Source organism: Aphis gossypii, chromosome 1 (genome assembly GCF_020184175.1).
Source record: "Aphis gossypii isolate Hap1 chromosome 1, ASM2018417v2, whole genome shotgun sequence".
NCBI classification, from domain to species: Eukaryota; Metazoa; Arthropoda; class Insecta; order Hemiptera; family Aphididae; genus Aphis; species Aphis gossypii.
Genome location: NC_065530.1, coordinates 30,743,368 through 30,847,408, shown reverse-complemented (window position 1 = coordinate 30,847,408; position 104,041 = coordinate 30,743,368). Strand labels below are relative to the sequence as shown.

The 104,041-nt window shown below is 26.8% G+C and overlaps 6 protein-coding genes and 1 long non-coding RNA gene across 16 annotated transcripts in view; 6 read left to right on the top strand and 1 right to left on the bottom strand.

The window, feature by feature from the left end:
• Positions 1 to 1,218: 1,218 nt before the first annotated feature.
• On the top strand, positions 1,219 to 40,369 carry LOC114131530 (uncharacterized). 2 transcript variants are annotated; one of them, XM_050197580.1, is made up of 15 exons: positions 9,455 to 9,649; positions 11,458 to 11,525; positions 12,715 to 12,745; positions 13,176 to 13,217; positions 13,346 to 13,381; positions 14,717 to 14,764; positions 24,081 to 24,131; positions 25,202 to 25,219; positions 26,584 to 26,637; positions 29,067 to 29,123; positions 31,547 to 31,555; positions 32,368 to 32,433; positions 36,050 to 36,097; positions 39,292 to 39,345; positions 40,278 to 40,369. In XM_050197580.1, exons 3-15 carry the CDS (start codon positions 12,730 to 12,732, stop codon positions 40,295 to 40,297), a joined length of 519 nt encoding a protein of 172 aa, XP_050053537.1. In that variant the 5' UTR covers positions 9,455 to 9,649; positions 11,458 to 11,525; positions 12,715 to 12,729; the 3' UTR covers positions 40,298 to 40,369. The 2 variants fall into 2 exon arrangements, with proteins under 2 accessions (XP_050053538.1, XP_050053537.1); XM_050197581.1 differs by lacking the exons at positions 11,458 to 11,525; positions 12,715 to 12,745; positions 13,176 to 13,217; ... (9 more) ...; positions 39,292 to 39,345; positions 40,278 to 40,369 and adding exons at positions 1,219 to 1,525; positions 2,003 to 2,092; positions 3,356 to 3,400; ... (1 more) ...; positions 8,142 to 8,198; positions 9,001 to 9,036 and having other exon boundaries at positions 9,389 to 9,649.
• Positions 21,226 to 22,075, bottom strand: LOC114131525 (uncharacterized). The gene is made up of 3 exons (XR_007603273.1): positions 21,786 to 22,075; positions 21,465 to 21,698; positions 21,226 to 21,350 (listed from the first exon to the last, which is right to left on the bottom strand). It is a non-coding gene; the product is annotated as an uncharacterized LOC114131525 (long non-coding RNA).
• Positions 40,370 to 41,018: 649 nt separating the features above from the next.
• On the top strand, positions 41,019 to 47,061 carry LOC126549116 (uncharacterized). Of its 3 annotated transcripts, none has more exons than XR_007603272.1 (7): positions 41,019 to 41,186; positions 41,907 to 41,945; positions 42,622 to 42,660; positions 43,056 to 43,115; positions 43,834 to 43,902; positions 44,404 to 44,645; positions 44,726 to 46,164. XR_007603272.1 is itself a non-coding variant. In XM_050197582.1 (7 exons), the coding sequence occupies exons 1-7, from the start codon at positions 41,078 to 41,080 to the stop codon at positions 46,787 to 46,789; spliced, it is 414 nt and encodes a 137-aa protein (XP_050053539.1). In that variant the 5' UTR covers positions 41,076 to 41,077; the 3' UTR covers positions 46,790 to 47,061. The 3 variants fall into 3 exon arrangements, 2 of the variants coding, with proteins under 2 accessions (XP_050053540.1, XP_050053539.1); XM_050197582.1 differs by lacking the exons at positions 44,404 to 44,645; positions 44,726 to 46,164 and adding exons at positions 46,172 to 46,212; positions 46,733 to 47,061 and having other exon boundaries at positions 41,076 to 41,186; XM_050197583.1 differs by having other exon boundaries at positions 44,404 to 46,164.
• Positions 47,062 to 53,379: 6,318 nt separating this feature from the next.
• Positions 53,380 to 60,950, top strand: LOC114131518 (UNC93-like protein MFSD11). The gene is made up of 10 exons (XM_027996756.2): positions 53,380 to 53,694; positions 56,638 to 56,770; positions 58,848 to 59,017; positions 59,091 to 59,267; positions 59,334 to 59,602; positions 59,684 to 59,809; positions 59,866 to 60,055; positions 60,130 to 60,265; positions 60,365 to 60,495; positions 60,844 to 60,950. Exons 2-10 carry the CDS (start codon positions 56,684 to 56,686, stop codon positions 60,857 to 60,859), a joined length of 1,302 nt encoding a protein of 433 aa, XP_027852557.1. The 5' UTR covers positions 53,380 to 53,694; positions 56,638 to 56,683; the 3' UTR covers positions 60,860 to 60,950.
• A 4,815-nt stretch (positions 60,951 to 65,765) lies between these two features.
• Positions 65,766 to 77,349, top strand: LOC114131517 (UNC93-like protein MFSD11). Of its 7 annotated transcripts, none has more exons than XM_027996753.2 (10): positions 65,766 to 65,953; positions 71,567 to 71,701; positions 71,975 to 72,144; positions 72,236 to 72,412; positions 72,536 to 72,804; positions 72,873 to 72,998; positions 73,054 to 73,243; positions 73,346 to 73,481; positions 73,556 to 73,686; positions 74,740 to 77,349. In XM_027996753.2, exons 2-10 carry the CDS (start codon positions 71,615 to 71,617, stop codon positions 74,756 to 74,758), a joined length of 1,305 nt encoding a protein of 434 aa, XP_027852554.1. In that variant the 5' UTR covers positions 65,766 to 65,953; positions 71,567 to 71,614; the 3' UTR covers positions 74,759 to 77,349. The 7 variants fall into 7 exon arrangements, with proteins under 7 accessions (XP_027852554.1, XP_050053532.1, XP_050053533.1 ...); XM_050197575.1 differs by having other exon boundaries at positions 65,766 to 65,957; XM_027996754.2 differs by lacking the exon at positions 65,766 to 65,953 and adding an exon at positions 66,222 to 67,869.
• A 12,323-nt stretch (positions 77,350 to 89,672) lies between these two features.
• LOC114131529 (uncharacterized) lies at positions 89,673 to 93,940 on the top strand. The gene is made up of 4 exons (XM_027996774.2): positions 89,673 to 89,981; positions 91,650 to 91,932; positions 92,692 to 92,788; positions 93,781 to 93,940. Exons 1-4 carry the CDS (start codon positions 89,964 to 89,966, stop codon positions 93,821 to 93,823), a joined length of 441 nt encoding a protein of 146 aa, XP_027852575.2. The 5' UTR covers positions 89,673 to 89,963; the 3' UTR covers positions 93,824 to 93,940.
• Positions 93,941 to 99,046: 5,106 nt separating this feature from the next.
• Positions 99,047 to 104,041, top strand: part of LOC114131519 (meteorin-like protein) — an 18,950-nt gene continuing 13,955 nt past the window's right edge. Inside the window, exon 1 of the mRNA XM_027996757.2 lies at positions 99,047 to 99,587. Within this exon, the coding sequence (XP_027852558.1) occupies positions 99,388 to 99,587 (200 nt within the window). The 5' untranslated portion in view covers positions 99,047 to 99,387. The remainder of the gene's footprint in view (positions 99,588 to 104,041) is intronic.

The following is a 104,041-nucleotide window of genomic DNA, read 5'->3' as shown; positions in this document are numbered from 1 at the left end:
CTTGTAATTGTAATAATAATAATTAGTATTTTAATGAATTATTTTTATTATACGACAATTCTCAAGGTCAAATTTATATTTATTAGCAAAGTAGCGAATATCTCTAATGGTATATTATTATGTAAAATGACTATCTTCAAATTTTATAAAATCAAATAAATAATATTTATTTATACTCTTCACTTATAACGTTTTCATTTTATTTTAAAAAAATTATTATTTATTATAAAAAATAAAAAATAAATGAAAGCAAAATGTTTTTTGAAGGACTGTGCTGTTTTATCGGTTTTTTTTACCACGTATAATAGATAAATAAAAGATAATTGTAAATGAAAAAGGCACATGCGCACATATTTTCAATTGTTAGGAAATACTATTACGATTTTTACAATGGAATCTTTGAACAAATGTTAAAAACCATGTGTTTATAACAAAGTGAAACATTAGTTCTTATATACAATAAACATATTATGTTGAAAATCTAAAAATTAATAGGTGCCTACGACAAAAAACTCCCATCGTTACTCAAATTCAATGTTGAAAAGAAGATTTTTTATTTTAAATTATATTTTAAAATTACCTTAAAAGAATTAAAATATTTTAAAAATTATGCCATGCACAGAAAATGCTTACATAAACATTTAATGACAATTTCAAATTTCTAAGGTTATTTGTTTTTATGTTACACCAAAAAATAATAGTTTTATTTGTCAAAAGTACCAACTAGATAAAGTTTATTATTTGAAACAACCCTTAAATATTTTAAGATTGAAAGAGATACTTAAACTAAAAGAAAACAAATGGATCTGATTTGAATCGTTTTTAGAAGGATAATTTAAATTAATAATAGTTTTGTAAGAATGTGCAGAGATGCAATTATAGGATTTATTTTTGTGTTAGTGCACTGTCCCAATTAAATTTACTGTAAAAAATGGTGTCGTTCATTAGTGACTATAAATTATTCATGCTATTCTTCAAAATATATGTACCATAACAATATATTCTCGAGTCGAGAATCTCGACATCATAATTTTTCATAAACTGTCATACGTTATTTAGTGAACCCAACATAGTGGGCATACTCATTAGTCAGAGGATAAGTTTGGTAGGACACGTTTGGAGAGCAGAAAGCAAAACTCCCCAGTTATGAGTATACGCCCCACGGGGAGGGTGTACCTTAAAGATTAGGAAACATTGGTTCAAAATAATCGATAATAATTTATTCTACACTGTTTTCGTATTGTATTGTTTGTACTCGAATCCTATGAAATATTAATAAGTCAATAACATTTCATATGTTTTAGTGTACTCAGTTGGTTAAAAACAAAGGCAATAAGAAACAATAATTTATACATGTACTTAAATAAAGCGATCAGTATAATATAATTTTCATTTGAACATTTACAGACTATTGTTGCAAAGTGATTTTTTTCATAAAAAATGGCTCCAAATATTTTTAACAAAAGTGTATACATTATTTTTATAATAAGTATTAATATTGTATCCATGGTGTGTATTAATTACGGTGAGGAAAATTATTTATTCTAAAGCAATACTTATACATAGGTGATAATATTATTTTATTGTATGTATAATGTATTTTTGTTTTATTTAGAAGTGATAAATATTTTAAATTTTAGTTGATAATTAAATTACAGAATTATATTATAATATAACCACATCACTATTTTTAAAATATAGCGCAAAAATCTCAAGTATTCGAAAATATTGCTTCTTCGTGTATTTAAAAATGTCAGTAATCAGATTTTGAATAACTCCATTGTTACAGAAAAAAAGGGGTGAAATGTAAAATGTCGATAAAAACCTAAAATTATTGTTAATTAATAACAATTTACAATATAATCTTGTATGGAACAATGATTATAAGTTATATTAAATCTAATAAAATTAATAAAATCCAATTCTAAATGACATTTTAATATATTAGTTGTTAGTTGAATTATATAAACACTATGTTATATTATTCTAACACATTTTTTAGATCCAATTGAGATTAGTTATTCTGGTAGCAGAAGTGGCAGAGAAAAATATTACCTATACATAAACTATTTGGACAATACTAAAACAGAAGGTAAGATTTTTATAATATTTTGTAATTTAATTCTTTGTACGAAGACACGAAGTATTTCGTACAACTAGGAATAAAATAAAAGGTGGCTTATAAACAAAAAATGCTTACACATAAGTTGTCTAGACAAGAACCATATTATGGAAGATATTAAAAGAGTAAAGGGATATGAGGCAAAGAACCTTCACATAAAAATTAAAATACATGAGAAACCGTGAAAGTATTTTTTTCTATTACTTTGAATACAATAACAGAATATTAAATTAAATTTTTTATTATTTGTTAATTTGTATATGTGTCTACTTTTTAGTATAAGCACTTACTTAAACATTTAATTGAATATGAATATAAAATATGTTTAAGTAAAAACTGAACTGTCAACAATCATTTATACATATTGATAAACAATCGGTTAATTTTTTTCTTTACTAATGATTGATATATAGTAATTTTTGTCACCACCACTCAAAAGTTTCTATAGGTATTTATTTCAATATTTATTTCAATGGTACCTACCAATGATTAAAACTTTTTGTTATTTAAATATATGAACACAGCACATTATTATACACATTAGATTAGTGTTCAATAAATTTATAATTATTTTTATAAATGAAAAAATAAAATGATTGTATTAATTGTATTGTTAAATTGTATGACTAAAATGAAATGATACCTTTTGTTTATGACAAAATCATTGTAAATTCTAATAATCATAATAATAGGTATGTACAAACTAAATAGATATTTACAACACGGCACAAGAACAATAACAATTATATTATTAGATATATTTAAATAATATTTTAAATGAAACTATAATGACACAATATTTCCCTGTGCAATCATTTTCTCCGTAAAAAAATTTATAAGAAAACCAATTTTATACAATTATAAAGTTCATATCATAAGATTTTCTCAAAGGAAAAAACATATGAAAGCAGTTACATGCATTAAAAAACGACTGTAAGTTCTTACCAAGAAAGCTAGGTTATTGTTTTATTTTAATATCAATTTTTTAACGGAAAAATATAATACAGTGAATAATTTGAAGGGAAATATCTGATGAGGAAGTGACCTGTTCCCAAATTATACGGGTCTAATGGGGATGCACATAGCTAAATTTGGCTATAAATAATGCACTACTCTTAGGTATCTTTAAAAAATCGTAATTCATAAAATATAATATTTTAAGTATTTTTAGTATTTGATTTAATACTTATAATTATCTTTTTTTTTTTTAATGAATATCTTATTTTCTTATAGATACTAAAAAATTAAATTTTGAACAATTCTATATTTCCGTTTTTAGTAAGTAATAAGGATAAATTTATATTTTAACATGATTACATGTTCCTATAGATCTCGAGTTGATATAAATTACATTACACATACACACATACAAAAGCAGGGTGATTCTGTTATTAAGAAACTCGTTATTTAAAAAATCTATTATGTTTTTGAAAAAAAATTAATATAATCTCTAATAAAAACAAAACAATATTTTATATCATTATATTTATTAAGTTTCTTACTTTTTTCACGGGACAACATGCATCTATGACTTAATATTATATAAAAATCAAAATTTATGGAGGCCCATACCTCTCCACGTACCCTGAAAAATGTTAGATTAAATCTCCATTTACCAAACCTTAAACTATTTATAATTCATGAGCTACTCTTCCAAATTTTGATTTTTTATATGTTGAAACATACTATGAAAAATATTCTGCTTCACTATTAAAATCGAAATTAAAAATGTAATATGTCATTTAAAAAAGAAAAAAAGTATAAAATTATAAAGATAAAAAGTTGTTTTATTCGAATTAGAAAATATGTAATTTTTTTTTTTAATTACTTAATTTTTTTAAGGACAAGTGTTCGATAAAAGAACCACCCAGTATATACACCTAATTCCATTGATATAATAATTATTGTCTAAGTGTTTTATAACTGTACTTCATCGTGAATAACCTCTTTCTCAAAATATCAAATCCCAGACTTTTAAAATTTTCTTTCACCACATTTTTAATATATTTTTCTCATTTACTCTTTATCAATTAAAAAGAGTAGTTAATATCTTATGACAGCTTCATACAATCTTTTATTTTTTTTAAATATTATTTTGGATTTCAATTATTTTTTCGATGTGTAAAATACTTTTTAGCGTTATTTAACTAAATACTAATTTACTTTAAACAATGATTTTTAATGCTAAATGCTGCTCTTTAGGATTTAAATTTGTAATATATTGAACTTACAACTCGTTGTGTCCTTTTCACTCTCTGTGCGTAACATTATCTTCTTTTGTTTATTATTATTATACCTATTTTCTATGCTGCTTCTCCAACACTTTGACCTTATAAATTGATCAATCCAAACATTTTTCTTAATAAAGGACAATGCAATTTATTATTATTCTAGAAATCTAGTGAATACGTCGTGTCCAGAGTTCAACAGCCATTTAGCTATACTCCAGCTATAGACATCTTTAGTTGTCACATTCTTTTTAATCTCTTGTTTTGTACAACAAAAGATGAGCCCCTCATTCCAACTTCTGCAGGTTAGCATTCTTAAATTCGTATTATTTTCAAATCCTAACTATTATTTTGTATAACTCCTTTCTTCCAAATTGTATTAAGTTTTCTGAAATATAAGTTTTCGAGCTAAAAATGGTTTCTTAAATATCTATTAGACTATCTTGCTCTTTATATAGTTCAGTTGTTTCATATTGGGTGATACAATTGGCTGATTTGGTCATTAAAATTATTTCAGAATAGTATTTCTACCTTTTAATTTTTGACTCTGATTTCATCAATTATTGTCTATTTTGAATCGAATTTTTACTACACATTTTTGTAATAGTGCCTAAATAAAATATGAAGTTATTTAATAATGATGTGTTTTATTACAGATTCTACATATAAGTGTAAGTATGCTTGTCAGATAGTATTATGCATTACGAAGAAATGACTATTTAACTATTATTATATGTTCTATTTTAGTATTAAATTTTCAATAAATCATTTAGTCGTAGGTCATCACAACAATTTTAATCTAATGATCATGGCCATTTTTATATGGGAATGTAACTACATAATATATGTGGCAATTAAACAACTTTCCTTTTTATTCATTAATTATTTTTATTTACATAAATGTATGCATTAATGCCTTCATAATACTCCATCTTTGAGTTTAATGTATTTTATCTATAGTTTTATTTTTAATTTTCATAATTTTATTATGAAAATAAAAAATTAAAATGTATAATTATATATAACTTTACCCAAATATTTTCGGAAGATAGGATTTTCAATAACTATATATTATATATTCTTTGAATGCTTTCAAAATCCTCATTGTGATGCACATTCATTGGTCCTTTTAACTTAGGAAATAGCCAGAAGTAGGTACCATATCAGTGATGTATGGTACGTATCAGTATACTGCAATGTTTTCTTGTTCAAAACTGTTTCATTTTAAGCATGGTATGAGCAGTGGTATTAATATTGTGGAGAATCAAACTATTTTTGGCTGATTCAAGTCTCACGAGAAAAATGAACATATAGACGTTTTAAAACTTCACCTTACTATTTAGTATTTTCATTGTGGTATAAATTTTCAATACACAGTTACATTGATGTTACAGAAATATTGAAGTAATAGATAGCAATAAAATTAATATCTTAATTTGATTTTGAAACATTCAGATTTGAATGGACATTGTCCCATTATCCCGCATAACCAACTGTTTTCGCTTTAACTCAGTAAACAAATCTAACCTTAGGATCATATATAAATGTTTCTTTTAAGTAAATCTTATTGTAGTTAAAAAATATCTTAATAGATCTAATAATATTTATAAGTGTTTGTTGTTCAAATTTTTTCGAAAGATGTCAAAATTGCGAAAATTTACAATTCATATTTTAGTTAAAAATTCATAACATTTTTTGTATTTATATCTAAGGTTAAAATGTTCAACAATAAGTTTTTCTTTAAATACCTGTAAAAAAATTAAAGCATCATTATAGGAAAAAATGTTATGGCGTCTGAATTTTAAATTTTTACGAAATCGCGTAACGATAACGATTTTCAATATTTTTTATTATTCAAAAAGTATAAGTCATAGATAATTGAAAATTTATCAGTTTTTTAGATTGAAATTGTCTTTACTTAATTTTCTTTTCAAAATATTTCGCTTATTTTTATGGCTATTTATAGGCATTTAAAATATTCGTTTTTGTTTAGTTTTTTTTTTTATAAATATCGAAAAAATTTTTCAGCCAAGTCAAAATACTTGAAAATGTAGTATAAAGTTCCTCATAAGTTAGCCTTATAGCGATTCAAAAATTATAAGAATACAATATACATAGCACAATTTTTTTTTATTAGCGTTTGAAGTTTAAATATTGACGAAAATTCATCAAAATCATGAAGATTTGTAAATTATTTTGTAGCTAAAATTTGTAAAAAATGTTATATAAGTATCTAAGAGTTGAAAATTGTATTCTAGATTTTCCATAAGTTTGCGTTACAATTATTATAAAAGAACTTGAAAGTTAGCCAGTTAAAAAAATTTTATCCTGTATTCAAATTTTTATGAAATCAAAAATTCACTCGTAAAACCAATTTACTATCATCTAATTGTAGATTTTTTTATAGTTTATGATTAGTCGTAAAAACTAGAAACAGTTGAAACATACATCAGTTGTTTAAACTGTCATTTTCAAAACATGATTTAATTTTGGAGTGTTCAGTTGGTCATTAAAACATAAATCACTTTTTTGATCACCTAAATCACCTAATGGAAAAACATCCTAGGCTAACAAATCATCTCCGTTCAGAATCTTTATTTGTGTACAATGATACTTATCATTGCATTCAAATTTAATACGTCGTCCATTATAGTGAACTATTCTATGTAAGAGGGCGACTAGATACCAACTGTACAACAGAGCGTTACCCACTTGACCTGCACCCTTTTTAAATGTATTTGTTTGTCTTTTATAGATCATTGACAGTATGGGTAAAAACCTACACTCGGGAAAGTTTTATCCCATGACAATAGGCAAATTAAGTCACAGAAAAATCAATAGGGTTACAGAATTCTAAGTGATAGACGCTAATGCAAAACTTTTTTTACATTATCACTAACGCTAATTTATGTTTCACAAAAAAATCTTATATTATGTTCAAGAGTAAAGCTATAAATGATTAAATCTTGTTTACGATAGTTCAGTAGTTCACCATTGAGAACTTATTCAATTTTGACCAATCCATATAGGAAACAGAATTCTTCGAGGGTCTTGAGTCAATATATTACGTTTTATGCTTTTGCTGCATTATTCCATGTCAAGTTGATGATAAGTTCTGTTAATTTCAGTTTAATTGAATTGAGATTTCCATCTCCAACTTAGATATCCAATTTGATAATAACTTAATTTTCATGATCTAAATAGCGATGCCAACATTTAAGGCAGGCCAAATTGTTTTTTTTTCTACAGGCTACTTTGAGTATACAATTATAGTTAAAATTTGATTTTTTTTACAGTTGAAAGCTTATCTAGAAAAAAAGCCCCGACTATAGGAAAAAAGAGCCCCGTACCAACTAAATACATAACACTTTTTTTTTAAATTTTACAATGTACCTTTATTTCAGTACAATTATGAAACACCTTTTTTGACCATCTATTCGACTAAATTTATTTATTTATCAAATGTATTTATCTTTATCTCTGTAAAAAGAAGTACCTACTTATCTAATTATTCTAATCTAAACACTAAACACGGCCACAGGGTAATCATACATCGCGTTTCGGTGACGCAAGTTATTTAGTGCGTGACTCAGCATGAATCATATAAAACACCGTAAAAGGACTCTCATATACCTGAGACGTTAAAAAATATTCTTGTTATTTAATTGTCACACTATATTTATATTATTTTACTCAAATTATCCTCAGATGCCACAATGGATATTTGATCAAAATAAATGTCCAAAGTTTTCAAAAAAGAAACTTACTTTGTTTAAATATTTTTTCTTTAGTTTCTCATTACATAATTAACACAAAAAAACTTGAAGATGAAATTACCGAGTTTTGTTGTAAGTAATTTTTTATAATACAAATATTATATAAATATATTTTATAGTATACCTTAGGTAATATTACGTTAATATGTACTACCTATGGCGGCCAACATTTATAGTAAAATAAATTACAATAAATGCAATTTTCGCCTGAGTGATTAATTCAATATAAAAGTATATTAATGCTTATGATATCCAATATAAATGTACAAAAAATCTTCAATATAATATTATACACCTATGGTGGTCAATAGTAATATAATAATAATCAGATTTGTGCCATGTGCCTGAAATGACAGCTATAATATTCATAGGTGTGTGTAGACTTTATTTTCTATTTAAGCCTGGAAAATTACTGTGCTTATCCTTAAAGAGTACTCCCACATAAATTGTTTCACCTTTTTTCGTTATAAATTAAAAACTATGTACAGTACACAGAATCAAGCTTTATGTATTTACGACAATACGTTGACTGCCATAAGGTGGCCGACTATCGTAATATCATAGTATATGTTTCAATTTGTTGCTATATTAAATAAATAATAATAATAAAAAAAAAATTGCAGATGTTAATATTTTTTTTTCTATGACAAAACGTTAATATTTTTTAATATAATAATATGTACCTATACCAACCAAATTGTGTTGAATTGTACGTATTGAGTTTTTATTCTCAAATTTCTTTAGCATGATGTCTTCGAAATTTTACGTATAATCTTAATTGAATAGCTTACCTATTTGAACAACAATAAACAATATGAAATTATAATTTTCAATTATTTTTTATAAATTTAATGTTCTAAATTTTTGTATTTAGTTGCTGATGATAAATTTATACCGTTTTACAAATTCAGTAAGTCTATGGTAATATTTTTTAAATCAATTAATATAAGAAAATTAAGTTCAATAACAAGTTAAATTTAAACAACCTTAATACCTTAAATAAATAAAAATTTACAACAATGGCAGTTTTGAGATTCAATCTTGACCGAGTAAACTATTTGTCTATTAATACAAATCTCTACATAGATATACAAAGATATAATCTTACAAAATTATAAACATATTGAAATTATTAGCCACTAGCAACAACGATAACAACGATTAAAATCGTGTTAGTAACGATCAATATGAGTAATAGTAATTATCTGTGGGTTATTCTATAAGTCTATGATTATCTGATTATCCATTTCCATGAACACTAGATGAAGAAGAACAACGTCAAACACGGTCAACCGGAAAAAAATATAATATGGCCAGGAATTATCTCATCCACAAAAATGTAGGTCGAATAAGAGTAATTTTTTTTTCTTCACTGGATTTTTTGAATATAACTGTTGTAGGCTATTTTAAACGAGTGTTGGAGATGAAGTAGCTGAAGTCTTTTATTTTAGTGATGTCTTCTCTCAAATACACAGTAGACATTTGATTTGGCTGCTTTTAAATGTACCTGTTATCAACCGAAGGTTTGTGTTTCAAAACATGTATTTAAAGTTTATTTATCTAAAAATTGTTAATTCTACTTCAATCGTTATAACGTCTACAACACTCCATTGAATATTTTCATACTTCTAAAATGGATATGTTATTTTTACCTTTACAATTGTAATGATCAAAATTAAATTTTTTTCCATTATTATAAAACTATATTATGCGATCGCGCTCTCGGTCCTCCAGGCTCCTTTGACACAACCCCAAGACAACATCGGTATCGGTATAATCGGCGTGCATACACAACTTCACGGCTGCCTTTAGTACCCGTAGTTCGGATACAACTGGCGACACTGAGCTAATTACTAATTAGAACTTAATTAAAATTATAATATAGAATATACCGGAAAAATGTGTTTATCATTATTTCATAACACTTATGTACCGTCGAATTACATAAGTAAGCTTTATTTTGTCCGGTGTGTACGCCCGACAACGGCAATTTTCCTTTATTTTCTTTCCTCCTCTCTTTGGGACAACATGCCCGAGTAAAAAACAAACGTATCACCGAGGATGTCTCAGGGATGACGGTCAACGGCATACCCGAAAGTGGTCACATAATATATAGTAATATAGTTATTTATTTCTTTTTACAAAAACACCTCGGCCGGTAATTGATTATTATATATATATTTTTATTATATTGTTATATAAGTACACCGGTAACCGATCATCGGAGCCGCGCTGTAATACTTCATTAGCAAGAAGTTCGTAATATGATGTTATTATTGTGTTTTTTTTTTTTTTTTTTGGTGTGACTTTGGGGCAAAGATTTTATGTCATGTAGCATTTGTTTGCCACAAAGTAAATTTTATTCTTTTTCAAGTTTTAATATAAATATTCAAACTAATTAACCCATAAACACGTATATTAGTTTATCTTCTCTGATTCCTTTTTTGTATACATAAAATCCCACATGCTCCGATTTTCGAATCTCGGCTGTGGGTTGGCGACCTTTACAAGTTTTGTCAATGTGTACACGCTAAATCTGGGTATGTTATTGTGCGTGTTGTTACACAATATAATATATAAATGTCGTCAGCAAATTTTTATGTGTGTGGGAAGTTTTATTATTTTGTTAACTTCATTAATCGCAATTAGTAAAAGGATTACATAAGTACCTTGCAACACCATAATGTGCCTTGCATAAAAAGAAGTATCTAAGGGGGGATTTGGGGGGGTTCACCCCCCCCCCCCCTCCCGAATTTTTTTCGTGTTATATTATGTAGTTAGGTACGCTATACTAAATTACCTGTATACAATATTATAATAAAATTAGAACACAATTTTTTAGCTTAAAACCCCTCCCGAAATTAATTTCCAGTTACGACCTTGCTTGCATATAGTTGCAATATGAGTATCATACTTTGTTTTTTAATAAATATGTCAGAGTGGTTAGACAGTTATAAAAGCTTTTTTGTTTTCGAAAACCGAATTGTTCATCACCATTGTCACAAAATAAATGCGTGTAAGTATCTACGTAACCTCCATCTCGTTCATCGGTACCTAATGAAAGAATTATAATATTATGTTCTTAATTTTATATATCTTATTTTATTTATATGTATTAATGGGAACCGTTATCTGCAAGCAATTACTTTAAAACTTTTAAACTGATATAATACAATGAAATGTCAGTATATTATTACAGTCCTGCACACATATTTTTAATAATAGTGGGTGATGTACATTTTAAAGTCCAATCGATTAAATATGTTCTTAATTATTATAATTATTAACTTTACTGATTAATGAAATATTATAGTCAACTTTTTATTTTTAGAAAAAATTAATCAGATCATGTTATTTGGAAGGGAAGTTAAGACTTTGAAAGTTGTATAAACCTTGAAGGTAAGTAGAAAAGTAGAAGAATTAAATTTTTAAAATAGTATTTCCTCTAGAACATCTTTGTTTTAGTAAACACTAAACATTTATACTTATGGAGTACAGTTATACACTTATACACTATTTATAAATAAAATAACGCAAATGGGATGGTTTCCGATGACAAAGTGAATATCCTTGGTGCATTATATAGGTCCACAGTAAAAATTGTCCAGTATATTTTCAAAAAAATCGGGAAAAATAAAAAAAAAAGTGACAAAAAAATAGGAATTTTTACGCAAAACCAGTTTTCGATCAAATCTATTTTTTTTACATGCTTATATGTTAATAATAACTAATCACAGTAAAAACTTGATTTTCACTAAATTTTAATATTAATTTTATCTAAATAAGTTAAATTTTCAAAACATTTCGGCTTTTTTGAGTTATTTATAGTCGACCACAACTTTCAATTTTTATAAGTATTTTTATTTTAAAAATATTAGGATACCCAAAAAAACTTGAAAATTTAATACAACGTTTCTTCTTAGTTGACCTTAGTGTAGATAGAAAAAATCAAAAATCGTTAATCAAAATTTTTTTTATAAGTGTTTGATGTACACATTTTTTCAAAATATGTCAAAATTGCGAAAATTTACAAGTAATTTTTAGTTAAAAATTCATAAATTTTTTTGTATCTATATCTAAGGTTAAAATATTCAACAATAAGTTTTTCATAAGTTTTTCTTCAAATAGCTATAGAGAAAACTCAAAGTGTCATTATACGAAAAAAATGTTATGACATCTGAACTTAAAACTTTTACGAAATCGCTTAACGATAACGATTTATCCCCAAAAGATTTTCAATATATGTTATCATTCAAAAAGTATAAGTCATAGATACTTGATAATTTCTCAAGTTGTTTCAATTAGCATTTTCTTTACATAATTAAATTTTCGTAATATTTTGCTTATTTTAAGTCTATTTTTAGGCATTTGAAATATTAGTTTTTGTTTAGTTTTTTTTATAATTATTGATAAAAACTTTTTGGCTTAGTCTTACTTGAAAAATTAATAAAGTTACTTATAAGTTGATATTATAATGATTTAAAAATTATAAGAATACATGGGCATATTTTTTTTTTCATTAGTATTTGAAGTTCAAGTATTGTCAAAAATACATAAAAATAATGAATATTTCCAAATTATTTTGTAGGTGTAGTTTATAAAAATGTTGGTATACGTAGGTAAGAGTTGAAAATTTAATACAACATTTTCCATACGTTTGGCTTACAATAATTATAAAGGAACTTAAATGTTAGAGTCTTCAGGCCATTAAAACATGATTTAATTTTGGAGTGTTCAGCTGGTTATTAAAACATAAACAACCTTTTTTACCAATCACTAGAAATTATAGCCTAGACTGACAAATTATCTCCGTCCAGAATTGTTTTTTGCATACAATGATACCTATCATTAGATTCAAATTTAACACATCCATTATAGTGACCTACTATAAAACAGAGCGTTACTCACTTTACCACTCTTTTTTTATTATTATTAAAAATGATTCAGTAGTTTTTAAATCTGTAAGATTGAGGACAAAGTAAACATTAATTCATATATATATATATATGTTAAAATAATTTATAATGTAATTTATTCCTATAATTTTAGGTACCGAAATTAAAAAAACTCTAACTACTGTCTACGCGAACCGTAGGTATTAAGGCTCTATAATTTGCTTAAGTTCTAAAATGACTTTTAATTATTAACAAAAATACAATTAACAATTTTATCATATATATATTTATAAAATTAAACAATTTGTTCTACTATTCTTTTAGACAATATGGGTGTTGCCAACAGAGCTCTACAAATAAGTTTGTTATTAAAATCATAATAATTTATTTAAAGTTAATTTAAATAATCTAATACTACCTACTATTATATATAACAATATCTTAAAAGAATTTTTTTTTTCTTGAAAAATACATGTAGTTAAAATGTATAAAACTAATACATACAGTTAAAATATACTTGAAAAACGTTTAATGACCTACACATAGGCGCCCGCAAGGAGGGGCAAGCTGGTTCATTTGCCCCCAATGGCTTTTCAAAAATATGTTTTAAATTGAATGTTTACAGATAAATTACTATTTATTATACAACAAATCCTAACATTGCCCCCTCCTAAAAAAACTTCTTCGGGCGCCTATGGACCTACATGGTTTCACTATCTGATTGATCAATCGCGCTTAAACCTTCCCAATATAAAATATATAGTAGGTATTTATCATAGCTACCGCAACTGAATTTATTTTCATAACTATAATATAACATAATGTAATTATTAATATCCATAACTAGAATATTTTTTGTATTCAATTTACTTAAAAATGAATATAAAAATAAAAATTTTATTTGAATTGGCAAATATTATCTAATATAATTTACAACAGCAATAGCCAATTGAAACTCAGCAATGGCTGAATGAAAATCACAGTTGTCGTGTCAGGTTATGAAACAATAAATTCATGGAACATAAATTAAGATTGTTAATATTATCAATTTGACATTTTTATCTACAACTGAAAGTTTATCTTATTTCTATAAGAATAGTTATTGTTATTTTAAGGGGATTGGTGACGGTGATTTCCTGTCTTTGTCTAACACACGCGCAACATAAGAATTCAGACGTTTTTTTTGTCCAACGTACCGATTGATACGGTAAAGCGATAAGAATTCTGAAAACAGATTTGAATTCGTTGTCAAGTCTACTTGAGAACGGTCAGTCCACATTTTTGATATTATCTGCCAAAATCTTAAAATTATTATATTACAAACGAGTAATTAAAAAATTGTCATATTTCAATTATTTAAAAAGTTATATTTTAATATAAAAAATGTGGACTGGCCGTTCTCAAGTAGACTTGACGACGAATTCAAATCTGTTTTCAGAATTCTTATCGCTTTACTGTATCAATCGGTACGTTGGACAAAAAATACGTTTGAATTCTTATGTTGCGCGTGTGTTAGACAAAGACAGGCAATCACCGTCACCAATCCCCTTAAGACTTCTATTCATTTTGATTTATTTGGCAATTTCGGTAAGGTCTTAACATTTAACGAATATTAATTTATTTTATACAATTAAATATTTAATAAAATAAATAATAAATAATTATTGTTTTAAAAATTTTTAATTTATCGTATAGATAAACTCCTCGAATCAGAACAAAAAACTAAACTAACATCTTGTCTTAGTACGTATAGTAAAAAAGTAAATAGTTAATTGTTAATATAATGTATGTTAGGTACCTATATCTATCTAATTTTTTTAGATTCTATTTATTATAACCAGAACACTCGTGATATTTAATTATTATTTATGTACGAGTATAAATCTGTGTAAGTATGGATCGAATATCTGCAGGTGCATACATTTTTTGGTGACTACGATGTGATACCTACGTAGGTTTTAAATATTTGATTATTAATTTCTCAAAAGACTTAATTAACATAATTATTAAAAAAACTGCTGAAGTTGTATGCATATATCCAGTATGGTTTTTTTATTACATTTATATATTATAGTATTGGATTTTTCATATGTTGTTTTTATTGTTATTGAAGCACTCTATATCGATTATATCAATCAAATTTTATAAGGTGCAGACTTTTAGAATGAGTATTTAATTAAATCTTAAGTTTTTATAACAAATGTATTAACTAATATATTCAATTAGTTAAACCTAACCTTACATTACCATCGGACCAAAAATAAAAAAAATCAGTATTTATAAAAATATTGCTGTTAGACATTGTCTCTATTCAAACTCATGGAACTTTACATTTCGTTAGAATCGTTAGAATACGTGTGTTGATATGTGAGATAACTTATTGCCAAAAAAGCTAACTTTTACACGCCAATACTCAATGGCTAGAGATACTCATAGATATGATTATGTTTAACTAAATACAAAAAATCGTCGAAGGTTACTTGAAGATACGTCTCGAACAGCACGTTAGTGATCTCCGCCGACAATAACAAGCAGCAACACAACCACACACGGAGCAATGACAATTTTTTTAGACAATGCAACTTTGTCACCACGAAAGACGACAAACAATGACTAATGAAATTAGAATTCGTGAACACAAAATACAATGATTGGCCGGCTCAGATAGACAAAGGTTAACGCTAGTATGTTAAATTAGTCGATAACCTTACCATCGGGTCAAGAATAAAAAATAAGTAAATCAGCTAGGACCTAGCTGCTAGGTATACAAGATATTATAATGTTAGTATCCTATACTTGTCAGAAATCAATGTACTATGATTGGCATTTTTACCAAATACGTGCGGCAGATGAAGTAAAAAGTAGCCAAACATCATAACCAGCCACTAAAATGATACTGCCAAAATTAAATTACAAAAAAATCTTATTATTGATTTCATAAAAACGTGTTATGTGTAATTTTGAACATCGATTCAATGTAACATATTTAAATATTTGCAAATCAAAAAACGAAGAGATGTTGGATTTAAAAAGCGGCCATGTTATACACAAATCATGTAAAAAGAAAGACAAAGGTTAACGCACACCGATCGGTGGTTACGGCTGATCAATAAAAAGCAAGGATCAGATGATTCGAATGTCTACCGCAGTATTACGACGCGTAGATAGGATTAGCATAGAGTATCTTCGCAAACTCAATCACGATAATCTTATCGACGGTGTGTCATTTTATACATCTCGGCAAACAGAAGTATCAATATGATTTTCTATATTAATTATTGCATTGAATGCTTGAAATGTGACGCCGTAATTAAATCAACCATAGCTTAGAACCAAATAGTAATCAAAATCTTTGGCCATTTTTTCAGAATAGACAGTATTGAAAAAGATATTATGAATTTGATGGCAAGAGTAGCAGAGGCACATACCACCTATTCACTATACCTACATAGACCAGATTAAAAGTCTCACACAAACCTAAATATCAAAAATACAGCAGAAACACGGAGAATAGAGATTTCTGGAGAAATGTATCCGATCGGAATAATATACTTGCTTAAAAGTCGAAATTAGAACATTATTTTATAATGATAATAATGATTATTAAATCAGACAATACTATTTTTTCCAATGATTTGTTTGTACAGCGATCTTACAATTACGATAACAAACGTATATTTCAAGTGTACAAGATAAATCGGGTAATTCGTAAGTCGTATTCATGATTTAAGGAATATTAGGAATATATAACGATGTATCAACTAAAGACAATTCTCTTTGGCAACAAGGTCCATCGTGGCCAGATTGTGTATCAACACTAATTTCCACTATTGCGTTACTGCACTACCTATAGCCTACACTGAAATTATTGAAACCAGAACCGTAAAACTTATATTGTTAGTATACCAGCAACCCAAACTTTTATGATTGATAAAATAAACATGATAGTTTTAATGGCCTACCTACATTTAGAAAACACTCCCTACTTTTTTCAAAAATAATCACTTCCTCGCAATATTATGTTTACTTATTATAATATAATATTAATCAACTAAAATTTGAATAGTTAAATTGAACTAAAGACCGTAATTATAAATAAACCATTAAGAATTATTGTAATAAAAAGGAATTTTGGTTGTTCGGGCCAGACAGTGTATTCCGCTATATCATTAGTGTCGGCTATTATTATTATTATTAAGCTCGTTGCACACATGACAATATTAATTATTATCGGTTGCCGATATCGGTGTCGGAGTTGGATGTACTTTTCACATTAGGTAGCCGATAATTTCTAAAATATCGGATTAAAGTAATGGGTTATGAAATTAGTATTACCTATATTATGTGTGTATATTTAACTTATAAATTACCCACACGTTGTACCAGTATGACTATAAAATTGCGTCGTGTGCTATAAGTTTTGATTTTGGTGATATTATATTCATTTTTTAATATGAACAAAAAAAAAATAGCTTAAATAGCTTTTTTTGCGTCAAAAGCGTAAAAAACGTGAACAAAAAATAGCCAGAAGTTTTGGTTACATCCTTTAGTTGCGGTGAGATATGTAGAAGGAGCTTTTTATACTTTGTACATAAAATTACGAAATGATAAAATCAAATTTTTTAATTAATTTCGTATGAATGAATCAACTTTTGATTACTTATTGGACAAATTAAATAGGTAATGCAATACGACGATAGACACTCAAATGAGATCCGGTTTCGGTCGCGATCGCATTAACGTCATCACTCATCGGTGAGCCGCCCAGTGTCGGCCCGAGCTGACATATTTTTTTTAATATAATTAAAAAAATGCGTTCGTTAAAAGGCCGTCGTTGTATTCGCGCTCCGTCTTTTCGTCGTGTTTCTTTTGTGGTGCACCGCGTGGGCTTGCCTTACGTATTTTTTACAGTCGTTGCGTATTGCCGTCTGTCGTATGTAAGACAGCTTATTTTTACCATCGTCTCGTGTGTGTAACCCAATTCTATAATACACGTACGCCGCGTTGTTGTGTCACGCGGGTCGTAGTCGGACGTTTTTTATATAGTCGTTTTCCGCCGTTGTTGCCCGCTGCCGTAGCATAAGCGTGTGTTTGCTCGCCGTTGTTCTTTCCTTTATGTTGGACTTAATCGCCATTGCGGACGACACAATTATTCGTGTTGTGTTTGCTGTATGCGGTTGATTTCCGCACATTATAATTATTAACGTACGTTATAACACGCCCGTGCGTGTGCTACTGTGCTATCTGTCCGGAACGGGCGCGGATCGTTTGTTAGTTTAGTTGTGTCTACAGACGTGAAAGTGGTGTACAAGTCGCCTTTGGAATAAGTACGTCGACCCGGAGTAGCCCGGTAGCCGCGGCAGCCATCGACGACGACCGGGTCAGACGTATCTCACCCCCTTTGTTTATTATATTATATTATTGTTTGTTGATAATAACTGTTATCGGGTATATTATATACGCCCACGATTAAAGATATTATGATTCACGGACTAAGGTATCTTAGTCCGTGTTATGATTTATGGTTACGCACTTACGCGACGGGCTATGTGCCTATGTTATAAGCGGTATCACACGATTACTGAAATTACTTTCAGAATCAGCTGATAATTTTTTATTATCTATGGATATAGTTCTATTTCATGCAATTATAGTACATCTGCAGTATATTCCACTGCTGTTATAGACATTGAACCAAGGTGTATTTAAATACACCTTGCATTGAACTCTATATGATAACTAGAATGCTCACCAAGCAGTGTTACCCCGTATCCGAGCGAGAATGTTAGAAAGAGATGGGGCATACTAATGGTGTTACTATCTTTGTCTTGAACATCGCGCATCCGCGCATAATAAGATGCATCCAATATTCATTTACGATTTATTTCCCTCAATATTATTTTAGTTTAATTCTTAATATTTGTACCTCCCTATTTATTTTTTATAATCTTTTTGATTATTTTAATAGAATATAAATAATTTATAATATAACAAGTAATAAAACCACAGAATATAACAATTATTAATATAAACATACTTTTCTTGTGGACTTCTGCATTTTTCATATAAATCACTAAAAGTAAAGGAAGTTGCGGGAAATTGTATGTTGGGAATAAATTAACTAGTAAATTGAAAGTTAGAAGGTTTTAATTATAACTATAAGCATATAAAATAACAACAATTTTATTTTTTGTAAAATAATATTTATTAAAATAAATACATACTTAGTATTTTTAATATTATTCATAATTAAAAGAAAATTTACTTACACTACTTACCTGAAGTTGTATTTACTACTTACTTTAAATTGTACTTAACTTAATATTGTAGATTTATAATCTTGGAACGATTAATACTGGAAAGATCCAGTAAACAAAATCTTCAATACATTTTTGTTATACTTTTTGGCCAAAATTTCGTAAAATAAATAATTATTTAAAGATACTATAAGAAATTGTAGATACCTTAACTATAGTCATGATCTTGAAGTTGTATAATCTGTTAAGTTAACTAGGTAACTTATGTTGAATTGACTTCAGCTAGATATTTTTCTGTAATGATAATACAACTATAAATTAGTAAAAATATTTATTATAGCATAAAAAAAAAGCATACACCATAAATTAACAAAATTATATTATGATAAATAAGTTTTAAAAACAATAAGAGCATAAATAGGCAGTAGAGTTAAAATAAAAGCATACAATGAAAATAAATATTAATTATAAAATAAATCAAGCTCAATTAAAATTTAAAAGTATTTAACATGCACAATTTCTAATCACAAGAGTGCTGAAGTCATATAGTATAAAAATAGTAAAAAATATAAAAGTTTAATTAAATAATATAAACTGGTTATTATAATACACAAAATAATTCAGATTAAACATGGTTAAATAAAATAAGTTTGTTTAATTTATGCCTAAGGGATGTCTTTGAACCTTGTTTTTGCTGTGTCAATTGTTTACACTGTGTATGCAGTATGCACTCTTAAAGTACAATAATATGAAGATATAAATTTTACAATTTTCATTTCGTGTAATTCTAAAGTGCTATCCATCTACGAATAGTAGAAGGATCTGGAAGTGTACTTTTTTGCCTTATAAACGCATATGCTCGAGGGGAATAAAAATGCAATGTTAAACAAAATTCTCGTATTTTTTTTGAGTAAGATTTGTGATTTGAAGCATTATTTACATTAGCTATTTCATTTTAAAATAAAGCAAAAGGCAAAGAAGAATCAAATTGGTTCTTAAAAATATCATTAACAGCATCTCCAATTAAGTGATTATCATTTAATAAATTTAACATTTCACACATACTACTTACTCGCTTATCTCTTCTACTTAATTGTTGTTTTGCGAAATTTTCTTATCCCGACGTAAATCTTCCAATGTTTTTTAGATTCTGAACGAAGTGATGAATGTATTGATTTTACAATGATGTGTGTTTTTTTTTTTTTTTTTTTTTGTGTCTGTGTACAGCATAACTAGTCGAAATAATGCTCCAATTTCAAACTATGGGGGTGGTTTCCGATGTAAAAGTGAATATCCTTGGTGCATTATACAGGTAAAAAGTTAACATTTTTCAACAGTTTTCAAAAAAATCGAGAAAAACAAAAAAAAAATGACGGAAAAACGGCAATTTTTACGCAAAACCAGTTTTCGACCAAATCGATTTTTTTTTATGGTTGTAATTCAGAAACTAATCACTGAAAATACTTGAAATTGTCACCAAATGTTAATGTCAATGGTATCCGTATATAGTTAAATTTTCAAAAAATTTTGACTTTTTTGAGTTATTTATAGACCACTAAAATTTTCGATTATCACAATTTTTTTTTATTAGCATTTGAAGTTCAAATATTGACAAAAATTCGTCAAAACTATGAATACTTGCAAATTATTTTGTAGGTATATTTCATAAAAATTTTTGTATAAGTAGCTAAGAGTTGAAAATTTCATACAAGATTTTTCATAAGTTTAGTTTACAATAATTATAAAAGAACTTAAATTTTGGTGTACAGGTCATTAAAACATAAACCACCTTTTTCACCAACCACTAGAAATTATATCCTAGGCTGACAAATCATCTTCGTTCAGAATCGTTTTTCGTATACAATGATAACTATCATTGGATTCAAATTTAACACTCCTATAATATATAATAATGATCCATACGGCACCTAATGTACAGCAGAGCGGTACTCACTTTTTTCTAATTCTTCACCAGTTAATTTAGTCTGTACACCAATGTTAACAAACTTAGTCCCTGTTTCACAAGTAGCTGTATTATTACTATTATGAATGGCTGTTATTGTGGTTGTGTCCTTTATAATACATTTAAAAAAAATATTTACTAAACAAAACAAAATTCCTAATACATGGTTATTTACATGGCTACGTAATAATATAAAAATATATTTGTATGTAAATTTACTTACTTCTCGTAGCAGAATTCTTCTTTCTTTATTTTTTGGCAATAAATGATTTGGAAAATCAAATATAGTTGGTACAACAATTTTTTTTAACATTTGTTTCCCACTTACAATGGCTAAAAAAAATAAGTTTTTTTAAAATGTAAGCTACATAATGTAGAGCTAGATGTAGGTTTAAAATCCTTTCTTCTGACAGCATGTACCTATTTTTGCAGATTTTCCTTATCTTTAAGGGAGAATCTTAAAAATTAAAATCATTTACATTTATTTTAAATGATCAATGTGTAAAATCAAAATACTATAAAAACTAAAAAAATGTATACTAACATTACTAACTTATGAAATGATAGATCTTTCCTAATATCACTAGAGCTGGTACAATTGAAAGCACTACATAAATGTACCATTTTGAATTACTTTTGGTCGTATTTCTTTTAATTAAGCTAAAATTTAAAAAATTTGAAATCAAACGAATATTATTATATTTAACGTTGAGAAATCATAACATTAAACATATGATAGAAAAAGATAGCAACACCATTCTTATCTGTTATCCTTTTCTAACAGGCTAGCTCGGTTATATCACAGAACAATATATTGGTTATATTTACATTGGTCTTATTGCTGGTAAGCATTCCAGTTATCATAATATAGAGTTCAATGGTTATCACTGAGATAGATAAGAATATACTGGAGCGCGGACTCGCCTATGCTCGTATGTTACGAAAAACGGGCCGACGTATTTTTCGTTACCCCCACTCCTGTATGGAAAGAAATTGAACTGCCATACCAATAACATTGAAAGACTACACATTTTAACTTGACACAACTTTGGGATAAATGGTCATATTACGTGAACTTTGGTTTCAAAATTTTTGTTTTTATGTGTACTTCAAACTTGTATTTACAACAAATTAAAATAAAAATAAAAACTCTGAACATTTTTATTTATTTTTGTAATAACTCAGGTTTTTTGAGTGGGAATCTAGATATTAAAATTAGGGTTTTAATTGAATACTAATTTATATTTTATTACAACAGTTATAGAATCTATTAATTGCAATAAACAGCATGATTTTAAATTAAAAAATTAAAAATATATTTATCAAGACTACCTACATTAAATTAAAAATATAATAATTAGATAATATATTATTCACCTATGAAATTGAATAGATTTTAATTTACTTTCCTTGTTCCAACTCTTTGTACATCCAAAGGCCGAACATGACAAAACCATTTTTATATGGAAATTAACTTAAACTCTCAATTACTTTATATAATTAATAAAATGTTATTAGTAAATACACAAAACAAAAATAGTGAATACTATGCATGAGATAAGCGTATTAGATTTTCTAATAGTATTTTAATATTTCGAATAGTTAGCCTGCACAACATCAGAAAACAATGCCTTTATTATGATAATTATTTTTATTTATTTCAATTATTTGAAATTTTTTACCACCTTTAAACATTTTTTAAAATTATATACTCGTACAAATAACATCTATTTTATTTTATGTTATTTTTATTATGATTTCTCTCTTATAGATACTTCAAATGTATATTTTATACCTATAGTTTAAAATATTTGGTGTATTATTTTATTAAATATTATTATGATAGAAAAGTATATACAAATTATTAAACGAATATTTTATATAGGTAATATATATTATAAATAATAAAATACCTATGTCAAAAAAAATGTTACATAATTAAATTGATGTAAAGGTACATTATAAAATTAAAAAAAAATGTATTTAGTTGGTACTGGGCTTTTTTCCAAGATTCATTATAAATAATATAAATTATAATATGGTATCGCGTGACGAGTATTATACTATGTATACTACAGCGTGGACAATTTTGTTTTTAATAAAAATGTTGTTCAGAGTTTTTATTTTTTGTAAATACAAGTTTGAAGTACACATAAAAACAAAAATTTTGATACCAAAGTTCACGTAATACGACCATTTATCCCAGAGTTGTGTCAAGTTAAAATGTGTAGTCTTTCAATGTTATTTGTATGGAAGTTCAATTTCTTGCCATACAGGAGTGGGGGTAACGAAAAATACGTCGGCTCGTTTTTACATCATAGTCCGCGCTCCAGTATTATACTCTTAACTATCTCAGTGATGGTTATAGAGCGCTGCAGAATTGTTATCACCAAAGTAATATTGAAAACGACTATTCCGCGCTCGTTGAGTAGCCATAATATCTGTCATGATATGTTTAATCGTGTATACGCCGCAAATTATTATCATATTTTATTATTATTGTCATATTCGTGATCGTTTATTTTTGTTATTATTTTAATCACGTATGTAATTTCGTTAGGACTAACATAGTTTTTTAAGTCCTCTTTATGTATATTATTATTATTATTATTATTATTTTATTATTTGAAAAAAATACATGTTAATACAGTCCGCTAGTTTAAACACCTACTTGATATTTTTTAATTTATTGTATAGCGTCCAGCCTATTATTAAAGTCGATTTGTAACCGTATTCATTTGAATCGGACTTCGCGACAAAACATTGGTCAATAACTCTGTTAAATAATTACGTGTAGATATCTCATGTAGGTAATCTAATTGTTGTTCTAATGTTTCAGATAAATTTGAAGAATCGGTTAAAACGATACATTTTGACGAACTTAAAGAAAGTAAACGAATACATGCAATTATAAATAGTTATACTTTTAACGTAATAGATTTTATGACAACTGGCAACATTATACTTTAATATGCATAATATACAATTAAATATTATTAATCTGGATTGAAGTTTTTCTATTCAATAAACTTTACATTTATTTTCTATTATTGTAAAAACTATTTCGGGAACCTAATATTAGGTACATACTATTTCATACAATTTTGAGATACATTTTATGTAATTTGTTTGTTCAATCTTCACTTGATAAGTAGATTAATATATTTTGATCATGATTATAGATATTGATGTGTTTGTATCACTAACTAAACATTTCATAAAAGTTAGATTTACGATTTGGCTAATTTAAATTTTTCAATTAGTTTTAAGGATTTTAATTTGCCATATCATTAGCTGAGTAGCTAATCTACTCACTGACAAGATACATTTAAAACGTATTATTTATAGTATTTGTATTATACAAAAGAGCGACATTTCAGGTATCTTAAAAATATTTCAGAATGTAAAATTTTTAATACAAGAATGCCTAAAAATATTTTATAAAAACTTTTATGTAGTTGATATAATTAAAGTGATATATTGCATTTTTCTTTAAACATAGATACTTTGTACATGAACATTTCGAAAATGAATTTTTTTATGCTTCAAACACTTGATTAAAATTAAAATTTCTTTTAGCTTTAAAAATACTATAAGGAATAATTTTTATATTTAATATAGTTAGCTTATCACCGTGCTAATGAAATATTTGATTTGTTTACTGGTGAAAATGGAAATTTTAAAATTTAAATGTTTTTTTTTTTTTTGGATTGTAATACCCAGCATCGATGGGTAAATGAGTAATTCACCTATTATCAATAAAAAGCATGTGGTATGACTTAGATAATATGCTTACCTCTAAATTTGACAATAGTTACATTTAGTCTAATATTAAAACTAAAACCCTAAAATTGATTCTGCTGATAAATGTTTAAATTACAATTATATCACATCAATAAAATAAGAAATCTTACAATATATGTTACAATACATAATTTATAATTTTCAATATTTTTATAGGTGACTTTGTAATCAGTAGTAAGTGCGTTTAATTTTATAAACTAAGTATACATAATTTTCTATTCAATGTAAAACTCACTTAACTCACTAAACGTTTTGTTAAAAATACAGATTGAATTACATATTATGTTAGATTCTATGCGGAACAATTAATATTTTTCTCTCAGCAGTTATAACCATTTTATTATGTGATGCATAATTTAAAATAAAAAAGTATAAATACTTGTTTCTTTATAAAATAATATTATTTCTGGTATCAAACATAGGTATAGCTATAGCTTACAATTGCTACACTCAATAGATGATAATTGATACCAATTGCACAGTTTTTTAAAAAAATACCAGAAATTTATATTTTTACTATTATTTAAAAATAAACCTAAGAAAAAAAAAAAATTATTTATAAATCGTTTGTTTTTTTTAATTAAAATAAAGGCTTCAACGGCATAGGTCATTATAGCTTACAATTAAAGATAGAGAAAAAAATAACAAAAAACAAGAATGAAATATTAACATTTATTTACAATTATTTACTTAAATGTATGGTGTGGAAAAATGTGTAGATTGCTTCGGAGTTTTCTTTGTTGAGAGCCAGTCAAAGCGATAATGAGTTGTTGAACAGTTTCAGTGCTACGGAGTGTGTTAGACATCTAGTAACTACGTGGTCAATCGGAATATTGTTTACCTTGTATTTATCATATATTGAAGGAGGTTTTTAGGAGATGAGGAAGGAGTGAGTAAACGGGTAAGGTGCATGTGCCTTATTCTGATTCGGGTTATAAAACTTCCACTTTCATAATTTTAACAAGTGCCTTTGAGGTTATGATAATCAGGAGTTTCTAACGATAATAATCAACAGTTACTACAAAAATCAAATAATATGTAAAAATTGCTTTACTTAATTAAATGTTATTGTACCTCTAACTTAACATTTCATAAAAGTCAGTTTTACGGATTGGCTATAATTTAGATTTTTCAAATAGTTTTAAGCATTTTATTGTGTCATATCACTCGACACTCACTAACGAGATACATCTAAAACGTATTACCTACGTATTATACAAAAGCACGATATTTCATGTATTTTCAAAATATTTCAAAATGTAAAGTTTTTTATACGAGAATATCTACAAATATTCTATAAAAGCTTTTATGTAGTTGACATAATTAATATGATATATTGAATTTTACTTTAAAAATATTTTGTACAATGAACATTTCAAGAATGATATTTTTTTTTGTTTCGAACACTTGATTTAAATTTAAATTTCATTTAGCTTTAAAAATTCTATAAGGCATATTTTTTATGTCTAATATAAATATAAAATAAGTATTTAATATCTTATCACATGCCATAATATCATAATTATTACTATTTTTAGATTCAAACATTGGAAATCGTGCTGACGATTTAATGAAGTTAATTACTAACATTCGTAAGTTGTCATGCGTTCTAATTACTAATTTTACATATTTAATAAATACATTTTACATTAAATATAAAAAAAAAAGTCGGAAAGTGGGTACCGCTCTGCTGTACATTAGGGGGTGGGGTGGACCTCGGACTAGTAATTTTTTTATTTTTTGAAAACAAATAACCTTAAATGCATTTTTTAACGATTTAAGTGTATTTTCTGAGATTTTAAAGCATTTTTCACAATTTTTTCCTAAAATGAAAGAAAATTGTTTGACAAGAGACATTCAGCAAACTGCCAACGGTATAAATAATAAATTGTATAGCACGACAAGTTATCGTCGATAACAATTTTATCATAAATAGCTAGACCTCGATAAGTACTACTGAATTAGTAACCAATTGGCAATTAGTACGTCCAGAACTAAACAAGTAACAAACACTATAGTAACAATACCAAAAAAATAAAAAATTATAAAAAATTTTTTTTCCAATTTTTAAGCTACAATAAATATATTAACTAAAATGCATTTTTTGAGTTTTTTAAGTCATATTTTTATTTTTTAGGGCATTTTTAAAGTTTTTTAAAGAATTAAAATCCCAGCCTTATACATAAATATAATATACTACATTTCTGATACACTGAAATGAAATGATTCCAATATTTTTCCAAATAATAACAGGTTAAATGAATTTAGTCAATGACATACATCCATATTGACACCATTGAGTTTTTTAGATTATGAACGAAGTGATGAATGTAGGTATTGATTTTACAATGATGATTGTTTATTTTTATTTTGTTTTTTTTTTTTTTTTAGTGTCTGTACCTACTACCTTTACAGCATGACTTATCAACATAAATATTAATGCTTCAATTTAAAACTTAAGGGATGATTTCCAATAGTAAAATAAAGATTCATATTACATAATAGAAGTCCACAGTAAAAATTTTCAAGTATATTTTCAAAAAATACGGGAAAAATAAAAAAAAGTGACAAAAAAATGGAAATTTTTACACAAAACCAGCTACAACGTTTCTTCTTAGTTGATCTTAGTGTAGATAGAAAAAAATCAAAAATCGTTAATCAACATTTTTTCATAAGTGTTTGATGTACACATTTTTTCAAAATATGTCAACATTGCGAAAATGTACAAGTAATTTTTAGTTAAAAATTCATAAATTTTTTTGTATCTATATCTAAGGTTAAAATATTCAACAATAAGTTTTTCATAAGTTTTTCTTCAAATAGCTATAGAGAAAACTCAAAGTGTCATTATAGGAAAAAATGTTATGGAGTCTGAACTTTAAACTTTTATGAAATAGCTTAATGATAACGATTTATCCCCAAAAGATTTTCAATATATGTTATTATTCAAAAAGTATAAGTCATAGATACTTGAAAATTTCACCAGCTATTTAAATTGGCATTTTCTGTATATGACTTAATTTTGGGGTAGGTATTCAGGGCATTGAAACATAAACAACTTTTTTTACCACACTCTGGAAATTATATTCTAGTCTAACAAATCATCTCTGTTCAGAATTATTTTTCGTATATAATGGTACCTGTCGACTATCATTGAATTCAAATTTAATACATCCATTATAGTGACCTACTATACAGCAGAGCGTTACTCACTTGGCCAACCTTTTTAAAAAAAATTATCGGTTCACATATACAGTTTATTATAGTTCAGATTAAAGAAAAGAATGAGCATTAGTAGATTTTTAGTAGAAAAACCTGTGTCAATAATATTTTAATTTTTTTGATAACACGAATACTGTTAAAGTTATTGGTTTGAGAGCTTTAAGTTTTTTTCGTTTTATTTTTAAAAATGTTGATAACTACTTACTATCAAAAAATTAACGCTACGACACAGGTAAAGTCCTTCCCAATGCGATTTATAATTTTGATAAAAATATCGAGGGAATAAAGTTGTTTCGCGCAAAACAGTATTTAACTATGTTACGAGTGTATAAGACAGATATAACATATGCCCGATGCCGCCATAGTGTCTTCTTAAGAATATAGACATTTTCTATGGTCTGCATCTAGAAGAACATACATGTCAATAATAGAACAGCACTTGATACTTTTATATACACATAATATAAAAATTAAAACCATACATAGTATAAAGTACAAAATACATAATATGTTGTTTATATTTTATGAATCGAAAATTATGATACTAACATATCTGAAGTGAAAAATGTTATTTATAAATAACAATATTATTGAGTTCAGAGTAGTATACAATATCTATTAAATTCAGACCAAAATTCCCCAAATACAATTTTTTACTATAATAGTATAATAGGTAATTATTATATTATAATCGTTCATTTTTTCGGCCTTCTAATTTTCATTAAATGTTATTTCAAATAAAAATACATATGTTTATTACCTGATTTTATGATACAATTAATCATATTATTTAAAATAGAGTCTTTGGGAACCTATTATGAGGACGAATTTTCATTAAACCAATATTTTTATAGAGGTAATAATATTTTTATATTATGAATCGTTTTTTTTTCAATAACACAAAATATTATATTTTTAACACCATAACTTGTAAATTATAACGTACACCAAATGTATGTGGGATATAAGCGCCAATACCGAAAGTTTAACCAAAGTTTACCTACCATAATTTAAGTTTTATTTTTAAATTTTATACACCTAATTAATTAATTACTATTTTAATTAATTTCGTATTTATATTATTAGTTACTCTTATATTATCGAGATCGTAGCCTATTTGGCTCCCGTTTCTCAAAACGGCTACCGTTTTACAAAAAAGTTAATTTCCAAACAGCTCCCGTCCAAAAAGATTTAACAAACTGGTAAATTCTTAAACGGCTCCGGTTCTGTACACCACAAATTCCTTTCCGCTTTATAAAAACTTATTAGGACTATATCAAAAGAAGTTTGATTAAAAATGTTTTGGTGCACACTATGTAAATTATTAAAATTATATAAAAAAAAAAAAAAAAGCGTATAGTACAATAATATAATATTAAATTTTAAATTTTTAACGTTAAAAAAATGTAAAAATTGTATAAATAAAAATATTAAAAAAATCATATATCGGGTAAATTTGTTAAGCACAATTTTTTCATATAGTCTATGCGTGATATTTTATTTGATATAAACTCGCAAATGATTTTTTCGATGAACTCTTGCTTTTTCTTCTTTCTAAAGCTTTACGCTTTAAATTAATACTTATTTCCCTCCTTTTTATAACATTGAAATCTAAATTTAAGTGGCTGTGTTCTATCAAACATTTCGCCAATAGGTACTGTTTCGCTTAAAGTAAGATTTACAACCAAGCGTTGTACATTTGAACATTTACAGCGCTCTACATCACCAACGAGCTTTTTATGGAAAGAAAACCAAAAATTGTCTACTAATTTTTTTCACGCATTTCACTAGACATGTCAGATAAATAATTACATACAATTTTAATTTTACAATTTTTTTTCACTGATATTGTAATACATAATATGGTTGGTTCTAATAACAACTTATATAATATTGTATTATACATAATTTTGACTATATTATGTGTAATTATGGATCTCTAGTTTTTTAAACGTAAAACAAAAGTATTAATTAATTGAAAATTGGTGACGAAAATATTAGAGTACCTACTGCGCAAAAGTGGAAATTGCTTCGTTGTTAAATACCTAGTTATTTTAACAGTTTATAACAGCCACGTCACAAGCGTAGGAATGTATTTCAACTGATTTCATTATTAAACAATTGAGATAAATAACCACATCCCAACTGGTAAAAGACGAACAATTAGTTCAATTTATCTCAAAACTTCAAAAAAATATCGAAATATTGTGAATTTCAATAAGTCTGAACGGTATACTACGTCATGTTAAAATATTTTGGAGACTCGGGAGTTCAGGACATCAAAAAAAAATTTTAATCGGAAGACGCTATTACATTAAAAAAAACATAAGTGTTGATTTAATATTAGTGATAGACCCTGTAAACAACGATTTCAGCCAATTTTAGACCTGTGAATAGAAATGATCAAACGCCTAAAGTAATTCCAGTTCAAGCAAGAAAATTAAATAGAAATGGCTAAACATTCAGAATCAAAGGTTAGGAATAAAAAATATGGAAATAATTATGAAGAAGTCGTTTGTAAGACTCGACTCATACTAAATCTGATTGTAAGAACAAAATGTTAAGCTGTTTCAATTGTAAAAACTTAGGACATTTCAAAAGGGTATGTTAAAATGAAGTTAAAATAAAAGGATATAATATTATAATTTAAAAAGTGGAAACAGCAAAAGACCTGAATGTACTGTAAATGTAAAAGCTAAAAGAAAAATTATTTCCGATTTTTATAACTACACTAAATTACTTTAAATTTAAGGTTCAGTGAAATTTATACCTAGGTAAACTTATACCGTTATATAATCGATAATTCCCCCGAATGCTAATAGTTGCACTGAATTATTAACTTCTTACCTTAGTTTCTCAATTGTTATAATAATTTATGTTAAATAAAGAAATAATCATCATGACCATAATTGTACTTTACCGATACTTATGTTAAAAGTAATATATACTTTAATAATATTATAAATAATTTTTCCAAAATTTGAGTTGATTCAAAAATACAGCCAGGCCTTTTGAAAATCCAATTCGAGAAATGATCTCTTTTGTTGTTAGGCAATGGAACATACTTAGTAATTTCATTAGATAAAAATTTTAAAATTCTATAAGTAGGTAGATAAAATAATACTTAGTAATTATAATAATAACTAAGAAATTTAGTATAAAATATAATGTTTAAATATTTTAATTATAAGTAAATGGTGATGTTAATCAATTTAAATAATGTCTACAACAAATATAATTTATAATTTTCTGTATAAATTTATTTTTTAAAACATTTAGAAATTATACGTAAGCACATTCAATTTTATAAAATGTACTTAATTATATTAAAAATATAAGCACAAATCTTTATTTTGCTTAAAAATACTGCTTAAATACTTGCTTAAATTTACATTTTAGATTCATGGTTAAGCATAGATGAAACAATGTGGTAATTGTTTACAATGGTTTGTTTTTTAATGTCTATCATCACTTTTTGGAGCAGAAAAAAGTATTTAATCTTCAACTTTGAAAATAATTCCCGGTAGAAAATTTGATATAGTCGGTTCTTTGCTTGATAAATTTAGGATTCACGGTTTTTCTAAACTAATTAAAAAAACTTTTGAAAAAAATAAATCTATGAAACTAAAAAAATTAATGCATTTTATATGACAATATGACTATATGACAAAATCGATTTTGTACACACCAACATATATGTTAAAATCACTAACATAATTAACTTGAAGGTTTGCAATTTTCAACAAATATTCATATTATAAGTATTATAATTTTGAATATTTACAGTTTTCAATGTATTTTTGTAGACATTAGAAATTTTCACTTTTCTTATTTGTTAGTCGAATTGAAAGTATGAAAGATAATTTAAGATTCAGGTATGAACAATGGTTTGTCATTGAAGTCAAATTTAATACGTTCATTACAAGCATTGTAAACAATGTCACTATAGGTACAATAACAATAATAACAATAATAGCTTATATATTCACATTTTATATAATTATAACATAAAATAAATACCACATTATATGATTTATTAGTCAATAATATATTATTTACTTAACAATTTAAAAAATTGTTTAAACATTAAATTGTCCCAGGTGATGCTGATTCAATAGGAAATAATCTTATTACTTACACTGACGACGAAAAAAATGATTGCAAAAGTAAGTAAACAGTTTAATAGTTTTTAATTAGGTAATTTTAATATTTTTAATTGTAAGCACAATATATAATAATATTATAATTGATGAGGTGTTATAGAACAGTGGTTCTTAACCATAGGGTCGCGACTCAATTTTGGGTCGCCAATAATGTTAAATAGGTCATCAAAAATTAATTAATTAAAAGTACCCAATTGTTATTTTGTATTCCCCTATTGAACATTATTTATAAAAAGATCCCATGAAAAATTGGTAAATATCTTGGGTCACTACTATACAAAGGTTGTGAACCGCTGTTATAGAACATATATCAATGTAAAATGTAAAAAGAGGTGTAACTTTTTAAGTACTGCTTTGTTGCCATTATATCACTTAGAGCTGCTTAAAGACTAGTTGTCGCACTATTATATTCAGATCGATGTTAAAATGAAGTTCTAATACCATAATGTACCCAGAATTTTGATTCATTCCTTACACTTAATCCCAATTTCAAAAAGAATTTTTTCAAGCTTTCTTACGTGAACTCTAAATATTCTTATATCCTTATTTAAGATAGGAAGATGTCTTTATTGAAATCAGAAACAAATAGCTCTAAATTAATGAATAGGTATAGTGTTCATTTAGACAATGAGAGCCTTGAATATAATAGGTTACTTATTTGCTTCATCCCATTATAACAACAAGGTTTAATATAAATCAGTATGAAATTTATAAAAAGACTAACTTGAGTTACAGGTAAAAGTTCTTCAATGAAGTGCTCAGTTCATTGTCCATTACTTTGCTACATGCATATTTTTAGTTAGATTAGATTACCGTCAAATGCTACAACTTGGGATAGTTTTGATCTTTAAGCTTGCATTACTTCTAAACCAAGATAGCTACAATCTTGAATTTGGTGTCAAAAGCTTACTCTTGGACATAGATAATAAAGATATGGATAGGCCACGCCTATGTTAAATATATTTGAGGCCGCGTGCCTGGAGGGGAAGGCAATTGAGGCGTTTTTATAAGGATAATTGATGCTCTATATAGGTATACTTGTTTGGCCTCAACTGGATCCCTTAAATACCGCTGATAATACCGATATGTCCTATCCATATCATTATTATCTATGCTCTTGGATTACTCTTGTATTATCACACCGAGCCCATAGATAATCTTGTGTAGATAATTAAATATATATAAAAAAAAAGTGAATTATCTCAAATACAGCGCATTAACGGTGAATAAACCAAATCCAAATTGATAATACCTGTTATAGATAAAGCGAAATTCTAGTGTCTGGTCAATAAGAGAACCCCGACACGGTCGTCTGATTTATCGCTAGCTTGTAATGGTAGATTTCATAGATCTATGATGGAATCTAAATTGGCGGTGACTCCTAAATGTTAACGTCCTGAAAATTTGAGTTGAAATCCTCCTTCAAGTTAGCATAATTTATCTCATTAAACATCAATGCGTTGCGTGCTCGCAGATCACCAGAATCATTTGAACAAACATCACAGTTGTATGTGACCAGCTCATGCGCCAAAGTATCTACTTATTTATTTGTGTACTCACTAAATGGGGAACACTGTGGCCGAGCGGACTAAGGCTTCAGTCGTAACGCGCACTGTAGCCGGTTCGAACCTCGGTCACAGGCGGCACTTCTTTTCGGACAGTCACGGATCCTGGAGAGAGAAGTCGTCAACTCCTGACCGGTCATGACTAACGAAAAAAAAATAACTAAACAGAAAAGTAATAAATATACCTAAAGGTACTTGAGTGAAAAAAATTAAAATTAAATATTCACTTATCAACAATTTTTTTTAAAAATATTAACAAAAAGACACTAGAAAATCATCAGTAAAAAATTAATTTTTGGTATAACGAATTTCATAAAATTTCAAAATATTATGAGTACAAAATTCAGCTAATAATAATAATAATATTTATTATATTATACAATATACATATATATAAATAAGTAAATGTCTAATTTTATTTAAACTAGATAAAACTAACAATAACAAAATGAATAGAACAAAATAATAAATTGATGTGAGTGCTAAAAACGGTTTTGATAAGCACGCCCTTTATTGAAATTATTTAGCTTAATGATTATTTGGCTAATCAGTGCTTGTCAACTGGTGGAACCACATTGCGGTGTTTCGTTACAACTTCAATATGCCTAAAATTAAGAGCATTCACACAAGGACTGTTATTACCTGTTTCTAATTTGATTAACTATTTATCTAAATAATGCATATAATACTTGAAGAGTACTGCCAAAAATTAATTATGACACCCATTCTAATACTTCAAAGCTTAAAGCTCAATACTTTCACGCTAATGTCTTCTAATTTATAACTGTCTATTTCTTCATCAAACAGTAACTGAATGCAATTCATATTAAGCATTCAAACCATCTAAACAATACAATTCGAAAAACTTCATAGTTGCCTTACAACACAAAATGATGAAGTATCTAAATTTTGGGAGAAAAACGGTACGCTTTCCACTGAATTATAAACCTTGACGAATAGATTAAACAATCTTGATATTAAAATCTCCACCTATTAAACTCATACTTCCAGGTTTAGGTACTTCACAACTCTTCTGAATAACTTTTGATTGTAAAAAATGTGTCTTCTACGTTATCGTCTACTATGTACCAGAATCGAGTTCAATTACCGTTGTCTAAATAATAGCTGATAACAGTACTTCAGTATCATAAGTACTGAATTCCATTTATTTGCCCTCAGCTAATAATTTTAAGCTGTTCACGTGGGTGGTAGGTATAAGTTCACGGAAACTAATGCCTTTAAAAATGATCTGTTTAACTAAATATGACGCATTTAGTTGTCTCCGAAACTACCATGATTCGTTTAAGAATGAGAAAATGCTTCTTGATCGTCTCCAAATCGCGCGCAAGACAAAACTAGTCTTGGACGACAGCTACTTCATTCATCTCTTGCTGATTTAGAATATAAAAAATAGACGGAGGTTAGATTAGGTTTGACTTAGGATTTTTTCTTAGTAATCATTCTGTCATAAAATCAAAGTCAAAATACTATAACTATAATCTGTTCAAAATAAATCGTATCAATTGCGCATAGTAGGGCGCGGTCTGACGCGTCGCTGCCGACAAGAGCGTCACATTATTTCAGTATTAACCGCCGATGAGTTCAAATAATTTAAAATTTACAATAAGCCGCGTTGATGTGGTTGTTTTGTTCGACACTCCATCGCGGTCGCCAAACAAAAATAGCACATTGAACCCACAAGCGAACGTAGCGTTCCGAAAAAACACGAAATATCACCCTACAACGTGTTAACATTTTAAAATCCTTGGTAAGAATTATTATTTTTAAATCTATTTCACACTTTTCTTCGCTTCGAACGTGATGCTTTCACGTTAATATTACTGTTCGAAGAGTCCTCAAGATATTTGAACGCATTAAACGTAACGTAAATCATAACTCCCTTAATTTCTTCCGACTGTCTTGAGAACTCACTACCTCTGCTTGATACACTCGATCTTCGACTATGAATTTATTGTTTGGCATCCTTAGCAATCTTATCTCTAGAATATTATCACTTTATTTTGTAAAATATCATAAACCATTTTTTTTTTCAGATAACTTCCTATTTGATACAATGGAATATTACACACCTATGCTTGAGAGTAAGTTGTTTATTCGTAAATATTTGATTTTTAATAGCTTAAAATGCTATTAAATTTTAACATATCAATTATTATTAATACGAAATTGTTATTAAGCTCTTTAAAAGTTTTAAAGAAAATCCAAACAAATTATAAAAGAAATTAATATATTGTATAGAATGTTAAGTTTCTTTAAAATTATTAACGGTGAAAATAATAAGTACAATATTATTCTACTATCGTATGGATGTAAAACATGATATTTTTTATTTGTTTAGAAAACAATAGTAAATAGGTATAAATGTTGTATTAATGTTATTTTCAGATTTATTAATTTATTAAAAAATAATGTATACAAATCAACTTTGTTGTTCTTGTATATTAATAGTTTGTTTGCTCTTTGCTCTATGATGTAATTCTATGTTTTATATGTTTAAATTATGTTTTTGTTGTCTGTAGTGGTTTTAATCACAAATCAGTGAAGCGCGTTCAACGATGCCATCAACTTGTAGTTGTTGTGTACTGCCTGACCGCCCAATGCGTGTGTGAAAATATTACTTTTTCAGTGCTAATTCAAATGGTCTTGTCACCTAATATTTCTTTTTATTTCTTTCATGTTATTATATTAGCAAAACTGACATTCCGTGTTCAAATGTTATTATTAACATTGTCCGTTTTCGTATTGTTCTATTCTTTTTCTCACGTAGCACTGTTACGATGTACTTTTTCGTTTTCCTCTTTTTGGCTACTGCTCTTACACCATGTTTTTCGTGTATTTTATAATCGATTCTGGTGAGTATAGTTCACGCAACTGTTGTTGCCTAACATAAAAATTTTCACTCATTATAGGTTTTAATTGCCAATCAGCGTCGTTGTGGTTATAGTGAATTTGTTGTTTTTATTCTTTAACGGTATAGCCATTGTGTTCCTCGTTGAGTTTTACGTTGTGACTTGTGGTATTGTTAAGACAAGCTTTTAGTTGGAGCAAATTTGTTGGCTGCGTTATCAATCAATAGTTATATCGAGTATATACCAAATCTGTGATCATATATTGAATAATACTACTGCCAAATTTTTAGATATTATGTTATATTAATGATATGTATTTATGAAACACGCGTTCTATAATGCATAGTTTGCTGTTATGAGATCTGTTGAACACAGACTATTGTATACATAGTATGTCGATAAAAACTGGAGACAATTCTATGTAAAATTAGTGGTGGACCTGAAAAAATCACTTGTTTACAAAACATTAAGAATTTTTTTACAAACCACATATTATATATAGAACAATGTTATAGTGACCTCAAAAATTTCATACGAGATTTGATGAATGATGATGATACTAATAGTGTACTTTGAAAAATATTATTCAAGGCGGTAAGAATGTTGGGCTTATTATTTTAGGATAAATACGAATATGTATTTGGAATAGTTTTATAAAATATTGAAGCATATATTATATTTGGAATAGAAAAAAGTGAAACAAAAAATCTCTCATTAAAATTTACTATTATGACAAGCAATTGATCAAATTATCAAAATTATTTTCCAGTTGAAAAAACTCAAAAAGTTCGTCTAAGTCATAACAACATTGAAACAATCAATCTAGAATAAATTTAAAAAATGGAAAATGAGAAAGGGTACATGATACACTCACTATCAAATCGTTTCCAATAGTATTATATCAAAAAAGCGGTAAGTGGGTACCGCTCTGCTGTACATTAGGTGCCGTGTGGACTGTGGATCACTTTTATATATTATATGAGTGTTAAATTTTAATTCAATGATAGGTATCGTTGTATATGAAAAACGATTCTGAACGAAGATGATTAGTCAGCCTAGGATATAATTTCCAGTGGTTGGTGAAAAAGGTGATTTATGTTTTTTAATGGTTCTGAATACACCAAAATTTAAGTTCTTTTATAATTAGTGTAAGCTAAACTTATGAAAAATCTTGTATTACATTTTCAACTCTTAGCTACTTACGCAAAATTTATATTCATACTCACCATTATTCTTGTATTGACAATGTCATCAAAGCAAATATTTATAAGCATATACATGTTTGTGCCCTTAATTTTTATAAGCATTTGACCGAAATTAATATTTTTTTATAAAGAAACAAACCTTAAAGAACAGAAAATCTTAACAAATATTAACACTTATACAGATCACCATAAAACCAATCAAAATTTTAAAATAAAATATCAAGCAGAAATTATTTTGGGCGTTAGTGAAACAAATTCATTAAATGATCAAAATAGAATGCAGATAGAAAAAATTAAGTGAAGTTATTACTTTCATGAAAAAAATGAGAAAAAATAAAACTTACGCCAGTTAAATAAGTACATCAATGTTACAAAAAAATTGATTGTTTAATTCGACTCTACTCAACTAAAAAGAAAAGCAGTCTAAAACTCAAATCTAAAAACCTTCCATAAATGAAATTAATCCAATAGTATTTGGATTTGAAGATGTTAATAGTAAGACTAATGAGAGTGCATTTAATCATTCAAAAAACACAATTTAACAATATTAAGTAGTAAATACTAATAAATGTTAATATTACATAAATTATGATTTTTAAGGTAGTATTATTCAATTTATAGTAACAGATATGATATATATATACGTATATATAGCTTAACACGTTTAATTCAACACATTACCTTGAGAAAAGATCAAACCAATATAAATTATAATAACGAAACATCTCACATCCATTTTATAAAATAAATATAAAATATATAATAATCTATCAAATGTACTTTTGATCAAAAATGCTGTATTCTTTATTGTATTTACGAGTTGGTCAAAGACATTTTAGCGTTTATTTTTTTTTACGATAAAAGATATAAATTTTATCATATATAAGAATAATAGTGGTGACATAGCTAAGTAAAAATGTTAATTTAAAAAATAAATAACATTAAGTCATTTAATACAGTTGTATAACAAAAAAATATCTAACAACCAGAGGTACGAGAGTGTAGGTCACATCTCATCCATTGAGAATTGAAATGTATATTATTGACACTACTTAGGTAATTTAAGATATTAAATAGTATATTTAATAGTTTTAAAGATTATAGATTATTCAACTTATATAAATAAATGAAAATACACTTATAAAATATATTAATGATATTATGCTTTCCTTGTAAACATGTGTTTTGTATTTGTGTTCAATTTAATTTTATATGTTACAGTTTTTGCAGGATTCGATAACTACGATGATTTTGTTAAACAATCAGAAATAAGAAGTATGTTGATACTTGACTCCCTATTAATAGTTACCACTAAGAAAGTAGGACATTTGACATTTGAAAAAAAAAATGAAATTAATAATAAATTAATAAACATTGGACTATTAAGTAAACATTAAGAAATCGAAAAATGGATGTTAAAATAGTTTAATTATAAATAACATACATTATTACATTTAAATTTAATTAGGAGAAATATCATATTTTTTTCTATCAATTGTATATTCATTAGTCCATATAACTAAATAAAAAAATAATAATTAACAGACATAGGGTAGTGTAAGTAGGCTATGATTATTTTGATTTTAAGATAATAGAAAACGCATTCAAAAAATCTTTCTAAACTGGGTAATTTAACTACTTTTGGAGTACATTTGAATAGGTATTTAGTATTTACAGATATTGAATGGCATGCTATTATAGTCGGGGATACGAAAACTCGAAAAACTGGCGTGTGATCGTCGAGTCGCTATCCCAGTGGTAAAATCGTCTAATAATGTGTTGTCTAAATTCTAAAAACACTTGGTGAGCAATTTCAAAATTTATAAATAATACACAACTTCGCAGGTTGAAAACCATTGCCTATTTTACATTATAGACAGGCTGCAGGTCGCAGTACGATAGAGATCATATGCCATTTTTCGTATCCCCTTACCTTAGCATCGATAATATAACACACAATTTGACACTCAATTCACAATTTTTTAATTATTTCTAAAAACAACATTAATTTTATGTAATATAACATAAGAAATACTGACAACAAATTTCTAACTATATACCTAGTAACTATATCTATCACTTACCCTATTATTATTGTAATATCAAACAAGTTAACTTTTTAAATTATGTATTTGGCTTAACTTTGTTAGCTATTATGATAATAACAATCATAATATAACATTACTGATTTAAATCTAATTTTACAGTGAAATATCTACGTAAGTAAATTTAAACTTAGTCATGTCAAAAATAAAAACATTTTGAATAGATTTTTAAATAAAATAGTCAAATTTTGGGAAGTTGTATACACGTGCAAGTTGTTTATTGTGTCCGACTTTATATGTTTTAACCATATTTTTTGATTAAAGATGTTTCACAGAAAATATACATTTTCTATTTTCTTTTTCATTGTTAAGTTGACTTGGGTAATTCTAAAAGCAAGCCGTAGATTTAGGAAGCCTTTATTATTTTAGTTTAACTCCTGTATAAATAATTGTATATAATATACTTAGTTGATAAACTGATAAGTGAAAACATTAAAAAAACCGATCAAGTTATAAGATGATGTACAATGCACACTGCACATTGCCTATGAGGATTCGTGATACCTATCTGTTAATTTACTACGTATTTTATATACACCTATTTGACAACTTGAAATTTATTATTATTGAATACATCGAATATGAAAGATAATGTACAGGATTGGGGTCCGTTTTTAAATAAATGAATATTTTTATTCCATTTAATCATATATGATATAAGAGAGATATACCTATAAAAAAAAAATATAACAACATTAATCTTTTTTAAATAATTGTGTACAGTAAGCTTAGGTAAGTGAATTATTATCAACATACTTATGTAGTGTTTATGTAATAGATAATATATATCCATAAATTAGTTATTTAAAATATATATAATATTTTTTGTTTGTTTTTAACAACGTTCTGAGACTTATGAACTTACTATTCTTGAAAGATTATAGGTATTACTTGTTAATATGATGATTTTCATAAATTACAATTTACAAATGTATTCCATCAAACTAAAATACATTAATGGTAATAAATTAATTTTTATGTTATTTTATTTGTACATAATAGAAGGTCCACGTAAGTAAATCATTAACATAACATTTGACTAAAGATCGAGCACGATCATTGGTAAGGGTCTAGAATTACTAGATTTTATTAAACGTACAACAAAACTATTTTTCAGTTCACTACTTCTGTGTACTTCAAATAGCATTAATTCACTACGACTCAAGGCCGCCCGCAGAGGGGGGCCAGGGGGGGGCCACGGCCCCCCCGCTCTTTAGGATAATTTGTTTAAATATAAAAAAAATAAAAAACAGAATTTATGATAAGTGTATTGTTTCCCCCCCGAGAAAAATTTCTGCGGGCGGCCTTGCTACGACTTAGAAATTAGAATGATTGTTTTATACCTCTATACGATTATAAATAACAGAAAAAGAATAGGAATCTGAATTTCAGTGGACTCCTTTAACTAGATTTGTTTTTTTATCTTTTTCTTTAACACGCGTTTTAAAAAATAAGTTATTATGTTATGTCTGGTAAAATTCATATAGCTATAATTGCTTGGACTATTAAAGCCAATCTATTGAAGGCTGAATTGATTCGAAAATATGGACTATGCTCTGATATATCTTTAAAATCAAACATTCTCGTTACATTTATTATAACGACAGCACTTTATTGTTAAAAGTTGTAAATTAACTTTTCGATAACAATAATCAATATTTAGTACACCTATAATACTACACATGTTTAAAATTATTTGTGTCTAACAGTTATATTTATAAATTATTATAGTTGTAAATAATAAAGATCTCTATGATTTATATCTTGCCAGTAAGTAAAAAAAACAATTTTAACGTTTTTAACTTAATATAATTTAAGATTAAACTTAATGTACAAATCGTTTCATTTAAAATTGCAATATCTTAGTGTGGAAAACAATAATTTCAATACATTCTAGACATCAAATGTATTATATAACTTATATTCAATCCGCCATTAAAAATGATGTTACCTAACCTAAGCAATAAAAACAAAAACAAAATCACACAATGGTATTTTTGTGCCATAATACTTAACATCACATTTTTTTTCTTTATGTTATGATTTTTGTTCTGCTACGATGCTCGGCCCTTAAGACGACGAATTTTAAAAACATATCCATAATTATTAATACTATTGTACGAAGTAGACACAACATTTTCGTTGATATTATGAAATTATTACATTATATAGATACTTGGTTAAATATCTACCGTTGTGTAGGTATTTAAAATAAAATAGCAAAATGTAGTGTTATATTTTTATTGTATATTTATTTAACCGAACTTATATCATAATTTTTATTATTGAGTTAGTCTTAAATCATATGATCTAATAGGAGCTAGTATAATATTGTATGAAATAAATATGAATGTTATACTTTTTTTTAATCTTGTCATTGTTATTTAGTAAGTACATTTATGTATCGTTAGTTGTCAGCTTGAATATAATTATTATCTACTTTCAGATCCGATTACTATTGATGAATACAAAATATTACGAAAACGTAAGTCAAATTATTTAACTATATTATTATTTCTTTAGTCTTTCAAACACGTACCGACATCATATGTTTTACAATTTCAATTATAATCTGTCTAATATACAATCAAAATCAAGTTATAATATATTTCCTTATAATAATTCATTCAATAACATTTGGTATGTCAAATTTTTGTGAAGCAATTCAATTCAACTCAGATAAAACTTTATGATTTCCACATAATAACTATTCAATTTAAATGTTTATACGCTTTCTACCTATTAAATATTATCAAAGACATAAATAATGATTTTCGATTCGTATGGTAATACCTAGGACATCAGAATATAAGATATATTTTATAAATCGAGAAAGTAATAAAGTAAACATTTTTATTTAATTAGTATTATATTTTTCAGCCATACCATTGTATCATGAAACAATGTATTCCATATATTCTTTGAGATTACAAATACTAGGTAATTATTTAATACAGTCATACTTTATATCATGTTAAATTGTAATTATATGTTATTTGTTTATTATTTTATTACGAAAAATTGTTGAATAATATTGCCGAGTCAAATACAAATTACGCTCAAGTTGACTCAAACATAGATGTCAAATTTAAACTTTTTAATTTACAAAATACTCGCTCCGACGCGCTTTGTTCAATTTGTCACAATCTGCAAATTGACAGTCCTAGTTTGATTTTCACATAAATAAATTACTCCTAATAACCAAATCAACCTGAAATATACTGGTGGCTGTATGATATACATAATATATATATAGTTAATACACTAGTATTTAATTTGCTTACTATTTCATACGTCAATTTATTATAACTCTTATAAACAGTTATCATCAAACCTAAATCGATATGAACGCGGTGTTTTTTTTTTAATGTGAGTGGTTTGTTACTCATAAATTTAAAAAAGTGACGATGTGTGTAATTAACAGGTAGAGTTATTGATAAAACTGGAAATGACAATATTAAGCTAACATTATATTAGGACCTACTGCAAAAACAGAAATCTTCTTCGGATCCTTAAGTCAATATCGATATAATTGAAAAAAAAAATTGCTATGTATTAGTTAAACAGATCAATAACCAATTAATATAAATTGCATGCTTTCCTCTCACACAAATTATTTTCATTTTTTGATATAAATATGTTGTTAAAATATTTTAAGGATATATTCCATTACATGAAAATATATGGACCGAAGAAATGATAAAACTAAGACTGATCCCTAATGATTGTAAGTATTCAGGCTTAAATATTATGTGTACAATATTATTTAATTTATATAATACAATGTTGTTTCAACTAAATAAATTTATTTAAAGGATCAAACACTAAAAAAATTTCACACAAATCAGATTCTATTCAATATTGAAAAAAAAATATTACTACAATATATTATTACGATACATACCTTTTTTGTTTTTCTGAATCATTATATGGGCTACATGAGGGGGCACTTAGTCTGCCGTGGACCGTCCTCCTTTTGTATCCGTATGGTTTATTGCACATCACATTATTAAAATACATAATTGAATGCTTTGCTAAAGCATTTCTTCCTTTATGTATATTAAAAGGCTTCTTATCTCTAATCTAACTTCGTTGGAGACCGTTCAGTATTTCATCATCATCCTCATAACTATATTTCTCTGTACTCCTTCCACTGCATTAACAATTTAACATTGTTCTTGAATACCAGTGCGCTCGCCTATATTAGAATCTCATATAATAATTGCAGGTTTATCCCACCGTTACCAAAAGTCTTACTTCATCAACATTTGGAAGGATTCTTTCAAGAGCATCCACCGTCACTTCGGCTTTTAATGCCGCCACTCAAATATGTAGCATGTATCTTAGTTTGCGGCAAAGCTCCACACATCAGTACTTATACCTATGCTCCTCAAGTTCCACTATTTTCATTGATTATAAGGAGTATACGTAATATCCTCTCTGCGTTGTAAACATAACAGCTTTTGTTTTGTGAGCTTATTGTACTCTTCTAATCCGTCACCGTCCCTAGCACCATGTTTCTTGTTGATTCTATCATTTGTTTATTCTAGCCTGTCGCTGTTATATCGCTGTAAAAGCGATGAGGAGCACCTCGGATTATTGAATTTTAGGTCAAAATGGAGTATGGTGCCATACATGATGTTCCAGAGAATTGACCTGATAACCAATTTTTGGAGAAGGATTGAACCTGAAATTATCCCTAAATTGGGTTTTCTTCCAACAGTTTCAATTATTTTTTTTTTTCCTTTTATAGTATTTGTGGAGACTTAAAAACTCCTCTTCAAGGACCTTCTAACCACACATTTCATCGACTAAGTGTTACCTTAGGAACGCCATATCGATATAATTAAATGGATTTCACCTCACAACATTTGGCTAACCTTCCAGATTACACGTTGGATATCTAATTTCGTAATTAGATATTATTATTACAACGTAATAATATGTCCCAGTAGGATCCTTTTATTACGTCTGCTGTCGAGCTACTATAGCTTCCCGACTTAGAACTTAAATCATCTGCAGCTATGAAGCTCTGACTCGCCCCAGTATACTCACTTGAATTTGGCTTAGGAAGTTGTTGAACTTGTCAATGCTTATAAGCTAGATTTAGAGGACCACTACTAGCTGTATATACTAAAGACCCATATTTGACCCATCTAAATTATCTTTCTTTTAGACATGAACTTTAAATCCTTCTCAATTAGTATCATAAGGTCTTACGTTGCAGGATTGCTACAATATTTATTTAAGAATTTGAATTATTGTGCTGAAGACAAACTATCACCATCAGTTTCCATTGGACATGTATTAAGCTTCTCCTCATTTGAGTCTGCAATACTATTAACAATTTGTTGAACTGTTCTTCTAATCTTGAATTAGCAATGCAGTTCATCACAAAGTGACCTTTCTTGCTGTACCGTTTACAGATCCCCTGCCTGGACCTATGCAGCTTTTAGATTCGTGACGAAAAATAAAACACCTGAAACCCTACACCTGATTCTCTTTTTCTTTCATCTTGCATTAAACCAATCCAATTATAAGACGTCCAGCAGAACAGAGTTTTTAGCCGTATCTACTGGGACTACAATTACTCAGAGGCGTGTTCAGCAGGTAGGCCTGGTAGGCCCGGGCCTACCCTGATTTTTAACCTTTAAGTATACCCAACATATGCATTTTAAAATTATATTTATACAAGCACACAAATGTGTTGACTATACAAATTATTTTTATAACCAGGCCTGTCCTAAATTTTGGTCCTAGACACGCCTCTGCAATTACTGCGAATAGACCACCTCCGTAAATTTTTCCAACACTTATATTTTAAACATCTTCTGTAGTAATGCCGTAGTCTCGAATTACTGTGCCTTGGAAGGCTCAACTGCATAGCTGGCTACCTTGGTTGAGTTTGTTGGCGTTGTTGGCTTCATGAATGAAACTACTAAGCCACCTTATTGATGAATTATGTTTCTAATCATAATTTTTAACATTTAATATAGGGCCAGTAAAATTTTCAAATGAAAGGTTAAAATCGACTATAGTAAGCTAAGTTTTATTTTTCAAAATAATAAATAATAGGGTAGTACCTATTTATACATTACAATATTTTCCAATTTCACATATTTGTCTTTTAAATAATTGTATAAAAGATGTACATATTGTACAGTGAGTTCTTATTAATCCGAACGGGTTTGTGAATATAAATAAATTTATGATAAAAAATAAATCAATTTTCTTGCAATTTAAACTTAAAAATTAATTTTTATCCGAAAAGTCAACAAATTCAATATAACAGTTTACATTATTATTATTATATTAAATTACACTCCTTACTCCTAAAATATCAATTATATTAATTTATTATTATTGAGCATGATAATGAAAAATAAATCTAAACATGATAAAAGTATAAATCATTTAAATAAAAAAAATATATAAATGCATAACGATGCGAAAATTCTTAATCCCGTTCAGATTATCACGCGTATTTCGGATTAACCAGATCCGAGGAACTCGAGTCATATTCAAGTTTTTCATGTTAAATTAATATATTTTTGCAGGTTTTTCTTTTGGAGATAGAAAAGATGGAAAAATTTAATTATAGAATTGCTTTATAATATATTTAAAGTATAGTAGTCATGGAATTCCTCACTCTATTATGCATCGCTTGAACCAAATAATGAGAATCTATACTAACAATTATCTTTTGTACTATTATATCATAAACTTTGATTATTTCTTGAAAATGTATTTTAATGTTAAATTAAATTATAAGTTATAATCAATATAATATTTAAACAACAATGTTATATATTTATTCAAATTAAAATTAAAAATGTTTTAATTATAACAAATAAAATTAAATTTGAAATTATTAAAAAAAAATTAACTTCAGAAAATGATTTTTAATTGAAATTAAAGAGATTAATTTAAAAAAAAATGAGTGGTCAAGTGAGTAACGCTCTGCTGTATAGTAGGTTACTATTAATCGCTGCTTTCACTAAAATAAATATAGAACATCTTCATGGTCTGTAACAGCGACAATAATATTTTTATTGAATCATTAATATGGATTGTCAAATAATTGTTTTACGTTGGTAATAAGTAATAATTAATAATTATTACCTTAAAAATAACTTTAATAATTTTATTGTAAAAATAGTTAGGCACATTATTTGATTATTAATATAATTGAACCGCTTTAAACATTTTCCAACTATAGATATATTTACACACATGTTATGCAGCGGTTAGGGACTCGGAAATATAATATAAACATTTTGGACGTCATGCATTTGGGTGAATTACCTTTTTATTCAAAAAAAAAGTACCTAATGATTTAGGGCGAGTATGATATAATATAAAAGATATAATCGTAACTTTTAAAGTAACATTTATGTAGGTAATAGGTACAGTGTGATTATTTATTGAGCATATTAGGCATTGAAGCATTATATTGTGTGTGCGCTGAATTATTACTTTTTAGTTAATGTTATAATATTATTGTTAGTATTGTTATAATTATATTTATATCTAAATTCTAGAGGTTGAATTATTTATTATAAATGCTGTTTGATTGTATGAACATGGATTATAGACTTATAGATACAAAAAGGGGTGTCGATAATTGTTTGTGTATAATTTCTTGTGAGTTCATGTACATTATTAAAACAATTTTTTGATATCTTTTTCTATTACACTTATTACAAAATACTGATCATATAGGAATTCCGCTCATTAGCTGAATAGCTGTGAACACGGTCTAGAAGATTGTGGCTGTGAAAGTACCAATGAAATGACTTAGCTTATAGCATTGATTAAATATACAAATGTATATTTATGTATAATATGTATATTTAATCAATGCTTATAGTGCCTTATACTACAGTATGCTTCACGAAAACGTGCGGATGACCGCAGCGCGCCATGTGTCGATTTTTCTTAAAACCAGTGGGCCTCAATATTTGATCTCTATTACAAGTGCGTGCCCCCCGTAAATCCCCCACTGCTGGGTCTAGTTAGATTTAAAAAATAACCTGTCATATACATAATTATTTTTATACATTTATGTTTTATTTACCTATTGATTTATGTATTTTATTTATTAAGGGGATTGGTGACGGTGATTGCCTGTCTTTGTCTAACACACGCGCAACATAAGAATTCAGACGTGTTTTTTGTCCAACGTACCAATTGATACAGTAAAGCGATACGAATTCTGAAAACAGATTTGAATTCGTCGTCAAGTCTACTCGAGAACGGCCAGTCCACATTTTTGATATTATCTGCCAAAATCTTAAAATTATTATATTACAAACGAGTAATTAAAAAATTTTCATATTTCAATTATTTAAAAAGTTATATTTTAATATAAAAACGTGGACTGGCCGTTCTCAAGTAGACTTGACAACGAATTCAAATCTGTTTTCAGAATTCTTATCGCTTTACTGTATCAATCGGTACGTTGGACAAAAAAAAAGTCTGAATTCTTATGTTGCGCGTGTGTTAGACAAAGACAGGAAATCACCGTCACCAATCCCCTTAACGGGCGAACCCCTATATAACTGATATTTTTTTTTATCATATGAATTAATTGTGTTTCACTAGCATTGTTTATTTTATATATTAAAAATTCTAATATTTGACTATTTATTATTTTATTCGATAAAAAGTTTCAAAATTATATAATTATTTATACTTCCTTAATTATTTTAATTTACTATTCTATTAATAAATTTCTATACATACAATATATTTTATACATAATTAATTTTTTTAAATCCGTTCCATTTCTATCTATTCACTTATTATAGCATTTTGACATTTATTAAAAAAAACCTAAATCAAATAATGAAAATTTTTAACGTTTTTATATTCCTAACAAAATAAGGATAATTAATGTAAATAATCGTTTTAACAAATAAGATATTATCAGGCTGAAATAAAAAAAAAATAATAATAATAATAGTTACATTTTATGAATGAAATCATTAGCAACTCGTGTTATTTAAGGATGATTCAATATATTATATTTATTATTTAAACAGTTTGTCATATAATCAACATTACATTATAAAGTGCTTTATTGTCAATCAAGTAAACAAACTGTAATTACAAACGGCTTAAAAAAATGGAATTAGAAAATCACAATTTTGTTAAAATACTTTTTTTTCCTTATTTATTTAAAAGATTCATGTTTTTCAAAAAAGTAAAATTTTTCAAACCGTTTTATAAGTGTGAACATTGAAATAAAACGTGACACAGAAAATGTTTTAAGAAGTATTTACAATTAAAACAGAGAACTCATCTCCAAAAGTGTTCACTTAATTTAAAACTTTTTTTTTCAAAATTTTAGATCTACGCTGTTTTAGAATTATATAATTATTTAATATTTTCACCGTTATATTTATTAGGTAAACCACCATCAACTTTTGATTTTCAAATGGCAACCCATACTAAAAATTTCATAATTTAGTAGGGCTTTTTTTCTTATGAATTATCACGTTTAAATTTTCATTAGTCATCAGTTATTGGAATTCTTGTGCTCCGGCATAAAAGATAATCTACTTTTCAAACCAATTCAGTAATGTCGTATACGCCGATTACTCGGACGTATACCAAAATAAAGTTAAACACAAAATAACACAAAATACTTTATTTGAAGTTTGAACACGACGTCCGGTGGTGATCGAGTCACACGATCACCACCACTGACTCTCTTTGCTGTCTTAGCCATCTCACTTATATATTACACTTACAATCGAATTACTATCGATTGTTCTACATTTTTCTATTACTACGTTAAATTTACAATTATAGACACTATGATTATTATGTAATTGTTATTTTAACCCGATTAGTAAATTATTAAACAAATTTATTTACATTTCTTATTATTATATCTTGCTTACTATGCTAACTGTAATATAAAGTTTACTGGCACTGAATTGCACAATTATTATTTTAACCTATTTGTGTGAATAATTAAGTATTGCTTAACTTATTGAATTTTACTGTTTTACTTATTATCTATAGTTTTTCTTAACTTATTTCTTACGTACTAACATCTCTTATAAAATATTCATACATATAATACAACAGTAAGTACGACAGTTAAGCCTAAGTTGTGCCCCAAAATAACACATTTAGCATTATGTTTCTCAGTTCTCCCCCACGCTAATATTACCACTGGTCAATGATGAAAATATTCATGATATTATTGATATTACTTATTGCTTATAAAGACCCGAAGTTACAAATAATAAATTCGATACCGAAAATATTATATCTAGAAGATATAATGGTGATAAATGATTAGCAGTGTATCTACTTCCGACAAAAACTTTTATTGTTAATTTTTATACATACATATAATAAGTAATTGGATTATTGGACTGTCCAGTAAAGTAAGTAACAAATTGCCAAGTAAAAAAAACATCAAAGCAGAGACTTGAGAGTTTGGAACCAAAATACCGAATTGATCTGAAGATGTGTTAACATCTTTACGCGCCAATCCCCCCCCAAAAAAAAAAAAAATAATGTGTGCAAAAATGGGTCTAGAGTGAATTGGTATAAATTCAATGTCACGAAAATAGTGTAACGGAAGTTGTGTTATAGCTTGATTCACAATAATATAATAATAATAATATTATTACATTCATTGACCATGCGCAATGACCAATCACAGCGACGCAGTGGGCGTGACTTGGAGAGCAGCGACAACCAATGCCAAGAGCAACCAGCGTTATTGACACCACGTGACCACGAGCAATAACTAATCACAGCGACGCAGTGGGCGAGACCACGCCTATATTTATACAAGTGCGGAGCACGAAAGCATTCAATATTCGATACGACTTTGCCGTAGCAAGACCCACCAAGGACAGACTTGCGCGGATTAGACGTATTCTACACTACTTTGTCGTAGCAAGACTCACCCAGGGCAGACTTGCGTGAATTAGATCTTCTCTATTAAACTGATAAATAATAAATAATGGCGAAAACTAGCATAGAAAGGGTAAAGGCATATCGGGAACGTCAACGCGCAACAAATAAGACTAACCCTAAAAAAAAAATACCCAGTGATAGCACTCTCACAGCGGCGAAAAAAAATGGCAGGCGCCTGTATTGCGGAAGAAGCTGTCAAATTGCGGCCAATACCATCGACGGGTGCTCATCAGCAGCCTGACAATAGTCCATTAAACCACGCATGTGTGATAGTTGTAAAAACTGCTGATGTAGATCTTGATCATCAATTTCCATCGACTATTGGACGTAATCCACCAGCTTCTAATTTAAAATTTTTTTGAAAAAAAAATATTAATCATGAAAATCTGAACCGACCAAAATAAGGTGGAAAAGATGTTAACACATCAATATTGGGCGTCAGATACAAACTCTGACACACAGTTTTTTTTTTTTGGTAGGGGCCACAAAATAATGACCTTTTTTTTCATTTTCCAAGTAATTTGCAAAAAATATATTATTTTTTTTAAAAGTTTGACAAGTGGCGCTATTAGTGTGTGATTAAACGAGCACCTGATTGGCCATTGGGATTGGTAATTTTCTAACATTACTACTTAATTATAAATAAAATTATTCAACTACAGTGTTGATTGATGCGTCGTAAATCATAATAATTATTTAAATATCACAACTAGTATTATTTCGTTTGTGTTGTATAAATTATTGTACATTACATTTACGTTCGAAATATGGCTTATTATTTACTGGCAAAAATATTACTCAGTGTCTTATGTCTAGTGTTTAAAAATAATGTTTTGTTTGATACTATTTTTTTTTCCATACAAGTAATTTATATAAATTAGATAGTGTTACTTTCATCAAGCTTAGGTATCCTTCGTACAATAATAAATTTTTTCTAGAATAATAACTTATTCAAATTCAATGGTTTTGATGTACTAAATTAAAAAATTAAAAGAGATTACTAAAAAGGTTACTTGTATTTACTTATTAATTGTATTAACATTTTTTTAAATCTTTATTAATTATGTTCAATAAGTAAAATTTATGTAATAAGAAATTAATAGCATGATGACTGATGATAACCCATCAGTAATATAATTTTAAAGTTTTAAATTTCAAAGTACATAGATCAACTAAAAATTCTTATATTTCAATCCTATGTGCGCCCTGGAGCCCCACAACCCTAAATTTGGCCCTGGTTATATTATGTTATTATGATTTAATGACATAAATTAATAATTATAATGGTAGGTACGACGAACTTCGTTTTTTGGCGTCTCGGATTGGTCAACGAAAATTTCATTTATTTGGTGGTTTAGTGGTTATATATGTATTGTACATACTTGTATAGTAATAAACCATTATAATTTATAGGTATGATCAGTGGCGTATTTAAGGTTTTTCCGCCTATAGGCACTTCCCAATTCGCCGCCTCCCCCCCATCCTTTCTAAAAATTACTTATAAAACATATTTAAATACACAATTTGTTATATTATAATATTATAACCTAACCTAATAAAAGAAACATTTCTAATGAACATTAAATTAGTTACACGTAATATCTTTTTTTGCAATTTACAAATTAATTATATTTAAAACTTTAAATTTTTTTTCAACCTAACCAGCTAACCTACTGGTTCGTACTGTGTTTCGTATGTGTATATAGTAGGTTCATGTAGATAGCTACTTAATTTTAAGTGAACGAAAAATTAGTTAAATTTGATTTCATCAAATGAAAAATACTTTTTGTAATTTTGTAAAAAAAAATCGTTATAATTTAGGCCTGTGCCTAAATACGCCACTGGGTATGATACTATTTCTATGAATAATATCGTAATTTAAAATTATAGAATATAGAGTATATACGATTTATCCAGTAAATGTAACCTGACACAGTGACACCTGTAGATATTATTATTTATAATGTAATATTGCATACAACGTAGGTAATTGTATTTCACGTTTGATGTTTGAGTACCATATGTGCTAAAAATTGGGAACCAATAATTCTTCTTATCACGGTTTGTACAATGTAGATTAATAAAATTAAATAATCCGGCGTCAGTCTCGTCCATGAACATATTATATAATGTCTCGTCCACGAATATTAAATTAATACTCGTTGGGTATCCAGTATATTTTAATTCGTAGTCTCGTCACGGGACACGGATTATCAGTCAGTGTCCTGCTTATCGTTTACTGTGTAATCAGTATATTTAGAATATTATTATTAAAGATAATAATGTTATTATACACTATGACCATGGTGTTGTTATTTAAATACAAAACCGATAACCGGTTATAATATTCATTATTATTTACCTATTGGCTATTACACTTTCTAGTTTTGACTGAGTTCTACTCCGTAGACCGTAGTCCGCACTCCGTAGTGTCGTCTTTCATTCGCTGTTTGTCATTAGTTGTCTGTTTACTGTTCAGTGTTTTCTAATCTTTATCATATTGAGTATTGACACTTGTCAGTTGACAGTATGTAATAGCCGTCCGGAACGTAAAGGAGCACGTCGTCGAGTTCAGGTTAAATATTCTCCTTTTTAATGTTTTACAAAGAAAAGTATCTAATAACTTTTTTTTTTTTCAAATATAGGTTGCATTGTAGTTAAAATTATTACTGATTAAAGTTTGGAACATACCTATTTCATGTAAAATACTAAACAAATAATCGTCTTATGGATTACATTTAACAGTATTAGAAAGAAATGTTACTAAAAATTACTTATTTATGATCTACTCATTCGAAATTGTTATTTACTTACTAAAGCAGCTTGAGTCATTTTTAAATTAGTGCATAGGTAGGTATGTAAAAACTGGTTGATTTTATGGTGATATTAAAGTTGATGACATTCAATTTTAGTTAAATTTCCTATAATTGACTATTATAACTAATCTTAAGATATATATGTGTATATATATATATATATTATATAATCAACATAGTTCACTTACCGATCCTTAATAAATTAATTGCTTTTTTTATTATTTTTAAAATATACCTATTTTATTTAACTTAATAAAGAAAATTCTCTGCGATTTCAGATTTTTTTATATGCTTTCTTATTATATCTAGCGTTGATTAAAATAATATGTAGTAAAACTAAAATACTGGTTAAATTAATTAATTAAGTAAGCTAATTTTTTTTATTATTTTTTAAAAGTTTATTTTTAATAGCTTTACTATAAAAATTGTAATAAATGTGCTAAATTATAAGACTTAATTAGATAATTTATTTATTTATGAAAAATTCTTAAATTTATTTTGCTATTACATTGCTTAATATATGATATTGTCATTGATTTTAATTCATAATGAAAAATTATTATTCTAATTAGTTGATTATCCATATTAGATAGGTTGTTTTTAATTAAATTACAAAATACATAATATTCTATACTATTTTTCTTCTATATTGTAAGTACTGAATCGTGGAAAAATGGCCACAGAAAAAAAACCCAAACTAAAAAATACACCTCGGAAAAAAAGCCCAAGAAAATAAAAGTGCTATCATTGTAATCTTATATTATGAAATATTTTATAAACTGGTTAATTGTTGATTATACAATGGATTTACAATCATATATTATATTTTTAATAATAAATAATAATATATTTAGGCAATAAAAATGAAATTTATTGACAGGGTATAATATTATTGTGTAAAATATAGATTGTATTGTTAATTATCATACATAGAAATCTTGTATTAAATTAACAACAAAACGTGTCAATATTAAACACATTTGAATGTAGAGATTTTGCTGAAGTAAGCTTGGTGTTGAAATACTATTAGGTATAAAAAAGTTACACTTATTTAAGCAAAATCAACATTTATTAAGGATTAATTAATAATCATTGATTACATTTGTCTCATTTGAGACAATAATAAAATGGTGTCAAAACGATAACAATCAATAGTTAATACAACATGATTTTAATATATAACTTATTTGTTGAATTATAAGGTTAATTCAGCTACACACTGGTGTTACCTTAACAACCCAAATCACATAATTTACTTGTAATAATAATATCTTGTAGGCTATATCTATACTTAAAAAAATTAAAATTAACTTAACTGTACAATAATGATAATTAATTATAATTTATAATAATTTAATAAAGTATTTTTATTTTCTACAGTGTATATTATTTAAAATATGTATCTATAAATAAATGTAAATATATTACGTATAATATATTTTTTTGGGTTTTTTTTCCGCCTCCCTATAAGTACTATATCATATAATCGATTGTTACCTGTAGCATTTTTTGTTTTTTTTACTATAGAGTTAAATAACTTTATATCATATTATGAGGAATAATGAATGGATGATGACAATAATAGAAGGAAAAATAGAAGGAAAAGCTGGGAGAGGTAAACCAAGAACACTATTTTTGAAATAGATCATAGACGATATAGGGAAAACCAACTATAAGGAACTAAAAGTAGCTGTAATGGATAGGGATAAGTGGAGAGACATCAAAGTAATTTAACCAATCTAAGGATTGAAAAAACAAAAATCATATTATAATGTTTGGTTACTATCTATTTTCAAATTTAAAATCACTTTCTACACTACTTTTGTATAAACTAACTGTTTTCTGTAAATATAACGGGGGATAAACACCTGCCAGAAATTGTGTATTTACACCAGATTACTGATTTCAATGATTACCTTTGATTTCCAAAGATTACCCATGAATACCAGCAGAGGCGTGTCCAGCGGGTAGGCCTAACCTTTAAGTATACCCAAAATATGCAGCATTTTAAAATTATATTTATATATTATAACAAGGCCTGTCCTAAATTTTGGTCCTAGACACGCCTCTGAATACCAGTGATTACTAAGTATAAAAAATACCTAATTAATATTTTTTATTAATTAATTTTTAAATCAATTATTAACGAGGTAAATACATTTAAACATAATGTTAATTGTTTTTTTAACTAAACTAATTAGTCTCAGCATATGTCTATATGCTGCTGTAGAATTAAGTCTGTTAGGTAGATAGACAATAATATTGAATTTACCATTCTTATTGATTATTGATAATGACTTATACTAAAAGTCAGCAAGTAATTTCTAGTGGAGTCCATTTACCTAATTTAAATACATAAAGAAAATAATTTATTTTAAAAGTTTTTATTATAATAATATTTTAGCATAATTTAAATATAAACTATATTAATTAACTTTAAACTTAATAATCCTATCAAAATAAATATATATATCTTAAAATTAGATTAACTAGGTACATATTAATCATGTTAAAGTATAAGATAATTTAACGGTCTAATTTTCTATCCTAAAGCAGTCCGATGATTACCAACCCTTAGTTATACTTCTATGTCATATGTACCTTGTATCTATAATGAATAATATGCTTATCATTAATCTTAATTATTTTTTTTTAACAAAAATAAATATATGTATTTAATTATATTGTATTAATATTTACAGATACTCAAAAAACAAGTCGGCCGATCAATATTAAAAATCAAACAAAATGGATAAAAGGCTATTAAATGTTAGCCTCTTAGGCTTGGCCTTCATGTTTGTTTTCACTGCATTTCAAACAATGGGAAATATTGAAGTAAAAAACTCATATTAATATTGTTACTCGTTGAGTTTTGAGTATATTTTCTAAGGATTGAGAATAATTTTTACATTTAGAGATATCTTTCACATTAAGCCACTTAACAGCACTTTGATGGAATTCTACTGACAGTATAAGTCCTGGAAATATGGATTGTTTTTACATACAACCAAAATTATTAATTAGAAATACTAAAAACAGTGACACTAGTGATATAAATTGCCTTTGCCACAAATTGTTACATCTAAAAGTTGTGCTGCTGAGTGATCTAATGTAAAAGAGCCATAAAAGTGTATTGTTGTTATGGATATTATATTATCAAATTATCAAAAGATAGTATTATGTTCCATCTTGTTTTGATGATAAATTACAAGTTTTAAAAATAAATTAATAACTTACAAGTCTTTGTAATAAAATTAAATATAATTATTAAGAAGACTTAGTATCCGTAGACCATATGTATTATCTCTGTCTTAATTACGTACAATATAGTAAATTTGCATTAGGTTATAAATAGACTATATAATATTCTTACTTTTATATTTAATAATACTCTACTTTTAAAGCAAAATAATACTAAACAGCATAAAATGGATTCTACTGAACTGAAATTTGCTATATTGTACGTTAGTAAGAGGCAGACAACATATTATGTGGGTACAAAGTCTTTTTAATAGTTGTGTTTAATTTTATTACAAAGTCATTTATTTATTTTTTAAATTTGTAATTTACTATCAAAACAAGATGGATCATAATGCTATCTCTCGATAGGTTAATAATATAATATTATTTGCGGTTATGACATCCTCTTAGTCTTAATTACTCATCTTAATATTTTGCACATATTTTAACATGTTAAAATATGTTGTTATTATATGTTATTTATAATAGTTTATGTTTTTTTAGCATAAAAAATATTTATAGTTAAATTTTAAATTGAGTATAATATGCTTCAAAAACTTGAAATGTCATGTGTAGATGGCTTTATAGTTATCATCTAGATTAATTTATAAACTACCAACTCTTTACATAATCTATAAGATTTTATTTTGAAATCTATGACCCTTAATATTTGTAAAATTTAGACTAGAAATATTGGATGTTGATAATGTAGATTTAACTGATTTAAGTTCTTACTATATTATAGTATTTACATACTAGATATCTGGTTTTATATTAGCATGTATCGAATAAAAAAATAAACTATATGCATTGATACAGTGGCGTAGCCAGGATTTTTTTTTGGGAGAGGCTATCAATTTTTTCACAGTGGTGGTTTACCTAGGTTCTTCCATAAGTGTAACATGCTGATGCCAAAGTATTATTAATACCTATATAACAAATAAAAAAAGCTATGACAATTTAAATTCAGTAAAATATAATTTAAGACTTGTAGTGTTTTTCATAGACCATTAAAATAATTTTTTAATTTTCTTAAAATTTCGGGAAGGGCTGCAGCCCCTTCAGCCCCTCCCCTGGCTATGCCACTGCATTGATGACAAAAATAAGAAATGTTACTTTATATGAAATGTATAAACTATGAGGTGTGTTTTAAAAGTAATTTTAGAAAACATTTTTATTGATTTATGTACATAGTTATCATAGTTATGTATATAGTTGTTATCCCCTACTAAATTCACATTAGATATTATGCACTTATGTCAAATTGCAATACACTTCTAAAACTAGATCATTTGAGATTTTAACTCTCTCAACAATTCTATTTAATTTAATCTCAATTTTCAAATGATAGCTTTTTAAGACTTTTTATTTTTTATTTTCATAAACGAAAAAGTTATACAGGGGTATGACTGTCAATTAACCTATGGAGACTGGGTGTATAATTAAAGTGCTGTTTTTAGTAGAAAATTTACAACAAGCAATGAAATGATGATGAATATGCTTTGTCACAAATCTTAAAACAAAAAATCATGGTACACTACTCTGTTATAATTGAAAAATACAAGTTACAAAATGTTGATTACTTTTTGAACACATATTTCATAACCCCCCCCCCCCAATTGTGTTTATTGAATGTTGTTTTATGTTTATTAATCCAATTATTTTTTTTCAGAAAACTATATTGAAAAGTATACAAAATGATTATCCATCATTTACTGGTGATGGATATACCAGTTTGTCTATTATCTATGTTGTGTTTGCTTTATGTAATTGGATATCTCCATCGATTGTCAGTTTTGCAGGTTCTAGAATAGCTATGTTTATTGGATCATGCTGCTACACGTTTGTACTTACTTACAAATAATATAATTGTGTCTTGTAATAAATTTTTATTGAACACAAAAATTTTGTTTAGAATGTTTTTAGTATCATTTCTTTGGCCAACTACCTTTTTACTTTATTTTATGTCTGCAATAATTGGTTTTGGTGCTTCAGTTATTTGGACAGGACAAGGAGCGTATTTAACTTTGAATTCTGATTCTTCTACTATGTCCAGAAACTCTGGAATATTTTGGGCATTATTGCAAATGAGGTATTTTAACTATTTAATAGTTATACTGATATTATAAATACTACTATAGTTTTTTTTTGATTTTAGTATGTTTTTAGGAAATACATTTGTGTTTTTTGTACTTCGTGATAAAAATCATTTGGATGAATCAACAAGAACATTAGTCTTCACTGTTCTCATAGCTGTATGTTTCTTGGGTACATTATTATTTTTACTTTTACGGTCCCCTGTAAGTTCAGAAGGAACTGAAAATGAACGAGGAGAAACTTTATCACCTATTCAAGAAATAAAGAATTCTTTTACCCTTTTTCTAACTGAAGACATGTGCTTATTAAATATGTCTTTTTTTTTTACTGGTAAGTGGAAAAATTATCAAAAAACTATTTTTAGAGGTATAATATATGCTTGTCACCTAATTGTTTTTATTTCTTTTGCAGGTTTACATTTGTCATTTTATAGTGGTGTCTATAGTTCAAGTATTGGGTTTACTACAACAATGGGGACCAACAGTAAACAGCTTGTGGGCTTATCTGGAATCTTGATTGGTGTTGGCGAAATTTTAGGTTAAAGCAATATGAATATTGCTTCAACAATTACAATACATTCCAATTTTTTGTAGGAGGTTTTCTGTTCAGCATTTTGGGTAAAAAATCTTCTGATAACAACATTGAATCTAAAGGATTCAGTCATTCAGCAGTGGTTGCTTTAGGTTTTATTATAAATATTGTTGCATACGGTTTAATATTTATAAATTTACCAGATGATTCACCATTTGGTGATACAACCGCCAAATCATTTATTGAACCTAAGTAATATTATTCATTTGTTTATTCATTTAAACATAGATAACTATTTTAAAATATACATTTAAATAATGTTTTAGTCAGTACCTGGCAATTTTATGCAGTTTTCTTTTGGGTTTTGGTGACAGTTGTTTTAATACCCAAATTTACAATGTGATAGGACAGAGATATTCTGAAAATAGTGCTCCAGCTATGGCTTTATTCAAATTTATGCAGGTATGTATTTTGTGTTGACCAGTTAATTGTGGTATATAAATAATTAACTCTGTATTATTATTAAATTAGTAATATGTTTAATTTCATTATTTTTTTTAGTCAATAGCTGCTGCTATTAGTTTCTTCTACAGTAATCATTTTGGAATGTATGTTCAACTAATCTTATTGGTAATCACACTAATCATGGGAACTCTGTCATTTTTCAAAGTAGATAAATCTATTGATAATCGGTAAGAAAAGTACATAGATAAACACATTCATTCAATACAATTTTGAATTACCAAACATTACATATTAGTATACTTATATTCATTCCAATTTCAAATGTTTTTTAAAAATTATTTCTTATTAGTTATTACATAACTTTTTATATCATCTTTTTTTTTTACATAAATACCAGCATTGATTTTATGATTAATTTATTATAAAATCATTAATATCAGTATTGTATTTATTCAATTTTTTTCAAGTATTCCATGTGCCAAATCTGCTATTTATTAATTTATTTATTAAAAAAATATGTATGCATATGAAATTATCTTGTTTTTACTATTTATTTATAATTTATTGTTTTTTAGATATAAAGTATTTTAGAATTTTAATATTCATCGAACCAAATTATTTGAACCATACATTAAGCCATATAAGTCATTTAATATTAATAAAGAAGATATATTTAAAATTAGTTTGTCTAATGTAATGGTGTATGAAGAAAAAAATCTCATTTATTATACAAAATATGCTTGTTTTAGGTTAATATTATAATTTATTAAAAATATTTAGAAGACTATTATTGTTAATGAACACTATACCAACAAACAATATTTTGCAATGTTAAAGAAAATTAACATTTATTTTGGTTCTTCATTTAATTGTATTAACTATAATTTAATTAAATGCCTTAAATTAAGCCCTCATATTTGCAAATACCGAGGCATTTTTATACAATCTACTGTATAATATTATAAAGTATGAGATTGTTATTAAAAAACACTAAAAACTAAATTGTTATCCATAGAAATTGATTTTTAGTCATTAATTAATATATGAAAGATTTAAAAAATAAGATAATTCTTCATAATAATGGAAAAGAAGTAATTTATTTATACTTTTATATTAATACTTAAGTATTTTATTTTATTTTTAAAAATTAAAAATTTAATAACATCAAGTGTTTAAATTGTAGCAATGTTGTATTTAAAATCAGTGATAGTTTGTTTTATATATTTATTTTATTTTCTAATATATTGATAGATTTTTTTTATATGTTTATGACTAAATGTAATACCGCTTTTTCATAGGTTTTTGATTAAACCACATTTTTCAATATGAAATCTTTTTGAAAATAGTGTTAATACTTAAATATTGTTTAGGATATTATGTCAAGTAAAAAAACACATCATTATTTAAAAAAATAGTATCTAGTATATACCTAATATGTAATTTATATACAAGGTTAATGGTTATACAATTTTCATAAAAAAATTTCAGATTATTTTTTGACAAAATCGAATATTTAAACAAAAAGTTACAATATTAATTATATTGTTGCAATTTAAAATATTTAAATTAACTTTAATCTATTTTTATCTTGATCTTAATGATACCGTTTTACAGAAGGTACATAGACATTGTATTAGAAATAAATTATTAGGTACCTATTATGAGATATATTATGAGTGATAAATCTTCATAGTTCGCTTAAAATTGTTTTTAATCATTTAAGTAGGTAGTAGGTACCTACAAAACAGTGGCATATTTACAGAGTGAGATGACGATGAAGGTTATTTGCTCCTTCACCTTTATTTTAGCTTAAATCACTGCATTAGCTTGTATGAAAAGATTAAAAATATATTTAAAAATTTCTATGAAGGAGGTAAATATTCCTTATTCACTAATGAAATATTTGTTGTGTTAATAATTGTTTAAATTTTAGTCCAAATTGAATGGGCTTACAAAGCTTTAAATTCATAACATCATAAGATTGGATTATGAAGAAATTATTGACGAATTAGCTAAAAAATCTAGAAGGCTACAGTTTGGTTAGTAAACGATAAATAAATAAATGATTCATTGTTGAATTCATATTATTATGTTATAGGTTATAATTATAAGATTTATGCACTTAATATGAATATCTATAATTAAGGCTTGGATTTTAAAGCATATGCTTCGTTTTTATATATACCTATGAGATCTAATTTTTATACATAAACTTGTTTCACGTCATTCTGATTCTAAATAAACCAATTTTTTTTGTGCTTTTTTAAAATTATTACAGCTGTCGATGTTTTATGTTTATAATGCAATTATAATAAAAGCAAATGAATTAATAAGAGATGTAAAACCCAGAATGCGAATATTGGATTATTATTGTTATCGTTATCGGTTTATTTATTAAATATATTAAACGTATAGATTATCGATTTACATAATATAACCTGCAGTACTTGTACTGTCAGTATCAGTGGCGTGCGGTCAGGTCAAGCGAGGTAAGAGCTACATACCCGCTCAAAAAGGAAGAAAAATAAATTTAGGTAATTCATTATATCAATGAGCAATACAATAAATGTTTTTTATTTCAGATATAATAGGTATATTACTCATTAGTAATTATACTATTTCTATACTATACTATTTTTATTCATTTTATAAAATTGGTAAGAAAATTAATAAATTAAATTCATGTAGGTAGGCAATATATTGACAAAAGCGCTTCGGATTTTGATTACCTGGCTCATATAGCATATAGTATGTATAACCGGGTGCGGTAGGGCGGGGTGTCCACGGTTTTATGCAACAGTTGGAAGCATCGAGCGCTTTTAAATACTTTTTCTGGTACCAAACTTTTGATAATTGGTTTTTTTTTTTTTTTTTTGATTAATCACGATACAATATTTTAATATTTTTTTATAATATTTTATTAATAGAAACAAAACACAATTTAGATTTTTATGATAAAGTTACCAATGAATTTTTAAAAAAAGATAGACGAATGGATTTTATTTACCTAAATAATTAATAATTTACCTTAATAAGTAATGGTTTTTTTTTGCGCTTACCCAGCTTTCAACACTACTGCACGCCGCTGGTCAGTATGCCTAATGCCTATACAGTATACATCGATATCGATCGTTTCAAAATTTAAGATTTAGTGTTGTAATTTGAAAGCTTTTATAATATGAAGTATGCACCGATCACTTCAGTGAATGTTGAGTTCGTTTTCTATGCATACAAATATTCTGCTGGACAATACAATCAAATTATCAATATTAAAAATTTAAAGAAATATGTGATAATTAATTTTTTATTCATTTTTATAACTACCTAGTTCATGTTCATTTTTGGTCATACTTTTTTTTTTTAAAAAAAATAAAAATGTTTTTTTTTTGCGTTTTTAAAACAATCGTGTGCTTTTTTTGTTGCTTATTATACTTTAAAATTCAAGCCCTTTATATAATATATATTAGGTAAAATAATGGTCATCTCACAGTATTATATACTCATTTTCTTTGTAAAAAAATAAGTAATACATTTACAATAAATGGTATAACTTAATAGCTATTATAATATAATATATTATTTTTATTTTAATAAAAATAATTTTAACAAAAGCTTAGGTACTAAGTTGATGTGATGACTTAAATCAAATAGCTATACCTGTACATCTATATTATACATCTACTTTAAAATTACAATTTTAAAATATTAAAAGATAAACGCATTAATATACCTAACTTGGGTAACCTAAGTAATATTTCTATCTTCCTAAATTGAAATTTATCGCCATTCGCCTGTGCTGGTAGTGCTGCCTTGTTTAATTATAATACTATGATTTATAATTCATCTTATGTGGATGGCAAACCTTTCTGTTCCGGCTATTTTCGTTAGATTTTATTTTCCCTGCATATTGTAAACTAATTAAATGACCTTTTTACTTTCTTGTTAAACCTAAAATATTCCTTCAAAAAATAATTTTTATCGGTTTTTACAGAACTAAAAAAAATCGAAAATTTCCATAAATAGCATTAGTAAAAGTCAAAACATTTTGAAAATGTCATCATGTAAAGAAAACTCTAATATAACAATTTGGTGAACGGTTCAATTAGGTACCTATCTACTAATTACTTTTCGATTATTCGTTTTAGAATGATAAGTGATTACCAAATAAAATAAGTTTATCAAAAACTTATATAAAGATTCCATTTTCCCTATTTTTTTTTTTAAATAGTATAAAGATTAAGATAAGTAGGTATAATAAAAATATTTGCACGTAGTACAATAATTGCGTATAATATTATCATTATGCTTAACAAAATCTATAAACTCATTGTTAACAATTTAAAATAAACATTTTTCTTGGAATATATATATAGGAATAGACTATAGATACAAGTGATACAACTAAAGTAGATAGTCGATAGGTACCTAAGTAAATAGCCTATTAAGAAGATAAATACCTATGTAAGCAATAGCTGGTAGATACTCAGGTATTGATATGATTTATAATTTTTCCAACTGAACAATTTCGAATTGGATCCTGACGTATTCATTGATTTTGATAAAATTTAAATTTAGTTAATCTAGTTAAATAGCGTTATTAATTTCTATTAACACTTTTTTGGCTGTGCAGCAAAGCCTAACTTGTAGAACTCCAATGTGAAGTAATAATATTATATAAATATAAGTCACATGTTGACAATATTGTCCAGTTATTACCGCCTCGTATTACTCCTGCAATTTTCCATTCTAATACTTAAGTAACACATTCCTTTTTACGGCTTTACCTATTCTCTAATAGTCTCTAATATATAAATATAATTAAGATGCTATTAATTATTATACCTATGAAGTTCAAAACAAGTAGGTTTCTAGTTCTCTATACTATATTTTAATACACTATCCTCTATTATAGGCATTTAATATCAATCTACCTATTAATACTGCACTACAATTAATATTATTTTTAAGAATTTTAATAATAATACAAATCAATTAAAAATAATCAATAAATAATTGTATTTTATATTTATAACAATTAACAATATGAAGTTCAGAATTGTTTATATTTATTTTAACTATAAAAAATAGTTGCCTGGATAACAGCTATAAAATTAATAAGATATTTAGTACAGTATCTAAGGTTATTACGTTGTAATATTGGATAATAAAAATAATAAAACATAATCATTCTTTTGAATACGAAGCAGTCAACAGAGTGGTTTATTATTTTTGATGTGTTAATGAAATAGAATTCATTTTAAATTAAAAAAAAAATTTATTGACTAGCTACCTATCATATAAATAATATTTAATACCTACGTAATAATTATGATTGACGTGCATAATATATTCGTAATATTTTATAGTTACATGACAATACCATGACTAATAAATAAATTTATTAAACTTGATAATCTATTAACCAATTAAATAATTATACATTATTATATTATTTACTTATATAAACTATAACATTTTATTTTTATTCTTCATTTCAATTTTGTTTAATTTGTTAAATGTATATAATATTATATAAGTGCATATATTTTTAAAAATATGGATAAATATTCTATAAAGTATTATTTCTATCATTAATGTAATAAAAATAAAAGTTTTTCAAACAGTAGAACAACTTCTTTCAACATTGTCTAAAATCAGGCAACGTACAACGCAAGTGAAAAAAATGTAAGTACCTACCTAGACTGTAGATGGTAATATTTTTTTTTTTATTATTATTGTCAGAGTTATTGTAATTTATATTGTATAATAGCATTAATAATAAATAATATTATTTGTATGGTGTTAGTTAGATTTTGTTCGGCTTATAATAAAGTATAATACATACTATATAAAAGTATATAAATAATAAATAGATTAAATAAAAAAATATTTTTTTTATTCGTACGGGACGGTAGAACTATAAAATATCTGAACTTAAGAGTTATAATAGATGATAATTATGTTATATTATTTTTTATTTAAAAGTGTTTATTTTTTGCACTAGAATAATTGCAACAACACACGGGATAACTGGATAACCTGCTATCGATTTACGTAATATAATATCATAAATAGCGTTATCAAAGATATACCTATCCACAGACCAGATTATGTGGACTGAAACTCCGTAGAAAATCGTGCAACTTGGCCTTAATAAATTGATTACCTATATTCTTAGTTCCATAATATCACTTGCACCTATAGGTTATAATATAATAACACCTGTTACCTATGTATTGTCTTTTTGTATTCAGATAATATATTTTGGTTTCTATGTCTCGTAAGTTAAATTTATAAATATCCTTCTTATGGGCGCAATTTCAATGAAAAAGTTGGGGGTGTTGAAACCCCTCTATCCAAATTTTTTCATCATGATAACCTTAATAGTTATAGTCTTATGGATACCTGTTACTAAATTTCTAAATTAATATGAACAAATTTGAAGTTCTAGGCCTCCCTAAATTGCGCCTATGACCCCCTCTCACCATGACATATAAAACTCGCTTTTCTTCTCGAGTATACGTTAGTTCTGAAAACGATATTAGAATTTTAGATAGTATGGTTATGGTTGTGGAATGAGCAATGTTAATTACATTTACCTACTCGTACGATTTGTAGTTGTCATTGCTTTCCACCTGTCACTTACTAGTTAGTAGGAAATCAAAACTTTTTTTACCCGGTTTGTGCATAGATAATTATAATTCCGCTAAATTTTGAAATTACCCTAACTGTAGAACTTGACCACAGTCGTAAATAAATAAGAAGGGTCTTTAAATCGTTGAAATAGTACCGATACTTATAAAAATTTAATAAATCGAATACCTAGTATAAATGTATATTATAATATAATTACGGTAATTTAATGTAGCATAAGAGATAGTACAGTTGACTGCCACCGACAGCGCTCCATGTTGACTTTTTTTTTAAAAAAAGAACGTTCGATCACTCCATCCCTCCTTATCACTGCCCGTTCCATAACATTACCATTTACCATACCGTCTATGACCGTGGGCATGAATACCTACCAAGCGCCGAAACTTCAGACATAATATTCATATTATTATAATACTCTAGGTCTGTAGCTATTATACCTATAACATTATATTATACCTGTTCATAATATTGTGTGTTTGGAGTTGTAGTTAAATAGAAGTGGTTTTCCGTCGAGTGGCGACATCTACAATGAACTAACCGGTTATATGCATGCTGATCACCCTTTCACGATTATAATATTATTATTATTACTGCGTTAGTGCGTTACTGACCTACTTAACGATTGTTTCCATATTGTAGACGGTTTCAGATTTTGATTAATTGAATACAAATTAGAAAAACATAGTTAAATTTGATTTTTTTTTTATATTTTCTTTAGTAAATAATTGAGTTGATTGTTTATCGATTTAATAATATTGTGAAGGTTATACAGCTGTATATGGGTATTTATGTATTGCATTGGAGACGTCTAATGTATAATCGAGAATAATTCAGAGTTTAATTTTCGAACGACAAAAATATAAAATTTGCGTGTGGTTAAAATGTCAACGTATTACATATTATTTTGTGTAATTCTGTAATTGGTAGTCAAGTTGTACCATTCCCAGGTATGTAAAGCTACGAAAATGATTGCAATATATATCATTTTTCTTTTTTATTATACAAGTATTATATTAATCATAGTTTTTAACCAAATTTATGTAAATCCATTATAATTTATTACAGTAAAATAAAAATTAAGAAATATTTATTTTTTATTTATTTTTATTTTATAACCAACACTTAGACGAAAAATTACGTATAGCTTCATTATTCAGTCCTCAGTACTTAAGTGTATCTAGGGTATTATGATTGTTATGAATATTATAAAAATTATTTTTAATTGAAATCCAATTACTGCCTATAGATAATAATTGTTATAAAACTATTGCCACCTGTAACGGCTGTAACGTATAGGTATAACACACGTAATGTGATATGTATCTATACTATATTATATACATACTGATATTTTAATTATTTTAAAATAGATAGGTAGGTAGATGTTGAAATTTTTAGCTGACATTTTAGATTCTGAGAGAAGCGAGGAATGTATTGGTTTGACAATGATGTTTATTTCTTTTTTTGGTATTTTTTTTAATTTGTCCTATACTATCGCCAATGTGTATTACCTGTACATATATTTTAATAATTAAAGTTTATTTTAGCTTATTACATCTAAATTTCGGTTTATTTATAAATCTGAAAGGATTCACTTATAATAATATAACCCATTAAATTGAAATGGTGAAATTTTCATTACATTAACATTTTGAAATTTGATTAAACATACATTATAATCACTAAATATTAAATTACATGTTTTTTTTGTCTGTCAATAAAATCTATAATATCTATTGCTCTTATTAACTTTTTACTTATTGACAGTTATTGTCACTATACTTTGATTTATTTTACGTTTGAATTTTTATATTTTTATAATTTCAGAAGGAAACACATTGTTCTTTTTAAATAACGGAAACTAACTCTTAATATATATGTATATATATATATATATACATGTATAACATCTTAATATATAAGTATGATGTGAGTCATATTGTGTTTAAGTATATTTTTTTTTATCGAGTGCTAATTATTAAAATGCATAATTAATTGCTTTAAATACTTACTGTATAATCAATGTTTATTGCTTAATAATTTTTAAACTTAATATAACAAATATAATTGATAATGGTTTAAGTATCGTGATATAAAATATTTTAAATTTTGAGAGGAACAAAGAATGTATTGTTTTTATAATAATGTCTGTGAGTTTTTTATTTTTCTTCCATTATCACCGAGCAGTAAAATTATTTTTTTTTCAAATTCGATGGTGTTAACTGGTAGAAAATTGGATCTAGTAGGTTGTTGGTGTGACTGGTGTGAGGAAGTTAGATTAAGTTAAAAGGGATATAAAAAAATCATAATAGGTACTTTTCTTATTAATTTAAATTAAATTTAAAAAATTTAAATATTTACAGAAAATTAATTTTTGATAAAATCGATTTTGTTATAGCTACCTACTCGTAATTCAAAAACGAAATATCATAAGTACCTATATAGTTAAAATGTTAGCCAAAATGTTTGTATTCTAAGTACCTTATTCAAAAAAAATATATTTTCTATAAAATATATCAATAAATCATCTGAAAGTTTTAAAATGGTACGTATTATCAAAAAATAAAAATTTAAGTTGAAATCTACAACTATTTTCACGAATATTTGAAGTTAGAATTTTGTAAAATTTCGAAAATTTGGAATGAGTTAAAAATGCATATAATTGTTATTACTTTTAAAATCGATTCAACTTACCGTATACTTACTACTATGGTAGTAAAATTAATTAATATAATAATTATCAATTAAGTTTATAAAAATGTAATAAAATATACTTATTTACACCTATAAGTTGTCAGACCGTCTCTGCTCAGAACTGTTTATCATAATATACATTGATTTATCACTGAAACACGATCCATTCTAATGGCCTACTCAATGACTAAATTACAATTATAGATGCACTCGATACCTACAAGTAAACAAGCGCAGTACCTACTATTTTTCGTATTTATACTACCTTAAGTGTAGCAATAAATGACAAATTTTATCAATTTAAAACTTAATAAAAATTGGGAACCCATGTTTCTTCTTATCGCTGTTTGTTATTATAAAAAATAAAAACGATTAAAATATTGCATATTATATTATTATTATTGTACTTATATAATGTTGGAGATAACCGGTCAGTGATTTTTGCACACAATGTTGGGCGTATATTACTACCTATAATATAATCTCTGCCTAGCTCGGCTGTTTAACTTAACTGTTCAGACTTGCAGCAGTGCTTTCTGATGATTGTTCTGAAGCGGTCGTCCGGTTTGCCGGTCACAACTTGGTACTTTGTGCTATATGCCTGTATGTAATATAAAATATTATGTGTGGTGGTTACAACTTACAACTACTTATATTATAAGTGCCTATAATTCTATATTGATTAATTGTATGTATACTATGGTATTTGGCCTTTATTTGAATTTAAATATATTTATTAACTTATTTTGTTATAAGTTTAATGATGCATTATGTACTTATATTGTAATTTAGGTATACTACCAATTTATTATTTACAATAGTATATTATATTGTGAATATTGAATACAAAATCTCGATTACAATTCGCGAATCCAAGGTAAACCATGTATTGTGTATTTTTTTAATGATAAAACGAAAATATTAAATAGTTATTTAAATCAAATTAAAAAAAAAATAACTAATACAATGAATTAGAACCGTGTTATGTGATGTATTGCTACATAAAACTGGGAATTCTACTATTAAAATCAAGAAACTTCAAATCGTAGTGTATATTAGTAAATAACTAATATCTATGTATTTCCTTGAGATTAGCTTGTCTGCTAAACATAAATTTAATATTAGGTACAACACTTATTGTATACATACATAACCATATAGGATAGTCTTAAAGAATTGCTTTTATTTTTTTGAAATTCGAAGTATTTTGGAGGTATTTTGTTCCTAACCTTTCCTTTTAACCTATAGATTGTTTTGTTTGAAATATAAACTACTTCAGTCACAAATATGTTGATTGTCATTGTATGAATTAAATAGTTAGCTATTTACATAATTATTATACGATTGAAGTACATAATTATAGATAGCAATTTATTAGTAATGTACATTTGTAATGGTTGTATAATAATTATTGAGTTATTAATAATAGCTCCTAAGAATAATATTGCGAGCCAACTAACAAACAAGCGCTACAATTCTTAATGAACTAATAAAGATAATTCATCATAACAAAAAATTATAAACTGTAAATAAATCCTATGCAATCATTAATTTCATATTATTATTGTTAGGAAAAAATATATTGTCAGCTAATGGCAAAATTTGCTATGCTTCTATCAATAAGCAATGAAAAAAAATTTGCATTGATTAAACTACCTATAGTGCCAATAGTGGTACAATTAAAAATTATATTTACAGTAAGATAAAAATTTGTAATATAAACGATAAATATTATACTATAGGAATAATTAGAATTTATATCATTTATACTCAACTATAGTATTTGATATTCTTGGTTGGTATTTAATTTAATTAGAATAAATTATTGGTGTAAGTTAACATTAAGTTATTATTATTTATTATTTATAACAAAATTGCCATTATTTCTTGAATATTTTTTAAGATAAATGTTGAACTGTTATGAAGCACTAATTAATATTAAACTTACAGAAAAAACTCAAAATATCAAGTTGATTATTCAAAGTTAAGTAAAACAAAATGGATAAGAGACTATACAATATAAGCCTGTTAGGCTTATCTTTCACGTTTCTTTTTGCGGCGTATCAGTCAATGGGAAATATCGAAGTAAATACCTTACAAACATTTTTTCTGGTTGGGAGTATATTTTGAGGAATAATTTTTTTTCTGTTAAAATTATAGTGTATGTTAGATGGCTGTCATTAACATAAGCATGCATAATGAAACGTTAAATTGTTATTATAGAAATTACGTTTATAATAATAATAAAAATAATAACAATCATAATATTCAGTAATCAATTTAAAAAAAAAAACCCCATTATTACTTACTTATTTTATTGAATAATATTTCATACTCATTTATACTGTTTATATTTAGAAAACTTTACTGAGAAGTGTCCAAAATGACTATCCTTCATTTACTGGCGATGGCTATACTAGTTTGTCAATTAGCTATTTTGTGTTTGGGTTGGCTAATTGGATTTCTCCATCAGTTGTCAATCTTACAGGATGTAAGATAGCTATGATTATTGGCGCAATTTGTTACACGTTTGTATTTGTTTACATATTATTATTATAATACACTGCAGGGATGTTTTAAATACTTTCCTATAAGTACTAAGTGTATGATTGGGTTTAGTATGTTTTTAGTATCATTTCTCTGGTTGTCTTCATTTTTATTGTATCTTATGTCTGCGGTACAAGGTATCGGTGCTGCAATTCTTTGGACAGCACAAGGAACATACTTAACATTAAACTCTGATTCTTCTACGATGTCTAGAAACACTGGAATATTTTGGACGATATCGAATATAAGGTTTTAACTTTAGTACCTTTATATTATTATTCGCCTTACATAATTTAAATATTACATACTTACGCGTACAACAAATGTATTATTTATATATTATCTAAGTATAATTTTTGTTTATGTTTTAAGTATGCTTTTAGGAAATGCATTTGTGTTCTATGCTCTTCAAGATAAAAATGATTTTGATGTATCAACCCGAAGATTTATATACACTGTGCTCATAGCTACAAGCGTATTTGGAACATTATTATTTTTACTTTTACGATCCCCCGTAAACCTAGAAGGAACAGTGAACGAACGAGTAGAAACAATAAGTTTTATTCAGCAAATCAAATATACCAAGTCGCTTTTTTTAACCAAAGACATGCGTTTATTAAATGTAACATTTTTTTTTACAGGTTAGTAGGAAATTCATTATCAGAAGTGCATAACATGATTTGTTATTTTCTTTATGATTTTTGTACAGGTTTACATTTGTCTTTCTATGCTGGTGTCTATAGTTCAAGTATTGGATTTACTGAAAGAATGGGTTCTAATAGAAAACAGCTCGTGGGATTATCCGGACTATTAATTGGTTGCGGCGAGATTCTAGGTAAAAACATTTAATTATTATTTTGAAAAATTCAAATACATTTAAGCTTTTGTAGGAGGTTTGCTATTCGGTATTTTTGGCCAAAAGACTTTTGACAACAACACTACCTCGAAAGGATTAAGTCATTCAGCAGTAATTGCATTAGGTTTTATCATAAATATTGTTGCATATGGTTTGATATTTATAAATTTACCTGACGACTCACCATTTGGTGATACAATTGCCAAATCGTTTATTAATCCCAAGTAATTTATACCTACATATTTTTTTAACATATACCTAACATCATTATCATAAAATATTATGTGTAAGTATATAGTAACTTTAAGAGTTATATACAATTTTAGCCAAAGTCTAGCCATGTTCTGCGGCTTTCTTCTGGGTTTTGGCGATAGTTGTATCAATACCCAACTTTACAATATAATTGGACTAAAGTATTCTGAAAATAGTGCGCCACCCATGGCATTGTACAATTTTGTGCAGGTATTTGCTTTGTATTTAATAATTTTATCATCTGTAATATTTATAAATAATATCTGTTTTATTCTCTTATAAAGTCGATAGCAGCTGCTGCAAGTTTTTATTATAGCAATTATTTTGGAATATATGTCCAACTAATATTATTAATGGTATCATTAACTATGGGTACTTTATCATTCTTTAAAGTAGAAGAATCTACTGATAAAAGGTGAGATAAGTTTTGTATCATTCAAAAAACGTACTATGCTTCTATTATAAATTATTAGATGGCATCTTGTATAAACTTAAATTATTATCCTGATACTTTTTCATTTCTGTTAGGTAAATTCTAATTTAAATTTTATAGGATCAGCACTTAGGGCTCTCGATCTATGTATTTAATTTAATTGATCTATTATCAATTAGAAATAGTATAATATTATCTTTGTACTGAATTAATTAATTAATTGTGTTGTTATCAAATGTGAATATTTTAATAGCTATTTAATATTTATTTAATTAAAAAATGTATGAATCATGGAAAACCTAATTATTTGATCACAGATAATAGTTTCAATTTTCAATTATTCAATTAAATCAATTAACTTGTTGATCTAATAACCTAGAATCTATATAGTGAAGGTTAATGAAAAATATTTTACTATGCCTTCAAAATATAAATGATGGACGGAGATAATAACATTTATAATAGGTGATAATAGATTATTAGAATACTATAAATTAATTGCCTTAACTCACAATCATTTTAGCAGGTACATCGTACATCAAATAGGTATTTTACAGTACTTTTTATTAGTAAACATAAAAATATTATTGATATTATTTGTGATTAGATATAGTAGTTATTTCTCTTAATTTATTTGTTAAGAAATATTAATAATTGATTTAAAAAAGGTGATTGATAACCACGAGTTCATTTACTAATATAGCAAAATATATTTTGTCCTAAAATCACCTATTTATATAAATATTGTGTTGTATTAATTACTTATACTCACTTTTTTCTTTATGCAGCGTACACCAATTAATTATTACCCATCTAGTCTTAAATTATTTATAATTATTAAATCTATCATAATTTGATACAAAATTAAATAAACGTACACCGAGATCAATATTTTCACATAAATACTATCAGTTATGTACTTTTACACTGTTAAGACGTTAGTACATTTACATACATTTAAAGTAAAGTGTTGATCTAAAATATATTTATGTATCTATTTGTTCTACTTATTTACAATTCGTTATTTGTTTTTAGATATTACGAAGCATTATAAAAATTGAATGTTCGTTAAGTGAAATTATTTGAACCATCACTGTACGACAAGTTATCTACCTATTTAATTTCTTTCATAATACGTAAAGAAATATATGACTTTTATGCATACCTAGTCTGTAATAAAAATACAAATCTCAAATTTGTCATACCAAAGATATTAGTAGGTACATAATATTTCATAGAATTATTATATTTTATTGTATTAAATAAAACAAAAAATGTTTATAAAATACTAAAAATATATATATACTATTCAATGTTGTATGGAAATTAATTTATATTTTTGACTTAAAATTTTAAATTGTATAGTACCTATAATAATAGCTAGTAATAGTATAATATGTGTAGTACACCTATTTATTGAAAATAATTAGTCATATTTCTCTTTATCTAAATCATAAGCATTCAATTCATAATAAAAGTAACTATGTTGCCTACTTGCCTAGTCATTATCAGATAATATTAGATAATATTGAAATATTGAGAAACAAAATAATTTTGTATAAAATACGAGTATATGATAAATTTAAAATTATGTTAACAAATTTAAGATTAGATTTTTAGTTATACACTAATAATGTATATCATTTTATTATTAATGTATAAATATTATATCAAACGTCCCGAAAAAAAATTGTAATCGATGTATTTTTATTTATTTACGTTAAATGTGTTGTTTTATAAACAACGAAACGATTTGAAATGCTTAACAATTACATTCAATTTATGGAAATTGTTAATACACATAAATTATGACTGAATGAATATAATTTAAGCCTATATATTTATAGAATATATTAATCATACAAATAGGTTTAACAAATTGGTTTTGTTTTATAATCAACATCAACATACCATTTAAAAACAACCAATTTTAAAAAGAAAATACCTACTGTAAGTTTGATAGTTAAAATTAAATAATAAGACATTAAATTTTAGATAAATCGATAAAATTTGTTTTGTATAATTTAATATACTACATTTTATTATACAATTGATTTCGTGTGAAGCGATAAATGCATTTATATTTTATACTGATGTATTTTTAATTATTATTATTTTTTGTGCTCTTCATTATTTATTACAGGAACAAAACTGATTAGAATTTTGATGTTGAGGGTGGTTTCTGATAAAAAATTAAATCTATTTGATAATCTTGGAAATAGTTATAGATAAAACACTTAAACTTAGTTCAATTTCGCATAAGAGTTAAGCTGCTCGTTAACGATCTTTAAAAACCAATTACCAAGTATACTTATTAATTATTATATACATATTATGTCGGGCGTCCGGGAATTGGGCCACATTTTAACTACTTGTTTTGTGTAAAATATTTGTTAACATTTTTCTACCCGGAGATTGGGCCACAAATTAAATCTATATTTTTAAAGTGTACCCGGAGATTGGGCCATAAAAGTATAGCACACAAATATACTATTAATACGAATATAATATAATGTTTAATAACTAATTATTACTTTTTTAACATATAAAAATACAATTCGTCAAATATTTTATTTATTTTTTAAATACTTCTATACAAATTTAACTAATTTAGTATACAACAAGGTCCATAAAATTAGTCAAATATGAAATAATTTTTATAAAGAATGCCAATACTCATTTTACAAATAAAATATAAGGACCATAAAGTTAGTCAAAAAATAAATAATATGAAAAAATCATTTTCTAATAGGTACATAAAAATATAATACAAAACATTTAGATCCATTAAGTCAGACGAATAATAAATTATATTATTTAATAATAATTTTTTTCTAATATAATATTTAAAAATAGAATTTTTTTTTTAAATAACATGATACAGATTGTACATATTCAAATCGGGTTTTTTCCCCTTCTTCATATTTTTTAATTTCATTAAGAATAAAATTTTGTCGAACTAAAGTTCGTTTTTTTGTTTTTATTGTCCTATACTTCTAATCTTAATATAACTTCTGATTGAAATTGCAATAAAACATTTTAAAAATTATGTATATTAGGATGTGACATATAGAAATTATTTTTGAAATGTGAATGAAAAGACTCGGCGGCATTTGTAGTTCGAGTCAGGTTTCATAATCTTTGCACACTACGCGTATGACTATTTTTATCTATTTCATTTATGACAATTGATGATAATTCTATATCATAAGATATTGGATAATTTATTACCTTTTGATAAGGCATACGCAATCTCTTCGAGTAAAGTTTCGTGTGCGCTGCAGTATTAGGAATTGTATCAATTTATATAAAAAGATATATTATTTTATTACAATTTAAAATATAATAGTGGCTCAATCACCGGGTCTGCCTATTATAAATATTAAATTTTAGTGGCCCAATTACCGGGCCTATCTGTAATAAATATAAAATTTTAGTGGCCCAATTACCGTATACCTTTGGAAAAAAAGGCGAATTGTGGCCCGATTCCCGGGCGCCCATTATGTCATCCTTAATTAAAACATTAAGTTATTAAAATTTATATAATAGATTTATTACTTCAAAGTACAATATAATAATATTTTATATGTTTTTAAATTTTAAATGTAGTTTAACCTTTTGTGAACAATAATAATATTCACATCATATCAGTGTTTACTAAATCAGAGCGACTATATGTCTATATATCGTGGTATAAACATAAAACGTAATGACATGTTTCTAATAAATAATAATAAAAAAAAAAAAATACTTAATACCTAGTAATAAATAATTATTTTATTTTATCTTGAATATTCAAAGCTAAAAAGTTGGAATTCAATTCAATGATTTATTATCTTCAATCTATAAATTAGAAAAAAATAACTCGAAATTATTACGACGGAATAAAAATATTATGTCGAGAAACTTAGTCATCCATTTTATAGTTTACATTTTTGTTTATCAAAATAATATTCACCTTTATTCTTTCATTATTCATAAGTTGTCTAATATGGACTTTAGTATAATAATAATAGTAATAAATAATTTATAATTGGAGGTATTTTCAACGATTTTGGTTTCTACGTAGAATTAACTATCATCCGAAGTTATATAACAGACAACGGTTTATATGCATATGATACAATATTATAATATATATATATATAATGTAAAGCATTTTATTTGGTTTCGTATATGTGCAACTTAAAGTTTAATGAAACTCTTTCAAGTGTACTCGTATACGTGATATTTTTGAAAACATTGTTGTGTTCTCATTCATGATTCAGATGTACCTAATTGATTAGTTGCCAAATAATATGATATTGATAAAATATATTAAGAATATTGTGTTCGTTGTATCTAAAATTTTCCTAATGTATAAGTTGTACATTTAAAATTTTAAAATATCACGTTTTATGTGTATAAAATATTAAAATATAATGTAAATTGAATATAATTCAATGTAAAATTGAAAACAAATTACCTGTATTGTGTATATGTTTAATTACTGGTAAATAGGTATTTGTTAATATTTATTATTATAATATTCGTCACTATCGTCGTTGCAAACTTTTAACTTGCTTGTTCTCTTTATTCATTTATAACTCTTTTTTTCTAGCCTTTTAATTTGTAAATATTCGAAAAACAAAAAGAAAAGAAATCTAGAGATTTCAGATTTCAGATTTTACATATTTATTTATCCTTGATTCTCAAACACCGTAGATTTTGCAGATTATTTCGTGATAGTAAAGATACATTCACTATTACATAGATATTTATACGTATACATAAGAAAAAGATATACATATTGAATGTAAATACTTTTTAACATTTGGTAAACTCTCAGCTACATTTAATTCAATTATCATATCATACGTCATGATAATTGTGAGCAAAATGTTTTTATATTTATTTTCGATTGATATAATTAATAATAAACACGCTAATTAACAACTTAAAAACTGTTTAAACTTCTTTGGAAAATTTTCTGGAAAATCATTTGGCTATCTTTTTAAAAAAAATTTGTAATTTTTGTAATTCTTTTTGTATTTTTTTTAAATTTTTGTGTGTCATGTCCATTGAAATCTTTGATAATAACTTAAAATTATTCCTCATATTAATATAAGCATTAATTTTATGAATTTATTAAATAAAACATATTTATTTTAATTTGTTTATGATTTTTTAGTGCTAACTTCCTGATACCTAGTCTTCATTAGTAAGCAAAGCATGCTATGACTTTCTTATTTATCATTTTGTTTTCTAATATTTTAAAGGACTATGTTAAGATTAACAATTAAATTAATCGAATATTATATTATATGGTCATATAATATTATGTCCTCCCATTTGGCCAATACCTTTCCAAGTACTTAGTCATTAAGTAAACACCGCAAGTGCTAAAAACAACAGACCAATAAAACAAAGATTTTAAAACGTCGGACTAAATTTTAACTCTGTGTCCACATGCTTTGTTATTGTTATTATAAATTATCAGATAAAAAGGAAATAAAATAAAACGTAAACAAATTATTAACACTTTGCCATGTATAGAAACTAGAATTTGAAAAAGAAAGATTGAGTAAAAGTATTAAATTTTTTGAATTCTTATACTTTATTATCATAGGTACGATTTAAATTTGTAGCCAGAATAATATCATTTATTCGGATTTAGGATGTCGGCTATTATCGAATAAATTCACGTGTTCAAACATAAGAATAACTAATTTAAATAAACTTTTAGATGTTAATACTTAATATAGCAATGATTATTTGGGTTAGGTTGTCTAGTCGACAGTGTTCGGGAAAAAATTTCCCCCAAAAAAATATTAAAAGAGTGATCAAATAAATGACTTAAAAATATACCATATAACTCATAAGAAAGAAATTTCTCAAATATAGTCAAAAATCAAAATAATATTTGTACCTATATATTATATACTAACACTTATTTAATTTATTTTTAAACAAATATATTTACAAAACCGAATTAGTATTTATGAGTAAAATTTGTGAATGAAAAAAATTATTTGTTTCGATTAATTTTGGTGTTTTGAAAAAAATATCATTCTGATTATATGATTTCAGGTGGTTGATTTTTTAAAGCCTTTTAGCTAAAAGAGGTGTTACAGGTTCGGGTTGATTTTGGTGTATAGCTATACAGTCTTCGAAATTTGACCACTCTACGAGACATGAGAGTAAAGCCTTATAAGTATAATAATTAATAACCATGGCATGAAATAGTCAAAATCTTGAATTTAGGTATAATAAAAACATTAAAACAGTAAAAAATAATACCTAATCAAAAAAGTAAAAAAAAAAAAAATATCAAATATTTAATAATAATTTAAGTACATTTTTAAGTTTTGAATATTATCATCACACTTTATTCTACAATAATCATCGTGGTATGTAGATACATAAATAAAATTATGAAACACTTACAAAAGTAAGAATCAGCAAAATGTATAATTGTTTGAGTGTCACATACACAATAATAATATGTTGAGCTACGACTGAAGTCAGTTATATAATAATATAATGTATTGTATGACTGCTGTAAGTTTATAAATGCAGAAGTTCAAGACACGCCTATATGTTTTAGCAGTAAAATAAGAATAATCGTCTGGAAAAAAAACGATTCGGTGATAAAATAATCGTCAAAAACAAAAAAAAAACCGTTTCGGTAGTATAATAATCGTCAAAGACGACAAAAAAAATCATTTCAGTACGTAATAATAATAATAATATTAATGTAATAACATAATAATAATCATTACTCGGCGCACTTGAAGTACTGGATCGGTCTCTCTCTGCAGTCTTCCGCATGTACAAAATATGTACAATATTATACATACATACACACACACATAATATAAAAGTACAAAAAAACGTCACTCCCACTTGTCGCACACTCGTCGATCGTAAATAATCATCAGACCGCAGTCCCACGGTGCAGTATAAAATATATATATTTATTTAATTTTACGCGCACTTCGTGTTGTGACACGTCGAGCCGTAATAATATACATCATACATAATATTATTATAATAGAAGTACACAGTATCCGTTGTGCATTATGGTACGTTATGTATATAATAAATATATATAATGTGCACGGGGGAGATCGAGAAAGCCGTATTTATACGATCCTTCGTGCACGCCGGTCTATCGTCACCGTCTAATGAAACAAACAAAATATAAATAATAAAAAATCGTTTTTAAACGGTCGAAGCCGCCGTCGTACTTTATAAACGTCGTGCACTGCATGAAGTGCACGCTGGTACACACTTTCGGTCGCGAGCGTTAATCGGCTCGAATGTTGTAAAAAAAGTCGATATTAAATATATATTTTTTATATTTTGATATTAAGTCGGCGGGAGCAGCGTATATGCGAGTGGAGGCCCATTGCCCGTATAATACATACCTAATAATAATACGTAATATAATTATGTGTGTGCACTGTGCACTCGCCGCCTGCAGCACTGCAGCGGGCGGCAATCGTGAATGAGTTCGACCGCATATGTTATTGTCGTTATTACAATATATATCGTTACGAGACCTACGCCTCGGCGATGATGTACGAATACACAAATCACGGTTTGTCAATAATAATATATTATATTATATTAACGTAATAAACGCGCATTACGGATATGATCATTGATCAACGCGTTAAGTGACCCATCAAACGACACTTCAATTTCCAAGGGCCCTGTCGTAAATCGTAATTACCGGCCCGACCGAGGGGATGTGTGTGCTCTCGGCTGCCAAAACACGCTCTGTGGCGTATATCATATTGTATGCGTATTGCGTATACTATAATAAGTATAATAAAATGATAAATTATAATTTACAATTCGTTATATAATATATACACATTCGACGGTCCATACTACATAATATATTATCATTATTATTATAAATATTAATGTTGACAATTTTTATGTTTATGCGCGCCGACGATATATTATATTATTATGATGTTCATAAGTACATATATGTATATAGACGCAGAGACGTATTTTTCTGTGGCGAAGGGCCTAGGAGACCGTTGAACCGGGCGAGTGGCACTTTTTATTTGAAAGGCAAACCATATTATGTCGATATTTGGGTTTATATAATTAGCTTTTTCTTCTTTACTTATATTTCGTTGCTTTTTTTCAATTTCCTTTTTTCCTAGATTCGTCTCGTGATGGCGTATGATCTTAGTTCAGTGTATTGGGAAGAGGTATACGGCGGTCAGTGCCGTAACTAGAGGTTGGTGACATGGGTGCAGTAATGTAAGGGGCGCGTTTGAGTTAAATAAAAATTTTTTTTTTTTTTTTTTTTAACTTGGTTTTTTTAAAGAAATATGCCATGGCAGTATTTTGATTAACACGTAAAAATGTCGCTAACTATTTAAAGAAGATGTAATGATGTGCGTTTAAGCCATCATATCTTTTAAATGTTAAGTATTTAAGAAAATAATTATAATAATTATTAGCAATTAAGATTAAGCACACACACATACACACACACATTAAGATATCATATTATAAGAATTCCAGTCTGCCGTTCAGGCGGGCATTCGCGTTATTATTGTCTTCTTGTACAGACGGCCAAAGGCGAATTTAAAAGACTACGCAGATCGTCTGGACAGGAAGATATAGTTAAATAGTTATAAATGTTTGTAATAATAATTAAAAATATATATATTAATGTGTATCAAAAAATTAAATACAATTAACTAGTATAGTGATTCAAAGAAAAAGATTTTTTACTCTAAAATATAAATCGGTCACCTAATTCCATATCTCAGACGAAAGCCACGATTTCAACAAACAAGTCGACACGGGAATCAGAGAGGTAATATAAGTTATGGTTATTTAATAAATAATAAATTTAGAAAAAATACAATCTCCCCCAATTAATTAAATAAACCTCTTTTTCAAATCACTACAAAGACTTCCGATAATTTTAAAATTTTACAGGAGAAGGAAAAAATCGTCTAGGTTACCAATAAGGTAATAACTGTACATATTATTTATATTTATGACAGTGGCAGTGGATTACACATAATATATTAATACATATACTTTGGGGTTTTGAAACAATACATTTATTTTTATACAGCATGTTAAAATTAAAATTGTTTGTGTTGCAAAAGTCCCCTTTCTGCATCAAATAGTTAAAACATAGATATGTTAGATTCTTAGCAACAGATTAAAATAGCCAAAAATAATTTCTATTTCTTTAAATGATAAATAACAATGATTAAATATGTATGTTAATATATATTAGACAGTACCTACGTAACTATATTTGTTCGTCTTGAATACCTATATAGATTCGAAGAATTTATGTAGAAACGGGACTTCTACCACAGAAAGTCCCCTTTTAAGATTAAACAAAAAAGTTATCGTTCTATTACATCTTGGTTATTCACAGCAAAATTCGTTTCGACATTAAACGATAGCTCTACCAATTATTTATATGAACGTACAAAAAAAAATAATTTTCGGAAAAAATGTAGAAGTCCCATTAGTACCTACGTCTTATTCGCGTTCAAACGATTCAGAACGGACCGACGGAATAATATTAAGCTATTGCGGTTTTGTATGTGTGTACTGGTGTCTGGTGCAATTTTTTTCCATTAGTGTTTTCTTTACGCAGTTAATATTATTGGGCATAACATTTCTAATATCGTCGGATGAAAATAATACTTACAGTTTCAAACGTATCATTATTTTACATCTAAGTTGTTTGTCTTTCTGTTTTTTATCTGCAGTTGCTGCAATATGCCAGTATACCTCCTATATTTAAGTCATAAGTTAGTTATTATAATAATATTATATATAGCGTGTAACGATCGTGAGCGGGCTACTGCGATGCATTCGCGGTATCTTGATGCATGCTATAATATATAGGTTTGGCACTTTGGCGCATTCACATATCCGATAATATTATTTAAAGAAATCAACACATACAACCACATTATTTTAATATAAGTGTATTATATTTATTATAATGTATATATAGGTATAGGCGGTATATCGTTTTGATCATTGATTGCAAATATCATTACATTATAGGTACTTTTATACACGCGATCTTCTAAACGACTAGCAAGATTGTATACAATGACTGTCTTATATCGGTTGTACCTATTTATCGGGGGTCGTAGGTACTGCACGTAAATTGTCATAATATTAAGACTTGGAAAATAAATAGATAACAATCACCATTTACGAAACGGTTCATAACGGTAAAAGATCAATTAGGATTCTATATAATAAAATAATCTATATATGTATATAGAGGTAAAAAATATTGAGAAAATAGGGTAGAAACTAAAGATAATTTTTGTTAATTTTGTAGGAAATCAAATGTAAAAAAAAAAAAATCTATTCTTTATTTATGAAATCCGATAGGCACAGATACAATACGTAAGACATAAAATACGAGTACCTATAATGTTGTGAAATATAGCTACAATTTTATATAATATACGTGTGCGCCTGGGTTGTAAACCGTTATTTCTTTAGAAAATCGTTTAGGATGGACATTATATTAAACGATCGTAACGATTATTATAGACACCAATATGCTGTAAAATAAATATATATATATATATATATAATGTATATAATGTATTGTATAGGCCAACCCCTGTATTTAGGTAATTAGGTCACAAAAGGGTTGCCGTTATAGCATTAGCGTTATCCTCAACATGTGGAAACCGTACGTCCTTAAATATTTCTTTCGGAATATTGTAAACTCATAAAATTTATTATTAATAAAATACAGTATTATACTGAAAAGTAAATCGTGTGTCAATTTACGACAATAGATAAAGTTAAACACATTTTTAATGACCTTTAACGCCATAATATTTATATCTTATTTATAAATACAATATATTATAATATGATGGTTTATTATTAAAATTTATAATATATTGAATTCGTTTACATAATAGTTACTGCATCATTCACAAATCATGACAATAATAAACTCTATTTAAATTTTACATAAGACTATTGAATTTTGTTTACAATAATATTTTATTATTGCATTACTATAAAAATTAATGGAAAAAAACAAATATTTTTTGACCATATTCAAGTAGGTATAGGTGTAAAATATAGATGATAGTATAATATTGTGTAAATAATTAGCATTGGCTACATATAATAGTATGAAGTATAACAATTTTACAATTATTATTATTATTTTTATTATTATCATACTCGTATACAACAAAGTTAAACAAAAAATATCAAAATTTAAGTGTGTCTAATTTTGTTAGTTGATGTAAAACATAAATATTCAGTGGTTTTTAATGTCATCAGTTGTTACAAATTAAAATGTACCTATGAGTATTATTACGTTTTTAGTTAATTATAGGTTTATAGTTTTTAAAAGAGAAAGAATATTAAATGTAGTATACTATGTATAATATGAACCTATTCAAATTTTATAATAATAATAATAACTATATAAGTCATTGAGACATGATTTGAACTATCTATATAGATTTTAAATCGTCAATTTTCCCACGTTTAAATACAAAATTACTGAAAATTGAAAAAAAAACATATATTTTCAATATAATTATAAACAAAACGTAGGTTTATTTATTTTTACTAATCAGCTTTCTTCTCATCAATATGATTGCTACATAACAATTGTAAACGACCCGTTAATTAATTAACCATTTTTTTTTTTTTTAATTATTTATTTAATTAACAGTATATATTTTCTGTACAAACTAAATTTTTATCGATCACATCCAGGTCTATCATAGTTTCGTACAGTCTTTGATTGATCTTATGTAACCACGATGTACCTTAACGGTTTTGTTTGTATACTTAGTAGCGTCCAAGCGCATTAAATGTTAATAAACAAAATACTATAACCATAGGGTAATTGTTAAACAATTCAATAATTCAAATTAAAATCTTGAACCTTCTATTTGAATTTGCAAGTTATATTAAAAACACTTGTTGCTATTTAAAAAAAAGTTTAAGTTATATCACTCATGCACATTGTACACACAGAAAGGACAAACAATTTGAAAATCATCAAAAAAATGTATATTTCTGTATTTCTCATCTTCTCTCAAAAACCCCATTAGATTATTATTTATTAGACAGAAATATTTTGTGTTACGACGTTACTTAAAAAGAAACACTGTATATATTGTATTTATATTATATAGTCATTTTGATATTTTGTAATAATTAAGTTTTCATAGGTTCATGATAGTCATAATTAAAATATTATTTTGTATTTTTGTATAAATTTAGGCCATGTGCAGAATTGAATATAATATATATAACAAGCAAAATAAATGATTTATTTAGACCTTATCTATGGTACGTCAGTATTATTGTATAAATCAATAACATTAATAATATATTATATGACATTATTGATATTGTAATAATCAATTATGTAGTATTACTGCGTGTGATGTTTTTGAAGATAAATAGTTTCCACCAAACTCGAAATCGTTTTTCATAAGCAATGATCAATCAATGAAATCATTGAATTCAAATTGAATTGTACAGCGGCTTACTTAACAATGAAGTACTATAATATATATCTACAAACGAGTGACTTCGCTCCGGAGTTTTTTTTAAAGTCGAACTCGATATAACTGAGCAATGTATTATAATACTGTATTTTATTAGGTTTTATCATCCGTTTGTCGTATTTATTTACCACGTGGATTAGAATCGTATAAAGTCGAAAAACATTTTTTTTTCTTATGCAAATTTCAAACACTTTTGGTCACACGTTGTAAAATTGCAAAGGCAAACGTACGCAAGATTTACGACTAGACGACTGATCCGATTTTTTTTTTTTTTTTTTTGATTTTTACACTTGTGCAATCTCCTATTCATTTTTTCATTCATTTAAACCAAAATCATTGCAGATGTGTGTCGTCTGCGTACATGCGCCGCCACCAAATTAATATACACACACACACACACACAAATATATATATATACTGATATATTTAGTACACATCACACACACACTAAATATCCGCTCTCCCGCGCCGCCTGTACCGGATCCCATGTAATAATAATAATCATCTAGTCTGATAATAATAATAATAAAAACGACGACTCGACTGTTCCGCTCCCACGAGAGACGGGGCCAAAAGTTTTGTTCTAGCAATATAACTAATGACAGTGTGGCCCGTTCACACCACGGTCCTGTATTATGTATTATATATGTTTATAAATGACGTAAGCTGCTAATCGAAATACACAGGCGAGAGCGTCTAGCTGATTAATGCGTGAAAACTGTACATTATAATATAATATATTTTGTCAACAACCCAAAACACGATATTGTACATATTGTCATAACGTTTGTCGTTAAAACGAGTATAGTGTTGTTTTAAAGTGCGATGGTTTTGACGACAGCAATGACTGTGAAAACCAGCCGTTATTAGTGGCAACGTCATAATGTCATAGCACCACTCGATCGTATATCATAATATTATGCATACCAAATCTAGTCTATAAAAACAGTCGTCAGTCGTTCAGTCGTGATAAAAATTAAACTTGATTCATCCTCTCGATCAAATTTCTTATAAATTCTGACTCGATAAACCTACTTTATGTAATAATTGTAAAGTTCGATCGTAAAGACTGGCGGTCAAAAACGCGTACTAACCTGCCGTCTAGTGCGATAACCGTGGTATAATCAGCTAAGCGACTGACGAGTCAATAAATCTAGGTACACGATAACAATATAATAATATGTAGGATACACTTTAGGTACATGACTTGTAATTTTATAAAGTACGATTATTAGGATATTACATTATTACGTTATAATATTATAATGTGAATTAAAACGCCTATTACCTTTGGTTGTAATATATCTATTTTTTTCAATCATTAAAATAAACAATTTAAAATCATAAATAATTACAATACTTTGAATGTTTCGTACCTATATGAAATATTATACTTAACACAATAAACTAATAATATTAAATTTTATTTGTTCAAATTGATTCCAATTTAGCTTCCCAGTAAAATTGATTATTAGTTGTTATTATATTAAATATAATAGGTACATTCAACTTGATTACTTGTAGAAATACTTTTTCACTCGTTGAATTCACTAGGGGTCTCAGCGAAATTATAATCATCAATATGGGTCGCGTGTCAAAAAAGGTTGAAGACCACTAGTATTATTATAGACCTACTCAATACTATATAAATGTGCTTGACGGGTAAGAAGTAAACCATTATGTTCAAGTTTAAGCCTATTTATGGACGAGCCATTTAAATTGAATACACACGCATATAGGGGTGGTTCATTGTTATTTCAATGAAACAAAAAAAACATAATATAATAATATATTATAGTATTACGAACGAGTATATCATATAATGAACGGCAACAAAATAACGTTATTTTACGTCGAAGTAACTAGTATTACTAGTCAATTACGCCGTATATTATACTTAGTTACATGATAACAAACTAACTGTTGTAAATGGAATCAGCAAACTATCAATTTATTATTATTATTAATTATACTATTATAGTGTTTTGTCTCCGCAGAAATACATTATGTTTCGATAATCCATTGCTCTTTATTTACGAACTTGAAAATTTACTTTATTTTAAATGCTGTTAATACGCCTTATTGATATTAATTGATGGAAACAGATACTATTATTCCATTTTTTCGCCATACCTATAACTGGCGATACTCGCGAAATAAATTCGAAATAAAGCTAACAACTTGTTAAAAAATAATAGGTACAAAAAAACCAATACGTACAAACACAAGTAATGTTTTATGCCTTTAATTTTGATAATTAGTCGATTCACTCTATTGTCTCTATTTATACTGTAATATTAAATTTATAACCACATTAAATCATTTCTGCTGAACGCAAATCAAAATAGAGGTAATGTGTACCATACAGTCTCTGAAGAATATATAATATAATATATTAATTTTGCATAGTATATTTTATAAGTAAAATTAATATGAAACGGTACCTAAAAAAAACAACAAACTAAATATATTATTTATAATATATATATATATATATATATATATATACTTTTGACTATTTTTGAGTATGGTCATATTGCTCTCGTTGAACAATTGGATGTGTTTTTAAATAATAAAATCCGCGCATTCGAAAAAAAAATTCACAGGTAAAAGCGGCAGGCTATGAAACAATAAAACGGGTAGATAAGTTTGCTACTCGATATTTATAAATGTGATTCTGAATGTAGTTATTATTTATATATTATATATTATACGTATGCTAAAATACGCTTAAAAAAAACGTTTTGGAAAATGTATTTTATGTGGCGTGCGTACATCATATACCTATTTATAATCCCCGTACACGAAATTAAAAAGTATAAAAAATTATTGACTTCGAACACTGATTTTTAAACAAACAAACCAACATTTTTTTTTTACGAGATTCTCGTAAGAAACCTAGGGAAAATATTATTCCCAGAGCACGTGTGTTGCACCGTGTACACACACACACGCGCGCGCGTATTAGTATTTCCTTCGGCGGAATCGCAACCGAAAACCACAGTTCCCATATACTGTACACGCGTTATGAGAACCTATACATCACAATATCGGTGACGACAATGAGGGGAAAATTTCGTGTTGGCTTTTTTTTTTTCCACTTTTTCCCTTGTAATATCGTCTGTAACGAAGTCCCCGCAATCCGTCGCCGCCGCCGCATTCCGTTCCGGCGCTGTTTATCATAATATTTCTGTACGTACAATCGTATATAACGGATAGTCGCAATAAATTTATTTGTTGGCGACACGATCGGCGTGGAAAAAAAAATAGTAGACACGTCGTCTTGCGTGCAATATGCGCGTACACGGCGTATAATAATAATAATAATAATAATAATATTATTACACACATCGTAATAACGTATGGTATGTCGTGTGTGCAATGCGTGTATTGTACACGATATTGTTTGTAAGTGCGCCGCCGTCTCCAGGACGATATCATTATTACGACGTACATAAAATATAATATCGCGACGATTAATTTTGCTACAGATCCGAAGAAACGTATAATATTATTACATGCACAATAATAATATATAATATCGCAACGCAATACTCGCGGTTTTCGTTTCGTATTATAGCTGTTTACGCGTTCACATCGCACACGTCTATATACATAAACCCGTACGCACAGGAACGCGTCACGTCTCAAGTATAAATCTCTCGGACTTTATCCACCAGACATCTGAAGTTTTCGATGGACTCTTTGCTCGGCGTACGTATTTATTTACCTATACGCGACGATGACTATGATAAAATATTATTAGGATATTTAAAAAAAAAAAAAAGTCGATGCGATTATTATTATTAACTACACGTACTTGTAATAAGTACAAATCGTATTTTATAATACGCGTGTGCAATACATCATACTGACGGTATGTACATACAAGCATTATATGCGTACCTATGTATTTTTTTAACCGTTGACATATTTTATATAATTATTGTGTGACATAAGAGTGTTTAGTCACAGCGATTAGTCGCACAGCAGTGAGGAAACTAGAAAGCGACGGACTTGGACTCGGTTTTCAGAGAGATAAAAATCTCGTCCTCTGTCTCTGCAGATCGTTTTAATTGCGGTCCATCCATTTACAAATATAATAAAAAAATGACAAACATAGGTATAGCATACGTACGCCCAGACCCGTTCAAAAAAAAAAAAAAGAAAAGAAAAGAATAACGAATTCAATGCTTCGGGGATCCCTCGCAAACGGTCTCCAAATCTAAAAAATGTTTTTCAAACAGAATACACCATTGTCGACGCAGTGCTTAATGTTTATCATTATATATCTTACGGCGAATAAAATTTTTTTTCAAAAGGGTATTTTCAGTCCAACGAATCACATGGGAATATATATACATATATGTGGGTTTTTATAAAACTTTTCTCGTTCCACTCCACGTGATTCGCAATTAAATTACCATAAGTATACTCTTTGGATATAAATACTAAATATACTCGAGAATAGATTTCGTCTCATCTGACACGCACTTCATTATTGTTTATTATTGAATTTCAAAGATCTATTTCAATGCGTTATTCGGCTGTGTCGCTGGAGGCAGCAATAATTATTTACATCCATACCATATAATATAGAAACTAGAAAGTACATGTATGTAGATACCTATACATTCAGACATTCCAAACTGCAATTTAAAAATTCTAAATTTTTTTTTTTTTATTATTACTAACTAATTTATACATAATATATTTTATTATAATATTTATTTATATTTATATCGCCAGTAGGTATAACATGTTTTTCCATCTTAATAACGTTTTATAATATTTTTCTTATAAAACTTACTTATAACTGATTTATAACTTACTTCAAAATTAAAAATTCAAACATAAAAGAAAGTCTAGACGAATCTCTGATTAATATTAATATTTTTATTATTATTGGTAATATTTTAGCTACCTATTACATAAGTCAGATAACTTATATTTTAAAAAAAAAAAAACAGAAAAACGGATTCTTCTGAACATACAATTTACTTTGTTGTGCATTAAATGGAGACATTTATGATACCTACTTGTACTTAATTATGTTCTTATTTTTTATTTTAATGAATAAATAGGTACTATAATTTATAAATTATAATAGTCTTAAGTTAATTTGATGTTTTTTATTATAATATATAATAACTCATATTTATTTATTGAATACTCATAATAAAAATAAACGTTGGTACGTGCCTCCCTCCACTTAGCATAATTTAGTACCTATGTGATTTAGAACCAAAACGTTACATCAAAATTATCCTGGCTTTTAAATTTATTATTATTACTATGAAAATCACAAAATAATATTTAAGTCATGAATCATGATTAATAAATTAAGTTTTATTTAATTAAAGTTTATGTTATATTTTTTAGAATGAAGACACATTTTTAAAAAATAGAAGTAAAATTAAAGCCGAATTATATTTAGAAGAAAAACATGTGGTGCCCTTGGTGAACCATTTAACCAGTACATTGTTAATACACGAACCTGAAGATCCGATAGAATTTCTCGTACACCAAGTGGAAAACATAATACATTTCCGGAAACACCGTGGCAAACCACCGATACTATTCAACAACGATCATTTAACAAATGTTTTTAAAGGAGTAGACTTTTTAAATAAGGGTGCGATTGATCTGAGTCAATATTGCAGAGGTGAGCAGACGATTTGTATTATTATTAGTAATTAATATTTTTTACAATAATGAAAAAAGTTAAATATATTAATCAATGGGAAATTTGAAGTAGTGCATTACATTGAGCCAATAATTTACTTACTGACGAGTCTATTTGGTGCTACCAAACTCTCCTCGTAGTCCCCAATGACCAAGTCGCCTACTCGTCGCGTGTAGAACACTATCTGCTTGTTCGCGAATAAACTATTGTCGATTGGCTTACTTTTGTAGCTACTTTTTGGCGAACAAATTTGATATTTAGATTTTTATAATCAGAATTTGACAGATAACCTGGAGTTATTTAATTTTCATTTGTCTGGGATTCGAATTCATACAAATGTATTCATTTTATTACGAAAATGAGGACGGCAAATAATAAAATAAATGTTTATTTTTACTAGAAATTATTAAAGAAACATAATATGTTATACTAAATATAATATATTATTATACCGGGAATTATTATACCTAATTACTATTTTGTTTAATTTTTTCATCACTTTTAAAATATGTTGTTATTATATAGTTGATAAATATAAATTGTATGATAGTTATTCGTTTGCTATTTTTATCAAGTAAAATAAGAAGTTCATCATAAATACTGAATATAATGCTTATTATTATAATAATTCTATTATTCCGGATTATAAATATTACCGTCCAAGTCAATATCATTAATAAAACTGTATGCATTTAAAAATGTACTTTCATTTAATCAATATCAATGATTTCTAAATAGCTATGAAAATGCTGGGTCTGGATGAAAATGATTTCAACCAGAATCCACAAGTGGATATAAACAATCAAATTGAACGTAAGATATTCGTATACGAGGCGTAAGTAATATAATATATTATAATATACTTTTAAATTTCATAGATTGCCTAAAATGTTATCACGAGGCATAAGCTGATACGAATGACAAAATAGTTTTAATTTTTAATAAAAGTTATTTACTGTTTAACATAATATAATATGGTTGATTAATAGATTTCTATATTTAATTGCAAGTTAGTATGTTGTAATTGAATATGTACGAAAATTTAAATTTTTACCATGATAAAGCCGAAAATTATGTATTTCTTATCGTTCCATATATAGGTATATAATTTTGATATTGTGGGTGTAAAGAGGTATATTAACTAGTAAATAATAATAATAACTCTAAAACAAAGGTGATAAATTACTAAGTATAAAAATATAATAGAGAAAAATATAGGTAACCTCTAACTTTCTGTTCCTTGGCCACGCCATTGAAATTTATACATACATAATATATTATTCTAATTTCTAGTATCCTATTCAGTTTAAACGTTTAATAGATAAGTAACATAATCTGTTATATCACTTATTTGTCTTATCTATCATGATATTTTAACTTGCATATCGATACTTTGGGCATATTGATTTACTAATACGTAATATACAATTTATCATTTAATTTATATAATATTTTAGATTCATAATTTTTTAAAAACAATTAATCAATATACCATAAATATATATATATATGGGTGTGTGTGTGTGTGTATGTGTGTGTTCTGGAAAAATAACATATATTTTCGTAGTTGTTATTATTTTAAAATTTTTAATGTAGGTAGTTGTTGTTAAATTCACGGTTTATCGTATTTCAGTTACACTAAAATCAATTTAGTCAAAAACTCGTTAAGAGGGTTTATAATAAAATTCCCGCTTTTCCTTAATCTTTTTAAAAACATAGATCACTGTAAAATCAATAAACTCATTGGAGCAATCAGAAACTAAAATACAAAAATATTTTAGGATTTCAAAATACGTATTAACAATTATTTTATTTAAAATTGTATAGAAAGTTTGCGTCAATAAAACAGATAACCGCGATGATACAGTAAACGCAATAACAATAATTATGGAACACGTGTACAAACAACTACATTAGTGATGGAAAAATAATTGTCGAATTAGTGAGAAACTTCTTTCTTCAGGAAATATATTATATAATAATTACATTAATGTTTGTATTTTTTTTTTTATCTACCGCCTATTATACTCGTCATCGTCGTCGTGTAATAATAATATACATTTGTATAATATATTATTATAAATATATATTCACATAATATTTTCTTGAGCCTCCTATTGACAGTTTACACATAGCCGATCGTAAATACCGGAAGGGGGGGGGGGTTGTTAATAAATTCGATTTTTTTTCAGAGTCCATTTGATATATAGTGAATTCTTCGATTGAACGAATCCCATGAACACATTACACGATGGTCAGTGAATACTTACACTGCAGTATTTGTCGAGTATCACAACGTTCACAACAATAATAGAATTTTCGAAATGTACCTAACCTACGCACAATAAAGTATATTATATACACATATTATTTATGTACATGCTACATGTAGGTATTATGTATATTGGTCGTTAAAACAAATTCAATTGTATCGTTATTTGTATAATGTTCGTCCCTTTAACTCCCTTTGTGTGACATCAGCCCCGAATGCAACTATGCGAGCATGTACTCATCGTGAACGAAAAACGAATGACCTAGTTTTCGAAACGATTATCCAAATTTGTTACGGTGACCAAAACATTTGTATACGAAAACATGTTCTTTTTGTGTTCGTATTATTAATGTATAGTGTATACGGTCAACAACGACTTTACCCCAGTAAAAGGGTTGTTCGGAATTTTAAGCGGAACACAATAAAAATCGTTTCCATAATGTATACGTGTTATATTTACTAATACAGGAAAAAATGTTTTGTACTTGTACCGCTGGGTCGGTATAAGACACCCTGTCGCTTTTGATGGCAGGTTTGAACGATGTGTGAAACAGTATACTAATCCTAACATGTTTATCACCTGGGAGTTTAAAAACGTAAATATATATAGATATATATATAATCAAATAATAGTACAAGTTGTAAAACTGATTTAAGTCTTTCAAACACCATAATATAAAAGAACCTATTACCTGTGGAATTATTTTAATTTAAAAAAAAGTATCCAGACTGTTGAGAAAGTTCAAGTGTTGTTAATTCAAGTTGATTCAAGTGTTAAAAGTCAAAATTAATTTTTATAAACGTAAACATATTTCAATTTTCTATCAGTTTTCATACATAATAAACAAATTTTTAATGTACCATAATATGTAAATAATAAATTCTTACGGACAATTATTTTATACATAGTATGAGTGTTAGACTACAGTTCTTAGAGTTAACATTTTAAAAACTGTAAGTAAATTTATAAATTATTATTAACAATGTAGGTATCTAGTTATTTCTTTTGAAACTAATAGGTGTAGTATTGGGCTTAGTGTTCTCTGAAAGCAGATCATTAACATAATTATGTCAAAGAATCAATAGATAAATTAAACACATATTAACATTCATTAATGTTATATTTAAATATTCTCAACAGAATATAATTGTATATAAGTTTAGTTAACCACGATTCCTTCATTAAGCATTATCTTTTTAATTTTTAATGATATCATTAAGATAATTATAAAATTATTAGTAAAAGTAAAGTAATATCTTTTTTCCTCCTACCTATTAAATTTTATATTAGATTCTTCTAATATAGTTATTCACTATTTATTCTTTAATTACTAACTAGTCATCAAATCATAGATTTTTATCTAATTTATTATTTTAAATGTCAAATAACTGATTGAATATTTTTTCGTCTGGTGAGCTGTAAAATATTTTTCTGTATTTAAATCGTATTTACGCGTGTATTTAGTTATGTAGATACATATGCCACTTTTTGGCAAGTACTCTAATATACCAATTATGGCTCACAAAAACTTATTGGAAAAACAGAAAAAAATAACTTAATGGTTAATCTGATAAAATTTTTGTAATATTACATTCCAGTCTACAGTGACAAGTGTTAGTAACTGAAGTATGTTAAAAAATAATTTTTTTACAAAGTATAATTTTGTAATAAAATTAAAAGCAATTACATATTAGAATATTAATTCTTATGGAATAGTATTTTTTTATGTACATAATGTGATTAAATTAAAATAATTATTTACATTTACATTTATATTGGTGTACCTACTATGTATGACATCTATTAAGTTACTTAATTTTTTATGTATAACTATTCCCATCATACATAATAAAAATCTATTGACTTTTGTATTATTACTTTTAAAATAAATTAAAATTGTTATTTTCATATAATTTTTTTTTTTAAATAGAACATACATTATTACAAAAAACTTTCAATCTTTAAAATTATTTAAATTTAAAAAAAATAATGCAATTTATAGTTTCATTTAAAAACGTATGTATAAATAAGTAAAGTTATTTTTATATTAATTATGATTAGATATTTAGTAATTAAAAATTTTTTTTTAGATCAGATTAGAAACTTTTTTTATAAATAAATTATTATTATTATTATTATTTATTTTACTAAATTTTTACTTTTAGTATTTTACCAAGAGGACATAAAAGGTACTGGTATAAATGTATAATTGTATGTACCATGTACGTAATGGAATAATTTGTTTATAGGTACACTAGCTTAGTAGTCATTAGAAGTTAGAATGATAAACATTATAGAAAAAGTAAAATTGAATGCAATTGTATTTTTAAATTCATAGGAAACTGAGCAATTAACAGGTGTTTTAAGAATTTACTAACAAGGAATATAATTATTAATTTAAGTATCCATAAGCAAAAATATATGGATCTACTTGAATAAGTATGTACCTATTACAAAAATATTAAACTACCTAGCTATAATACCTGCATCAGATATATATATAGGTACCTAAAATTAAGATATACATTTTAATATTTTGATATAAATTATCATTTAATGTATTATAATATTATTGTTATATAATATATATATTTAATAAATAAGAAATAAAATAAAAACAACAAATAATTATCACGTGAAACTAAACATTAAAACGTTTCATGACGTATTTAATCATTGATAATATTTACAAAGCTATACAATTTCAATGAAGACAACTATTAAAATGCGTTTTACAAATTAATGTTGATCTCATTTAAATTATGTTATCTCAAATTATACAAAACACAAATTAATAATATGCGAGTTCGTTAATTTAAAATGATTAACAGTGTCCACGAGTGATGAAACTAAACAGTTTAATTAGTTAGAATCAGCCTAGTATAGATAATATCTATAGTATAAATTTATGGTAATTTTATGCTATTTACATGTCTTAACGAGAAAATGGCCAAGCATCCCTCTTTGCTAGTATTGCAGAAAAAACTAATAAATTATTATTACGTTTAAGAACCATTGCATTCTGATGGTTGATGTTAAAAAACATATATTATATTTTTAAACAGAAAAAATAACGTATAATAAGCATAATCAACTATACCTACCTAAATATATTATATTTATAAAAATGAAAGCCAATCATGAATAAATACGTATTATTATATATTATATTCAAATATTTATCATATCTCAAGATTCAAAGTAATTTTAATCATTTTTGAAATTTTGATGAATTATAGTAAAGTTATAGAAGTATTGAGTTAGAATGTTAGATAATGTATTTTTTAAATAATAAATTCAAAGAATATTTTATTATTCATAATTTTGACCCTATAGTAATAATTATTCATTGATATACAATAAAAAGACAACGTTACAACACCATATTAATTTTTCGACCTTTTTTTACAGCATATTTTACTTTCATATTTTAAATACGCACAGCCCTCCTATGGAGTCAACCACAGACATCATATTATATTTTATACCTTATATTTAATAATATACCTTTATGAAATTTCAACTTAATCCGTATTTTTAAATAATTAAAGTATATGGGCATATTCGATTTTATTTTAAAATATGTTGGGGAATTATTCTGAATAGTTACTTTATGTAAATAATATCATTACCTACCTATCTTTTAAATTGTAAAATAAATAATTTCATTTTTATTTTAAAACATTTTTCGAAAATTTGACTGATCGAATATATATATAAATATTAAATATACCTAAAAAATATAAATTGAAAAGATATAACAATAGGAACGAATAATGGCGAATATACAACCAAAACTTAATTGCATTGTAAATAATAACTAATAAAAAGTATAGGTAAATGCATATTTTATACTATCTTAAAATCGAAGCACAGTATTTCGAACGGATATGTTTTATTATTGTTAGAACGGTAAACAGCAAGACTGTTGAATTCAACAGTTATGTTACTAGAGAATTAGGTAATATTATATTTTAATACTTTTAAGTTTTAAGCACGCCACACGGGCATAAGACATAAGACTTACAGGTACGTTTATACTTATTTATAGGTAGAGACAGGTATAGGGTGTTCGTAAACCGAACAGACGAACATTATTGGGGTGTAACTTGGTATTCGTTTCGTCTGAGATTAGTAATATTGTTGGAGAGATTATGTGGCACCACTCCGTACAGTGTCATACTAATCACGTGCAGTCCATACATCGCAATATAATATATTATTGTGCAGAAGAAACGGATAGTGTTTAGTTGCAATTATTTCCACGAACCGTCACGTAATAATACACCAAACCTACATCGGCCATCAATCTTCCCCCCTCCGCGACGCCATTGACTCTTGCCAAATCTATAGCCTAAAGATATAAACTATACATTATACTACTACGCACTATATATATTTTATACATAGGTACACACCTATTATATACAGCATCACTAAATCAACCTGTCCCGAGGGTTGTTTTACTGACCGTTGCACTGGCTTCGAGCCGGAGGGGACGATTTTTCGTAGTTCCGCCGCCGGGGTGCGTTTTTGTAAAATTATTATTACGGTTTCTGGTCGAGGAGAGCTGTTGAGTCCGGCAAAACGTGTGTATAATATAGAACCCCGCGGGACGAAACCTCAAGCTGCGGCGGCGGCAAACCGGTTCGGCTTTTATAATATTATATTATGCTCGTCCTAATAAACCCAATCGTCTGCGGCGGCGGCGGCCCCAAGGGGTTGTGGTGAGGGTGGGGGATTTGTGCTCGTGCGCGCGCTCTTGATAATATTATGAGCGCGACCGATCGAGAGCGGCGGCGACGGCGGCGAGTGGCGACGCGTACGATTCAACAACAACTCGCCGAGCCGCCGAGGTCAGTCTGTCGACGGCATCCACTCCGTGCAGGTACCGTTGCGTGCGACCTCGCGTCATTATTGTTTGTCCGTCGTTCTCACGTCGAATTCGCGTATATATTATATTGCGCGTTCTTGCAGTGTGCTCACGTATTAGAGTCGGTTTAAAATTATTTTAATTTTTTTTTGAACCACCTCGATTGGACTTGTATGTACCTTGGTTGCATATTATTTATTTTCGTTTTTTTTTCACTCGTATCGCGGTGTGCGGTGGCGGTAGTCGACCCGAACGTAAACCTATGTGGCTATACAAATATCGGTACAAATGCGCGGGCGAACCATCGAGGAAATGACCGCCGCCGCGATTTCGCGGCTCTGGCCCGGCGGCGGTGTCCGGTCGCGACGTCCTCGTTACGTTTTCGCGACGACGACAACGGCGACTACTATTATGCTGCTGGTGCCGCTTTTCCTGCTGGCCCTGGCGACGGCGTCACGTGCGTCCGACAGCTGTGATTGGAGCGGAAGGTAAAACATTATTGTACTTACAACTTTGCACTAGTTAAATTATGACGGGTCACGGGACATAATGTCACGAGATTTAGACATGAAGTAGACAATATAAGTAGGTACTCTGATTTTGGAACAGATTTCGCTCTACGCGCAAACGTTTCGTGTTTGAGTGATCTAATTAAAATCATAGTGCTTTCCGAAAATCGATAAAAAAAAAAAAAAAGTTATAGCATTTTACTTGGAAATATATTTTAAATTAATAACGATTGAATACAATCTTCACATTAATCTTTTAATTTAAACATAGCATATTATTTACAGTAGAAATATTTTATTTTTTATACGAATAAGGTCTACATCATTGTTAAAATATAATTGATTTTATTTATACAGTCAATATTATCGATAGTGTCAATACATTGGTCTTATGTCATCTTAAAGATTAGGAAAAGAAACAAGTGTGTTTGTGTTCACATCTCATATTAGTCAATATCATAAACATAATATTATGCACTTTTTCGGTATTATATATTTATAATTTATAATATATCATATGATAATAAAAAAAATCATTATGGTAACAAATATTAATGTTTAAATTTGTTTGAATCATTAAAAAAAATTTTTTTTTTATAATTAACTTACATTATGTCATTGTGATATTATGCATGGTATTTTTACTTGTAAATTACTTGATGACATAGCATAGTTATTATAATAATTTTATTAGTCCTATAACTTCAACACATCATATCAAGGGGAAAAGTAAGAAAGTAATGATAAAAAATAGTGAATATATTTGATATTATTTGATTCTACTTATTAATTTTACCATAACTAGTTAAATAAAAAAAAAAAAATTAAGATATTTACAATGAAAATCTCAAAGAATTATAAAGTAACATTTTTTTTGAAATGTATAAGAACATAGTTATATGACGTAAAAACTTATTTTGTTTTTGTATTTAATCTAAAAGTAGTTTTAATATATTTTATGAAAATCAGTTAACCATTGTTACCTTGATTGATCAATATTATATATTATAGTCTTTTATCCAAAGCCAATTAGGTTTCACTCCTTTACTGGATTGAACACATTTTTTTTTACTTCAATTAGGTCACGTGCGCAAAACTGGTTCCATTAAAGCTCTTGAAATGGACTAACCCATTGAATACATTCCCTCCCCGTGTTTTAATTATAACTGACAATGAAAAAAATATAGTCAGATACCGATAAGATATAAACCAGAATTGTGTGTTTTGCCAAATTCGGCATGATATTTATCCGATCTTCAGAGGTAACCAGTTTTTTTTTACCTTAAGACAATTTTCTCGTCACATACAAAAAACAAATCAAGAAAATGCGCCCGTAGAGAACGCATTATTATCACAAATTCTTGATAAAAAAAAAAATTCTTGTAGGTAAGTAAAACAAATTATTATTTACAATTTTGGAACAATAACAATAACATTATACATTTATAACATTTATTGTTCAACGACTGCTGACTAGCTAATTTTCTATTAACGTTTCGCTCTTTGACTGTTCATAAATTTATAGTACGTTTGCATATTTTAAAGACATATAGACTAATTGTATCAAAAAACACAAAACGAGTGCCATTCAAATTTCATTGCAGTTATATTTATTTAATAATTATTATTTACTGCTATAATAGTAATTAATGAGACTTCCTATATGACTACTGGCCATTGTGTTTCTAATAAAGTAATTATTGTACGGTATATTGTTTGGGACACTTGGAGTTCCGGTCAATCAGAATAACATTGTTGTACCTATAATAATAAACTTGTACGTTTAAATATGAGTTTGCCTACCTACTTACTTAGAGAGGTACCTGTATGTGGAGCTACGCCTATCTGTTTTTCTTTCATCTTTGTAGCGTCTTGTATTCGGGCTATATAACGAAAATTGTAATACTAAATGTAGAACAAAAATGTACCTATAGATGTACTATAAGAAGTAAATGAAACACCCTTTTACACGTATAAAAACATACAGTTAGAATCAGAGCTTTATACTCGTGTAATGCGATTTTCAGTAACAATTAAGCTATGTTTTAATTGATTTATACTAAACAACAACTATTTATGGAAAATGGTTTTATAGCTTGCGATTCTGCTGTATTAGTGACCTAGTTAAAATATCAGTCTGTTTTTGCTACACTCGGTAAAAATAAAAATTAAAAAATAAATATTTACTATATAAGATGTTGATAAACATATATTATGCAAGATATTATACGGCTATTGTTTTTGTTTTTTACTCTTGTTTAGTGTAAATTTCAGTGATAAATATATTTATTTTCATGGCCATTTACTTTAAAAAATTTATTTGTGTACTTTAATTTAAAATTTTGAATAATTAAGTAAGTAATCAAATTTATTTATATTGTAATTTTTCTACACTTATTTATTATTGTAAATATATATAAATGAACTGTGACCACAAATAAAATAGGTAGGTCAATAGTTTTGAGTCTTAATTCCTGAGAGTCCTGACAAACGTTTATGTTCTTATTAGTTCCCACGAAAGCGCACATCACTGTGCAATTTCTCTGAACAAACGTCCCCCACGGCCGCTGATTCGTGACGTTCCTCGTTCAACTGACGTTTTATAACAAGATTAAAAAGAGCTGTTTTCTACTTATACTTTCTCTGATTCGTGATCAAGAAAAAATTACATACCGTTCTTTTTTATTTCTAATTAAACGATTTGTCACGAAATGGAAAAATATAGAAAATAATCTCATAGGAATAAATTTGGCAGGAAAACGAATTTCATTATTTTATTGAAAACGGTCATTATTCAAATAATATCCACCCCAACAATGCTATTTTTATCTTGATTCTCGCCACTTCAAACTATAATATTCGTATTTGGTATAATATATACCTACTATTCAATCATAATATTAATAAATACATACTTTTTCCTATAATATAAAATATATAATTTACATGCGGTGAACGTTAATTCAAAAATTAATGGGTTTTTTAATATTAACTCTAGAATGATACAAACACTTTATCCTTGTCCACTATATTTCCGTGAGAATAACAATTTTTCTTCGTGACTTTTGTGATAGAGTAGTCAATTATTTTCAAATGTGCACTACTCGAAATTTAAGATTTTAAAATAGGTTTTTATAAAAAGATGAACTTCTTTATATTGTGTGTTCTAATTGCATATCTGTTTTTGGCTGAACAATAAACATAATATACTTGGTATCTAGGTACCACTAGTACTAAGTACCTACCTATGAAAATATAATAGTTACTTCGTAAAATTACTTAAACAATAATATTAATTGTTATTTAATTACAGAACAATAATGATTAAGACATAACAATATATATCCGAATGAATATATTTCTTCGATATCATGAAAAAAATTAATTAAAATCATTACTACTTTTTAAATAATATAAAAAAATCAATTAAGTATTTAATATGTAAATAACTACAAACATTGTACAATTATAATAATTTGAGTATTTTAGACTGCATTTTGTGGATTAAATTCTCCAAAACATCAAATATTATACTGATGAAACCAGTTCTTAAATAATAACGTTAGGTGTATAAGTCAATAATAGGTAGTTAAGATTTTTTAATTGAATAAGATATCATATAATATGTGCGTTGGAACGTCCACACGTATATAATTATTAATTACCGACGCCATTAATGGAAAGAGAATCGTATGTGATGATTAGTAACTGGCTACCGTCTGGCTCGTTTGTCTGCAGTAATCATATAATATTCAGTTGTTAAAAATTAAAATTTTCATTTGCATGATTCCCCCTTCTATTTTGTTTTTTATTTTTATGTTTTTATTTTTGATTACGACACGTTCTGAGGGGACCCGCAGCATGTAAAACGATACGACCCTTCAAATATTGTTTCAACACCGGCCGTCTTTATTTTTTGAATATAACTATATAATATATATTATAGTGCATAACAACAGGTGGCGACAAAAGCCGTCAAACTTCAATACACGTGTGTACGGCAATAAATATATTATTTTCTGTAAAGGTTCATAGTTCAACAATTATAGATAAGAATAATATTCGACCGGCAAAGCATAGTGAAATCAGATATCGTGTTATTTTATCAATCTTCTGTATGGTCGTTAACTTTGATGCAAATTTACCACCCGGAGACCTCATAATTCCGATCACAATACAATTTCTATAAAATTAATGGAAACATGTGTTTTTATATTAGATCACAGCGTGACTCTGAAACGGTAACAATGGGCCCACCTCGGTTCGATTACTTGGCACGTTTTATAACAAAAATAATTTTCTCTTCGTTCAGCCCCCTAAGGTTACCATTACTATTATAGTATCTAGATTTGGGGATGATCACTCAAACGTATCGATCATCCGGGTGCGATTTCTTCTATATATAAGTCCTTTGGATAATTGGCCTTATTTTC

Bases quoted from the DNA above. Each gene is read 5' to 3' on its own strand.
- LOC114131518 (XM_027996756.2), top strand. From the start codon at position 56,684: ATGGATAAAAGGCTATTAAATGTTAGCCTCTTAGGCTTGGCCTTCATG. The intron at 59,268-59,333 runs GTATTTTAACTA...TTTTGATTTTAG, and splicing joins TGGGCATTATTGCAAATGAG to TATGTTTTTAGGAAATACAT. The intron at 60,056-60,129 runs GTAATATTATTC...ATAATGTTTTAG, and splicing joins AAATCATTTATTGAACCTAA to TCAGTACCTGGCAATTTTAT.
- LOC114131530 (XM_050197580.1), top strand. The intron at 26,638-29,066 runs GTAAGTTGTCAT...TATTTAAAATAG, and splicing joins GAAGTTAATTACTAACATTC to AGTCTTTGGGAACCTATTAT. The intron at 39,346-40,277 runs GTATGTTGATAC...CTAATTTTACAG, and splicing joins TAAACAATCAGAAATAAGAA to TGAAATATCTACGTAAGTAA.
- LOC126549116 (XM_050197582.1), top strand. From the start codon at position 41,078: ATGATTTTCATAAATTACAATTTACAAATGTATTCCATCAAACTAAAA. The intron at 41,946-42,621 runs GTAAGTAAAAAA...ATCTACTTTCAG, and splicing joins CTATGATTTATATCTTGCCA to ATCCGATTACTATTGATGAA. The intron at 43,903-46,171 runs GTAAGTATTCAG...CATTTAATATAG, and splicing joins AAGACTGATCCCTAATGATT to GGCCAGTAAAATTTTCAAAT.
- LOC114131517 (XM_027996753.2), top strand. From the start codon at position 71,615: ATGGATAAGAGACTATACAATATAAGCCTGTTAGGCTTATCTTTCACG. The intron at 72,145-72,235 runs GTTTGTATTTGT...GATTGGGTTTAG, and splicing joins ATTGGCGCAATTTGTTACAC to TATGTTTTTAGTATCATTTC. The intron at 72,805-72,872 runs GTTAGTAGGAAA...ATTTTTGTACAG, and splicing joins TGTAACATTTTTTTTTACAG to GTTTACATTTGTCTTTCTAT.
- LOC114131529 (XM_027996774.2), top strand. The intron at 91,933-92,691 runs GTGAGCAGACGA...ATTTCTAAATAG, and splicing joins TCTGAGTCAATATTGCAGAG to CTATGAAAATGCTGGGTCTG. The intron at 92,789-93,780 runs GTAAGTAATATA...AAAATTGTATAG, and splicing joins AAGATATTCGTATACGAGGC to AAAGTTTGCGTCAATAAAAC.